This window comes from Oncorhynchus masou, chromosome 18, assembly GCF_036934945.1.
Source record: "Oncorhynchus masou masou isolate Uvic2021 chromosome 18, UVic_Omas_1.1, whole genome shotgun sequence".
Taxonomy (NCBI): domain Eukaryota; kingdom Metazoa; phylum Chordata; class Actinopteri; order Salmoniformes; family Salmonidae; genus Oncorhynchus; species Oncorhynchus masou.
Window position 1 is genome coordinate 17,991,305 of NC_088229.1, and position 144,179 is coordinate 18,135,483.

Consider the following 144,179-nt stretch of genomic DNA (forward strand, 5'->3'; position numbering starts at 1 on the left):
GGACCATTTTCCTGTCCTGCTAAACATTCAAAATTTAACAAGTACTTTTGGGTGTCAGGGAAAATATAAAGTAAAAATGACATTATCTTCTTTAGGAATGTAGTGGAGTAAAAGATGTCAAAATATAAAGTAGATACCCCCAAAAAACAACTTAAGTAGTACTTTAAAGTATTGTTACTTAAGTACTTTACACCACTGCTTTGTGCCTATGGATCTATGTACAGTATGTCCAGAGGTGCAGGGATTTTTTTCTCTCCCTCTCTGCATGGTCTCATCATGCAAAAAGTTTCCTTCTAATATCTCACCCCAAGTGTTCAAATCAGTCTGCTGACTCAACAGCTTTCAAAAATCTCTGAATGTGGAAGGACAGGAAAGGCTTTGATCTCAGAGGAAGAAATGGAGCAAGGAATGAGAGAGAGAGGCCTTGATTTGAGCAAGTCTAATTTTAGGCCATGAAGCAATGGAGGACACTTATGTAAGACAGACACATGGTGGTGCAGCATGCAGGGATGCTACTTTTGTGAAAGACTAACAAACTCCATAATACCTGCTCCAGTAGAACACATTCCTCTATCCTCTTTCTGACTGAAGGACAGATAACCCAAGTAGCCTCCCCAAATGTCAGATACATAGGTATTTCTAATGGGAAAGAGACACGTTTACAGATCAACAAGGGAAGGAAATGGTTAGTAAATGTAGTTCAGACAACCCCTCCCTCCCCCCAATTTGATTAGGTGTTTATTTTTGGCACCTGCTTTAGAGTCAATCTGTCACAGTCGTCATAATGAGGAGACCAAGGCGCAGCGTGGTAAGCGTACATCATCTTTAATTAAAGAATGAACACTGAACAAAACGAACAGTGACGCTAATATGGCTAGTGCAGAACAGTCAACTAAACATAGAATAACAACCCAAAATACCCAAGGAATATGGCTACCTAAATATGGTCCCCAATCAGAGACAACGATAAACAGCTGCCTCTGATTGAGAACCAATCTAGGCAACCACAGACATAAACACCTAGATATACAAAAAAGCCTAGACAATACAAAAACTAAAACACATTAGCACCCATAAAGCCCCTAACAGCAAATACATTTGGGATCGAAATCCGTGCTCAATAATCATGCTTTAGAATTTCGCTTTACAATCTGTGGATATGGCTTGTTGCTATGCTGCAGGCAATGATATGACCAGCAGTAAGGGACATTTGGTTTGTGTTAAGCGCCCCCCAGCGTTAAAGACGAGTCAAGACACCCAGAATAGCATCATAACAAACACACTACACTGAGTTAAAGCCAAGACAATATTTTTATTGAAAAGCCACTCTACAAGTCACCTTTCTTGGCAAGGGCTCTCAAATGGACACTATCACTGAATACATAAATAAGGCTTTAGTTGTATGCCAGTTTGTTGTTCATAACTTAATGGTGCACTGTCCATCTAGTTAGGCTGATCATTTCTCACCTGTTTTATAGTGTGACATCACACTTTATGTTTGTTTCTACATATGTACCAAGATGTTGAAATAAACCTAAAAATCAATTTGGCAAGCTTAGCATAATTTAGTAAGGACACAACCTCTAGTGAAGTACAGTAACATATCAAGGAACCAATAAAATCATTAGTAGCATGCAAGTTAAAACATTTCTCCAAGAAGATGATTTAATATTATGTCAAGGAAAAACAAACTGTCAGTCTTAAACTGACTTTGTGACAAAGGCTTGCTTCTATGTGTTGATAGCTAGCCATATACTGTTATAAATTATGTCTCTTCTAACACCTTCAACTTAAAATAACAGAGCAACACTTTCCTTGACAGGATGGTGGGTGTCTGATACAAACCACACTGAAGAGCAAAATGCATATACTGACAGTTTCCTGTGTGCCTTCATTCGGCACCAAGCAGCGCCCACTGAACTACCCAGAGCTAACAAAGATTTTCCAACCCCTGTGACATCAGCTCATATATGAAGGTGAAGGGGGGAAAACAGACAATGTGTTTGATTAGTGTTCACGTGAAGGAGCCTACTGTAGTAGTTTGACTTTTTTTGAAGAGTTCTTCACAAACTTTGTAAGTACTTTTTTCTTTAAACATACCATCTTTTACCAACACACTACATTATTTGGTCATAGTTAAAGAATTGTAGCCTAGTCACAGAACAGTCATGAGGTTCATAAGCAGAAAAACAGCTTGATCATTTCAATTCAATTACCATAAGTGAATTTAGATAATTCAAACAGCAACTTTTTTTTCTTACAATGGAAGCTTCAACAATTCTGATTATATTGGCAAGTTATTGCATGTGTCAAGCAAGCAGATGATAGGATGTGATAAACATTGCCTGTAAAACAGCAACAGTGATATCACAACTTTTACAGAACAGCTTAATAATCTGACTGAACACTTCCTCCACAGGTTGCATCATTAGCAAGGGAAAGCAGAAATCTACTTTCCCACTGGTTCTGTCACCTACAAGCTCCTTTTGATAACCAAACCAGACCTGAAACAATGAATACATCTGTTGGAGATGGAACTGACAACTGTAGTACCCCCAGAGACTACCAGTTCTACTTCTTCCCAGCCGTCTACAGTCTGGTGATGGCACTGGGCCTGCCAGGCAACGTGGGGGCCCTCTATGTGTTCATCTTCAAGATAACTCCCCGCACCTCCTCTAACGTGTTTGTCATTAACCTGGCTCTCGCTGACACCACCTTCCTTTGCACCCTGCCCTTCAAGATCCACTACCACCGCAACAGCAATGACTGGGTATTCGGAGATGTGGCCTGCAGCATCACAGGAACACTGTTCTTCGCCAACATCTACATCAGCATCGCCTTCATGACCTGTATCTGTGTGGATCGATATGTGGCCGTCGCCTATCCTCACACTTATCTGAGGCTCCGGAACTCACGTTGCACTGTACTGGTGAGTGCAGCAGTGTGGGTGGTGGTGGGGGCAGCTGTTCTGGCCTTCATCCTAGTGGGACCTCTGGACAGCCAGCACCGTAGCTGCTTTGAAAACTTCTCCCAGAAAGAGTGGGACAGGCGTCTGGTGCCATACAGCATATTCAGTCTTGTCGTCGGCTCGCTACTGCCCTCTGTGGTCATCCTGGTGTGTTACCCTCTGGTGGCGCGGCGCATCGCTCTCATCCGGACCAACACAGCCCGCGGAGCCCTGAGGGTCATCTACACAATCCTAGTTATCACCTTACTCTGCTTCCTGCCCTACCACGTGGTTCACTTCCTGCATCTGCTCCGCCGTCTAGGGGTCATCCAGCACTGTCCCTATGCAAACGCCATCTACAATGCCCGGCGAGTGACAATGGCCCTCGTCAGCCTCAACAGCTGTCTGGACCCCCTGCTCTACTACTTCACCACCAGTCACTGTAAGTGGAGTCCCTCCAAGGCCAGGTTCAGATGGCTGTGGGGTAGGAGGACCATGGGAGTTTACACCATCGCTGTGAGACCGTGATGCTTTTGCTTGCTCTGACTACTAATGAAATTACATGCATTTTATGTTCTGCTCAAACTCTGAAGGCTCGTGGTGAAGCATTGTTTTCCTTACCGTGTACTGTAAACCACCAATTATTTTGTATACCTTTACATGTACGCCATGTAAATATAGCATTTACATCTACCCTCATGTTCATCACTTTAAGACCCAGTGCACTTAAAAACCGTGATTTTCCTGTCATGTACAGTACCAGTCAAAAGCTTGGACACACTCATTCAAGGGCTTTTCTTTATTTTTAATATTTTCTACATCGTAGAACAATAGTGAAGACATCAAAACTATGATAACACACATATGGAATTATGTAGCAACCAAAAAGGTGTTAAAAAAATAAAAATATATGAGATTCTTCAAAGTAGCCACTCTTTGCCTTGATGACAGCGTTGCACAGTCTTGGCATTCTCTCAACCAGCTTCAGGAGGAATGCTTTTCCAAGTCGCTGGGCACTTGTTGGCTGCTTTTCCTTCACTCTACAGTCCAACTCATCCCAAACCATCTCAATTGGGTTGAGGTCGGGTGATCGTGGAGGCCAGGTCATCTGATGCAGCACTCCATCACTCTGCTTCTTGGTCAAATAGCCCTTACTCAGCCTGGAGGTGGGTTGTGTCGTTGTCCGGTTGAAAAATAAATGATAGTCCCACCAAGCGCAAACCAGATGGGATGGCGTATCGCTGCAGAATGCTGTGGTAGCCATTCTTGTTAAGTGTGCCTTGAATTCTAAATAAATGCTTAATGGTTATGGCGACTCCACTAAAAAACGTTCAAAGTTCTTGTAATTTTCCGGATTGACCTTCCTTAATGTCTTAAAGTAATGATGGACTGTTGTTTCTCTTTGTTTATTTGAGCTGTTCTTGCCATAATATGGACTTGGTCTTTTACCAAATAGGTGGGTATATAGAAGATAGTCCTACCTTGTCACAACACAACTGATTGGCTCAAATACATTAAGGAAAGAAATTCCACAAATTAACTTAAAAAAGGCACACCTGGGTAGGTGGCTACTTTGAATAATTTGTTTAGCACATTGTTGTTTACTACATGATTCCATATGTGTTATTTCATAGTTTTGATGTCTTCACTATTATTCTACAATGAAGAAAAAACCCTGGAATGAGTTGGTGTGTACATTTTTGACTGCGTGTGTGATATTTAACTGACACACAGTTCAAAAGTTTGAGGTCACTAAGAAATGCTGTTTTTGAAAGAAAATCACATTTGTCTATTAAAATATCAAATTGATCAGAAATAAAGTGTAGACATTGTTAATGTTGTAAATGACTATTGTAGCTGGAAACTATCAGCAACCATCACTCATGTGTTAAAATGGCACGTTGTCTTAGCTAATCCAAGTTCATAATTTTAAAAGGCTAATTGATCATTAGAAAACCATTTTGCAATTATGTTAGCACAGCTGTTGTTCTGATTAAAGAAGCAATAAAACTGGCCTTCTTTAGACTAGTTGAGTATCTGGAGCATCAACATTTGTGGGTTCGATTACAGAATGAAAATGGCCAGAAACAAAATAACTTTCTTCTGAAACTTGTTAGTCTATTTTTGTTCTGAGAAATGAAGGCTATTCCATAAAGCGAAATTACCAAGAAACTGAAGATCTCATACAACGCTGTGTACTACTCCCGTCACAGTGTCTAGTTTGAGAAACAGATGCCTCACAAGTCCTCAACTGGCAGCTGCATTAAATAGTACCCGCAAAACACCAGTCTCAACGTCAACAGTAAAGAGGCAACACAGGGATGCTGGCCTTCTAGGGAGAGTTCCTCTGTCCAGTGTCTGTTCTTTTGCCCATCTTAATCTTCTATTTTTATTGGCCAGTCTGAGATATGGCTTTTTCTTTTCAACTCTGCCTAGAAGGCCAGCATCCCAGTAGCCTCTTCACTGTTGACATTGAGACTGGTGTTTTGCAGGTACAATTTAATGAAGCTGCCAGCTGAGGACTTGCTTCTTTAATAAGAACAACAGTTTTCAGCTGTGCTAACATAATTGCAAAATGGTTTTCTAATGATCAATTACCCTTGTAGCTAACACAACGTACCATTGGAACACAGGAGTGATGATTGCTAATAGGCCCTCTGGTCACCTATGTAGATATTCCATTTATTTTTAAATCTGCCATTTCCCCGCTACAATAGTCATTTACAACATTACAATGTCTACACTGTATTTCTGATCAATTTGATGTTATTTTAATGGACAAAAAAAAGGGCTTTTCTTTAAAAAACAAGGACATTTCTAAGTGACCCCAAACTTGCTTGCTTGAGAAATTGCTCTTTGCTAATAAGCTATTTTTGTTTATTTTTTTACGATTTTAATTTAAAACATTCACAAGGAGGTACTTTATTATTAACCAGAAATTATTTGATATCGAGATAAAAACTGCTGCATTGGACCTTTAAGAGCTCACAAAATGACAATGCAATTACTTGATTGTTGCATATTAACAATTAGTGACTTGGATTATATCAATATAAATAGAGTTCAGTAACACTTTATTCTTATAAAAAGATTTATTCAAATCAGCTTTGTACAACATTGAAACTAACCTTTACAGTAAGCTACACATTGGGATCCTTTACATGTTAGTCATTTAGCAGACACTCTTATCCAGAGCGATTTACAGGAGCAATTAGGGCACAGAAAAATGTTTCACCTACTCGGCTCAAAGATTCAAACCAGCGACCTTTCGATTACTGGCCCAACACTCTGCCCCCTGCCATCGATCTGAACTACGTCACATTGAAGACAGCCCTGATGGAAGTCCTTTCTTCAGCAGAGTAGACAGAAAGCTCCCCAGATCTTCATCCTACAAATAACACATAATTTGTGTTGAAATAAACATAGGATAAAAGGATTTGGATTGGTTTTGGTTAACTAGAAGCGCGTCACAAGACATAGTGACAGTGACTTGTGCCATACAGTATAGAAACCCACCCACAGGCCCTCCAATGTTGTGGCCTACACCTTAGTGTGTACAGTGTAACATACTGTAGTTCAGATTGGACCGTAAGCTCACTCCACAGTTTGAAATGCACCCCCCCCCCCATCACTGAATTGCTAGCTTTTCAGTGGCGTAAATGGCTAGTATGTTGTCGAATGTGTAGACACGTGCGTTTGTGAGGCAGAGGACCCTAGTTCGATCCGTTGTACGGACAGTGTACCCAGACAGGGAGGAAACTATACTGCTAAGCAGACACTGTGGTCCATCACAATAGCTCACACTCATTTTCAACAGCCGCCCTCCTTACCTGATAGCTCCAGGAGAGCAGCAGCACCTTGGTGTTGGGCTCTTCAGCTGAGGAGGACACCTTGATCACAATGGACTCCACCATGACGGTCCCATCTGGGAGGTGCTGGATGGTATAACCTTTCAGCACACTAGAACGGAGACAGAGAAGAAATAGTAATTAATATTATTATATGAAGGTGTGTTAGTGGATCAGACCTGAGTACTGTGAATACAGTACTTGCAGAAGATCAAACAAACTATGTGCCTTTTACAGCCAAGCTTTAACCAAATAAGAACTTGAAAACACAATAAAAATTGTAAACTCGGTCTTACGATACCTCTTGAGGTGTGTGTAGATTCTGCTGAGAGTGTCGGGGTCACTGTGTGGGTCCTGGAGCTGTACTCGGCAGGTGAAGCGGAGCTGGTGCTCGTTGAGGCCCAACTCCTTGAGAGCCTGTTCTGGAGAGACCAGACGAAGACTCTACACCCAGGGGAAACACAGGAGGGAAAGGGTAGAACACGGGGGAGAGAGAGATAAAGAGAGAGCGGAACATGGGGCAACAAGAGGTCACTCACAAGGCAAGGCCAAAGGCAGAGAAAAAAACAACTTGAATTACTAGCATATCTGAATTAGCTAGGCAAGGCCATAGTTAAGTTTTCTATCATAAATATATAAATCAGAGTATCACTACGTTGTATGAATGGCAGTTGGTGGAATTCAGAACTTACATTATCCTTCATGATCAGGGTCCCGTGCATGGTACGAGGCTTTTTCGGGTCAGGTAAGGGGCCTGTGGCGCATAGCAGTCAAACAGTGAATAACAGACACATCAACTGGGAGAGTGAGCTAGATCAAGATTGACTAAGATGTACTGAACAATACCTCCAAGGGCCATCTCCCTCTTGAGCAGGTTGAGTGAGATGTCCACTGGGACACTGGGGTTGGTGATCACAGTGGTCGTCTCACCGTTGGCTGGCATGAAGCAGTTGATGGCTGTCATTCACAAAGAAAGACGAATGAGGCATAATACCAGAGCTGTGTTCAGTAGGGAGATTTTTTCAAATGGAGTTAAAAAGAGGGAGGTTGAACATGCACTTACTTGTCCAATAAGAATACAGATTTTCATTTTCTGTTGCATAACACTTTGCTACAGTGTCCTACTGAACACTACCCAGTGCTCCTAACAAGATCCTCAAACCTATTTGGCACATAATGCAATTCTACACTGAACAAAAATATTAACGCAACAAGTGTCTGTCCCATGTTTCATGAGCTGAAATAAATGATCCCAGAAATGTTGCATACGCACATGTTCCAATTTTGTGCACAAATTAGTTTTACATCCCTGTTAGCGAACATTTCTCCTTTGCCAAGATAATTCATCCACCTGACAGGTGTGGCATATCAAGAAGCTGATTAACAGCATGATTATTACACAGGTGCACCTTGGGCTGGGAACAATAAAAGGCTACTCTAAAATGTGAATTTGTGTCACATAACACAATGCCACAGATGTTTCAAGTTTTGAGGGAGTGTGCAATTGGCGTGTTGACTGCAGGAATGTCTACCAGAGCTGTTGGCAGAGAATTGTATGTTAATTTCTCTACCATAAAGGGGGAAATAGAGCTGAGGAATATTTAATCTGTAATAAAGCTCTTTTGTGGGGAATAACTCATTCTGATTGGCTGAGCCAGGCTCCCCAGTGGGTGGGCCTGGCTCACAAGTAGGTGGGCCTATGTCCTCCCAGGCTCACCCGCAGCTGCGCCCATTGCCCAGTCATGTGAAATAACAACACAATGTCATGGGGCGGCAGGTAGCATAGTAGTTAGAGCATTGTGCCAGTAACCGAAAGGTTTCTAGATCGAATCCTCAGGCTGACAAGATAAAAATCTGTCGTTCTACCCCTGAACAAGGCAGTTCTTAGGCTGCCATTGTAAATAAACATTTGTTCTAACTGACTTGCCTAGTTTAAAAAAGGTTTAAAAAATATATATTATAATAATAAATAATATCCCCAGGGTTACGCACCAATTAAGCCAAACGTAGCTGCTGCTCATTCCATTTGCTTGAAAATGGATTTTTAAAAAGTACTACCAGTAGTACTACAGTACTAGACCTACACCTGTCGACGACACAAGTTGTTCTGCTTCCACGAGCACATCCAATGCTAGCAGCAGTAATTCTACATTTGCTGTTAGCCCAGCTAGCATGGACACTGACAGTGAATCTGATGCAGCCGAAGAGCTACTGCCCCCTTAACCAGGAAAGGAACGAACAATAGACAGGAACGTTTGACCATCGAAGAGGCGCAAATATGATGAGAACTACATTGATTTGGGGTACACTTATATTGGGAGTCGTGCCTTTTCTCAGCCACATTTTGTTATATGTGGAAAAGTATTATCTCACAACTCAATTTAAAAATAAAATAAAAATCACTCTTGTGCAGACATTTAGAAACAAAACATGCCAATTTGAAAAACAAGCCACAAGAGTTTTTGGAGCGAGAATTAAGACACCTTTCCAGTAGTAAGACATGTATAAAAGCAACAGATATCATGAATAAGAAGGGATTAGAAGCGTCTTATATGGTGAGCTACCGAGTGGCTTGGACAGGCAAGCCCCATACTATTGTTTCACGATGGATCAGTTACATGGCAGGAGATGTTTTGAAACAATTACTGCTTTGCATACAAGCCATTGAAATTCTATGCATTACAGCAGACTTGGCAGGCCTGGCACAGCTCCTGGTATATGTCTGTTATGTTTATGAGGGGTCAATTAAGGAAGACATCCTCTTCTGCAAACCAGGAGAGAATATTTTTAAAGTACTGGACAGCTTTGTGACATCAACTGGACTTTGGTGGTCAAGAAGTGTTGGTATCTGTACTGATGGTACAAAAGCCATGACAGAGAGACATAGTGGAGTGGTAACGCGCGTGCAAGCAGTTGCTCCCGATGCCACTTGGGGGCACTGCAGCACCCACCGAGAGGCTTTTGTTGCCAAGGGAATGCCTAACAGCTTGAAAGACGTTTTGGACACTACAGTGAAAATGGTTAACTTTGTTAAAGCAAGGCCCCTGTACTCTCGTGTATTTTCTGCACTATGCAATGATATGGGAAGCGGCCATGCAGCACTTTAACAACATACATTTTACAACGTGCGCTGGTTATCAAGGGGCAAAGTATTGACACGTTTTTTTTAAATTGACAATCTTCAAGTTCTTTTTTACGGACCATCATTTTCCACTTGTCTGACAGTTTGCATGATGATGAGTTTCTCACATGACTGGCCCATCTGGGTGATGTTTTTTCCTCGCCTGAACAATCTAAATCTAGGATTACAGGGACTCTCCACAACTATATTCAATGTACGGGACAAAATTGAGGCTATGATTAAGAAGTTAGAGCTCTTCTCTGCCTGCATTAACAAGGACAAAACACAGGTCTTTCCATCATTGTATGATTGTGTGCAAATGAACTCAAGCTTACAGACAATGTCAAATGTGATATAGTGAAGCACCTGAGTGAGTTGGTGCGCAATTACGCAGGTACTTTCCCGAAATGGATGACACAAACAACTGGATTCGTTATCCCTTTCATGCCCTGCCTCCAGTCCACCTACCGATATCTGAACAAGAGAGTCTCATCAAAACAAGCGGTTCTGTGAAAATGTTATTTAATCAGAAGCAACTGCCAGATTTCAGGATCGGGCTGTGTTCAGAGTATCCTGCCTTGGAAAATCGCGCTGTTAAGACACAGATGCCCTTTGAAACCACGTACCTATGTGTGAGTTGATTCTCAACCCTCACTAGCATAAACTAAATAAAGGCACAGACTGTGTGTAGAAAATGATTTAAGACAGACTCTCTTCAATACAATATTGCAGCAATGTTGCAGAGTTATGTGCATCCTTTCAAGCACACCCTTCTCATTAACCTGTGGTTATTCACAATTTTCAATGAACAAATAAGGTTTTAAATGTAAGATGGTTAAATAAAGAGCAAAATAATTGATTATTATGATATTATTATTTGTGCCATGGTCCTATAGCTCTTTGTCACTTCCCACGAGCTGGGTTGTGACGAAAACACAAATTCTTATGTTTAATAAATGTATCGTATAGTGTATGTGTGGGGCAGGCTTACAATGATGGCAAAAAAACATTTGAGAGTGCGCTGACCCTGGTGCTAGAGGGGGTACGCAGCTGGAGGTTGAATGTTTGAAGGGCTACAGGACTATAAAAAGTTAAGGAACCACTGGTACAGTATATATATCCTTCTCTCTGAAGCCCTAACATTCTTGAAGTAAATATTGTTACAAGGACATCCAGGTGTCACTCACAGAACTCCTGCTCGATCTTGTCCTTGAGGAACTCCATCTTCTTGGCCTCTCCGTGCACCAGCAGCATGTTGCGAGGCTCTGCCATGCGGATGAGCTGCATGATGCCCTTAGCGTCTGCATGGGCACTGAACGACATGTACTCCACCTGCAGCTTCACCTCCAACTGCAGGGGTCACAGATGGCAAAGGTCAAGGGTCAGCAGACAAACGACAACAGCCAGGCTCACATCTCTCAATTTCACTTTGTCCATTTGATATCTATTACTGCAGTAAAATCATGATTATACATGAAGTTAAATACAATCAAATACTATCTTGCATTACCGTTTGTCTATTCTCCATCTCCAGTTTTTTTTGACCATTCAGGATCTTGTGTCCGATGGTGCCTTGCACACAATACCCAGGCATGATGATCTGAGTAACAGAAAATTTAAAGTAGAATTGATTTTCACCCAATTTCACAAAAAACACACTGCTCCGTAAATGCCATATCTCAAATGGGACATACCATATTCTTCTCGTTGCCAGCCCACTTCTTGAATATCTGTAGAGACTGACCAGCATGCAGCATTCCTGGGGTGGCAAAGACCACCTGAGGGAACACACACATTTCAGTAGTGTTATTTCAACAATGCCATTCATAAAAGCTATAAAATCAATAAAGTTGCACACTCTACACTGAGTGTAGAAAACATTAGTAACACCTTCCTAATATTGAGTTTCACCCCCCTTTGCCTTTCGTAGGGACATGAACTCTGTCGAAAGTGTTCCACAGAGATGCTGGCCCATGTTGACTCCTATGCTTCCCACAGTTGTGTCAAGTTGGCTGGATGTCCTTTGGCTGGTGGACCATTCTTGACACACGGGAAACTGTTGAACGTGAAAAACCCAGCAGCGTTGCGGTTCTTGACACACTCAAACCAGTGCGCCTGGCACCTACTACCATATCCCGTTCAAAGGCACTTAAATCTTTTGTGTTGCCCATTCACCCTCTGAATGGCACACACATAATCCATGTCTCATTTTTTTTTCTTTAACCTGTCTTCTACACTAATTGAAGTGGATTTAAAAGGTGAAATCAATAACAGATCATAGCTTTCACCTGGATACACCTGTTTAAAAAAAAAAAGTTTACCCATGACATTTTTGGGAGAATATAGAATGCTCTGGATTTTTATATAGTTTACTCTCCATTAATCAGCATCCTCACAAACATTTTTGGGTGTGCGTCAGAAGTTTTACTTTTTAGACAACGGGTCTCCAGTGACTACGTAGAATATTCACTGGGGTAAGAAGAATAGCTTCTATAATGGACAAATCATTGGACTTGTCTTTATCTAAAGCATATCAATGCCTAAACATTAAACAGTTCCAACTGTAAATAAGGTTTTAGTAGTAGCATGCAAATATGATGGTGATGTTTCTCCACCATTGGTCCAGGATTGTCTGCGTAGGAGCGATCAAAGGCCTTGATGTGTTTGAACTCAAACATGTTTCTCTGTACAAAGGTTTTTCTGATCTTCTGATTGGTCCAGGTGATGAAGAGTTTGTAGTAGTGATTGGCTTTCTCTGTAAGCCCCGTGGAGAAGTAGATGGGCGCTTTCATGTTCATCCGCTCCCTGTGGAAGGAGAGGAGAGGCTTTTACCTCATTCCCCGATTGCTTATCCAGTCATCAAGACACAAAATGAACACCATCTTAAAAAAAGAACACTAGCTAAACTTATGCTAATCGAATTTGGAAAAGAAACCCTACCAGAATGTTTCCAATAGAATGCACAATTCCTGAGCTCTACCCAAGGCAAAGACCGGAATCAGAACCTGAGAGCACAACATTTAATCCTTTAGGACACAAGTACTGGAGCGACAGAATGTATATGGACAGAATGTATATGGACAGAAAAAACCTGTGTGGTGGCCCTCACCTTCCCCCCTCTCTCCACTGTCTCGTGTACTTTCTTCAAGAAGTCCCTTTCCCTGCACCTCTTGGAGTCACGGATGGTGGTGGCGTAGGTGGACTCTGAGATGAGGATGTCTGGCCGACACTTATCGATCCACGCAGCCCTATGACAACAAAATACAAATGGTTTATTATAGAACACATAGGCATGGATCTAAATCATGTTGCACGAAACACAATAAATCACCACTTACCCTAAATGTCTGTCTGGCGTCATGTTATAGTCACCCTGCAAAAGCAAGTAAGGATAAGTTATTTCAAATAAATCACATGATTCATGCATTGATCAATAATAAGCCCAGTTCTATTAATAGGCTAATACTCACAGTGTAGACCACAGACTCAGATCCTACTTTGATCTGCACCATAGCAGCTCCTAGGACGTGGCCTGCATAGTAAGCCTTGATCTCCAGCTCATCATCCACCTAAGAAACCATGACAGAATGAACGCAATACATCATTCCATACCCTAATACATCATTGAGAAAGTAATGCATTATACCCTTGGAGTAGCCTGGTCCCAGGTCTGTTTGTTCTGTCTTGCCAACTGCTATGATCATTGTCATACCAAATAATGACCATGGGAGTTGGCAAGACCACACAAATAGATATGGAACGGATGTCATAAGGTGAATTCACCAATTTGTAAGTCGCTCTGGATAAGAGCGTCTGCCAAATGACTTAAATGTAAATGTAATGTAAATGGAACCAGGCTACACTTGGAGTACTTCTCAGACCTGACTTTATCAATTAAAAAGGTACATATCAGGACTGTATACCTGGACAGTCTGGTGGAGGTTCAAAGGGACTACTTTCTTCATGCAGTCCTTGATCATCTGGGATGTGAAGAAGTTGGTTTCGCCCTTCTTGTCCACAGTGATCTTCCTGAAGTCCTCCAGCAGGATAGGGCAGATGGCCTTGGTGGGGTGGGTCATGTAGATGGGGCCATCGTAGCCCACCATCTCACTCATGTACGGCAGAGCACCACAGTGGTCCAAGTGGAAATGACTAGGAGAGTTAGTGTGAGTAATCAGTTAAAATATAGAAGATAAAATCAATCAAAAGATAGAATGCCCTTGAGCGGGAGAAAGCTCTTTCTCTTTGTGTTGAGCCTGATAAGGTTGTTTCTCTTGCTGAAGAGAAGAGTAGTACCTAGATATATCTAAGAGCCATATAAAGACCACAAACCTGATAATTACACAGTCCAAGAATTCTGTCAGACGTCCTTGTTGTGTTATGTAAGAGAAATCTGGGAATCTTCTCTGAAAAGAACAATGGCACAATAACAGAACACCAAAGGAACCTAAAGTGTATTTGACTGTCAAATTGAGAACAGTGGATCTACTGACATATAATTGCATACTTGTTAGCACCCTGTGGATCTACTTACGTCATCATTGAAGCCCATGTGCATCCCACAGTCAAGCATAATGTTTTTGCCCCCAATAGAGACAAGGATGCAGCTACGGCCAACATCTTGTCCAGCACCTGAGAGGAAACAAGAGGATGAGATACACAAATGAACATCTCATCCATGTTAATTTCACAACATGTCATTTAGCTGACCTTCAAGATTGGAAATTCTTCATGTTACATTATAATCAAAGAGAGTAACGTTAACACCATTGATCTTCTCTAAGATATTGTAACGACCCTATGCATGCGCAAGTCATTATTTTATGTTTGGGAGAAATGTCTGCCCGTGCATGCAGATAAAAAATTGATACTTACCTAGTGGTGTCACTTTTATCTCAGGCATCCTGGCTGGGTATTCAAACTAAATGGGGTCGATAAAGTAGCTACCTAGAACTCTAAAGTTAGCTAACTTTACTAGCGTTAGCTAGTTCAAGTAGCTACTAGCTAGCTGGTTAGTTAGCTAGAAATTAAAACGTAGAGGTGCCAACTAGGTGACACTAGCGGCTAAATTGTGGTGGATAAAGCCTCTGTAAAGAAAATGAAAAAATATTTAGCTCGCTGGATAAATGGCTGCCAGAAGCTGTTTTGTTTTTGAACGATGGGGTAGCAGCGTGTGTTTCTGCTAGTGCTACTAGTGACGGTTCTGCTACTGTTTTACAACGTAGTTCACGCGCCATTATCGACTGTCTTTGGAACTGCAGTTCTCACGCGCTTCGGACCGGCGCAGACCTGCGCACTGTGGTTTGGTTATCTGGACAAACAGGGTCTGCAAGGGGTTATCAGAATGCATAATTTTGGTAGAAATGTGTTATTATGATCGGTTATCAAAAATCAGAGGTTAAATAGAACCCAGTCAAGCTTCTAAAATCGCTACTTTAATTATTGTTCATTTTTAGACGTACTTCCGGGTAGCCATGGCTGTAGCATTGGAGGATCTGAAATTTACTTTACAAGAGGTTCTTGACACTTTTAAGTCATGCCTCTCTGAACACAAAGAAGTATTCCTTGAGCATTACGTAGCAGGGTGGCGTGGTCTCGTAAGGTAAGTCTTTTAAATGCTACAGTAAGCCTAGATACTCTCCAGGACATCTAACGTTACAGCACCCGGTGTCACAGCAAGGCCTAGAAGACCCCTAAGGAGGACCTTGGGCACCCGAGCCATGGTCTGTTCACTCCGCTACCATGTATAAAGCAGAGACAGTACAGGTGCATCCAAGCTGGGACCAAAAGACTGATAAACAGCTTCTACCTCCAGGCCATCCGACTGTTAAACAGTCACCACAAGCCGGTCTGTGCCCAGTAACCTGCCATGCACCTTAGACACTCACTAACCATCTACTACCCTGTACTTTACCCTGGAACTTAGACTGCTGCCCTATGTACCTAGAGCCATTGAACACTGCTCACTTTAATAATGTTTACATACTGATCTACCCACTTTATATGTATATACTGTATTCTATTCACGACTCATCCTATATAACTACTTCTATCCACACCTTTTTATTCACATACTGGTTTTTCACATACGGTTTATTCACATACATTTACACTACCGTTCAAAAGTTTGGGGTCACTTAGAAATGTCATTGTTTATGAAAGAAAAGCCAAAAAATAGTCCATTAAAATAACATCAAATTGATCAGAAATACAGTGTAGACACTGTTAATGTTGTAAATCACTATTGTAGCTGGAAACGGCTGATTTAAAAAAAAAAATGTTTAAATGGAATATCTACATAGGCATACAGAGGCCCATTATCAGCAACCATCACTCCTGTGTTCCAATGTCACATTGTGTTAGCAAATCCAAGTGTATAATTTTAAAAGGCTAATTGATCATTAGAAAACTATTTTGCAATTATGTTAGCACAGCTGAAAACTGTGGTTCTGATTTAAAGAAGCAATAAAACTGGCCTTCTTTAGACTAGTTGAGTATCTGGAGGATCAGCATTTGTGGGTTCGATTACAGACTCAAAATAGCTAGAAACAAAGAACTTTCTTCTGAAACTTCTCAGTCTATTCTTGTTCTGAGAAATGAAGGCTATTCCATGCAAGAAATTGCGAAGAAACTGAAGATCTCGTACAACGCTGTGTACTACTCCCTTCACAGAACAGACTAGACACTCTAATGTACTTGTCCTCTAGCTCAATTGTGCACTGGGGCCTGCCACTCCTCTGTCTATTCTTCATAGTGCCAGTTTGCTCTGTTCTGAAATAGTACACAGCTATTCTTCAGTTTCTTGGTAATTTCCCTTCATGGAATAGCCTTCATTTCTCAGAACAAGAATAGACTGACGAGTCTCAGAATAACAACGCTGTGTACTACTCCCTTCGCAGAACAGAGCAAACTGGCTCTAACCAGAATAGACAGAGGATTGGGAGGCCCCGGTGCACAACAGAGCAAGAGGAAAAGTACATTAGAGTGTCTAGATTGAGAAACAGACACCTCACAAGTCCTCAACTGGCAGCTTCATTAAATAGTACCCGCAAAACACCAGTCTCAACATCAACAGTGAAGAGGCATCTCCGGGATGCTGGCCTTCTAGGCAGAGTTGCAAAGAAAAAGCCCTATTTCAGATTGGCCAATAAAAAGAAAAGATGGGCAAAAGAACAGACACTGGACAGAGGAACTCTCCCTAGAAGGCCAGCATCCCTGGGTTGCCTCTTCACTGTTGACATTGAGACTGGTGTTTTGCAGGTACTATTTAATGCAGCTGCCAGTTGAGGACTTGTGAGGCATCTGTTTCTCAAACTAGACACTCTAATGTACTTGTCCTCTAGCTCAATTGTGCACTGGGGCCTGCCACTCCTCTGTCTATTCTTCATAGTGCCAGTTTGCTCTGTTCTGCGAAGGGAGTAGTACACAGCGTTGTACGAGATCTTCAGTTTCTTGGTAATTTCCCTTCATGGAATAGCCTTCATTTCTCAGAACAAGAATAGACTGACGAGTCTCAGAATAAAGTTATTTGTTTCTGGCCATTTTGAGCCTGTAATAAAACCCACAAATGCTGAAGCTCCAGATACTCAACTAGTCTAAAGAAGGACAGTTTTATTGCTTTTTTAATCAGAACAACAGCTGTGCTAACATAATTGCAAAATGGTTTTCTAATGTTCACCGCATCAAAGGGACGATGGACGGTGCCATGTACCGTCAAATCTTGGGTGAGAACCTCCTTCCCTCAGCCAGGGCATTGAAAATGGGTTGTGGATGGGTATTCCATTGTGACAATGACCCAAAACACACTGCCAAGGCAACAAAGGAGTGGCTCAAGAAGAAGCACATTAAGGTCCTGGAGTGGCCTAGCCAGTCTCCAGAACTTAATCCCATAGAAAATCTGTGGAGGGAGCTGAAGTTTTGTGTTGCCAAACATCAGCCTCGAAACCTTAATGACTTGGGGAAGATCTGCAAAGAGGAGTGAGACAAAATCCCTCCTGAGATGTGTGCAAACCTGGTGGCCAACTACAAGAAATGTCTGACCTCTGTGATTGCCAACAAGGGTTTTGCCACCAAGTACTAAGTCATGTTTTGCAGAGAGGTCAAATACTTATTTCCCTCATTAAAATGCAAATCAATTTATAACATTTTTGACATGTGTTTTTCAGGATTTTTTTGTTGTTATTCTGTCTCTCACTGTTCAAATTAACCTACCATTAAAATTATAGACTTTCTTTGTCAGTGGGCAAACGTACAAAATCAGCAGGGGATCAAATACTTTTTTCCCTCGCTGTACGTATAGAATGCATTTGGATTACTGTTGGAGTGCTATTTGGGTTGTTAATTGGATTCATTCTTACGTTTCTTTATTTTTTTGTATTTTTTTTTTTAAACCTTTTTGTTTACTTGTTTGACATTTTACTGCTTCGCTAGGAGCTAGTAACATAAGCATTTTGCTGCACCTGCTTTAACATCTGCTAAACTGTGTACGCGACCAATAAACTTTGATTTGGACACTTCCAGTTTCATTTATACAGTTTTTCACAATGTATATTCATATATGTCTACTGTATTCTCACATAGCTAATTTTAATATACTGTATCTACTACTGTACATTGCATTTTTGTTACACTGTTTATACACACAATAAACTTTAATTAGATTTGGCATTGGGCTAATGTAAATAAATCCTTGAGTCTGGCATAGTTGGCAAGCCGTACTAATCAGTTTATGCACATAATCTAGTTAGGTATCCTTAAAAAGTCCTCATTTATCTCAGTGTAAATGATTCTGGTTGTTTCAAAATAGTTATTTAGAATAATGACATTTTTGAAGACTTGGGTTGGGTAGGCTTATATATGAATGCGTCATGGTAGTCTAATAAAATGGCTTTTATGTGTATGATTAAAATGTGTTTATTGTCCTTTATTTCCAGATTCATGAACTGCCTGGGGAGTGTGTTTTCCTTCATCTCCAAGGATGCTGTCAACAAGATCCAAATCCTGGTCAACCATCTGAATGGTGAGAATGGGGCCCACTACGTCACCATCCAGTCTATGGTCAAGTATGAACTGGACAGCCAACTGGTGGACCTGACCAAGAGAGGCAGTTTCCCAGAGTCCGGCTGCCGCACCCTCCTGAGGCTGCACCGTGCCCTACGCTGGCTGGAGCTATTCCTGGAGAGGCTACAAACCAGCACTGAGGACAGTAATACCTCGGTCATGTGCTCTGAGGCCTATAATGAATCCCTCGCCCAGCACCATGCATGGATCATCCGCAAGGCTGCCGGCACAGCGTTCTGGGCTCTCCCAGGTCGAGCCACGTTCTTTGATGTGATGAATGTAGGTAGCCCAGAGCAGGTGATGGCTGTGCTAGGGGACACCCTGCCTCTCATCTCTGAGGTATACAAAGTGACAGAGGACCTCTATACCCAGAACAACATACTGGAGTTGCCCTAGTAGGCAGAAAGTACTGTAGTAGTAGCCTGGTGGTCCTAGATCTGTTTGTAGCTTACCAACTCCAATGGAATTGTTCATAGGAGTTGGTAAGACTGCATGAACCGATCTGTGACCACCAAGCTACTGTAGCTCTAGTGGTCCAACCAGCACATCAGTGCTGGCAAGCCATGCTGCTCTGGATCTTTTCTTGGTGACCATTTATGGTGTATAAGGAGGGGATTATTATTGTATATAATATGTACATTATACATTATGATATAAGGCAACATTACCCATAGGTTTCTTTCTAAATGTAATTCTATGGCTTTCAGTGCTGTTTTTGTTCAACACACATTTCTGGCATTACATTTTCTCCTTAATGTACTTTAAGTATGCATCATAGTTTATCTCTCAAAGTAGGTTTTGTATCATTACAAATGCACTAGCAGATTTAAAGGTTGTGTGCCTGTCTTGTTCCGTCTCAAGATAGACATTTTATTTTTTGAAATATAAACCAGTTATTTTACAGTTTTAAATGTTTTCTGTTGACTATGAATTAAGTTAAACATTATACACTGTGACATGATAGGCCTAAGCTATGTTGTTTTTATATTTCTGCAATGATTTATGCATCTCTATCATTTTGTCGTGATGTTATATAACCTAAAATTGAAGAAGGATATTAGTGTTAAATCTGGTGTAATGTTTCAATTACAGTTTTTGCACAGTGCAAAACATCTCTGTCTGGACTGGAGGTAGTTGTGATAGAAATGGAATGGATGCTACTGATTCTGCACGCTCCTTGGCTTGCACCAGGGGGCACCTGTTGATGTGCGAGCGTGCGAGGCGAGCAGCATTGTCAAGGTAACGATAGCTGTGTTGATAATTTGAGTTACGCTGCCTGCTGAAAAATCCTCAACTTCCCACTGGAGTGTTGACAAACAAAAGCAAGACTTATCTATCTGATAAAATGCAAGGTATGCTGCAGATATGTTTGCTATTATTCTTATCTTGCACGGTTATTCTAGAGGCAAGTATGTCCTCTCTTTGTTACCTACTTGGATCTGACACCTTAGCTAGCTAACACTAGCTAATTTGCTAGCTACTGTAACTGGTCAACAAGGAAATCAAGTGCAGCAACGTTACATGTTGTCTCACTGGCATGTCAATACGATTAGCTAGCTCAGCTTGCAAGTTGGCCAGTGCTCTCAAAAGGGGTGGCCAGTCTCCTCCTGAGCAGCTACCGGGTATGAAGGCTTTTGCTCCAACCCCGATGAGCAGACATATAGTTAGTTAGCTAGCCATGTTTTATTTCACCAGTGATGGTACAAAAGTCTGCACACCCAGTGGCTTTCTGCAAGAATGCCATCACAGTGACTATGATGAGAAAGAATGTAGAGGAAAAACTTCAATATATTTTCAGGTCTCTCTTGACTATCTCCCATCTTTCAGAGTTGAGTCGCATATAAACCATTCTACTTCTGTGGAGAAGAATGCATTTGACCAGGCCAAAGTCCTCGAAAGGGCGTTGTCGACCCAGCTTGAGACTCACTCCAAACGTGCCTCCTTCCCACTATCACAGCCAGCTGAGTGTGGACGAAGTCCCATACTACCTAGATAATGTTCCTGAGCTACCCTCTCTTCCCTTCCCTTGGAACAAATACAAGCCCCTCCCCTCAATTGAGAAGAAGGCGTCAGAGGAGGGTGTCTTTGAGTGGTGTGGAGGAGAAGAAATCCAAGCTCAGTCTCTCTGACAACCAACTGTCCTCAGTGAGGACCCGGGCATCATCCCAGAGCAACCCGGAGATGGGGGCGTGCTCGGTCCTCCTTTTCCTGTAGTCCACAATCATCTCCTTAGTCTTGGCTACGTTGAGGGATAGGTTGTTATTCTGGCACCACACGGCCAGGTCTCTGACCTCCTCCCTATAGGCTGTGTCATCGTTGTCGTCTGCAAACTTAATAAGGGTGTTGGGAGTCGTGCCTGGCCATGCAGTCGTGGGTGAACAGGGAGTACAGGAGGGGACTGAGCACGCACCCCTGTGGAGCTCCAGTGTTGAGGATTAGCATGGAAGATGTTTGCTACTTACCCTCACCACCTGGGGGCGGCCTGTTAGGAAATCCAGGATTCAGTTGCGGAGGGAGGTGTTTAGAACCAAGATCCTTAGCTTAGTGGTGAGCTTTGAGGGTACTATGGTGTTGAACGCTGAGCTGTAGTCAATGAATAGCATTCTCACATAAGTGTTCCTTTTGTCCAGTCGGGAAAGGGCAGTGTAGAGTGCAATAGAGATTGCATCATCTGTTGATCTGTTTGGGCGGTATGCAAATTGGGTGGGGCTAGGGTTTCTGGGATAATGGTGTTGATGTGAGCCATTACCAACCTTTTAAAGCACTTCATGGCTACGGACGTGAGTGCTATGGGTCTGTAGTCATTTAGGCAGGTTGCCTTTGTGTTCTTGGGCACAGGCACTATTGTGGTCTGCTTGAAACATGTTGGTATTACAGACTCAATCAGGGACATGTTAAAAAGTCACCTGCCAGTTGACACCTGCCAGTTGGTCAGCACATGCCCAGAGCACACGTCCTGGTAATCCGTCTTGCCCCGCAGCCTTGTGTATGTTGACCTGTTTAAAGGTCTTTCTCACGTCGGCTACAGAGAGCGTGATCACACAGTTGTACAGAACAGCTGTTGCTCTCATGCATGCCTCAGTGTTGCTTGCCTCGAAGCGAGCATAGAAGTGATTTAGCTCGTCAGGTAGACTTGTGTCTCTAGGCTGCTCGCAGCTGTGCTTCCCTTTGTAGTCTGTAATAGTTTGCAGGCCCTGCCACATAAGACGAGCGTCAGAGCCGGTGTAGTATGATTCAATCTTAGCCCTGTATTGACGCTTTGCCTGTTTGATGGTTCGTCGCAGGGCATAGCAGGATTTCTTGCAAGCTTCCAGGTTAGTGTCCCGCACCTTGAAAGCATCAGCTCTACCCTTTAGCTCAGTGTGAATGTTGCCTGTAATCCATGGCTTCTGGTTGGGGTATGTACGTACAGTCACGGTGGGGACGATGTCCTCGATGCACTTATTGATAAAACCAGTGACTGATGTGGTGTACTCCTCAATGCCATCGGAAGAATCCTGGAACATGTTCCAGTCTGTGATAGAGAAACAGTCCTGTAGTTTAGCATCTGCTTCATCTGACCACTTTTTTATAGACCGAGTCACTGGTGGTTCCTGCTTAATTTTTGCTTGTAAGCAGGAATCAGGAGAATAGAGTTGTGGTCGGATTTACCAAATGGAGGGCGAGGGAGAGCTTTGTACGTGTCTTTGTGTGTGGAGTACAGGTGATCTAGAATTGTTTTCCCTCTGGTTGCACATTTTAATATGTTGATAGAAATTTTCGTAGAACTGATTTATGTACCTGGATGCTTACATCGAGACCGGTGTAGATTGACTCCTTCGCAGAACATTCAAGGACCTGAACATGGCATCTTGAATAGATCAGTACTGTGCATCTTTCAGGAGGACATAAACTCAGCCTAAGCTCAGATGAAAGACAGAATAACAAACGACAGTGTTTTTATCCAAAAAATATACACTGAGTATACCAAACATTAGGACCCTCCCAGAACAGCCTTAATTCATCTACAAGGTGTTCGAAAGTGTTCCACAGGGATACTGTCCTATGTTGACTCCAATGCTTCCTATAGTTTTGAAGTTGGCTGGATGACCTTTCGGTAGTGGGACATTCTTGATACACACAGGAAACTGAGTGTGAAAAACCCAGCAGCATTGCACTTCTTGACACAAACCGGTGCGTCTGGCACCTACTTCAATACCCCGTTCAAAGGCACTTATATTTTTTGTCTTGCACATGCACGCTCTGAATGGCACACATACTGTACATAATTCATGTCTCAAGGCTGACAAATCATTCTTCATCCTCTCCTTCCTTTCATCTAAATTGATTGAAGTTGATTTATCAAGTGACATCAATAAGGGATCATAGCTTTCACCTGGTCATTCATGGAAAGAGCAGGTGTTTTTAATACTATATATATATATATAGATAGTACCAGTCAAAAGTTTGGACACCTACTCATTCCAGGCCTTTTCACTATTTTTTACATTTTGGAATAATAGTGAAGACATCAAAACTATGAAGTAACACATATGGAATCATGTAGTAACCAAAGAAGTGTTAAATCAAAATATATTTTATATTTGAGTCTTCAAAGTAGCCACTTTTGCTTTGATGACAGCTTTGCACACTCTTGGCATTCTCTCAACCAACTACATGAGGCAGCGTTTCAATTTAACAGGTGTGCCTTGTTAAAAGTTAATTTGTGGAATTATTTCCATCTTAATGCTTTTGAGCCAATCAGTTGTGTTGTTACAAGGAAGGGGTCGTACACAGAAGATAGCCCTATTTGGTAAAAGGCCAAGTCCATATTATGGCAAGAACAGCTCATAAAACAAAGAGAAATGGCAGTCCATCATTACTTAACATGAAGGTCAGTCAGTCAATCTGGAACATTTCTTCAGGTGCAGTTGCAAAAAAACATCAAGCACTATGATGAAACTGGCTCTCATGAGGACCGCCACAGGAAAGGAGGACCCAGAATTACCTCTGCTGCAGAGGATAAGTTCAATATAGAGTTACCAGCTTCTAACAGCCCAAATAAATGCTTCACACATATCTCAACATCAACTGTTCAGAGGAGACTGCGTGAATCAGGCCATGGTCCAAATTCTGCAAAGAAACCACTACTAAAGGAAACCAATAATAGGAAGAGACTTGCTTGGGCCAAGAAACACGAGCACTGGACATTAGACCGGTGGAGTCCAATCTGAGATTTTTGGTTCCAACCACCGACTTTGTGAGACGCAGAGTAAGTGAACGGATGACTTTGTGGCATCTTGTCATCTCCTCCGCATGTGTGGTTCCCACCGTGAAGCATGGAGGTGGTGTGATGGTGTGGGGTGCTTTGCTGGTGACACAGTCAGTGATTTAGTTATTTAGAATTCAAGGCACACTTAACCAGCATGGCTACCACAGCATTCTGCAGCAATACACCATCCTATCTGGTTTGCACTTAGTGGGACTATAATTTGTTTTTCAACAGCACAATGACCCAAAACACACCTCGAGGCTGTGTAAGGGCTATTTGACCAAGGAGAGTGATGGAGTGCTGCATCAGATGACATGGCCCCCACAATCACCTGACTTCAAACCAATTGAGATGGTTTGGGATGAGTTGGACCGTAGAGTGAAGGAAAAGCAGCCAACAAGTGCTCAGCATGTGGGAATTCCTTCAAGACGGTTGGAAAAGAATTCCAGGTGAAGCTAGTTGAGTGTGCAAAGCTGTCATCAAGGCAAAGGAAGAATATAAAATATATTTTGTTTTACTCTTTTTTTGGTTACTACATGATTCCATGTGTTATTTCAGTTTTTTTTTAAACCTTGAATGAGTAGGTGTCTCAACTTTTGACTAATACTTATATAGTATTTATTTATTTATTACTAAGTTGTTATTATTGTTCAATGGCAATTTGTAAAGAACCTTTGGCTCGATCGGGTCTGGCAAGGTATGTTTTGCATTTTCAATCAACCATGTATATTACAAGGGGAAACAAACCTCAATAATTACCGGACAGACAGACATTAGGTAGGTAATCTTTATTACAACAAAACCAAAAAGTGCAGACAAGTATAAGAGAATAGATTCAGCAGAGGCTATGTATTGCTTCCATAGCCAAGGTAAACACTCTAAACACTTAACAAGTTTAGTTCAAGCACAGTCCAAATATAAATAATTCACTAAGGTACAAAAAACATTAAATGGTGTTTTGCTCAATAAAGATTTTTTCTCTCTAAATAAATATATTCCTAACCATTTAGGTACATTCCATACAATCTTATTTTACTTGGTAAAAGTGCCCAATTTTTGTCAGTTGACAGAATAAGCATACCAATAGTTTAAGGAAAATATTAACCAATCAATTCTGACTCAAACCTTCATGTTAGTTTCAAACTAATTGAATTTGACTGGAAACAAGTTTTGTTCACCGAAACAAACTCCCATCAGAGATTTGCAGAGCCCTATTGGGAAAACTTAAAATACAAGATGGTGCAACCGCTCTAATACTCACAGTAATATTACAATGGAATTTTAGGATTACCGTGAAACACCCGTGTATCCAAACTATCAAGAATGTATTTAGTGTTGCAATACTGAAATGCTGTAAATCTCTCAAGGATTGTTAGTCTAGACTAGATTGATCATGAGTTCCTTCTCATTAATAAGGAAGGGACATTTCTCCAGTTTAGTTAGTATAGTACTTCTCATTTGCTCATCTTCAAATCACATTACCTTTCCACTCTTATGATTCTATAAAATAAGGGGTTTTAAGACAAATCAGCACAGCAAACTTCCCCCATTAGTCTAACTTTTGCAAAGTGTTCTCCGTTTTATTCAATATACTGAATAATGCTGCAAACAACCATATGGCCAAAGCGTACACCTATGCATTCCTCTGAGGAGAGCACCCGATCAAGAGGGTAAAATATTAGTTTAGTGTAACCACTCGATAAAAAGTATAGTAAATGAAAACCAACTGTAATACTAATAGTTTCAAATTAGCAGAATCTATGCAATCTAAATATTTTGCATATTATTAAAGGCATGGCTAACATACTGTCATTTCATGTAACCATTCAAATAAATCCTTAAAGTGACTTAAGTCCAAAAGCATAAATGTGACTCATTTCAAGAAACTAGGTATATGTCGTGGGTCACCACTTCACAGGAGAGCCATTTGAATGTAAACTATTGTTTTTGTTATTATTATCAAAATGCCTTCTGGAACATGTGAACTTTCATGTGCCTTAATAAAACTTGTATGCCATCTGTGTATTCAAATAATATTGTTAAAATTAGTAGCCTAGATGGTTTAGCCACAGAAAAAGACAGGAACCTTCCCGCTAGACATGATTGGCTGAGAAAACGGATGGGCTGGACATGCAAAGAGATGAGTTCGTATTGGTCTGCCAGCTTTTTTTGATAGTTATCTCATAGTAGAACTGCATTGAGTTGCTTTCCACTTTCTGGAGGGTCAAGTTTTGAAATCAGTAGAATTAGAGTATGATCGCTAAGGAGATGGAGAAAATTCTGGCGTATGATTGCAAATATGAAGATGGAGTATAAACGAGAATACACAGAAGGCTGTTGTGTAAAACACCTGTCTCCGGATTACATCTTAAAACTAAGGCAACCATGGCATCCGTGACAGAGAGGGAGAAGCGTCCATCCATGTATATGGGTAAGAGAGTCTAGCTAGTTATATTCAGATATAATTATTTCTAATTTTGTCAGAAAATTGTTTACTGTTAGCTAGCTAGCGAACATTAGCTGGCTGGCTCGCTAGCAAACCTTAAGTGTATAATCTGTGTAGTAATATTATTAATGTGAGGCAACAGTCCCACCTGCATAAATATTAGATGCATTCAATTATGATTTATAAAGGATAGCATCCTCTTCTTCAGTTGCTGATTTTCTCGATTTCATCCAGATCGTCAGTGTCAAGTTTGTTTATCTTCTTATCTGTGGGGAAAAAACGAGACGAAAGGTTAGGTTACTAATGAGAACACTATTATATAGATCAATATGTACAATGTTGTAATTAATTGGTATAGAGACAGAAATGTACTGAAATGCTCCTCGATTTGGTTCAGAATGTTCATGCTGTGTTTGCTGTCAATCATATTGACGGCAAGCCCCCTCTTGCCGAAACGTCCTGTTCGGCCAATCCGGTGAAGGTATGTCTCGTTGTCAGCGTTTCCGTCTTTGTCTATGGGCAGGTCAAAGTTGATCACCACGGAAACTTGCTCAACATCAATGCCTATTGAAAAAGAAAAGCATGTTATAATCTAAAATGTTCAATGTCAAAGCGAAACACAATCATCATCCTACATAAATACAATTGGTTACATTTATCATGCTTTAATTTTCTTGATATTCACCTCTGGAGCATACGTTGGTGGTCACTAGGACTTTCTCTTTGCCCTCCCTGAAGCGTTCAATGATGGCCGCTCTCTGCTCAACAGTCATCTCCCCACTCAGCAGTGCCACCACATGGCCCTCTTTGGTCAGCTCAGCAGACAGCCAGCCAGCTGTCCTTCGGGTCTACAAAGGCAAAGACCATTGATTATTTCTGTTACTTTATGTACCATACAAACAGCTTTATTTCTTTACTATATTAGGCTAGTTTATGTACCATATCAACCCAAATCCCCCAGAAATGTAATTCCTACGATACGTTGAGAAGGAGGACAGACTCACGTGACAGAAGATCATAGCCTGGGCGATGGTGATGGCTCCGTAGATATTACAGAGGGCTGTGAACTTCTCGTCCTTATCATTGCAGAGCACATAATACTGCTTGATGGTGTCCAGAGTCTCCTCTTCACGTTTCAACTTGATGATGTTGGGGTCTGGCACAACTCTCTCGGCAAACTTCCACACCGAGTCCTCAAACGTGGCCGAAAACAGCAGCATCTGACATTCATTTGGCAACATTCTGCGTGGGGTGGGGGAGGGAAAAGTCAGAGTTTCTCCAGGTGGATAATGAATAAATGCTTAGTATTAGCCGTCATCATTTAGTTAGCTAAGAACACAGTTTATTAGCATCAGAAAAATACATCACAACAGGAAAAGTCCTCAAGATAGCCAGCTGAAGAAGCTAAGGTAACTAATCACCATCAGTGGTCATTAATGATGAGCACCAGTACTTTGTTTTTATACTTTGTTTTTATTGTAGGAACACAAAGTACAAATAAAGAACAAAAAAGATCTGGCAGTTAGTGCACCTTCATCATGTTAGTTACATTGACATACATTGACCTTTTTCAAGTACAAAACCCATTTTTCCTGACCTCTCTCCTCTTGTGTTCTTAATGCAAAGGTCATACGGCTCCATATGGTGTATTTCTTTTACAATGTCTATCCATTGTGTCACTGTGGGAGGGTCTTTTTGTAGCCATTTCCTAGTGACAGCCTTTTTACTGGCTGCCAGTAGGACCTTCAAGAGGTACTTTTCTCTAATTAAGTTATCAGGTATTTCACCCAAGTACAAAGAAATTAATGTTTGTTCTATGTCAAATCCCATTATTTTTCCAATGTTAGATCCAGTAAGTTTCGATTGCGGGACAAGTCCAAAAGACATGAGATTGATCCACCCTCAAAGACCACATTCTCTCCAACAAGGATGTAGGGAGCCAGTCTGTTTTGATTTCAATTTAGGTGTTGTGAAGAAACGTATAACATTTTTCCAACAGAATTCTCTCCATGACCTTGAGTTTCTAATATGTTCAACCATGTTTCATCAGTTCAATGTTACATTCCTCCTCCCATTTCTTTTTAATATAGTTTGTAGAATGTTTCTTTGAGGCTTGAATGCCCAAGTAGAGATTTGAAATAGTTATTTTGTTACCCCAAGTTGTAAGGATTAGTGAATACTTTGAGGTGCCGAGGGTCAGTCACTTTTTATCTCCCTTAAGAAATAGTGTTGAACTTGTAGGTACCTGTAAACATGTTTGTTTTTTGCTTGTTTATCCAAGCCATGTTTTTTACTTAGGTCCTGGAAGTTGTCTAGGTTCCCATTCCTTATAATTGTACTGAATGATGTGATGCCTTTCTGTGTCCATTGTTTAAATCTGCTGTCCTGAGTTGCAGGGATGAAGCTGGGGTCGTATGCGGGCCAACTCAGCAGTTTGATCTCTCTGTCTAAATTATTTTGCTTAACTACCCTAAACCATGTCTTCAGAGAGAAATTAATCCACTGATTTTGTCTACTGTATATTTCTATTACCATGTCCTTATTTCCCAAAACTGATTGTATGGGTATCTCTGTCAGCGTAGTCTCCATGTCTTACCATTTGGATTCGTATTCTGGATTGCATCAACACACCAGAGGTCTCAATTGGGCTGACACATAATAATATTTTAGGTTTGGTAAGGCCACACCCCCACAGTTGTTTGATAATTGTAATGTTGTATATCTAATTGTTGGTCTCTTACTGTTCCAGATAAACCTTTTTTTATCTGTTTATTCCATTCACTAAGCTGTTTAGGTGGGATTTCTATGATTGGATTTCTACAAATACAGTGACCTCGGCAGGATGTTCATTTTGATTGTTTCAATTCTACTACTAAGATCTAAGAGAAGTGAAATCCACCTGCCTAGGTCACCATTTATTTTCTTGTTGATGTGATCAATAAAGTTTGAGTGCATCTTTTGATAGATATACTCCAAGATATTTAATGGATGAAGAGGTCCAGTGTAAGTTATACCTACTCTTCAGCACTTCCTGAGGGCTATAATTATATACTAGGGCTTGGGTCTTGTGTACGTTAAGCACATACCCTGAATATGTTCCAAACGTTTGTAAAACATCCATCAATCTAGGTACACTTGAGCCTGGGTCTTTAAGGAATAACAGAACATCATCAGCATACATACATATCTTATGTTCACTGTCTATTGTTATTCCCTCTAAAGTTGGGTCCTGTCTTATTGCCTGTGCTAAAGGTTTGAGGTACAAGGAGAAGAGCGTGGGTGAAAGATTACAGCCTGGTCTTGCCCCTCGCCCTAATTTTATCGTTGTTGACAAATTTCCATTGATCTTTATTCTAGCGGTCAGACATGAATACAGTGTTTTGATGCACTGTATCACTTTGTTGAAACCAAAATCTTTCCATAACTTGGAATAGATAATCCCATCCCACTGAATCAAGTGCTTTTTCTGCATTTAGACTGATTAATGTTGCACTTGTCTTATTCTGAGTAATGTGGTCCATGACATGTAGTGTTCTCCTTATATTGTCCTCGGTCTGCCTATTTTGTATGAAACCAGTTTGATCTCAGTCAATCAATTCTGGGATTATGTTCTCCATTCTTTTGGCTATTATTGATGCTTATAATTTATAATCCGTGTTAAGAATTGCGATAGGTCTATATGAACTCCATTCCTTCTCATCTTTACCCTCTTTTGGGATTACAGATATGATGGCCACTCTCCATGACGGTGGGAGACCCACCTCCCGCAGAGTCCAGTTAAAACAGGCCTTAAGTAGAGGTATTAGTTGTTCTCTGAAGGTCTTGAAACATACTGAAGGGAAGCCATCAGTGCCTGGACACTTGTTTACTTTTAGTTGAGATATTGCTTTATTAATTTCTTCGGTGGATATTTCTAAAGTTCCAGTTGAAGCTCGCATCCGCTACAAGACCATGGTGCTTGCCTACGGAGCTGTGAGGGGAACGGCACCGCAGTACCTCCAGGCTCTGATCAGGCCCTACACCCAAACAAGGGCACTGCGTTCATCCACCTCTGGCCTGCTCGCCTCCCTACCACTGAGGAAGTACAGTTCCCGCTCAGCCCAGTCAAAACTGTTCGCTGCTCTGGCCCCCAATGGTGGAACAAACTCCCTCACGACGCCAGGACAGCGGAGTCAATCACCACCTTCCGGAGACACCTGAAACCCCACCTCTTCAAGGAATACCTAGGATAGGATAAAGCAAACCTTCTCACCCCCCCTTAAATGATTTAGATGCACTATTGTAAAGTGGCTGTTCCACTGATGTCAGAAGGTGAATTCACCAATTTGTAAGTCGCTCTGGATAAGAGCGTCTTAAATGACTTAAATGTAAATGTAAAGTTAGTCTATCATTTTGCTCTGTCCCAATTGAGGGGAGATCAAGTGTGTTCAAAAAGTACTCTATTGTCTGTGCATCTCCCTTCTCTGGTTGCTTGTACAGATGTGTAATATGATCCAAATGCATTCTGTATTTCATCTAATTTGCATGTGATCATCTTTGTTTTGGGGTCTTTTATTTTGAAAATGGTATTCTGTGCTTGTTTCCTGAGTCTCCAGGCTAGTAATTTGGTTGCCTTTGAGCCTGCTTCATAATATCCTTGTTTCAGGAACCTGAGCTTTTTCTTTACTTCTTCTATAAATCTGGTCAATTTCCTGTTTTACCTTTTGATTCTCTCGTAATATTAAGAGAGTCTTGTATTGACTATGAGATCGTTCTAAGTTTCTTAGGGTTTCCTGTAATTTCAGCAGTTTCTGTGCTTTAATATTTTTCTTGAGAGATGATCTTTCCTCTAATAACCGCCTTAGCTGCATCCCACAATGTAGCAGGAGATACTTCCCCGTTATCATTATTCTCCAGGTAATGTTAAATTTTGTCTTTATTGATTCTTTGAATGCTGGATCATTCAGCATGCTTCTATTAACTTCTTGCGTCGAGCAATCCCGGATCCGGGATCCTATTTATAGCCTCAAGCTCATTAGCATAACGCAACGTTAACTATTCATGAAAATCGCAAATGAAATGAAATAAATATATTTGCACTCAAGCTTAGACTTTTGTTAACAACACTGTCATCTCAGATTTTCAAAATATGCTTTTCAACCATAGTTAAACAAGCATTTGTGTAAGAGTATTGATAGCTAGCATAGCTATAAACCTAGAATTCAGCCAGCAACATTTTCACAAAAACAAGAAAACCATACAAATAAAATCATTTACCTTTGAAGAACTTCAGATGTTTTCAATGAGGAGACTCTCAGTTAGATAGCAAATGTTCAGTTTTTCCAAAAAGATTATTTGTGTAGGACAAATCGCTCCGTTTTGTTCACGTTTGGCTATGAAAAAAACCTGTATCCAGTTATAGCCTCAAGCTCATTAGCATAACGTAACGTTAACTATTTATGAAAATCGCAAATTAAATTAAATGAATGTGCTAGCTCTCAAGCTTAGCCTTTTCTTAACAACACTGTCATCTCAGATTTTCAAAATATGCTTTTGAACCATAGCAAAACAAGCATTTGTGTAAGAGTATTGATAGCTAGCGTAGCATTTAGCGTAGCATTTAGCACAAAAACCAGAAAAGGATTCAAATAAAATCATTTACCTTTGAAGAACTTTGGATGTTTTCAATGAGGAGACTCTGTTACATAGCAAATGTTCAGTTTTTCCTGAAAAATTATTTGTGTAGGAGAAATCGCTCCGTTTTGTACATCACGTTTGGGTACCAAAAAAAAATAAAAAATTCAGTCATCAAAACGGCGAACTGTTTTCCAAATTAATTCCATAATATCGACTGAAACACGGCAAATGCTGTTTAGAATCAATCCTCAAGGTGTTTTTCACATATCTCTTCATTGATATATCGTTCGTGGATGTCTACTTTCTCCTCTGAATCGCTTGGAAAAAGACGTGCAGCTGAAGATGACGCACCAATTTAGACGGAGGACACCGGGCGGACACCTGGCAAATGTAGTCTCTTATGGTCAATCTTCCAATAATATGCCTACAAATACGTCACAATGCTGCAGACACCTTGATCGGGCAGGCTCATTCCTTGCGCATTCACAGCCATATAAGGAGACAATGAAAAACAGAGCCTCAAAAATCCTGCTCATTTCCTGTTTGAAGTTTAATCTTGGTTTCGCCTGTAGCATCAGTTCTGGGGAACTCACAGACAATATCTTTGCAGTTTTGGAAACGTCAGAGTGTTCTCTTTCCAAAGCTGTCAATTATATGCATAGTCGAGCATCCTTTTGTGACAAAATAGTGCACTTAAAACGGGCACGTTTTTTTATCCAATAATGAAATAGCGCCCCCATAGATGTAAGAGGTTAAGTCTTCATATAGTATTTCTTGGTTTAGAGTTAGGTAAACTCCATTATGATCTGATATGTCGCTCTGCCTGATCCAACAATCCTTAAGCCTGTGTCTATCTGCACTGTACATTAAAAAGTAGTCTAACCTGGAGTATTCAGTGTGGCAGGCTGAGTAAAAAGTATATTCCCTATAGGTCTTGTGGGTGTCACGCCATACATCAAGCAGTCCTAGATCCAGCAATATCCTATTGATCTTTTTAGCAACTAGACTAATTTTCCTATTTTGATTTGTGCTGTCCAATTGAGTTTAAAATTGTGTTAAAATCCCCTCCACATATAAGAGTGCCAGAGGTTTCTGTGGCAATTAAATCAAACACCTTCCTGTAGAAGACCATGTCACTCCCTGGGGGTGCGTATACATTATTTAATGTAACTTCCTTGTTATCGAGTTTAAAGTATAAATCTACCCTCGTCTTTTATTTCTGACAAACTCAAAATTAACTGCATTTGGGATCAAGATTGCAACTCCCTTTCTGCCCATTTTGTAAGAAGAAAAAAAAGTATTGCTATATCCCATTTTCTTGAGTTTCTCGTGTTCAGGTGTGGAATAGTCAGAATAGTATGTCAACTCTCTCCCATTTCATCTTTGCTATTACCTTACTTCTCTTGATGGCACTCCCCAGTCCATTTACATTGAGACTTATGACCTTAAATTCTCAATGATGCATCGATATAAATAAATTTAAAAAACTGCACCATATCTGCCAGCTTATCATGAGCCTAAAAATGAACGAAAAATCAACAATAATAATAAAGTAAACCAAAGTGGGAAAATAATTAGGTATTTGGACTCCCATGTCAGAGGACTGTCTCTTGCCTCTGGGGCTTGAGGGGATGAGCCTGTCCGCAGGATGGACCCCTTGCTCAGATTTGAAAAATGCGTGACGTAGTCACAAGCAAGACCTGTTGGAACCGAAAATAATAAGGGCGCCTATTTCGTCGCTTATACACATCGGTTAATTACAAGTGAAAACTATATCGGTCATGCTTACATGTCATGGATCCTCCCCTTGATATGCCCTTCTGTCGCCCCGTTGTCAATGTGTCATTAATCCTTAGCTAATATATATGTTATTAACGTGACGCTACTTAGTGTGTTCATAAAGAACACATACTTTTGGATACTCACCCTTGTTCAGCATTGGGGGAAAATAGGCGAGATATTTTACCTATTGCAATGTCAACCGTAACAACCCAACGTCTTAAAAGCTCATGATAACTATTAATTCCGTTAAATCCGATTCAGTGTCTTCCATCTTCCCGTTGGAAATGCCCGAGTCTCTCTCGGATGTGAACGTCCTCTCGCCGAGGTGGTTTCCCTCTTTGTCCATGACTCTGCTTGTCGACAACGATCCATGGGAGAGCCTGCTTGAGTCTTTCCGCCAGTGATGTTGCCTTTCTCCTGGCTGTATACTCCACTGGAATGCCCCTCGACTTCAGGTCCTCAGCCGCATGCTCGTATGTAACCAGGCCATTTTCCAGAAATACCCACATTTTTTGCCAGGAATGGTGTTTAGAAGCGAATACCCTTCTCTTTAAGTGCTTTCTTAATGGGGGTGTATTCTTTCCTTTTCAGTATCTCTCCCGCATAGTCATGATCAAAGAATACTCGTTGGCCTTGGAAGTTAACAGGCTTTTTTAAGGTTGCGTGTAAGACTTTCTATTTGACTGAGAATTTTAGGAACCATACTACTATGGATGTTGGTGGGGCACCACTAGGGTGTTTTGGGGCCAGAGCTCGGTGTGCTCTCTCAATTCCCAGGTCAGTGTCATCTTCAAGTATGTCTTTGAATAGACCCTCAACGAATTTCGGCGCCCTCTACTACGTTATAAAGTCTAATGTTGTTTCAACGCGAGAAACCTTAAAGAGTTCTGTCACTTTTGCCTGTAGTGTTGGCTTTTCAGTGACTTCAAGTATTTCCTTGACTGTGGAGTTCCATGTGTTCATTTCCCCAAATGTGCTGTTCACCATCCCCCATTCTTGTAAATATGCTGTAAAGTTCTTCTTTGTTTTCTTCAAATGTGTGGTTAATGTCCTTCTTGAACTCATTTAGTTATTTTCTTCACGAAGTTCCTCTCGTAAGCCTGTGAGCGCCTCACGCAATTCCTCCTTTATCACCTCACGAAATGAGGGTTCCTTTGCTGCTGCTATCTTATTTGCGCTAGCATTAGCCATCTCGGGTTCATCGACGATTATATCTTCTGCTGTCTTGTTACGGGCTGTTGTTGTAGCTCCGCGACTTGTTGTAGCTCCGCGACCTTTTCCTATTTTCCCATTTTGTTTAAGTTATTACAATGCTCAGAGTAAATACTTGAATTTAGGGGTGGAAATGCCCAACTGATATGCAGTACGAAAAACTAGGCAACCATTTCCTAATTTGCGTCACCGGAAGCCGATGCTCCAGTACTTTTGTATACTTTTCAGATCGTAGTTCTGAAAGTAGTGCTCACAAGATAAAAGTGGACCCCGAAAATTGCTTACTAGGTCACACATGTGCAGATACAGTATGTGCACCACGTCATTGCTCTCCCTCTCGTTCTACTGTGGGTGCATTTTCCTAGCTGTCACTCAAATGCCGAGGGGCTGAAGCTCTTTGGTTGAACTTTAATTGCTCGGGGGCTGGCCGACGTGGGGCAAAATGTTGGAAAAATGTGCAGTACAGCTTCCAGAAAAACAGTCGCTTTCAAACTAGGGATTTTGCAGCTAATTGAGTAAGACAATATTTCTGCTTATAGATTAAGTATGTATGAACTACACATTGACACATCCAGCCAAAGCAGGACATTTAAAAAATACGTGATCTGGAACTTTGGTGACTACTATGTCTTTAAGAGCCCTTTTACAGGTGTTTGTAAACAAAGATGTTAAGTCCCCTATATGGTGGACTTTGAGTGGTTCTGAACCGGTTCCAACTGGTCTGCTCTCTGCTACCACTCTCATACAGATGATTTGAAGACTCAGGTTTCAGACCCTACATTTATAGTGAGTGACACGTCACATTTTCTGGGATATCCAGGCAAAGGAACAATTTCCTGTGTCTGTGAAACTCACAGCTATTCTTGCAATAACACATATGAAGTGGGAGACTAGCGGATACAATAGAACTTCTATCTCGCTGTGATATTCTCAAGACGGATTGAGCTCTCAACATGAAAAAAAAAAAAAAAATCATGTCATAGAATTTAAACAAGACCACTTTCTATAGGTCACAGACAAGCTGAAGTTGTAACGAGTCTGCACAAATTTGAATGGCGTCTCTGCACTGCTCAGTGGACGTTTAGAATTCTCGTCAGTTATGTAAAATAGTGCCAATATTGTACTGTCACTAAGTATGATCATATTTATATGAGTTATAAGAAAGGTGAAATCTATAGTTGTTTACAACATACTTTATTTAAATTGCCCCACTTTTGTTGAATAGAAAAATTGTTATTTTTCATATTTTCCTAATATTTGTACTATGTACTTGAGGTTGTGACCTCAAAAGTGAGTACACCTCAACAAATTAACTATTTTTACCATAAAGGTAAGTTCCCAAACTTTCTAAAACTATACAACATTACCAGTTATTGTTTATGGACATCTCATGAAAGAATATATTTGCATATGTCTATTTAGGCAGAAATAAAAATGTTGCCCTATCATTCAAGAGGTTAATGTTATATTTTATTTAACAAGGCAAGTCAGTTGAGAAGAAATTCTTATTTACAGTGACGGGCTCCCCCGACCAAACCCTAACACACTGGGCCAATTGTGCGCCGCCCTATGGGACTCCCAATCACGGCCGGTTGTGATACAGCCTGGAATTAAACCAGGGTCTGTAGCGATGCCTCTAGCACTGAGATGCAGTGCCTTAGACCACTGCGCCACTCGGGAGCAATACTTAATAGCAACACTCATGTAATTACTGGCCTGCAAGACGAGCTTGTCTTGTAGGACTTAGGTTATGCTAGATTAGAGTACTGTACATTTACAACTTATGAGAAAACTCACCTTTGGATCCGGATGCTCTGGTCCTGGTGACCTTGTGTGGCAATCATGACGTCAGCCTCGTCCAGGACGAAGACGCTGATCTTCTTGGGGTCAATGATCTTCAGTTTGGAGCACCAGTCTAGGACCGTGCCAGGTGTCCCGATGACAATTTGCTCCTGAAGCTTCGTCCCTCGGTCCACTGCTCAGCAACCAGAGACATATAGGACAGTTAATTATGATTCTCATTAGCATCTTTTACAGAACATCCACTTTATAATACAACTTATTGAAAGTTATGCTTCCGCCATCACATTTGTGTGAGAGCACTGGCATTGATTACAATTTCCCCAGTGAAATTATGCACCATAACATTACAGATTGTATTCAGAATAAAAAAGCATGAATGTTTTGACACTTACATTTATTGCCACGAATGGCATATGCCAATTTGACCTCAGGATAGAATTTCCCCATCTGTTCAATGACTTTACCAGTCTGCAAAGCTAGCTCATACGTTGGGGCAATGCAAAGACACTGAGGGGGCAAAATAAGGAGTTTCAGTAATATGAGGCTTTTATCTATAAAATCAACCAACTAAAAAAGCAAAACACACTGTGGATGGAAGTATTCTATACCAAGGCACTTTCATTTTACCTGCTACCCTGATCTGCAGTCGCTCTTAATAAAACAAACAAACCCATAAAAACTATTTCTGAACTTGCTGATTACCTGACCACCTGTATCAGAGGTCTAGCTTCTTAAAGCTAAGTTCAAGACCATAGCCTGAGTAATGCTAATGGCTCCAGTATATATCGGTGCTGAAGGTGGAGATGTCAACTCACCTGAGTCCATTTGTTAGCTGGGTCAACATGGCTGAGCATGGCCAGCGCAAAGGCAGCTGTTTTACCTGTGCCGGACTGTGATTGGGCAATCAGGTTCTGAGGTCTGGAACCAGAGGGATAATACACGCTGAAGAGAGAACAATGGGGGACTAAAAGGTAGATCATGTAGATTCCATTAATTTCACATCAAAATCCAATCAAACAACTATATTACTGTATACATAAACGTGATAATGGTTAATAACTAGTTTGACTACATCTGACTGAAGGTTAAAATGAAATGTTTAATATCAGAACATACAACCCATTCAAATATGCAAAATATATAGGCTATTTCCTCTATTATTGAGCTTAATCACAAGGAGCATTGAGCTAAATGAAATGGGTACTCACGGCTCTGCCAGCATCATGGGCAGGGCATTCTCCTGGATCTTAGAGGGTCTGTTGAAACCCATGTCATACACTCCTCTTAGCAGCTCATCTTTCCTGAGATGGAAGAACATTTAAAAGACCACATTTATTTATTTTTATTTCACCTTTATTTAAATTTAACCAGGTAGGCAAGTTGAGAACAAGTTCTCATTTACAATTGCGACCTGACCAAGATAAAGCAAAGCAGTTCGACACATACAACGACACAGAGTTACACATGGAATAAAACAAACATACAGTCAATAATACAGTAGAAACAAGTCTATATACGATGTGAGCAAATGAGGTGAGATAAGGGAGGTAAAGGCAAAAAAAGGCCATGGTGGCAAAGTAAATACAATATAGCAAGTAAAACACTGGAATGGTAGATTTGCAGTGGAAGAAATGTGCAAAGTAGAAATAAGAAAATGGGGTGCAAAGGAACAAAATAAATACAGTAGGGGAAGAGGTAGTTGTTTGGGCTAAATTATAGGTGGGCTATGTACAGGTGCAGTAATGTGTGAGCTGCTCTGACAGCTGGTGCTTAAAGCTAGTGAGGGAGATAAGTGTTTCCAGTGTTTCCACATATAAAAAAGGCCAACCAAACATGTTGAACACCATACACAATACTGCAAAAAAGTTGTTGTAGATCCTAACTCAGGTTAAAATACACTTTCTGGTGTAGGTTTCATGTGAGGTAGGCCTATACACATTTGTAAATTAGTAAGCAATGGTGAATTTGAACACTGAGATGACGTACAGTCTCAGCTCTTCAAATGTCTTGACCGAGTAAAGAGGAGATTTTGGATCCCTCTGAAGAACCTCTACTTGATTGGTAGTGTTCACAAGGCTGGTGTGGATCATCTTATTCAACAACGACTGGGCCGCTTTGTCCTCTACAAGGCAAGAGTGACAGGTGAATGGCCTGTTGTAGTAACTGAATGGAGACATGATGATGGGGAGATTAAAATAAACCCTGGGAAATCACACACCTTTTTCTTCCACTTTGGTGCCATTCTCCTCTTGTTTTGTGGTACCTGAAGGAACAACAAAAACTCATCACCCCATTTTATCACAAAGGTCATAAACAATAATACATGGATACCAAGAGCAAAGTTTTATTATTGACACCACAGTGATTTTACCTTTTGCCTTTCTAGGTGCAGCATCACCTCCACCTCGATGTGGAGATCTTATCACCAAGGAGCCGAACTTGTAAGAGAAAGAAACATGTTGTTCGTACGCAAATATCTAAGTTTCCCCTCATCAAATATTGGCAAGCACGTGTCTGCACTGAAGCTCAAATTATGCCAACAACTTCAAAGGCATAACAAACACCGCTACAGTCACCCAGAAGGTGTGTTAGTTAACAGTGGCACACCATCAGCACATGGTTAGCTAGCTAACCTCTGACAGTTCAGCCACAAATTGCCTCAGCTACAGTTGGCTGCGCTAGCAAGCTTGCTAGGTAGCAGCATAAAGTCTGATGCTTTACGTCATGCATGGTTGGGAATTCAGCTAGCTAATGAGCTAGCGAACATTTTTAAACTTACAGAGTCAGTCGTAGATTCCTGTTTATCGACAGCCAGAGCCCAGGAGTCAGTAGCCATTGTTCACGTTTAATGTATATTATTTTACACAAATTTTCAGCTACACAACAAACTATGAAATTAAGCTGTGCGTCGAAAGGGATGCTGCTGCCTGCTAAGCAAAAGAAGCTGCCGCTGTTGCGCACCTAGCTGCACTCTTTCTGATGGGAACTAGGAAGTGGTATTCTGAGTTCCCATCAACTTTGTTTACCCCATTAGTTTGTGTTGGCCTTCGTTGAAAATGTGCAATACTACAGGCTCTATTAGAATAATACAATCTGTTATCAGATACAGGTTTGGCTATTGTTTTGTTTATTAATCGTCCACTTATTACAGCTATAAAGGATGTGTAATTTCTAGCTAATTTGGCCTTTTCTTTTTGATTTGTCATCTGGTCCCAGAAAATCTGAGTAGGAGAAGAGATGGCGGTCCTGATGAGTGACCCAGCCAGGTAGAGACCTGTCAGTCCACATAAAGAGAGAGGGTGAGATGAGGCTGGGTGGAGGGGATTGTTTAATTGTGGAGCGATGCAGCTTCAGCCAATAACCCCCACCCACATCACCCCTCCCTCACAAATATCTTTTAAGATGCCATTAGAGGTCTACATCGATTGTCATGGTTACGACCTCAGTAAAAACAAAAACAAAACAGGTGGATCAGATTAACAGTGGTCACAACGCAGACAGCCAAAATCATATCCCCCACATTATAATCTAAACAGTATAGGCTTTGCAATAAAGCAGAGATAGAGCACTGGACTGGATGGGGGCGAGACGAGCTTTATGTCCCCCCTCCCACTATTTCTTGTTCTCCACGCCTGGCGTTTCATTTAATTTAGTCTGATCCCCCAGCTATCAAAAACGATGCATGAATGGGGTCCCTTGTCATCGATTGCAGGGAAGAAGGAGAGTGGGTGGTGCTGATGCTATGACTGCAGAGGGGAGGGGTAGTAGGGGAAGGGGAGGGCGGAATGCTAATCTGTTGCACAGGTTTCTCGCTCTGTGGCTGGGCTGGTATCTCTGTCTGTCTCTCTCTCTCCCTTTCTCTCCCCGTCAGTGAAAACCTAACTCCAGCCACAGGGAGGGGGGAGAGACTTAGCTGATATACTTTGTATAACCACATGTTGCTGTGCTGACTATATTGCTGACAAGGTTGCTGCCTAGTGTCCACTGTCCTTCTCTGTTTTTGTTTAGTTCCTCTGTGAAAAGCCAGAGACAATTAATGAATAGTTTCTCTACCCACCTCTGGTAGCTGGCATTTGCCACATACTCCAGAGGAAAGAAAAAAGGGATGAAAAAGAAATAGAGGCGAAAAGGACATATTTCATGAAAAGTGGGTATCCAAAAGACAGAAATCATCATCTCACCTCCAGTTTACACAAATGAAAAGGTAAGACTTCATTATTTCAGTAATTGTGCATGTATATTGGCATTGATATTTTTGCAATTATATCAGCCAGCAATGAAATCCAGCAATACAAACCATTCTGTATTATCAACAGATGGTTATTTCTGACCTGTTTCCTTGGAAAGCTGCTGTTGTGGTGTTATCATGACTGTACTGTATGGATGGTGACTATGGATGGATGGTGGATGATATTCGGCTATGTTTGGATGAGCCTTTCTGAAGAGCTCAAGACAATTCATACGACAAAGAGAGGGTCTCATGGGGTCTGTCACTTGGACACACTCATTATCACAGCCTGTCAGACTGAAAAAAGAAACTCCCATTAAGAGAGAAACACTAATGGATTATCTTTAGGATTTTGCCATTATTGAAATGGGCATAATATCAATCAACTTAATTGTGAACATTTTATGATTTTGCCCCAACATTTTTGTTCCTCTTCTAATTTTTGGATATGTTATATTATTTTTTAAAGTGGATTTAGGTTATTAATCACAGTTATTAATTATAGGTTATTAATCAATGAGGTTGAATAATCTGATTGCACAATGCATTTCTGTATTGTCACAGCTAAAACAGTTTACAGTCCAGTTATGCTGTTCAATGTTTTTAGAATAAGGGAAGAATAATGGCATTGTGATGTGAGAGATGTTGTGTTTTAGAGGAACAAGACACTGCATCTGCATCTCTGCTTGTTCCCATCTTGTGTCCCTTAGGACACGTGGTGGCACTGTTGACACTGATTGCAGAGCAGGTGTGCGCAGTGAACACTGTAGGTGCATCTGTCTGGCCTATTCCTTTTCACTAAATGACAAGCCTGTGCCGGGCCAGCCAAAACCTCCTTTTGCTTAATTAGTATGAGGAGGCGGCACACTTAAAATATATATTTTTAATTAATTATGGATCCTGTAAATTGTGGATGCATTATGGCAGCAGACAGTAATCTTGTCCAGGCAAGGAGTCAGGAAGACCAATGATCTTGAGATTCATCATGGAGATAATTCACAAAAATACTATTTGGCTGAAGGAGCAGTTTGGAGTTTTTCACTCTATGTAGTCTTACAGCCACTAACATTGGCATATTAGTTTGGAGAGACACTGGCCAGTATCATCAGCAGGCAGGCAACGGCTCAGTCTCTATGGAAATTTGCTGTCGTCATAACACCACGCATAAAGCCTGTGTTAGAGGCTCAGGCTATGGCTCTCTGAACACAACAGAAACGCAGGACACCACAACATAATAAAAAAAAGCTGGGTTGCAATATACAGTGCCTTCGGAAAGTATTCAGGCCACTTGACTTTTTCCACATTTTGTTAAGTTAAATCAAATCAAATTACAGCCTTATTCTACAATCGATTAAGTATTATATATATATATATTATATATATGTTTTTTAATTTTACCCCTTTTTCTCCCCAATTTCGTGGTATCCAATTGTTTTAAGTAGCTACTATCTTATCTCATCGCTACAACTCCCGTACAGGCTCGGGAGAAACGAAGGTTGAAAGTCATGCGTCCTCCGATACACAACCCAACCAAGCCACACTGCTTCTTAACACAGCGCCATCCAACCCGGAAGCCAGCCGCACCAATGTGTCGGAGGAAACACAGTGCACCTGGCAACCTTGGTTAGCGCGCACTGCGCCCGGCCCGCTGCTGGAGTCGCTGGTGCGCGATGAGACGAGGATTTCCCTACTGGCCAAACCCTCCCTAACCCGGACGACACTAGGCCAATTGTGCGTCGCCACACGGACCTCCCGGTCACGGCCGTTTACGACAGAGCCTGGGCGCGAACCCAGGGTCTCTGGTGGCACAGCTGGCGCTGCAGTACAGCGCCCTTAACCAAGGTCCCACAGTTGACAGTGCATGTCAGAGTAAAAACCAGGCCATGAGGTTGAAGGAATTTTCCGTAGAGCTCAGAGACAGGATTGTGTCAAGGCAAAGATCTGGGGAAGAATACCAAAACATTTCTGCAGCATTGAAGGTCCCCAAGAACACAGTGGCCTCCATCCTTCAATTGGACTCTCCTTGAGCTGGCCATCCGGCCAAACTGAGCAATCGGGGGTGAAGGGCCTTGGTCAGGGGGCTGACCAAGGCCGGACGGAAGCCACTTCTCAGTAAAAACGGCACATGACAACTCACTTGGAGTTTGCCAAAAGGCACCTAAAGACTCTCAAACCATGACAACTCTTTGGCCTTAATGCGTAGCGTCACATCTGAAGGAAACCTGGCACCATCCCTACGGTGAAACATGGTGGTGGCCGCATCATGCTATGAGGATGTTTTTCAGCGGCTGGGAGATTAGTCAAGATCAAGGCAAAGATGAACGGAGCAAAGTACAGAGAGATTCTTGATGAAAGCCTGCTCCAGAGTGCTCAGGACCTCAGACTGGAGCGAAGGTTCACCTTCCTACAGGAGTAGCTTCGGGACAAGTCTCTGTCTTTGAGTGGCCCAGACTTGAACCTGATCGAACATCTCTGGAAGAGACCTGAAAATAGCTGTGCAGCAACGCTCCTCATCCAGCCGGATAGAGCTTAAGAGGATCTGCAGAAAGGAATGAGAGAAACTCCCCAAATATAGGTGTACCAAGCTTGTAGCGTCATACCCAATGAAGACTCAAGGCTGTAATCGCTGCCAAAGGTGCTTTAACAAAGTACTAAGTAAAGGGTCTGAATATTTATGTAAATGTGATATTTCAGGTTTTTTTTATATACATTGGCAAAAATGTCTGAAAAAATATTTTTGCTTTGTCATTATGGGTTATTCTGTGTAGATTGATGGGGGGAAAAAACGATCTTACCAATTTTAGAACAAGGCTGTAATGTAACACAATGTGGAAAAAGTCAAGGGGTCTGAATACTTCCTGAATGCACTGTAGGATCACAATTGCATGAAAATACAGGTCGGCCATAAGCATTGGCCACTTCTCACAGCCCAATCTCATCTTGCACCCTCATTTATGCAATATTCTACCAGACCAGTCCACCTTGGTGTTGATCATCTGTTTGATGGATGAGTCATGCTTTTTCTATAGTGGAAATGTGAAATGTTGTGTCCTGAATATAACCTTGAAAAATGTATAGGTCTTCACTTGCTGCCTTTGCCTTGCATGTTGTCGTGTCTTTACTATCATTAAATTGAAGACATAGTTTTTATCAAAGATTCTCTGTAATTAGTATTACGTGATCAAAATTATTAATCATGTAACTGTAATTAATTAAATCTCATAATTACAATTCCTAAAACATACATGTGTCTTATATCATTTTAAATCTATTTTCGTTGTTAATCCCACCAAAGTGTCCGATTTTAAATAGGCTTTTCAGCGAAAGCACTACAAACGATTATGTTAGGTCTCCACCAAACCACAATAAGCACAGCCATTTTCCAGCAAAATATAGCCTTCATAAAAACCAGAAATAAAGATAAAATTAATCACTAACCTTGAATTATCTTCATCAAATGACACTCATTGGACTTCATGTTACACAATACATGCATGTTTTGTTTGATAAAGTTCATATTTATATTTTTAAAAATCTGAGTTTACATTACCAGTTCCAAAAACATCAAGTGATTTTGCATAGCCACATCATTCAACAGAAAGACTCATCATAAATGTAGATGATAATATTGTTATACACATGGAATTATAGATATACCTCTCCTTAATGCAACCACTGTGTCAGATTTTTAAAAAACTTCACGGAAATGAAATGCATGCAATAATCTGAGACGGAGCTCAATTTAAAAACACCACAGATGCAAAGATGGCGTCAACATAAACAAGAAATTACATGATAAATATTCCCTTACCTTTGATGATCTACATCAGAAAGCATTCCAGGAATCCCAGGTCCACAATAAATGTTTGTTTTGTTTGAAAATGTCCGTTATTTATGTCCAAATACCTTCTTTTGTTAGAGCGTTTGGTATACATATCTAAACGCTAATTCTGGTCAGCGTTATATCGGACAAAAACTTCAAAAAGTGATATTACCGGTCAAAGAAACATTTCAAACTAGGTACCGAATCAATCATTAGGATGTTTTTAACATATAGCTTCAATAAAGTTCCAACCGGAGTATTCATTCTTGTCTTCGTGAGCCATGGAACGCAAGTGACTACCATGAGGAAAAAGTGGGATCACAAAATCGCTGCATGATGGACAGCTGATATATTCTGCTCTCATTCACTCCCACAACAACATAGAAGCATCATTATAATTTATATTGATAGTTGACATCTAGTGGAACCCCTAGGCAGTGCAACATCATTCATATCTCAAGGGGATTTCATTTGCGACTCTGGTGAATACATACAAGCTCAGATTTCTGACTTCCTATTTTGATTTGCCTGCCAACATGAGATCTGTTATACTCACAGTCATCATTCAAACAGTTTTAGAAACTTCAGAGTGTTTTCTATCCAATGCGAATAATAATATGCAAATATTAGCAACTATGACTGAGGAGCAGGCCGTTTGATATGGGCACCTTTTCATCCAAGCTACTCAATACTGCCCCTGCAGCCATAAAAAGTTAACCACGTGGTATGGTTAAAAGATTCAGCAATGGTCTGCAACCTTTGTACTCCCGTGATTGAGAGAAACATGATCTACTTGAGAATTTCTAAAAGTTGGGTTTTATTCGGAATTGCAGAAAAGGGGCTGTCCCAGGATGCCTGACCCTAACTGGGCTCAGGGGTGGTCCTCTGATTTAGTTCAACTCAAAAGGTAATTGGAGTTTCCTTCATTAAACAGTCCAAAATCACATTACACATTTTCACAAACAGTATCATACTCACTCATTCATCTTATACAACAATTAGATGTAAACCTCATATCTGAGGCTATTATATAAACAGCGTTATGGTAATGTGGCCACACCGTCTCCCATGAGCTTCCACAAGTTGTAACAAACGGACCAGTTCGTAGCTGGATTCTTCGCCAATCTTTTATACTTTCTCCGGAACATGAAATTTGTTCGGACCTCAAGTTCTGTGAGGCGGAAGAAATTCCTTTGTTCTCTATGAAAATTCACTCTGTCTCTTATACTGTGTGGCCATGAGGCAGGGTCTTCTCCTCAGGAATTTACGACCTCTCTCTGACCACAGCAGCCTAGTTGAAGGAAGCAAGTACCCAAAGAGGGCAACGTCATGACAATGTACAGTAGATCAGAGGCCCCCAACCATACTACATTAAACAAATCTCTCTCTAATGTTTTTGTTTTCATTTTCCCCAATCACCTTTGTAGTCTAAGCATGCAAGGACTGAACTGATAGTTTGAATTCTCCTGTGGTTTTATTGTCTGGGCCTGCTCTGCAGGGATGTAATGTTTTTGCTGATCAGAATTCTGGACAGCAAAAGACATGATTCTACTTCAAAGGCACTAAAAAGGCCTTTACTGTTGTCTTTGATGTTATTGCTGGACAACAATGCAAGGGTGAGGATATCAGAGCTAGACTTATAGTGATGTTTGCTTGTTTGTTGAATTATTGTACAAGTTATTAAAAAAGATTCTGAACATTATGTGTTTTACCCTCTGTCTATGATTGGCAATGCAAAGAAACTCACCATGCCAGGCCTGATCAACAAGGGGAGTCAGAATGCTCTGCCTCTCAGTGTCTGCGAGATCACTTCCTGTGTCAGAGGTTACACCCTGGCCCTGACAGCATCCATGACCTACAATAACTTTGAGGACAATCCAATTGAGGGTGAGGACCTCATTTGTTGTTACAAATATAAAAGTTATCATGAACATTCTCTGGGGGCCTTATACAAGTGTGTTTAGAATTATGATTCTGAATTTCCTTCCCTTGTCTCTGATGTAGTCTCCAGAGCTTCCACAGTGCTTCTCAATATCAATCATTACTTTTAGTTAGTTTGGTTAGTTAACTTAATTGCCTGTTTTGGTTAATTGCCTGTTTTGGTTAATGTTAACTGTATTTGTTGTAGGAGTCTTCATTTACCCACTGGAAGAATGCTCTACCGTGGTGGGATTTGAAGCTATGATCTCCAACCAGATAATAACCGTGCAAATCAAAGACAAGTCCAAGATTGATGACTGTTACTTTGATTGCTGCACTACAACTAATGGTGCCCTTCAGAGTGGCAGTGGTAGGATGGGTCTCGTGTGAAGTGCTGTGGTCAGTGGTTGTGTAGTTTGGTCCCAGATCTGTTTGCACTGTCTTGCCAACTCCTACGGTCATTCGTGTGACAATGACAATGGGAGATGGAAAGACAGCACAAACAGAGACCAGGCTTGTGGTTTTGGGTCCAACTATCTTGATTCCTAGTCTAATCAATAAGGATAACATTTCTCTGAAAAATAGAAAACATTACCATTTATGTGAGTTGTTCTGCTATGGTATTCCAGGACATATTGTGCTGGATGAGGACTTGGAGAGGACAGTGTTGGTGGTGAACCTGGGGGTCATCCCCCCTCTGGAGACGGTCAACGTGTTGGTCAGCACCTCCTCTGAGCTGCCCACCCTTCCCAACGGGGGTATCCGGGTCACCTCACCCACCGTGTGCACCCCCAGGGTCCAGAGAACCATCAACGAGGAGCTGGGACTCTCCCCAAACTTCCACAACAGAGCGTAAGAATACCATGACAGAGTGTCATCATCATAACCACAACTGAATGTCACCACTGTGCCACAGCTGAATGTCAATGCTGTCTTGTCCAAATTTTATAGTGCCATTTTGATCTTTAAAGGAAACTTTAACTTTAACTGGTAACTTGGAGGTTAAGTTATTCACAGCATGCCTGCATCAGACATCAATTATTTCAAATGTTGGGCTCCCGAGTGGTGCAGCGGTCTAAGGCACTGCATCGCAGTACTAGAGGTGTCACTACAGACACCCTGGTTTGAATCCAGGCTGTATCACAACCGGCTGTGATTGGTAGTCCCAAAGGGCGGCGCACAATTGGCCCAGCGTCGTCCGGGTTTGGCCGGTGTAGGACATCATTGTAAATAAGAATGTGTTCTTAACTGACTTGCCTAGTTAAAAAGGTCAAATAAATAATGCTGGGAGTCGAGAAGCAGGTGCAGGTGGTAAGTTTAATATAAAAAACAACATGAACAACAGAAACAATAATGCCTGGGGAAAGAACCTAAGAGAGTGTCAGATAAAGGGGAGGTAATGAGTGAGGTAATGGAGTCCAGGTGTGCTTAATGATGAATGCCAGGTCCGCGTAATGATGGTTCCCAGGACCTGTGGTTAGTAAACGTTGAAGCCAGAGGGGAGGAGCGGGAGTAGATGTGACAACAAGACTATGAATTAAATTACTATGATTTTCTATTGTGGTATTTTCTTGCACAGGAGGGGCAGCAGGCATAATTGTGCCCTGGATCCAAATGAGCAGACTCCTATCACCCCCCAGCTGTACATGGCCCAGCTGCTGGAGGAAGAGGCCATCAACTCCATTGACTATGAGTTTAGCTTCCAGCTGGAGATCAGAGCCCCGTATCTCCTTGCAGGTCAGAGACACAACATGCAACATACACGTTGCAGTTTATTTGTATTATAATACAATTTATGTTCCACTGACCAACAGACATCTTTCTTCTATGAGTACAAAGCTACCTCTGTTCACACAAACAAGATTCATTTGAGTTTTTTTGTGATATCTTGTTCTAGTATTTTCATGTGATTCCACTGTTTATTCTACACTGTAGATGCTTTAGAGGTGTCTTTGTGCAGGTGTGGAAAGCCCCTCTCATGCCATCCGGGCCGACGCAGACCCCCTGGCCCGCTCAGCCACCAGTGTCGTCATCACACTCGCTGACAAGTACACCTACGACTGCCCTGTGGAGATCATCATCTACCCCAGTGGTGGGTACTGTACTGTTGTGGACACACCACCCACCATTCAGCCTGCCAGGGACTACCATTACTCATGCCTCTTCAAATACAATATCACATACACAGAATAGGCCAGTGTTACATTTTACATTTTACGTTTTAGTCATTTAGCAGATGCTCTTATACAGAGCGACTGGATAGCTAAGTGAGACAATGACACAACACAATCGTATCATGTACATTTTCCCTCAACAAAGTATTCATCAGCAAAGTCATTGCTTGTGGGAAAATCATTGACTATCTGCTGTAAACAATTTGCCCTGTTATTTATATGTGGACAGTTAATCAGATCACACAGGAGTTGAGTCATCAGCCTTTGTCTGAGGGCATAGCGGGATTTCTTATAGGTGTCCGGATTAGTGTCCCGCTCCTTGAAAGTGGCAGCTCTAGCCTATAGCTCAATGCGGATGTTGCCTGTAATCCATGGCTTCTGGTTGGGATATGTACGTACGGTCACTGTGGGGATGATGTCGTTGAGGCACTTATTGATGAAGCCGATGACTATAGCATCTGCGTCATCTGACCAGTTCCGTATTGAGCGAGTCACTGGTGCTTCCTGATTTAGTTTTTGCTTGTAAGCAGGAATCAGGAGGATAGAATTTTGGTCAGATTTGCCAAATGGAGGGTGGGGAAAGCTTTGTACGCGTCTCTGTGTGGAGTAAAGGTGGTCTAGAGTTTTTTCCCCCTCTGGCTGCACATGTGACATGCTGGTAGAAATGCGGTAAACATGATTTAAGTTTGACTGCATTAAAGTCCCTGGCCACTAGGAGTGCCGCTTCTGGATGAGCATTTTCTTATTTGATTATGGCTTCATAGAGTTGGTTAAGTGCAGTCTTAAATAAACGGTGGTAAATAAACGGCTACAAATAATATAGATGAGAACTCTCTTGGTAGATAGTGTGGTCTACAGCTTATCATAAGGATAGCAATACCTCAAGACTTATTTAATATTAGCCATCGCGCACCAGCTGTTATTGACAAATAAACACACACCCCCACCCCTCGTCTTACCAGACGTAGCTTCTCTGTTCTGCCTGTGCATGGAAAATTCCGCCAGCTCTATATTATCTGTGTCGTCGTTCAGCCACAACTTGATGAAACATAATATATTACAGTTTTTAATGTCCAGTTGGTAGGATAATCGTAATCATAGGTCATACATTTTAATTTCCAATGATTGCACGTTAGCCAATAGAACGGATGGTAGTGGGAGTTTACTCATTCGCCTACGGATTCTCAGAAGGCAGCCCGACCTGCGACCCTTTTTCCTCCGTCTTTTCTTCACGGAAATGACAGGGATTTGGGCCTGTTCTGGGGAAAGCAGTATATCCTTCTTGTTGGACTCATTAAAAGGAAAAAGGAAAAAGATTCTTCCAGTTCGAGGTGAGTAATCGCTGTTCTGATGTCCAGAAGTTATTTTCGGTCATAAGAGATGGTAGCAGCAACATTATGTACAAAATAAGTTTAAAAAACAAGTTACAAATAACGCAAAAAAAACAAAACAAAATACCACAGTTGGTAAAACGTCATCCATCCTCTTCGGCGCTATCTTATCATGATTCCATATTTGTTATTTCATAGTTTTGATGTCTAAACTATTATTCTACAATGTAAAAATAAAGAAACACCCTTGAATGAGTAGGTGTTATAAAACTTTTGACCGGTAGTGTATATATGTAATGTGAAACGGCTAGCTTAGTTAGCGGTGCGCGCTAAATAGCGTTTCAATCGGTGACGTCACTTGCTCTGAGACCTTGAAGTAGTGGTTTCCCGCGGCTTTTGTGGAGCGATGGGTAACGATGCTTCGTGGGTGACTGTTGTTGATGTGTGCAGAGGGTCCCTGGTTCACGCCCGGGTATGGGCGAGGGGACGGTCTAAAGTTATACTGTTATATATCTCTCTCTATCCTTACTTTCTTCTCTCTCTCTCTTTTCTTTAAACCCCCACCCGCCTTTTTCTCTCCTTCTCTATCTTAGTCCTCTCCTGGTTGTCTTAAGCTCTGCCTGGGCCAGTTGTCTCCCAGAGGCAGGAATGAGTCCCCAGATTGCTTGTCCAATAAGGCTCTAAAGAGATGGCTTTGTTTACGGCCCTAGGGCCAGTGGCTTGCTGTGCAATTCAATTCAGTCCACTGTGGGACTGGGGTTTCAATCTCATCAAGGAGACTGAAAAGCACAACCAGATGGCCATGGCAATAGAGAGATGTATGGAGTGCTTGCCGGAAGCAGTTTTCCCTCAGTTTATGTATAGTGAAATTAACTTTAAATGATTTTGAAAAGTGATTGTTGGACGGTTTTCATCAAAAGCTTGATTTACTAAATGGTCAATAAAAACAGCTCACCATGAACTTCACTGCAGAGAGATGTATTGAGGGATGCCTGTGGAGAGAAGAATATGAGCAGAAAATAGCAAAGCACTTTTAATCACAGTAGTGGAGCTGGCATATTGACTTGACCGCAACAGCATTTCTCTGGAATCAAAATCCAAGAGGGACCTTAGTCTGTGACTAATCACTCATGGACAGACTACATAAGCATAAATGGTACCATATACAGTGGGGCAACAAAGTCTTTAGTCAGCCACCAATTGTGCAAGTTCTTCCACTTAAAAAGATGAGAGGCCTGTAATTTTCATCCTAGGTACACTTCAACTATGACAGATAAAATGAGAAAGAAAAATCCAGAAAATCACATTGTAGGATTTGTAATGAATTTATTTGCAAATTATGGTGGAAAACTTTGTTATTGACCAAATACTTATTTATCCCAATACTTTGTCATTGCCAACAAAGGGTATATAACAGAGGTCAAATGTTTTCTGTAAGTCTTCACAAGGTTTTCACACACTGTTGCTGGTATTTTGGCCCATTCCTCCATGCAGATCTCCTCTAGAGCAGTGATGTTTTGGAGCTGTTGCTGGGCAACATGGACTTTCAACTCCCTCCAAAGATTTTCTATGGAGTTGAGATCTGGAGACTGGCTAGGCCACTCCAGGATCTTGAAATGCTTCTTACGAAGCCACTCCTTCGTTGCCCGGGCGGTGTGTTTGGGATCATTGTCATGCTGAAAGACCCAGCCACGCTTAATCTTCAATGCCCTTGCTGATGGAAGGAGGTTTTCACTCAAAATCTCACGATACATGGCCCCATTCATTCTTTCCTTTACACGGATCAGTCGTCCTGGTCCCTTTGCAGAAAAACAGCCCCAAAGCATGATGTTTCCACCCCCATGCTTCACAGTAGGTATAGTGTCCTTTGGATGCATTTCAGCATTCTTTGTCCTCCAAACACGACGAGTTGAGTTTTTACCAAAAAGTTAAATTTTGGTTTCATCTGACCATATGACATTCTCCCAATCTTCTTCGGGATCATCCAAATGCTCTCTAGCAAACTTCAGATGGGCCTGGACATGTACTGGCTTAAGCAGGGGGACACATCTGGCACTGCAGGATTTGAGTCCCTGGCGGCATAGTGTGTTACTGAAGGTAGGCTTTGTTACTTTGGTCCCAGCTCTCTGCAGGTCATTCACTAGGTCCCCCCATGTGGTTCTGGGATTTTTGCTCACTGTTCTTGTGATCATTTTGACCCCACGGGGTGAGATCTTGCGTGGAGCCCCAGATCGAGGGAGATTATCAGTGGACTTGTATGTCTTCCATTTCCTAATAATTGCTCCCACAATTGATTTCTTCAAACCAAGCTGCTTACCTATTGCAGATTCAGTCTTCCCAGCCTGGTGCAGGTCTACAATTTTGTTTCTGGTGTCCTTTGACAGCTCTTTGGTCTTGTCCATAGTGGAGTTTGGAGTGTGACTGTTTGATGTTGTGGACAGGTGTCTTTTATACTAATAACAAGTTCAAACAGGTGCCATTAATACAGGTAACGAGTTACAGGTCTGTGAGAGACAGAAATCTTGCTTGTTTGTAGGTGACCAAATACTTATTTTCCACCATAATTTGCAAATAAATTCATAAAAAATCCTACAATGTGATTTTCTGGATTGTTTTCCTCATTTTGTCTGTCATAGTTGAAGTGTACCTATGATGAAAATTACAGGCCTCTCTCATCTTTTTAAGTGGGAGAACTTGCACAATTGGTGGCTGACTAAATACTTTTTTGCCCCACTGTATCTGTCATGATAAAATGGGATGCGTGAGATAACAAGCAGCATAAGTTCCTGTGCTCAGGACAAATCACGATTTCGCAAGTAATAGCATTTTTTTAAATTATGGAAGGAGAGGGGACATTTGGCCCATAGACTTGCCTGTAACTTGCAACGAGAGTGGGAGGAGCTCTTCGTTACGGTTCCGCTCCTCATTCTATCACTTCTTTTAACACCCAGAACTTAATTGAGCACCTGACCAATTACGCAAGACTTTAATTATGGGTTAACCAAGATTAGTCTGTGACAGAAATATATACTACTTGGCCACGTCTGCCTTTTCTCTGACAGATGTTTGCAGGAATTGCATATTGTACCCTTCTATTAGTGTTATAGCTCATACTGAAACCTGCTTGTTGTCAAGGTGATACTGTACCATATTAGTCTAGTGTCCATTGTTTCCTACTAGATCCTCATCTGCCTCTTGTGCTGATTGAGGATGGAGACATGACACTGGAGGAGTACGATGAACACCTCACAGGGAAGAGTGACTACATCAAGGCCATCAAGAAGGACTCCAGTAATGAAAAGAAAGTGAGTGCTGCATCTGATCTGATGTGATCTGCGTTTTACCCAGTAGCCTTATTGAGTGACAAAGAAGCAGCTGTCTGAGAGGACTCATATAGATTAAAGAGGCTTTGTAAAATGGCAAGATGCTGCTTATAATTAGAGAAGAAAAGCATATAGCATCATGAATATTCAATAACAACAGATAATGAGACCTCTCTTATAAGAAAATATAGCAGTTCTGGAACTAAAGTAAAAGTGCAGTAACTGCAGTCGACTGGGGTATTTTGGATGCAGTAATTGCAGAATAACTGCAATGTACTGCAGTTGAACTGCAGTTACACTGCAAAATAAACTGTGTTGTTTTCGACGCAGTACTTGAAGTGTACTGCAGTTATACTGCACATTAACTACATTTATACTACAGTGTACTGCGGTTATACTGCAAAATAAACTGTGTTATTTTGGACCCAGTACTTGAAGTATACTGCAGTCATACTGCGCTCTGACTACAGTCATTCTACAGTGTACAGCAGTCATACTGCACTCTGACTACAGGTATACTACTGCAGTTTTACAGCACACTGAGTACAGTTATACTACAGTGTACTACAGTTATACTAGTGTACTGCAGTTATACTACAGTGTACTACAGTTATACTAGTGTACTGCAGTTATACTGCACTCTGACTGCAATTTATTTTCGCAAGGGCTGCGTATCCACACCTTTTGCCAGTTTTGTGTGATTTGTTAGACATGGTTTGGCCTGTATTAGTAGTGCATTCCAGTATTCCTGTGTCCATTATTATTATATGAAAGCAATTGATTTATTTCAACCTCTCTGAGATCATTTTAAAACCACACATGAATGATATACATTGGAGTTTCAGTATTCTTGAGGTGAAATCGTGTCGGTACAGATTGTACCTTATTCTCCACATGTCTGATTGGCACTACGGTGGTAGATACAATTACATCCTTAAGTGACCAGTAGACCTCAATGGGAGGGAGAGAGAGGACACTTAACCTAAAATGATGTGTGGGATAAAAAGGGGTTACTATGGAAACCACAAAAAGTCCTCAGTGTTCTGCTTGGAATTTCTACCTGCAAGAACACATGCACCAGTTGATTGAGTGTCCTTTCTCTTTCAAATCATTTGGGTGTCATTTTAAACAAATTCCCAACCATAATTTCCTTCAATTATACATTTTTATTTAAGAAGCATAGCTGAAATCATCTTATCAAAAACGTTCTGTATGGAGAATATTTTATTGTTAGATCTACGTATCTAATGGATCTTAGCATGAAGGAAACAGCTGTGTTGTAGTTTAGGGGAACGCTGCCTTGTAGAGCTATAACTAATTTTAATAAAATTATAACAATTTTCTTATCAGATGTGACATGTAAGATATGTATAAAAAAAATGACATGTACAAAGTCATTGCTGTATGTGAATATGGCTCTTATTCAAAGCTTGCATGATGTGATTGGGATCTCATTCTCTTTGTTTCATTATTTTCTTACTGTATCCTCTGACCACGTTATCCTCTGACCACGTTTATCCTCTGACCACGTTACCCTCTGACCACGTTATCCTCTGACCACTATCCTCTGGCCATGTTATCCTCTGGCCACGTTATCCTCTGGCCACGTTATCCTCTGACCATGTTATCCTCTGGCCACGTTATCCTCTGACCACGTTATCCTCTGACCACGTTATCCTCTGGCCACGTTATCCTCTGGCCACGTTATCCTCTGGCCACGATATCCTCTGGCCACGTTATCCTCTGACCACGTTATCCTCTGGCCACGTTATCCTCTGATCATGTTATCTTCTGGCCACGTTATCCTCTGGCCACATTATCCTCTGACCATGTTATCCTCTGATCATGTTATCCTCTGACCATGTTATCCTCTGGCCATGTGGCAAAGTGAAGGTGGATATCATTCGTAAGCGTCTCCACAAGGACATCCTCCACAACCCTGCGGTTATGCTCAACTTCTGCCCAGACCTCAAGTCCAAGACCTCTGACCTGAGGAAGGTGCATGGAGAGTTCATCTTCCTCATCAACCGCAGTGGGAGCATGAGCGGGGTCAACATCAGCTGTGTCAAGGTACTGTCATGACTTCATAACACATTGAAAACCCATTCGTAATCTATTCTTAATAAGGGCATAAACATAATGAACTGAGTAGTTTGGCAAAACTAAACCTGGAAGATGGAGACTTAAGGGCAACTAAAGTAATGGAATGAATTATGAAGGAATAACATAGTTTACTAATTAGATATGTAAGATGTGCTATTAATGACTCAATGACTCACTGGTCATTTGATGGAAAGGTCAATGGAAACTCATCTCAGCTCAGCCTTTATTTCCAGTGCATCTGACTGTAATGTTGCATGATTGGACTGGGCTGAGAGTGGTGATGTTTGACTAACCCCTGTTGGTCTGTCATGCACAGCAGGGCGGCATGACTCATACTCAGAAATCTTCTGATTGGGGAGAGATGGGCATCCTCTCCCTCTGACACCCCAAAGCCTGACTCAAATCAAATCAAATGTTATTTGTCACATGCGCCGAATACAACAGGTGTAGACCTTACAGTGAAATGCTTACAAGCTCTTAACCAATGATGCAGTTTTACGAAAATACCTAACAAATAAAAAGTAAGAGATAAGATTTTTATTTTTAAAGAGCAACAGTAAATAACAATAGCGGGGCTATATACAGGGGGTACCGGTACAGAGTTAATGTGTCAATGTGCTGGGGCACCGGTGTCGAGGTATTTGAGATAAGTATGTACATGCAGGTAGGGTTGTTAAAGTGGCTATGCATAGATAATAACAGAGAGTAGTAGCAGCAGTGTGGTGGGGGGGTGCAAATAGTCTGGGTAGGCATTTGATTAGCTGTTCAGGAGTCTAATGGCTTGGGGTAGAAGCTGTTTCGAAGCCTCTTGGACCTAGACTTGGCGCTCCGGTACCGCTTGCCGTCTATGACCAGGGTGGCTGGAGTCTTTGACGATTTTTAGGGCCTTCCTCTGACACCGCCTGGTATATAGGTACTGGATGGCAGGAAGCTTGGGCCCGATGATGTACTTGGCCTTACGCACTACCCTCTGTAGTGCCTTGCGGTCGGAGGCCGAGCAGTTGCCATACCAGGCAGTTATGCAACCCGTCAGGATCCTCTCGGGTGCAGCTGTAAAATCTTTTGAGGATCTGAGGACCCATGACAAATATTTTCACTCTCCTGAGGGGGGATCGGTCTGACCTGACCCAGCCAGGTCAGGCCGATGATGATGAAATCATTTCTCCTCGGTTTCTTTGATCTGCCAGAAACTCCCCCAAAATGCCAGGCCCCAATTTGATAGCATCTTTAACTGAATATAAGGAGAAAGAGAGATTTCTATGACACCAAAATGCCAGCGACCACCAATTTGATAGCACCTTTGAAAGTGGGAGAAAGAGCAGTGGAGATTTTCTATGACGCAACGACTTGAAATTGACAAAAAGCATTGAAGTTTCCTGTGAGCTGACTCTCTAATTAATCTCTGCTATAACATTCTCTATCCACTTTCTCTGTATTGTTGCATGTCATGAAGAAAGTCCATTACATATAACAACTGCTTCATACGTGCATGCTTTATGACAGAGAAAATGCCATTACTGTTCCTCAATGGGTCAGAGGAGGGTTGTATTTCTTTATTATAGAGAGTAAAAGAAAGGAAACCATGGAATTTCTGTCAACTTTTTGTCATAGCAACACAGAAATGACAGGATTTACTTTCTCTTCACCATTATACACTGAGTGTACAAAACGTGACATAGCTTTTATCTGAATTCACCTGATTAGTTTATGATACCTTATTGATGTCACCTGTTAAATCCACTTCAATCAGTGTAGATGAAGGGGGGGAGATGGGTTTAAGAAGGATTTTTAAGCCTTGAGACAATTGAAACATGGATTGTGTAGTTGTGCCATTCAGAGGGTAAATGGGCAAAGCAGTATGAGAATATTCAAAGTAGCCACCCTTTGCCTTGATGACAGCTTTGCAGACTCTTGGCATTCATGAAGGAGTTCCCACATACGCTGAGCACTTGTTGGCTGCTTTACCTTCACTCTGCGGTCCACCTCATCCCAAACTATCTCAATTGGATTGAGGTTGGGTGATTGGAGGCTAGGTCATCTGATGCAGCACTCCATCCCTCCCCTTCTTGTTCAAATAGCCCTTACATAGCCTGGAGGTGTTTTAGGTGATTGTCCTGTTGAAAACAAATGATAGTCCCACTAAGCGCAAGCCAGGTGGGATGGCGTATTGCTGCAGAAGGCTGTGGTATCCATACTGGTTAAGTGTGCCTTGAATAAAAAAAAATCACTGACAGAGGCACCAGCAAAGCACCATCACACCTCCTCCTCCATGCATCACGATGGGAACCACACATGCGGAGATCATCCTTTCACCTACTCTGCGTCTCACAAAGATACGGCGGTTTGAGCCAAAAATCTCAAATTCTGACTCATCAGATCAAAGGACAGATTTCCATCGGTCTCATGTCCAATGCTCGTGTTTCTTTGCCCAAGCAAGTCTCTTCTTATTATTGGTGTCCTTTAGTAGTGGTTTCTTGGCAGTAATTCGACCATGAAGGCTCCTCTGAACAGTTGATGTTAAGATTAGAAGTCGACCGATTATGGTTTTTCAACGCCGATACCAATTATTGGGGGACCAAAAAAGCCGATACCGATTAATCAGACGATTTTAATTTTTTAAATTTTTTTAATGTATTTGTAATAATGACTATTACAACAATACTGAATAAACACTTAATGAAATTTGGTTTAAATAATGCAAAAACATAGTGTTGGAGAAGAAAGTAAAAGTGCAATATGTGCTTTGTAAGAAAGCTAACGTTTCAGTTCCTTGCTCAGAACATGAGAAAATATGAAAGCTGGTGGTTCCTTTTAACATGAGTCTTCGATATTCCCAGGTAAGAAGTTTTAGGTTGTAGTTATTATAGGAATTATAGGACTATTTCCCTCTATACCATTTGTATTTAATTAACCGTTGACTATTGGATGTTCTTATAGTCACTTTAGTATTGTCAGTGTAACAGTATAGCTTCCGTCCCTCTCCTCGCTCCTCCTTGGGCTCGAACCAGCAACACAATGACAACAGCCACCACATCCAAGCAGGGTTACCCATGCAGAGCAAGGGAAACAACTGCCCCAAGGCTCAGAGCAGGTGAAGTTTGAAACGCTATTAGCGCACTAACTAGCCAGCCATTTCACTTTGGTTACACCAGCCTCATCTCGGGAGTTGATAGGCTTGAAGTCATAAACAGCGCAATGCTTGACGCACAACTAAGAGCTGCTGGCAACACGCACCACGAGAGTGCTGTTTGAATGAATGTTTATGCGGCTGCTTCTGCCTACCACCGCCCAGTTAGATACTTGTATGCTCAGTCAGAATATATGCAACGCAGGACACGCGTGTAGTTAACTAGTGATTATGATTGATTGTTTTTTATAAGATAAGTTTAATGCTAGCTAGCAACTTACCTTGGCTTACTGCATTTGCGTAACAGCAGTCTCCTTGTGGAGTGCTATGAGAGAGAGGCAGGTCGTTATTGCGTTGGTCTAGTTAACTGTAAGGTTGCAAGATTGAATCCCCCGAGCTGACAAGGTGAAAATCTGTCGTTCTGCCCCTGAACGAGGCAGTTGGCCTAGAAACGGTGGGTTGTCATTGAAAATAAGAATGTGTTCTTAACTGACTTGCCAAGTTAAATAAAGATTAAATAAAGGTGTAAAAAAAATATATAATAATAATAATTGGCAAATCGGCACCCAAAAATACCGATTTCCGATTGTTATGAAAACTTGAAATAGGCCCCAATTAATCGGCCATTCCGATTAATCGGCCGACCTCTAGTTGAGATGTGTCTGTTACTTGAACTATGTGAAGCATTTCTTTGGGCTGCAATTTCTGCGGCTGGTAACTCTAATGAACATATCCTCTGCAGCAGAGGTAACTCTGTGCCTTCTTTTCTTGTGGAGGTCCTCATGAGAGCCAGTTTCATCATAACGCTTGATGATTTTTGCGACTGCACTTGAAGGAACTTTCAGTTCTTGAAATTACCAATAAACTTTGATTTGATTTTTTTTTCAGTCATAAATAAATTAAACATTCACAAAGAAAGGGTATTAAATACACAATTTGGTGTAAAAAAAAACAACATAATACAGTGAAATATGATTACAGCCAAACTTGAAATGAATGGTTGTTATTGAGCATACACTTTCTAATAATACACTGCCCCGTCCCTCTGTCACACAGAGATAATAATAATAACACAATGGATTATGTTGCACTTCTCTAGTGCACCACAAAGACGCTCTCCAGTGTATAGTAACTAGCCTGCTGACAGATAAAATTGTAATCTGGTCATACTGCCGCAGCCGAAAATGTTTAAACGTCAAGAATAACACTTGCAGCCAGGTAACAAGGCTGGTTGTTAGTCTCTTAAAGATTGACCGCCTTGTCTGCCTGTCTTGTTCTTTTTCCTTTTCATTTCCATCTCTCTCCATCTCTTTCCCTCTTTTCTCATTCTCCTCACCTTCGTATTGACCTTGTGTTTCTATCATTTCTGTTCTGTTCCCAGGATGCCATGCTGGTGATCCTGAAGAGCATTGTGCCTGCCAGTCTCTTCAACATCATCGGCTTTGGCTCCACATTCAAAACACTGTTTTCTACCAGTCAGAGCTATGATGAGGTATGAGGAAAGCAGAACATAGTTTCTTTTTTCAGGTCAATATTATTGAACTGCATGTCAGTGATAAAATCTCTATTAGTAAATGCTTAATCTTGCGTGACAGATTTCACAGCTACAGGTAGTACAGGTAGGGGTGACAGGTAGCATACTGATTAAGAGCGGCGGGCCAGTATCCCCAAAAATAGCTGGTTCGAAAAATCTGTTGATGTGCCCTTGAGCAAGGCACTTAACCCTAATTACTCCAGTAAGTCATTCTGGATAAGAGTGTCTGCTATATGACAATGAAGGTAAACTGTAAATGTAGTCGGAGTACGAGTATAATTCACAGACACACTTGTCTGCCTCTGTTAGATGACTAAATGTTATTGTGTGTATTATTATAATAAATGCTGCTATAATATGCTTCCCCCCTGTCTTTTCTCTGGGCAGCTACAAGTGTCTGTCACAAGAGACTCAAGACTAGTAATATGCTTCTCCCCTGTCGCGCCATGATTCAGGAAACAGTAACCATGGCTTGTGAGTACATCAGGAAGATCCGAGCTGACATGGGCGGCACCAACATCCTGGCACCACTTAACTGGATCCTGAGGCAACCCATGCACGTGGGTCATCCACGCATGCTCTTCCTGATCACAGATGGGGCCGTCAGCAACACAGGGAAGGTCATCGAGCTGGTCCGCAGCCATGCCCGCTACACCAGGTTAACACACCATCAACTTACTGAACTTTGTTGTCTCCAATTGCTATAGACTACCGTATTCAAAATGATGACATTTCCATGTAAAAGATCCCATGAGCACCAACATGTGAAGTTCATAGGAGCATATTAAAGTGGGTGTCAAATGAAAGCTAAGAGTTTATATTTTGGGGAAATTAAGATACATTTTCCAACCATTTTCCATCTTAAGAAAAGTTTTTGATTTCTGGATAAACATACAGAAAAAGGGGTCTTAGATAACTACCAGAAAAAGTCTTAAAAGGTATTAGAAATACTTCAAAACACAATAATGTTTAATTAGAGACCCCTGCCCACTAATATCAACACAAATGTTTGCCATCTGTAAGTTTAAGAAACATTACCTTGTGCCTTGAAATTCCGTTACCAGATATCCACATATCTTTAAGATATTTTCTAATTTCTCTCCCTTGTGAGGTGGGAGGATAATGAAAGTTCACAGAGGCAACAAGTGATGGTAGACAGTCATATTTAATGCTATCAATCTAGTTTATGAATTATTAAGTGATTAAAACTTGTAATTCCATTGCCAAATTGGTAACTGAATTACACAAAAATCAGTAACGGAATTACTGCAACTGAATTGGCTACAATGAGAAATCATAATAATATTCACAGGTGGGTCTCCTGATAGGGTCCTCCCTTCCACTGGCATACTGTTATGTTCAGCTCATAGTGTCTCCTGCTACTGTCCTCCATTCCACTGGCATACTGTTATGTTCAGCTCATAGTGTCTCCTGCTACTGTCCTCCCTTCCACTGGCATACTGTTATGTTCAGCTCATAGTGTCTCCTGCTACTACTGTCCTCCCTTCCACTGGCATACTGTTATGTTCAGCTCATAGTGTCTCCTGCTACTACTGTCTGTTATGTTCAGCTCCCTTCCACTGGCATACTGTTATGTTCAGCTCATAGTGTCTCCTGCTACTGTCCTCCCTTCCACTGGCATACTGTTATGTTCAGCTCATAGTGTCTCCTGCTACTGTCCTCCCTTCCACTACTACTGTCCTCCCTTCCACTGGCATACTGTTATGTTCAGCTCATAGTGTCTCCTGCTACTACTGTCCTCCCTTCCACTGGCATACTGTTATGTTCAGCTCATAGTGTCTCCTGCTACTACTGTCCTCCCTTCCACTGGCATACTGTTATGTTCAGCTCATAGTGTCTCCTGCTACTGTCCTCCCTTCCACTGGCATACTGTTATGTTCAGCTCATAGTGTCTCCTGCTACTACTGTCCTCCCTTCCACTGACATACTGTTATGTTCAGCTCATAGTGTCTCCTGCTACTGTCCTCCCTTCCACTGGCATACTGTTATGTTCAGCTCATAGTGTCTCCTGTCTACTGTACTGTTATGTTCCCTTCCACTGGCATACTGTTATGTTCAGCTCATAGTGTCTCCTGCTACTACTGTCCTCCCTTCCACTGACATACTGTTATGTTCAGCTCATAGTGTCTCCTGCTACTGTCCTCCCTTCTACTGGCATACTGTTATGTTCAGCTCATAGTGTCTCCTGCTACTGTCCTCCCTTCCACTGGCATACTGTTATGTTCAGCTCATAGTGTCTCCTGCTACTGTCCTCCCTTCTACTGGCATACTGTTATGTTCAGCTCATAGTGTCTCCTGCTACTGTCCTCCCTTCCACTGACATACTGTTATGTTCAGCTCATAGTGTCTCCTGCTACTGTCCTCCCTTCCACTGGCATACTGTTATGTTCAGCTCATAGTGTCTCCTGCTACTACTGTCCTCCCTTCCACTGACATACTGTTATGTTCAGCTCATAGTGTCTCCTGCTACTGTCCTCCCTTCTACTGGCATACTGTAATGTTCAGCTCATAGTGTCTCCTGCTACTACTGTCCTCCCTTCCACTGGCATACTGTTATGTTCAGCTCATAGTGTCTCCTGCTACTGTCCTCCCTTCCACTGGCATACTGTTATGTTCAGCTCATAGTGTCTCCTGCTACTGTCCTCCCTTCCACTGACATACTGTTATGTTCAGCTCATAGTGTCTCCTGCTGCTACTGTCCTCCCTTCCACTGGCATACTGTTATGTTCAGCTCATAGTGTCTCCTGCTACTACTGTCCTCCCTTCCACTGGCATACTGTTATGTTCAGCTCATAGTGTCTCCTGCTACTGTCCTCCCTTCCACTGACATACTGTTATGTTCAGCTCATAGTGTCTCCTGCTACTACTGTCCTCCCTTCCACTGGCATACTGTTATGTTCAGCTCATAGTGTCTCCTGCTACTGTCCTCCCTTCCACTGGCATACTGTTATGTTCAGCTCATAGTGTCTCCTGCTACTGTCCTCCCTTCCACTGGCATACTGTTATGTTCAGCTCATAGTGTCTCCTGCTACTGTCCTCCCTTCCACTGGCATACTGTTATGTTCAGCTCATAGTGTCTCCTGCTACTGTCCTCCCTTCCACTGACATACTGTTATGTTCAGCTCATAGGGTCTCCTGCTACTGTCCTCCCTTCCACTGGCATACTGTTATGTTCAGCTCATAGTGTCTCCTGCTACTGTCCTCCCTTCCACTGGCATACTGTTATGTTCAGCTCATAGTGTCTCCTGCTACTGTCCTCCCTTCCACTGGCATACTGTTATGTTCAGCTCATAGTGTCTCCTGCTACTGTCCTCCCTTCCACTGACATACTGTTATGTTCAGCTCATAGTGTCTCCTGCTACTACTGTCCTCCCTTCCACTGGCATACTGTTATGTTCAGCTCATAGTGTCTCCTGCTACTACTGTCCTCCATTCCACTGGCATACTGTTATGTTCAGCTCATAGTGTCTCCTGCTACTGTCCTCCCTTCCACTGGCATACTGTTATGTTCAGCTCATAGTGTCTCCTGCTACTGTCCTCCCTTCCACTGACATACTGTTATGTTCAGCTCATAGTGTCTCCTGCTACTACTGTCCTCCCTTCCACTGGCATACTGTTATGTTCAGCTCATAGTGTCTCCTGCTACTGTCCTCCATTCCACTGGCATACTGTTATGTTCAGCTCATAGTGTCTCCTGCTACTACTGTCCTCCCTTCCACTGGCATACTGTTATGTTCAGCTCATAGTGTCTCCTGCTACTGTCCTCCCTTCCACTGGCATACTGTTATGTTCAGCTCATAGTGTCTCCTGCTACTGTCCTCCCTTCCACTGGCATACTGTTATGTTCAGCTCATAGTGTCTCCTGCTACTGTCCTCCCTTCCACTGGCATACTGTTATGTTCAGCTCATAGGGTCTCCTGCTACTGTCCTCCATTCCATTGGCATACTGTTATGTTCAGCTCATAGTGTCTCCTGCTACTGTCCTCCCTTCCACTGGCATACTGTTATGTTCAGCTCATAGTGTCTCCTGCTACTGTCCTCCCTTCCACTGGCATACTGTTATGTTCAGCTCATAGTGTCTCCTGCTACTGTCCTCCCTTCCACTGGCATACTGTTATGTTCAGCTCATAGTGTCTCCTGCTACTGTCCTCCATTCCACTGGCATACTGTTATGTTCAGATCATAGGGTGTCTGTTATGTTCAGCTCATGCTACTGTCCTCCCTTCCACTGGCATACTGTTATGTTCAGCTCATAGTGTCTCCTGCTACTGTCCTCCCTTCCACTGGCATACTGTTATGTTCAGCTCATAGGGTCTCCTGCTACTGTCCTCCTTTCCACTGGCATACTGTTATGTTCAGCTCATAGGGTCTCCTGCTACTGTCCTCCCTTCCACTGGCATACTGTTATGTTCAGCTCATAGTGTCTCCTGCTACTGTCCTCCATTCCACTACTGATGTTCATACTGTTATGTTCAGCTCATAGGGTCTCCTGCTACTACTGTCCTCCCTTCCACTGGCATACTGTTATGTTCAGCTCATAGTGTCTCCTGCTACTACTGTCCTCCCTTCCACTGGCATACTGTTATGTTCAGCTCATAGTGTCTCCTGCTACTGTCCTCCATTTCCACTGACATACTGTTATGTTCAGCTCATAGTGTCTCCTGCTACTGTCCTCCCTTCCACTGGCATACTATTATGTTCAGCTCATAGGGTCTCCTGCTACTGTCCTCCATTCTACTAACATACTGTTATGTTCAGCTCATAGTGTCTCCTGCTACTGTCCTCCATTCCACTGGCATACTGTTATGTTCAGCTCATAGTGTCTCCTGCTACTACTGTCCTCCCTTCCACTGGCATACTGTTATGTTCAGCTCATAGGGTCTCCTGCTACTGTCCTCCCTTCCACTAACATACTGTTATGTTCAGCTCATAGTGTCTCCTGCTACTGTCCTCCATTCCACTGACATACTGTTATGTTCAGCTCATAGTGTCTCCTGCTACTGTCCTCCCTTCCACTGGCATACTGTTATGTTCAGCTCATAGTGTCTCCTGCTACTGTCCTCCCTTCCACTGGTATACTGTTATGTTCAGCTCATAGTGTCTCCTGCTACTGTCCTCCATTCCACTGACATACTGTTATGTTCAGCTCATAGTGTCTCCTGCTCCTGTCCTCCCTTCCACTGGCATACTGTTATGTTCAGCTCATAGTGTCTCCTGCTTGTCCTCCCTTCCACTGACATACTGTTATGTTCAGCTCATAGTGTCTCCTGCTACTGTCCTCCCTTCCACTGGCATACTGTTATGTTCAGCTCATAGTGTCTCCTGCTACTGTCCTCCCTTCCACTGACATACTGTTATGTTTCAGCTCATAGTGTCTCCTGCCTGTCTACTGTACCTCAGCTCATTCCACTGTCCTCCAACATACTGTTATGTTCAGCTCATTGTGTCTCCTGCGACTTACTGTCCTCCGATCCATTGGCGTACTGTTATGTTCAGCTCATAGTGTCTCCTCCTACTGTCCTCCCTTCCGTAGGTATACTGTTATGTTCAGCTCATAGTGTCTCCTGCTACTGTCCTCCTCCTTCCACTCCCTTCCAACATACTGTTATGTTCAGCTCATAGTGTCTCCTGCTACTACTGTCCTCCCTTCCACTGGCATACTGTTATGTTCAGCTCATAGTGTCTCCTGCTACTGTCCTGACATACCCTTCCACCACTGGCATACTGTTATGTTCAGCTCATAGTGTCTCCTGCTACTGTCCTCCCTTCCACTGGCATACTGTTATGTTCAGCTCATAGTGTCTCCTGCTACTACTGTCCTCCCTTCCACTGGCATACTGTTATGTTCAGTTCATAGGGTCATGTTTTCTTTCTCTTTCTGTTGTCTGGTGGTCAAACCATTAAAACAGTCTGACCCACTGAATACCAACCGACAAGTAGTTGTATTTTGGTCCGTCCAAAGATCAATTGATTACGATTGAACTGATTTAGTTACGGTGCATTCTGAAACTATTCAGACCCCTTGACTTTTTCCATATTTTGTTTAGGTTTCCAGCCTTATTCTAAAATATATTATATTTTAAAATTTCCTCATCAATCTACACACAATGTCCAATACATTTTTGCAAATGTATTCTAATAAATAAAAAACCTAAATGTGACATTTACATTTAAGTATTCAGACCCTTTGCTCAGTACTTTTTTGAATCACCTTTTGCAGAAATTATACCCTCGAGAAGTCTTGGGAATGACCCTACAAGCTTAGCACACCTGTATTTGGGGAGTTTCTCTTCTAGGGAGATCCTCTCAGATTTCTCTTTTCTTCTTCTAGGCAGATCCTCTCAATCTCTGTCAGGTTGTATGGGGAGCGTTGCTGCATAGCTATTTTCAGGCCTTTCCAGAGATGTTCGATCAGGTTCAAGTCTGGGCTCTGGTTGGGCTACTCAAGGACAGAGATTTGTCGTGAAGCCACTCTTGCGTTGTCTTGGCTGTGTGCTTAGGGTTGTTGTCCTGTTGGAAGGTGAACCCTCGCCTTCCAGCTGAAAAACATCCCCAAAGCATGATGCTTCCACAACCATGCTTCACCGTAGGGATGGTGCCAGGTTTCCTCCATACGTGACGCTTGGTATTCAGGCCAAAGAGTTCAATCTTAACTGTCCACATAGGAAGCAACACTGATTGACAATAAATTTCACATGCTGTTGTGCAAATGGAATAGACAACAAGTGGAAATTATAGGCAATTAGCAAGACACCCCCAATAAAGGAGTGGTTCTGCAGGTGGTGACCACAGACCACTTCTCAGTTCCTATGCTTCCTGGCTGATGTTTTGGTCACTTTTGAATGCTGGCGGTGCTTTCACTCTAGTGGTAGCATGAGACGGAGTGTACAACCCACACAAGTGGCTCAGGTAGTGCAGCTCATCCAGGATGGCACATCAATGCGAGCTGTGGCAAGAAGGTTTGCTGTGTCTGTCAGCGTAGTGTCCAGAGCATGGAGGCGCTACCAGGAGACAGGCCAGTACATCAGAAGATGTGGAGTAGGCCGTAGGAGGGCAACAACCCAGCAGCAGGACCGCTACCTCGCCTTTGCAAGGAGGAGCACTGCCAGAGCCCTGCAAAATGACCTCCAGCAGGCCACAAATGTGCATGTGTCTGCTCAAACGGTCAGAAACAGACTCCATGAGGGTGACATGAGGGCCCGACGTCCACAGGTGGGGGTTGTGCTTACTGCCCAACACCGTGCAGGACGTTTGGCATTTGCCAGAGAACACCAAGTTTGGCAAATTCTCCACTTGCGCTCTGTGCTCTTCACAGATGAAAGCAGGTTCACACTGAGCACGTGACAGACGGGTCAGTCATGGTGTGGGGTGGCATTTCTTTGGGGGGCAGCACAGCCCTCCATGTGCTCGCCAGAGGTAGCTTGACTGCCATTAGGTACCAAGATGAGATCCTCAGACCCCTTGTGAGACCATATGCTGGTGTGGTTGGCCATGGGTTCCTCCTAATGCAAGACAATGCTTGACCTCATGTGGCTGGAGTGTGTCAGCAGCTCCTGCAAGAGGAAGGCATTGACGCTATGGACTGGCCGTTCCCCAGACCTGAATCCAATTGAGCACATCTGGGACATCATGTCTCGCTCCATCCACCAACGCCACATTGCACCACAGACTGTCCAGGAGTTGGCGGATGCTTTAGTCCAGGTCTGGGAGGAGATCCCTCAGGAGACCATCTGCCACCTCATCAGGAGCATGCCCAGGCATTGTAGGGAGGTCATACAGGCACGTGGAGGCCACACACAATACTGAGCCTCATTTTGACTTGTTTTAAGGACATTACATCAAAGTTGGATCAGCCTGTAGTGTGGTTTTCCACTTTAATTTTGAGTGTGACTCCAAATCCAGTCCTCCATGGGTTGATACATTTGATTTCCATTGATCATTTTTGTGTGATTTTGTTGTCAGCACATTCAACTATGTAAAGAAAAAAGTATTTAATAAGAATATTTAATTCATTCAGATCTAGGATATGTTATTTTAGTGTTTATTTTTTTTGAGCTATATATATATATATATATTACAACCTGTAATTTGATTTTATTTGGATTTTATGTAATAGACATACACAAAATAGTCCAAATTGGTGAAGGGAAATGAAAAAAATAACTGAGAAGTGGTGCATACCCCCTTTGCTATGAAGCCCCTAAATAAGATCTGGTGCAACCAATTACCTTCAGAAGTCACATAATTAGTTAGATTGCACACAGGTGGACTTTATTTAAGTGTCACATGATCTCACATGACCTGTTCGGAAAGGCCCCAGAATCTGCAACATCACTAAGCAAGGGGCACCACCAAGAAAGCGGCACCATGAAGACCAAGGAGCTCTTGAAACAGGTCATGGATACAGTTGTGGAGAAGTACAAATCAGGGTTGGGTTATAAAAAAATATCAGAAACTTTGAACATCTGACGGAGCACCATTGCACCGCAACAAACCTGCCAAGAGAGGGCCGCCCACCAAAACTCATGGTCCAGGCTAGGAGGGCATTAATCAGAGAGGCAACAAAGAGACCAAAGATAACCCTGAAAGGGCTACAAAGCTCCGCAGCGGAGATTGGAGTATCTGTCCATGGGACCACTTTAAGCCATACACTCCACAGAGTTGGGCTTTACTGAAGACTGGCCTGAAAAAAAATAATTGCTTAAAGAAGAAAATAAGCAAACACGTTTGGTGTTTGCCAAAAGGCATGTGGGAGACTCCCCAAACATATGGAAGAAGGTACTCTGGTCAGATGAGACTATAATTGAGCTTTTTGGCCATGAAGGAAAACGCTATGTCTGGCGCAAACCCAACACCTCTCATCACCCCGATAACAACATCCCCACAGTGAAGCATGGTGTGGGCAGCATCATGCTGTTTTTCATCGGCAGGGACTGGGAAACTGGTCAGAATTGAAGGAATGATGGATGACGCTAAATACAGGGAAATTCTTGAGGGAAACCTGTTTCAGTCTTCAAGAGATTTGAGACTGGGACAGGGATTCACCTTCCAGCAGGTCAATGACCCTAAGTATACTGCTAAAGCAACACTCGAGTGGTTTAAGGGGAACATTTAAATGTCTTGGAATGTCCTAGTCAAAGCCCAGACCTCAATCCAATTGAGAATCTGTGGTATGACTTCAAGATTGCTGTACACCAGCGGAACTCATCCAACTTGAAAGAGCTGGAGCAGTTTTTCTTGAAGAATAGGCAAAAATCCCAGTGGCTAGATGTGCCAAGCTTATAGAGACATACCCCAAGAGACTTGCAGCTGTAATTGCTGCAATTGTGGCTCTACAAAGTATTCACCTTATCTTTCTTTTTTGGGGGGGAGGGATGTTAGTTATGCACACTCAAGTTTTCCGTTTCTTGTCTTATTTCCTGTTTGTTTCACAATAAAAAATATTTAGCATTTTCAAAGTGGTAAGCATGTTGTGTAAATCAAATGATACAATCTCCCCCCAAAAAATCTATTTTAATTCCAGGTTGTAAGGCAACAAAATAGGAAAAATGCCAAGGGGGTTGAATACTTTTGCAAGCCACTGTATGTGTGTGTGTATGTATGTATGTATGTATGTATGTATGTATGTATGTATGTGTATGTATGTATGTATGTATGTATGTATGTATGTATGTATGTATGTATGTATGTGTATATATATATTTTTCTTTTTTTTCACAGACCCCTGATTGAATACCCCTGGTTTACCATCAACCTTAGTTTTCCATTCATACAACGTGTTAGGTAAATTACCACAGTAGGTTTGTACGGAAGTCTGCTCAAAAAATGACTGTTGTTCCGATAATAATTCCAACCAGAGGGCGAAATAGTCTTGAAAAATGTTGGCTGCAATCAAGACTTAAAGAGAATTTAGACATCCGTTAGGGAGCTGTAAATGACTGGCCAATGTTGTTTGCAATTGAGATCAGTTGTGCGGGTGATTTCAGAGCGTGTTAATGGTTAAACAAGAGATCAGATGGCGATAATCTGGTGGTTTTCCATGGTTGCAATTAGCCCATTCAATATGATGGAGCCTGCTAATGCATGCCCTCTCTTGTTAATGATTATTATGCTCACAGCATTTGCACAACAAGCTATTCAGACATTTAATCAAGGTTAGAGGATTGGAGGAAGCTTAAGTGCAAAACCTTGTTATTGCTCAGTAATCCTTTTAAAATGAAGCTTGGAAATATGCACCTAATATTTGCACAGTTCTTGATATTATTAGGTGTAACTACAAAACTAAATTGGCGTTGGTTATGGTAAAGTCAAATCAACTCGCTGTGTCAACAATGTCATATAATGTTGGTAATAGTAATATTTTCAAACACTGCAATACGCTGATGCTCTGAACATGCTCCTACAGAATCAAAACACCAGCTGTTGATAGACCAAGAAAGGCAATAACACAGTACTCTCTGCAGGGAATGGGATATTGTTTCACTTTGTTTGTTGCATCTGCAATCTCTGCAGTCATCCTCTCCTGAACTACTCCTGAGTTAATGACTTTAAGTCTTCTCCTTTTTAATGGATGAATGCCCCTAGATGATTGGATTAGATACACAGTGGTCTGGCCAATCCGTCCACGCGTCCAGATTGATTATCGCTCCACTCTTACAAATCAGCACACCCCCGGTCAGTGGACAGAGCAAATACTAATGAATCTCTGCTACCAGGGCTGCATCCCAAATGGCACCCTATTTCGTACCTAGTGCACTACCTTTGACCAGAGCCCTATGGGTCCTGGTCAAAAGTAGGGCACTATAAGGAATAGGGTGCCATTTGGGACATATCCCAGGAGTCTACGTCAGACATGTAGCTATGCTAAATGTTGCGTTTCCTTTTTAATCCCCACTGTTTGACCTCATCAAATATGCAGAGGAGCCATCGCTGGTGCATCTGCTGGTGTTGAGACGGACATCATCTCAGCCATCTCTAATTCATCCTCAGTATGAGCTGTGAAGTGTAATTGACAAACCTAATGAGAAAACTGATGAGATACAACATTAGACTGGATGATGGAAATAGACCGTCCGACCATTTCTCTCTCTCTCTCTCTCTCTCTCTCTCTCTCTCTCTCTCTCTCTCTCTCTCTCTCTCTCTCTCTCCCCCTTTTCAAGAAACTCACTCCCTAGGCACATCAATTTCCAATTTGGCATCATCTTAGTTTTTTGTTACGATGTGCAACAAATTACATTACTGATATAACCCAATACTTTGAGGGGCTGTTTTGTAATATAGCATCACCTCTATGTACCACCGGACCATCTCGATAGGGCTTTCTCTGTGAGGGAATGCATGTCTCTCTGAGAGATAAGGCGTGTGACTTTTATTAGACTCAGATAGCTATAGATCTTTTCAGGTCTTTCTCTAAGCCTGAGCTGAGGAGATGTGTATCTTGTTTTGGCAGGTGCTACACTTTCGGAATCGGTCAGAGTGCTTGCAGGAGACTGGTGACTGGACTGGCTACTGTTTCCAAAGGAACGGCAGAGTTCTTGGCAGAAGGGGAGAGACTGCAGCCCAAGGTCTTCATTTCTAATGACATGTTTATCCTCCTCTTTGCGACAACCAGCTATTCTGAATGTCATAGAGGAGGGTCATTATGCAGTGGATGCAAAACTACTGTTACCAATTAACAACTCATTTTGTTGAGCAAAACACCCATTAGAATCAGTCTGCTTCACATCATACTTTTGAAATAATTAATTATTCTAATCTCACAGGCTCAGAGGCTTATTTTCCCATTACCGGTATGTAAAACTCAAGGCAACAGACATGCAGACATACAATGTCACAATTATATGGGCAGGCAGAGGGTTTCTGGGTTTCTGTAGTAATAATTTCAATAGATCTCTATTCTATGCCATCTGTAGTCTCACGAGCCCAGACACGCAATGCTGTGTTTTTGCAATCCCTACTGAACTTCTATAACGCTGGAACTCAAGGCTATGTTACCTGCATTTCTCTGTCTATATGCAGCAGGTAGCCTAGCGGTTAGTCTGAATGTGTGAAATAGGACAAATATAAGTACCCACCAAATTATTATCAAAACATAATAATAATTTCAATGGATCTCTTTTTCTATTCTATTTTAACTGTATATCTCTCTGTTTATATTCTCCCAGATGATCAAGTCTCTGAAGAAGACCATGGCCCCAGTGCTGAGTGACATTGCCATCGACTGGTTGTTCCCTGAGACCAAGGAAGTGTTGCTCTCCCCTGTAGGCTCCACCTTCCTGTTCCCTGGGGACCGTCTGATTGGCTACAGTGTTGTCTGTGACACCACACGCTACCATCCAAAACCCAAGTCTGTAAGTAGGCCTACACCTTGACATAAAGTGGCTATGTAATATGTATTCATATAGTATGTTTAACATATTGAGTCTTCTCACTCCTGAATGTGACTGTATATGTTCCCCTGTATTTCAATTCAGTAGGTATTCTTTGGGCTCTATCTTCAGCTGACATTTTGGCGCACATTATTTTGCAATTTCGTCACGTAAAAACTGGCGCACTGGCATTTTCCAGCCCTAAGGCCAGGTTCAGCAATTTACCTGTCAAACATCAGCACGCTTGTGTCCAGATAAAATAAAATAAAATGAAATGGGGAAAAAAACATGTGTTTTATGTTTCTAATTTTTAGAACCATAAAACACTAATGTTTTTTCCCCATTTTTATTTGATTAAAACCAAACATAGCCTCCCCTTCTTTCAATTAAGTATTTTCTTTTATGTGTCCTGCCTGATGTAATGTAGACTAGTTGAGACCACCAGTGAAGTGTTTGGTTCGTCATGAGACTGCTTGGAAATAAATCTTAATCACCAAAGCTTTATTAAAATATAAAGTTTGAGATGAGCAAAACAGTGACTTGACATGTGCTTTTTATCTGTATTGTAAGCATGCCTACATTATTTCAGCCATGCCTTGGACGTGTGTAAAACCCGCTCCATGATGTAGACTACGTGGTTCCATGCCCATCATGAAACAAGAGATGAGAACCTCAGTGTTTGTTTTTCGTTTAATGTTTTTAAAACCAAAGCTCCTTGTAGGCTCCCCTTACCCTAGACCTACTATAAAGGCTGGTTCAACAGCAATGCATCCTGTCTTTTTTATGATGGGGATTTCATCATATAATTTATTTATTTATTGTTGAAAAACAAACAGATTGCTTATTTTTTGTTGAATTTGATCAAACCAAACTTATTAGAATGATTCACTGTCCTAGTTTTATGTTGAGAATGTTGCTGGCATGCATGCAATGCAGCTTCTGGAGGTATGACTACAATCTGTAAGATGGTTCCAATATGTACACTAAACGAAAATAGAAATGCAACATGTAAAATGTTTCATGACCTGAAATATACGATCCCAGAAATGTGCACTAAAAGCTTATTTCTCTCATATTTTGTGCACACATTTGTTTACATCCCTGTAATGAGCATTTCTACTTTGCTAAAATAATCCATCCATTTTACAGGTGTGGCATATCAAGAAGCTGATTAAACAGCATTATCATTACAGAGGTGCACCTTGTGCTTGGGACAATAAAATCCAACTCTAAAATGTGCAATTTGTCACACAACACAATGCCAAAGATGTTTCAAGTTTTTATGGAATGTGCAATTGGCTTGCTGACTGCAGCAATGTCCACCAGACCTGTTGCCAGATAATTGAAGGCTCATTTCTCTTCCAACGTCGTTTTAGAGAATTTGGCAGTACGTCTAACCGGCCTCACAACCGCCTCACAACCGCAGACCACGTATAACCATGCCAGCCCAGGACCTCCACATCCATCTTCTTCACCTGCGGGAGTCCAGCGACCCTGGCAGCTGATGAAACTGGGTTTGCTCAACCACAAAATGTATGCAAAAACGGTCAGAAACCATCTCAGGGAAGCTCATCTGCGTGCTCGTCATCCTCACCAGAGTCTTGACCTGACTGCAGTATCGTAACCGACTTCAGTGGGCAAATGCTCGCCTTCGATGGCCGCTTGCACCCTGGAGAAGTGTGCTTTTCACGGATGAATCCCAGTTTCAACTGTCAGATGGCAGATAGCGAGCGTGTATGGTGTTGTGTGGGTGAGTGGTTAGCTGATGTCACTGCCCCATGGTGGCGGTGGGGTTAATGGTATGGGCAGACATAAGCTACGGACAACAAACACAAATACACACAGATACTGTGACGAGATCCTGAGACCCATTGTCGTGCCATTCATCTTCTGCCATCACCTCATATTTCAGCATGACAATGTACGGCCCCATGTCAAAAGGATCTCTACACAATTCCTGGAAGCTGAAAATGTCCCAGTTCTTCCATGGCCTGCATACTCACCAGACATGTCACCCATTGAGTATGTTTGGGATGCTCTGAATTGACATGTACGACAGCGTGTTCCAGTTCCTGCCAATATCCAGCAACTTCACACGGCCATATTGACGAGGAGTGGGACAACATTCCACAAGCCACAATCAACAGCCTCATCAACTCTATGTGAAGGAGATGTGTCGCACTGCATGAGGCAAATGGTAATACAAAGGCAATACATAAAATACTTTAAATACACAATTTTGAGTAACCACATATTTAGCCATGAAGCACGTTCTGATTGGCCAGCGAGCAGCCAAGCCTCGAAACACCCACAACTTGTTTATTCATCAAAGCCAAGCCCTTTCGCACCAACTACACTGTTAAATGTGGTTGTGTAAACAACAAAAATATATCTGACACATCCCAGAACCTAAAGTGCTGCCGCCAGCGCTTAGATTGACCGTTGCGTTAGGTTTGTTAAAATAGAGCCCAACATGTTGAATGATTAATTAATTAATTATTTAATTAATGAAGGATGTCAAACACCTGAGCCAAAAACATTTAAACTTTCACAATTCCTGACATTTAATCCTAGTAAAAATTCCCTGTCTTAGGTCAGTTAGGATCACCACTTTATTTTAAGAATGTGAAATGTCAGAATAATAGCAGAGAGAATTATTTATTTCAGCTTTTATTTCTTTCATCACATTCCCAGTGGGTCAGAAGTTCACATACACTCAATTCTTTTTTGGTAGTGTTACCTTTAAATTGTTTAACTTGGGTCAAAAGTTTCAGGTAGCCTTCGACAAACTTCCCACAATAAGTTGGGTGAATTTTGGCCCATTCCTCCTGACAGAGCTGGCGTAACTGAGTCAGGTTTGTAGGCCTCCTTGCTCACACACACTTTTTCAGTTCTGCCCACAAATTTTCTATAGGAATGAGGTCAGGGCTTTGTAATGGCCATTGCAATACCTTGACTTTGTTGTCCTTAAGCTATTTTGCCACAACTTTGGAAGTATGCTTGGGGTCATTGTCCATTTGGAAGACCCATTTCTGATTTAAGCTTTAACTGATGTCTTGAGATGTTGTTTCAATATATCCACATAATTTTCATACCTCATGATGCCATCTATTTTGTGAAGTGCACCAGTCCCTTCTGCAGCAAAGCACCCCACAACATGATGCTGCCACCCCCGTGCTTCACGGTTGGGATGGTGTTCTTCGGCTTGCAAGCCTACCCCTTTTTCCTCCAAACATAACCATGGTAATTATGGCCAAACAGTTCTATTTTTGTTTAATCAGACCAGATGATATTTCTCCAAAAAGAATGATCTTTGTCTCCATGTGCAGTTGCAAACCGTAGTCTGGCTTTTTTATGGCGGTTTTGGAGCAGTGGCTTCTTCCTTTCTGAGTGGCCTTTCAGGTTATGTCGATATAAGGACTAATTTTACTGTGGATATAAATACTTTTGTACCTGTTTCCTCCAGCATCTTCACAAGGTCTTTTGCTGTTGTTCTGTGATGATTTGCACTTTTCCTACCAAAGTACCGTTCATCTCTAGGAGACAGAACATGTCTCCTTCCTGAGCGGTATGACGGCTGCATGGTCCCATGGTGAACCAAACTTGTGGAGGTTTACAATTATTTTTCTGAGGTCTTGGCTGATTTTTTTTCATTTTCCCGTGATGTCAAGGTTAAGGTAGGCCTTGAAATACATCCACAGGTACACCTCCAATTGACTCAAATGATGTCAATTAGCCTATCAGTAGCGTCTAAAGCCATGACATCATATTCTAGAATTTTCCAAGCTGTTTAAAGGCACAGTCAACTTAGTATATGTAAACGTCTGAACCACTGGAATTGTGATACAGTGAATTGTAAGTGAAATAAACAATTGTCTGTAAACAATTGTTGGAAAAATGACTTGTGTCACGAACAAAGTAGATGTCCTAACCGACTTGCCAAAACTAGAGTTTGTTAACAAAAAATTTGGAGAGTGGTTGAAAAATGAGTTTTAATGACTCCAACCTAAGTGTATGTATACTTCCGACAACTGTATATCCTCTTTGAAAATGTGTTGAAAAACAATATCTTGAAATTCATGTCTCTATCTTCAACTGTCAATTACTGTCTCTCAAGTGGTGTAGATATACAGGACTCACACATTTCCCATTCAACTCTTCCACCAGGATAAGAGGAAGCACTACAGTATGATGCGTTCCAATGACTCAGCCAGCTCCGTGTTCTACCACTCCCAAGAGGAGGACCCAGGGACGACTACAGGCTTCTCTGACTGTCAGGGAACCCACAGGGACATACACTCCAGCCCTCTGTTTGACTCCTACCAAGACTCCATGTCAGAGAGCAGCCCTGGCCCCACTAAGCATAACAACATGGGTAAGAATCCAGAGGTTTGATCATCTCTGCATTTTCACTGGTTTAAATGTCATCCAATGCACACAGTAACGATCACTCAATCAGACATCAAATCAAATCTAATTTTATTGGTCACATACACATGGTTAGCAGATATTAATGCGAGTGTATAGAAATGCTTGTGCTTCTAGTTCTGACAGTGAAGTAATAACTAACAAATAATCTAACAAATTCACAATGACTACCTTATATACACAAATGTAAAGGAATGAATAAGAATATGTACATATAAATATATGGATGAGTGATGTCCGTGCGGCATAGGCAGATGCATTCGATGGCATAGTATACAGTATATACATATGAGATAAGTAATTTAGGATATTTATACATTATTAAAGTGGCGTTATTTAAAGTGACGTCTTTATGAAATCCATGTATTAAATTCATTAAAGTGGCAAGAGATTTGAGTCAGAGTGGCTGCTGCAAACATACAATGTTAGTGATGGTTGTTTAACAGTCTGAAGGGCTTGACATAGAAGCTGTTTTTCAGTATCTCGGTCCCAGCTTTGATGCACCTGTACTGACCTCACCTTCTGGATGATAGCGGGCTGAATATGCAGTGGCTTGGGTGGTTGTTGTCCTTGATGATATTTTTGGCCTTCCTGTGACATCAGGTGCTGTAGTTGTCCTGGAGGGCAGGTAGTTTGCCCCCGGTGATGCGTTGTGCAGACCGCACTACCCTCTGGAGAGCCTTGCAGTTGTGGGCAGAGCTGTTGCCGAAACGGGCGGTAATACAGGATGTTCTCGATTGTGCATCTGTAAAATTTTGTTAGTACAGGATAGGGCTGAGAATGCACTCTAGTGGGGCCCCAGTATTGACGATCAGCTCGGTAGAGATGTTGTTTCCTACCCTCACCACCTGGTGGAGGCCCACCAGAAAGTCCAGGACCCAGTTGCACAGGGCGGGGTCGAAACCCAGGGTCTCGAGCTTAATGACGAGTTTGGAGGGTACTGTTGTGTTAAATTCTGAGCTGTAGTCAATGAACTGCATTCTTACATAGGTATTCCTCTTGTCCAGATGGGATAGGGCAGTGTGCAGTGTGATGGCGATTGTGTCATCTGTGGACCTTTTGGGGCGATAAGCAAATTGGAGTGGGTCAAGGGTATCAAGTAGGGTGCAGGTGATATGATCCTTGACTAGTCTCTCAAAGCACTTCTTGATGACAGAAGTGAGTGCTACGGTGTCAATAGTCATTTAGTTCGGTTACCTTAGCTTTCTTGGGAACAGGAACAATGGTGGCCATCTTAAATCATGTGGGCACAGCAGACTGGGATAGGGATTGATTGAATATGTTCGTAAATACACCAGCCAGCTGGTCTGTGCATGCTCTGAGGATACGGCTAGGGATGCCGTCTTGGCCAGTAGCCTTGCGAGGGTCAACACATTTAAATGTTTTACTCACGTTGGCCACGGTGAAGGAGAGCCCACAGGCTTTGGAGTGGGGCGTGTCAGTGGCACTGTATTATCCTCAAAGCGAACAAAGAATTTGTTTAATTTGTCTGGGAGCAAGTTGATATTTTATTTTTGTAATCCATGATTGGTTGTAGACTCTGCCACATACAGTGCCTTGCGAAAGTATTCGGCCCCCTTGAACTTTGCGACCTTTTGCCACATTTCAGGCTTCAAACATAAAGATATAAAATTATTTTATTTTTTATGTATTTTTTGTGAAGAATCAACAACAAGTGGGACACAATCATGAAGTGGAACGACATTTATTGGATATTTCAAACTTTTTTAACAAATCAAAAACTGAAAAATTGTGCGTGCAAAATTATTCAGCCCCCTTAAGTTAATACTTTGTAGCGTCACCTTTTGCTGCGATTACAGCTGTAAGTCGCTTGGGGTATGTCTCTATCAGTTTTGCACATCGAGAGACTGAATTTTTTTCACATTCCTCCTTGCAAAACAGCTCGAGCTCAGTGAGGTTGGATGGAGAGCATTTGTGAACAGCAGTTTTCAGTTCTTTCCACAGATTCTCGATTGGATTCAGGTCTGGACTTTGACTTGGCCATTCTAACACCTTGCTTTATGTTTTGGATCATTGTCTTGTTGGAAGACAAATCTCCGTCCCAGTCTCAGGTATTTTGCAGACTCATCAGGTTTTCTTCCAGAATGGTCCTGTATTTGGCTCCATCCATCTTCCCATCAATTTTAACCATCTTCCCTGTCCATGCTGAAGAAAAGCAGGCCCAAACCATGATGCTGCCACCACCATGTTTGACAGTGGGTATGGTGTGTTCAGGGTGATGAGCTGTGTTGCTTTTACGCCAAACATAACGTTTTGCATTGTTGCCAAAAAGTTCAATTTTGGTTTCATCTGACCAGAGCACCTTCTTCCACATGTTTGGTGTGTCTCCCAGGTGGCTTGTGGCAAACTTTAAACAACACTTTTTATGGATATCTTTAAGAAATGGCTTTCTTCTTGCCACTCTTCCATAAAGGCCAGATTTGTGCAATATACGACTGATTGTTGTCCTATGGACAGAGTCTCCCACCTCAGCTGTAGATCTCTGCAGTTCATCCAGAGTGATCATGGGCCTCTTGGCTGCATCTCTGATCAGTCTTATCCTTGTATGAGCTGAAAGTTTAGAGGGACGGCCAGGTCTTGGTAGATTTGCAGTGGTCTGATACTCCTTCCATTTCAATATTATCGCTTGCACAGTGCTCCTTGGGACGTTTAAAGCTTGGGAAATCTTTTTGTATCCAAATCCGGCTTTAAACTTCTTCACAACAGTATCTCGGACCTGCCTGGTGTGTTCCTTGTTCTTCATGATGCTCTCTGCGCTTTTAACGGACCTCTGAAACTATCACAGTGCAGGTGCATTTATACGGAGACTTGATTACACACAGGTGGATTGTATTTATCATGATTAGTCATTTAGGTCAACATTGGATCATTCAGAGATCTTCACTGAACTTCTGGAGAGAGTTTGCTGCACTGAAAGTAAAGGGGCTGAATAATTTTGCACGCCCAATTTTTCAGTTTTTGATTTGTTAAAAAAGTTTGAAATATCCAATAAATGTCGTTCCACTTCATGATTGTGTCCCACTTGTTGTTGATTCTTCACAAAAAACTACAGTTTTATATCTTTATGTTTGAAGCCTGAAATGTGGCAAAAGATTGCAAAGTTCAAGGGGGCCGAATACTTTCGCAAGGCACTGTACGTCTCGTGATTGAGCCATTGAATTGTGACTCTAATTTGTCTCTATACTGACGCTTTGCTTGTTTGATTGCCTTGCGGAGGGAATAGCTATACTGTTTGTATTTGGTAATGTTTCCAGTCGCCATGCCATGATTAAAAGCGGTGGTTTGCGCTTTCAGTATTGCGCAAATGCTGCCATCAATCCACGGTTTCTGGTTAGGGAAGGTTTTAATAGTCACAGTGGGTAAAACATCACCGATGCACTTGTAAATGAACTCGCTCACCAAGTTAGTGTATATACATCAATGTTGTTCTCTGAGGCTACCTGGAACATATCCCAGTCCACACGTGATCGAAGCAATCTTGAAGCGTGGAATCCAATTGGTCAGACCAGCATTGGATAGACCTGAGCACGGGCGTTTCCTGTTTTAGTTTCTGTCTACAGGCTGGCAGCAACAAAATGGAGTCATGGTCAGATTTGCCAAAGGGAGAGCAGGGGAGGGCTTTGTATGCGTCGTGGAAGTTAGAGTAGCAATGGTCGAGAATGCTACAAGCCCGTGTCACGCATTCGATATGCTGATAGAATTTAGGAAGCCTTGTTCTTAGATTATCTTTGTTAAAATTCCCAGCTACAATAAAAGCAACCTCAGGATGTATGGTTTACAGTTTACATAGTCCAGAGTCCAGAGAAGTTCTTTCAGGGCCGTTGAGGTATCTGCTATACACGGCTGTGACTATAATCGAAGAGAATTCTCTTGGAAGATAATGTGGTCGGCATTTGATTGTAAGGAATTCTAGGTCAGGTGAGCAAAACAGTCATGTTGTTATGATCACACCATGAGTCGTTAATCATAAGGCATACACCCCCGCCATTTTTCTTACCTGACAGACATGATCACTCAGTCATGTTTATTTGTGCGCAAAACTGATTGTAATCTTTTCACAAACCCATAGGAATGGACAGTAAAACATCACCTAGAAGACGTGGGTATAGTACCAACCAGATAGTGGACTACAACCCCAACATAAAGAAGACCTACACTCCCAGTGACCCCAGCTCTGTAGAGGGGAAGCACCCGCTGAGGAGAGCTAAGGTCCAGGAGCTGAATGGACAGACCAGCCCCGACTATGGAGCACAGTGGAAGACTGAATGCCAGGTGAGTGCAGAGTCTGTGATCTTGTAGCACTAGCAACAGATCTGGCTCTAGACTCTGGAGACTGGGGTTCGATCCCTGTGTCCACTGTTCCTACTGTGTCTCTCTCTTCTTCGTCAATCTCCCACTCTACTTTTGAAGAACAATGACTATGAGGGGAATTTTTCTAGAAAATAAAAACATGTATAGGATACGTTAGAAACAAGACTTAATTTGATCCACGGTTCAATCTTCAAATGGAATCCTTTAAGGACAGTTCAATGTATTACTAATTCTTAACCACACAAAAGCCATTTGAGAACATTACAGAATACGTAAGACATTGGAGCAAAAATAATATGCTTTCATAGGGAAAGTAAGAACCAGGTTGGTTTTTATAGGTTGATATTTCTGCATCAGATGTTTTGGTTGTGCATGTACACGGATATTAAAATCTCAACTCTCTTTCGCTATGCCTGGCAGCAAAACAACCCAAGCAATTAATGTTGATATTACAGTGGCATTGGAGAAGTACAAAAGGGCTGGAAGAAAGCTATCTGACCTTGGGATGAGTTGGAGTGTAATCAAGAGTACAAAAGAAGAAGGTGCCCTCATCACTAATGAGGGCCACAATAATTTCACGATTGACAATATACGGTCTGAAAGTTGCCCGAAGAATATTGGCATAATCAAGACAAGGCTCCCCTGTCTCTCAATGGTCCCTGTCCTTGTACAAATTATTTACTTGTCACGACTTCCTGCGAAGTCGGCTCCTCTCCTTGTTTGGGCTGCATTCGGCGGTCGACGTCACCGGCTTTCTAGCCATCGCCGCTCCATTTTTCATGTATCCATTTGTTTTGTCTTGTTCCCTGCACACCTGGTTTTCATTCCCCAATCAATCTACATGTATTTATTATTCTGTTCCCCATCATGTCTTTGTCTAAGATTGTTTGTGTTACGTGTGTATTGTTGACGCGCCAGACTGGCTTGTTTTTTCCATGTTATTTTTCACTATGATGTTTATTGTTAAACATAATTCTTGTGACTGTTTTGCACTTTTGCCGAAATAAAGTGTGCACCTGTTCACAAATCTCTACTCTCCTGCACCTGACTTTGCTACTAGTACGCACACATCTGACATTACTTGGGAATTGACATTGATCTGTAAACTGTGATAGTTACCAGTGATTTGGTACTGGGTGCTGAGATTATTGATCTGCTTATTAAAACAAACAGGTTTAATGGTACCAGTTAAAAGTTTGGACACAACTACTCATTCAAGGGATTTTCTTTATTTTTACTATTTTCTAAATTGTAGAATAATAGTGAAGACATCTAAACTATGAAATAACACATATGTAATCATGTACAGTAGTAACCAAAAAAGTGTTAAACAAATCAAATATATTTTATAGTTGAGATTCTTCAATGTAGCCACCATTTACCTTGATGACAGCTTTGCACACTCTTGGCATTCTCTCAACCAGTTTCATGAGGAATGCTTTTCCAACAGTCTTGAAGGAGTTCCCACATACGCTGAACACTTGTTGGCTGCTTTTCCTTCATTTTGCGGGCCAACTCATCCCAAACTATCTAAATTGGGTTGAGGTTGGGTGATTGTGGAGGCCAGGCCATCTGATGCAACGCTCCATCACTCTCCATACTGGAGGTGTGTTTTGGGTCATTGTCCTGTTGAAAAACAAATGATAGTACCACTAAGCTCAAACCAGTTGGTGATGGCGTATCGCTGTAGAATGCTGTGGTAGCCATCCTGGTTAAGTGTGCCTTGAATTCTAAATAAATCACTGACTATGTTACCAGCAAAGCACCCCTACACCATCACATCAAAATCGAAAATTTGGACTCATCAGACCAAAGGACAGATTTCCACTGGTCTAATGTCCATTGCTCATGTTTCTTGGCCCAAACAAGTCTCTTCTTCTTATTGGTGTCCATAAGTAGTGGATTCTTTTCAGCAATTTGACCAGAAAGGCCTGATTCACGCAGTCTCCTCTGAATAGCTGATGTGAGATGTGTCTTACTTGAACTCTGGGAAGCATTTATTTGGGCTGCAATTTCTGAGTCTGGTAACTCTATTGAACTTATCCTGTGCAGCAGAGGTAACTCTGGTTCTTCCTTTCCTGTGCCAGTTCTCATGAGAGCTGGTTTCATCATAGCGCATGATAATTTTTGCGACTGCACTTGAAGAAACTCTCAAAGTTCTTGACATTTTCCTGATTGACTGATCTTCATGTCTTGACGTAATGATGAACTGTCATTTCTCTTTGCTCATTTGAGCTGTTCTTGCCATAATATGGACTTGGCCTTTTACCAAATAGGGCTATCTTCTGTATACCACCCCTACCTTGTCACAACTCAACTGATTGGCTCAAACACATTAAGAAGGAAATAACTTCCACAACTTTTAACAGGGCACATTTGAAATGCATTCCACGTGACTACCTCATGAAGCTGGTTGAGAGAATGCCAAGAGTGTGCAATGCTGTCAAGGCAAAGGGTGGCTCCTTTTGAAGAATCTCAAATATAAAATATATTTAGAATTGTTTAACACTTTTTTGGTTATGATTCCATATGTGTTATGTTATAGTTTTGATATTTTCACTATTATTCTACAATGAAGAAAATAGTAAAATAGTAAAATAGTAAGAAAAAATAAAGAAAAACCCTTGAATGAGTAGGTGTGTCCAAACTTTGACTGGTACTCTATGACAAAACATTTGATACAAATTGACATCGACTCATTTAAATTGTAGTGCAAGTAATATCATAACAGATATTCAGAATGTATCTGGCATTTTATGTCTAACCCCTGACAGCCACAGCTGGGGAGCTTGTGTGCCACGGCCATCAGGGGGTGCCCTACCAATGGGGCTTCTCACAGGTCCTCCCCTCAGCAGGAGGGGGCTCCCCAGGAGGCGGCGCCAGCGCAGGCCCACTCCGCCGTCTCCAAGCTGCAGGCCAGAGCCACCAGGAGCTGGGCTTATACAGAGCACGCCTTAGGAGGAGCCAGGAGCACTGTTGGAGAGGACGGCTCGTCCTCTACTGACCCCTCTGTCAGCAGCTTCGGAGACGCAGGTAGATCCACAACCACAGCCCTCCTACTCACCCTAAAGATCACGGTAGACACATACAGTCCCTCAAATATTCTCTTCAAGTAAAGTAGTTTTAATTATGGATATTTTTAATGATGGGTATTAATGATGGGTAATTATCTGATAAGCACAGTAAATTAAATTCAGCCCGTCACTGCATTTGACTAGTAGTGACCTAATATATTCAACAACTAATATCCAGACAAACAGTGTAACTACTCCTTATTGTTGTGTTATCAGACTGCTACCCTAATCAGCTGTGTGAGATCGAAACCCCCCAGGAGCCTCCAGCCACCCCAGACCTGATCTCAGCCCCTCAGGACAGGGACTTGGGGAAGGGGTTCTGTAAGGTTGTGGTGTCTGGCCTGCTCTGTGGGAAGCCAGTCAAGTGGGAGGTGACCTTTGACATTGAGCCCTACCTGAAGGGCAGAGAGCGGGAAGAGAAAGTTCACGAGGAACTCTGGAATGAAACGTTCCATCACCTGGCTGGACGTTCCATCATTCAGGACTTTGAGCACATGGTAGATCAGCAGTGTGAGATTGAGCATGGTATGTAAGACATGGGTAATATCTCAATGTTCAGATGGTATCTTTTGTAGTGATTGGTGTCTTTATCGTCTTGTTTTGGTAATAGTTTGCTGTATCAAATAGTGACAACTTTGTGCTAATGATGAGGATTTCAGGTGAGAAATCGGATTCCGGATTTCTCCAAATATTTATTTTATGGAATTTATGTAAATCATGAGATGATGAAGTGACAACAACATGTGATTTCTCAGGTTCTGGCAAAAGATACCGGTTATATGCCATTCACACCAGCAAGGCCTGTAACATTCTCAGCAAATACACTGCCTTTGTGCCCGTTGATCTGGACACTAATGAATATCTACAGACCTATATCGATTACGTCAACCCAGGTGAGACACTCCTGTTCATGGTATGCATACATGCACATTGTATGGCACTGAGTTTTTATATATTTTTTGACCCATTGTCATGACACTTCTTCTGACCTTTATTAAAGATAACGTAACTTTGTCCTTTAATAGTACAAAAGGGTAGAGTTCTAAGACCATAATAGCACTGTTGGTTAGGAAATCAATTATATCTGTGTTGAAAGCTGCTGTTGGGTGTTTCAGGTAAAGGTCTGAAAAAGGGCTCTCGCTCTGGGAACAGGAAGAACCAGGGTTACTCCATGGGACTGGGACGCTCCCAGTCTGGCTGCATGTCAGAGGAGGCTGAGGACGGACACCTGCCCACCAGTAAGATCTTCACCATACTACATACTAATCAACATTTGTATGTGAGATGAAGAATGTTTGAAAATGTGACAACTCAAATCAAATTTCATTAGTCGCATGTGCCAAATACAACAGGAGAAGACCTTACGAGCCCCTAACCAACAATGCAGTTAAAAAAATAGGGATAAGAATAAGAAATAAAAGTAACAAGTAATTAAAGAGCAGCAGTAAAATAACAATTGCGAGACTATATACAGGGGGGTACCGGTACAGAGTCAATGTGGTAGGACACCGGTTAGTTGAGGTAATATTACACATGTAGGTAGAGTTATTTAAGTGACTATGCATAGATGACAACAACAGAGAGTAGCAGCGGCGTAAAGGAGGGGGGGGGCAATGCAAATAGTCTGGGTAGCCATTTGATTAGGTGTTCAGGAGTCTAATGGCTTGGGGGTAGATGCAGTTATTGATGAAGTCAATGACTGATGTGGTGTACTCCTCAATGCCATTGGAGGAATCCCGGAACATATTCCAGTCTGTGCTAGCAAAACAGTCCTGTAGCTGAGCATCTGCTTCATCTGACCACTTTTTTTATTGATCTAGTCACTAGATCAATTTTAGCTTGTGAGCAGGAATCAGGAGGATAGAATTATGGTCAGATTTGCCAAATGGAGGACGAGGGAGGGCTTTGTATGTGTCTCTGTGTGTAGAGTAAAGATTGTCCAGAGTTTTTTTTCCCTCTGGTTGCACATTTAACATGCTGATAGAAATTCTGTCAATGGATTTAAGTTTCTCTGCATTAATATCCCCGGCTACTAGGAACACCACCTCTGGGTGAGCGTTTTCTTGTTTGCTTATGGTGGAATACAGCTCATTCAGTCTTAGTGCCAACCTCTGACTGTGGTGGTATGTAAACCACTATGAAAAATACAGATTAAAACTCTCTAGGTAGATTGTGTGGTCTACAGTTTATCATGAGATACTCTACCTCAGGCAAGCAATAACTTGAGACTTCCTTAGATGTGCACTAGCTGTTATTTACAAAAACACATAGTCTGCCCTTGTCTTACCAGACGCCGCTGTTCTATCCTGTTGGTACAACGTATAACCAGCCAGCTGTATGTTGATATTGTCTTTGTTCAGCCACGACTCCGTAAGCAGAAGTTATTACAGTTTTGAATGTCCTGTTGGTAGTTTAATTTTGCGCGTAGGTCATCGATTTTATTACCCAAAGATGTTTGCTAGCGGAATGGAAGGTAGTGAGGGTTTATTCGATCGCCTATGAATTCTCAGAAGGCAGCCCGCCCTCTGGCCCCTTTTTCTCCACCTCCTCTTCACGCAAATCACAGGGATCTGGGCCTGTTCCCGAGAAAGCTGTGTATTGTTTACACCGGGCTTGTCAGACTCTTTAAAGGGAAAAAAAAGGATTCTGCCAGTCCGTGGTGAGTAATCGCAATCCTGATGTCCAGAAGTTATTTTCAGTCATAAGAGACGGTAGCGGCAACATTATGTACAAAATAAGTTACAAAATAAGTTACAAATAACACAATCGTTGGGGACAGGTAAAACGTCTGCCTTTTTCTCCGTCGCCATTTTAACAAGTGATAGTTTGAAGAGGTAATCTGCCTGCCAAACAGACAGATCTGACAGGTTTTAATATCCAGATGCTTTTAATGTTTTACACATACAGTATACTGTTCATGTTGTCCAGAGTGATACTTTTCAAATGGCATTTACCTATCTTTTTGGTGGGTTTTAGGTTTGGAAGATGGGGCCTCTCCATGTAGCACCCCCTCATCCTCTACCTGGGAAAGATGCAGCTTTACAGATGGTGAGTTTTTATCTGTCTTTTTTTGCTTTCAAGGTTAAATGGCTGGCTTCCAAATCGAGCAACTGAGAAAAGCGCATTTGTTTTCTTATGGTCTACATTGATAAGATGTCATCAACACACACACATACACACAGCTGCTAGATTGTGTGTGTCCTCTGTTGTGGCTGCCAGGCCTCTATATGTGTCTTTTATCTGTGATCTCTGTGGCGGTGTTGTGTGGAGTGGAGTCTTGAGCTCAGGGGAGAGAGAAAATAGCTAAATGGAAAACTAGCGTGACCCGTCTCTCTCTCTCTCTCTCTCTCTCTCTCTCTCTCTCTCTCTCTCAGCATCACTCTCAGCCTCTCAGAGGAGCCCGTCGGTGACCTCAGACCAGAAGTTGGTGGAGAGCCTCTTCTCAGCCAAGTGGGTGATGGAGAGGGCCAGGCTGGAGACTGTCAGGGACAATAACATACTAACTGTACCGCTAGTGTTGTTTCATGGTCAACTGATAATAGAAAATGGGGACAGCAGAGGGGTTTTCAATTCACTGAGTTACATTGTTTTGTGTAATCGGCATGCATAATATACTTTTGCAGTTATAATGATTGTTTGCATGATGTGATGCTACTTAGCAGAGGTGGGACCAAGTCATTGTTTTACAAATCACAAGTAAGTCTCAAGTCTTAGCACTCAAGTCCCAAATCAAGTCCCAAGTCAAGACAGGCAAGTCCGAGTCAAGTATCAAGTCAAGTCTCTAGTCCTAAACTTTGAGTTTCGAGTCCTAAACAAGTCATAATGTAGTCTTCACCAAATGTAATAGTATTTCATATTTTAAGAAGAGTAATAGTTAGTATATTACATTTACGCAAATAATGAATGCTTTTAAAGATATCTATATATTTATTACTTTCCAAATAAACATTATATCCCTCCCCCAATAGTGATCGACTATCAAGGATCGCTATGGGGGCTCAATAGGGCGATGTAGGCTTGTACACAATCTCCCAACCTTAACACACACACACACACTCTATGTGTGGTTACAGTAGGCTAACGTATGTCAATGGTTTTAGGAACAGCAGTAACATCAGGCAGGATTTAGGCTACCAACTGCCTGGCCAGTTGTACCTCAATCTTGGGTGCAATGATCACGTTCCCGCACTGACTGACTGTGTGGAGGCTCATTGATTTAACGTTACGTTGCCTACATGCTCCACTAGTAAAGTTATAAATTATATAGCTGTCGGCTATATTAGCCACGACATACCGTTCTTTGTGCAGCTTTAAATGACGAACAAAGTGGGAAATTGTTGCGCCTCCGTCTGTAATTTTCTTCCCGAATGTTTTGCAAGTTGCAATCTGTTATTTGTTGATACAGCGTCGTCTTTATAACCTAAAATAATAATTTGGGGTATCATCTTTCCAAGGGCTCCATCTGAATTCACCCGCCAATGTTCCTCTGCACTGCCACGCACAACTGCACAACTGTTTCTCAGCTGGCACAATTTGATGGGCTGATGCCGATTCAAACTGTAATCCGTTAAATGGAGAGCTGCACGCTTTTTTTAATAGCATCATTTTTAATATTTGGGTTTGGGGAGGGTATCAAGTCAGGTCGAGTCAAAAGGGTCAAGTCACGAGTCATTGGTGCCAAAGTCGAGTTGCAAGTCAACATATTTCTGACTCGAGTCCACACCTCTGCTACTTAGGGACCTACTAGATCTGATTTTCCCTTCCTGTTACTATACAGTGAGCTCCAACATTATTGGGACAGTGACTCATCTTTGTTTTTTTTCGCTCTGTACTCCAGCACTTTGGATTTGAAATGATACAATGACGATGAGGTTAAAGTGCAGACAGTCAGTTTTAATTGGAATGTTTTTTCATCCATATCGGGTGAACCGTTTCGACATTACAGCACTTTTTGTACATACAGTTGAAAGTTTACATACACCTTAGACAAATACATTTAAACTCAGTTTTTCACAATGCCTGACATTTAATCCTAGTAAAAATTCCCTGTTTTAGGTCAGGTAGGGTCACCACTTTATTATTTTAAGAATGTGCACCAGTCCCTCCTGCAGCAAAGCACCCCCACAACATGATGCTGCCACACTTGTGCTTCATGGTTGGGAATGTGTTCTTTAGCTTGCAAGCCTAACCCTTTTTCCTCCAAACATAACGATGGTCATTATGGCCAAACAGTTCTATTTTTGTTTCATCAGACCAGAGGACATTTCTCCAAAAAGTATGATCTTTGTCCCCATGTGCAGTTGCAAACCGTAGTCTGGCTTTTTTATGGCGGTTTTGGAGCAGTGACTTCTTCCTTGCTGAGCGGCCTTTCAGGTTATGTCGATATAGGACTCGTTTTACTGTGGATATCGATTATTTTGTACCTGTTTCCTCCAGCATCTTCACAAGGTCCTTTGCTGCTGTTCTGGGATTGATTTGCCCTTTTCGCACCAAAGTACGTTCATCACTAGGAGACAGAACGCGTCTCCTTCCTGAGCGGTATGTCGGCTGCGTGGTCCCATGGTGTTTATACTTGCGTACTATTGTTTGTACAGATGAATTGGGAAATTTCCAATTTAGAAGTTGCTCCCAAGGAGGAACCAGACTTGTGGAGGTCTAGACTTTTTTTTCTGAAGTATTGGCTAATTTCTTTAGATTTTCCCATGATGTCAAGCAATGAGGCACTGAGTTTGAAGGTTGGCCTTGAAATACATCCACAGGTACACCTCCAATAGACTCAAATGATGTAAATTAGCCTATCAGAAGCTTCTAAAGCCATGACATCAATTTCTGGAATTTTCAAAGCTGTTTAAAGGCAGTCAACTTAGTGTATGTAAACTTCTGACCCACTGGAATTGTGATAGTGAATTGTAAGTGAAATAATCTGTCTGTAAACAATTGTTGGAAAAATTACTTGTCATGCACAAAGTAGATGTCCTAACCGACTTGCCAAAACTATAGTTTGTTTACAAGAAATTTGTGGAGTTTTTCAAAAATTAGTTTTAATGACTCCAACCTAAGTGTATGTAAACCTCTGACTTTCTCTGTGGTCCCCCCATTTTAGTGGACCAAAAGTATTGGAACAATTTTACATATGTGTATTAAAGCAGTCAAAGGTTTAGTATTGTCACATTCGTTTGAAGCATACTCGGACCAACATGCAGCGTGATCTGGGTTCCACATCTTTATTTAGTGAAACACAAAACAAAAGAACGAATGAAATTAACAACGAACCGTGACTACAGCGGTGCTACTTGCACTAACTCAAAACAATATCCCATAAAACACAGGTGGGAAAAAATGCATCTTAAATATGATCCCCAATTAGAGACAACGATAACCAGCTGCCTCTAATTGGGAACCATATCAAGCACACCAACCTAGAAATATGAAAACTAGAATACCCACATAGAAATAATAAACTAGAATACAACATAGACATACATATACTAAATCTCCCCCTAGTCACGCCCTGACCTACTATACCATAGAGAAACAATGGTTCTCTATGGTCAGGGCATGAGAAGTATTTGGTCCAATATTCCTAGCACACAATGGTTACATCAAGCTTGTGATAATCCTGAATGAATCGTGAATAATGAAGAATGTTACAGATGCATAAATGCCTCCCTAACCTGCCCTGTTATTGTGGTAAGATGTAACTTTCTCACTCAATTTATTCAGAATTATCTGTAATAATGGTAGCATCCACATTAATATAGAAATGTTTAGAAACGTATTCTAATCTTATTTACCGTAAAAGTGACTCCAAAATACACAATACATTATTTACCATTAATTTCTACTGGGCACAAAATAATCTGAAACACAACTAAAACAAACAACACATAGATCCAACAAGTCACAGCTTAATGATGCTAGGAATATGGGACCAAATACTAAACTTTTGACTTCTTTAATACACATAAGTGAATTTGTTCCAATACTTTTGGACCCCTAAAATGGGGGGATTATGCACCCGTTATGAATGAAATACCCTCAAATTAAATCTGACAATCTGCACTTTAACCTCTAGTCATTGTTCAAAGTGCTGGAGTACAGAGCCAAAACAACCAAAAATATGTCGCAGTCCGAATACTTTTGGAGCCCACTGTATATTCTGGAGAGGGTACATGATAGGTTTAGTGACCACAGTTTATAGTTTGCATCACAAAACCCTCTGTTATAAAAAACAATCTCCACAGCAGGAATAAAGTAATCCATATGATGTCTCTTATGTTAGAACAGCTATTAAAACATCTAAATCTCAATTATTGACTGTCGAGCTACACATCAATTTTAAATACTCTTAGATAAAGCACGAAAATGCTTAATATAGGTACCATTGACTTGCATTGGATTTGCGCCACAATGATTGCGGATGATGTCACCAAATGGAAGCATGTACAGGGGAAAAAAGGATGTGGCCCAGAATTGACCCCTGAGGGACATCAAATCAAAATCAAATCAAATGTATTTATATAGCCCTTCGTACATCAGCTAAGTGCTGTACAGAAACCCAGCCTAAAACCCCAAACAGCAAGCAATGCAGGTGTTGAAGCACATTGGCTAGGAAAAACTCCCTAGAAAGGCCAAAACCTAGGAAGAAACCTAGAGAGGAACCAGGCTATGAGGGGTGGCCAGTACTCTTCTGGCTGTGCCGGGTGGAAATTATAACAGAACATGGCCAAGATGATAATAGATCTGGGACAGGTAGCACGTCCGGTGAACAGGTCAGGATTCCATAGCCACAGGCAGAACAGTTGAAACTGGAGCAGCAGCATGGCCAGGTGGACTGGGGACAGCAAGGAGTCATAATGCCAGGTAGTCCTGAGGCATGGTCCTAGGGCTCAGGTCCTCCGAGAGAAAGAAAGAGAGAAAGAGAGAATTAGAGAGCATACTTAAATTCACACAGGACACCGGATAAGACAAGAGAAGTACTCCAGATATAACAAACTGACCCCATTCCCCCGACACATAAACTACTGCAGTATAAATACTGGAGGCTGAGACAGGAGGGGTCAAGAGACACTGTGGCCCCATCCGATGATTCCCCCGGACAGGGCCAAACAGGAAGGATATAACCCCACCCACTTTGCCAGAGCACAGCCCCCACACCACGAGAGGGATATCTTCAACCACCAACTTACCATCCTGAGACAAGGCCGAGTATAGCCCACAAAGATCTCCGCCATGGCACAACCCAAGGGGGGCGCCAACCTAGACAGGAAGATCACATCAGTGACTCAACCCACTCAAGTGACGCACCCCTCCCAGGGACGGCATGAAAGAGCACCAGTAAGCCAGTGACTCAGCCCCTGTAATAGGGTTAGAGGCAGAGAATCCCAGTGGAAAGAGGGGAACCGGCCAGGCAGAGACAGCAAGGGCGGTTCATTACTCCAGGGCCTTTCCGTTCACCTTCACACTCCTGGACCAGATTACACTCAATCATATTACCCACTGAAGAGATGAGTCTTCAATAAAGACTTAAAGGTTGAGACCGAGTTTGCGTCTCTCACATGGGTAGGCAGACCATTCCATTAAAATGGAGCTCTATAGGAGAAAGCCCTGCCTCCAGCTGTTTGCTTAGAAATTCTAGGGACAATTAGGAGGCCTGCGTCTTGTGACCGTAGCGTACGTGTAGGTACTGTATGTGCGGCAGGACCAAATCAGAGAGATAGGTAGGAGCAAGCCCATGTAATGCTTTGTAGGTTAGCAGTACAACCTTGAGATCAGCCCTTGCCTTGACAGGAAGCCAGTGTAGGGAGGCTAGCACTGGAGTAATATGATCAAATATTTTGGTTCTAGTCAGGATTTTAGCAGCCGTATTTAGCACTAACTGAAGTTTATTTAGTGCTTTATCCGGGTAGCCGGAAAGTATAGCATTGCAGTAGTCTAACCTAGAAGTAACAAAAGCATGGATTAATTTTTCTGCATCATTTTTGGACAGAAAGTTTCTGATTTTTACAATTTTACGTAGATGGAAAAAAGCTGTCCTTGAAACAGTCTTGATATGTTCGTCAAAAGAGAAATCCGGGTCCAGAGTAACGCCGAGGTCCTTCAGTTTTATTTGAGACGACTGTACAACCATTAAGATTAATTGTCAGATTCAACAGAAGATCTCTTTGTTTCTTGGGACCTAGAACAAGCATCTCTGTTTTGTCCGAGTTTAAAAGTAGAAAGTTTGCAGCCATCCACTTCCTTATGTCTGAAACACAGGCTTCTAGCGAGGGCAATTTTGGGGCTTCACCATGTTTCATTGAAATGTAGAGCTGTGTGTCATCCGCATAGCAGTGAAAGTTAACATTATGTTTTCGAATGACATCCCCAAGAGGTAAAATATAAAGTGAAAACAATAGTGGTCCTAAAACGGAACCTTGAGGAATACCAAAATTAACAGTTGATTTGTCAGAGGAATAAACATTCACAGAGACAAACTGATATAATTCCGACAGATAAGATCTAAACCAGGCCAGAACTTGTCCTTGTAGACCAATTTGGGTTTCCAATCTCTCCAAATGAATGTGGTGATCGATGGTATCATAAGCAGCCCCAAGGTCTAGGAGCACGAGGACAGATGCAGAGCCTCGGTCTGCCATTAAAAGGTAATTTACCACCTTCACAAGTTTAGTCTCAGTGCTATGATGTGGTCTAAAACCAGACTGAAGCATTTCATATACATTGATTGTCTTTAAGAAGGCAGTGAGTTGCCACGTGAGTTGCCATCCCTTTCTAACATTTTTGAGGGAATACGCAGATTTAAAGAGGCGTCCGTAATTTGCTTTCTAATAGTTATTATCTTTTCCTCAAATAAGTTCATTAATTTATTACTGCTGAAGTGAAAGCCATCCTCACTTGGGGAATGCTGCTTTTTAGTTAGCTTTGCGACAGTATCAGAAATAAATTTAGGATTGTTCTTATTTTCCTCAATTAAGTTGGAAAAATAGGATGATCGAGCAGCAGTAAGGGCTGCTAACATCATAGTGAATAGGTGCTGGGGACAATACTGAACCACCCATGCTCACCGAGAAACGACTGGTTCAGGTCATAGATATGACCTGAACCAGTCGAGGGCAACACTGGAGATTCCCACCCACCTCTCCAGCTGGTCAACAAGGATGTTACAATATGATCAATAGTATCAAACGCGGCACTGAGATCCAAAATAACTAGAATAAAGCTTTCACCGGCATCAGCAGCCAACAGAAGGTCATTACTGACTTTCAGTAAATCAGTTTCTGTGCTGTGAAGTGAGTGCAAGCCCGACAAGCCACCATTTGCTTGAAAACAACTTTTTCAAAAATCTTGGATAAAAAAAACATTTAGAGAGAAGTCTATAATTACTCTGTGAGGAGGTAGAGCTTTAATAACAACACAGCTCAACAGAATCCTTTATACATCTCCTTTCTTCACCTCTCCCCGATATCACCTTTATCTCTGAGGCACACATTACCACTCAGGTGCTTTTGTCCGCTAGGCACCATACATGCATCGCTCAGTGTGAGGAAAAATGGCCCTTTTCCCATCCTTTAACAAAATGAAAACCACTTCACTGTGTGCCAGGGCCCTTGAGGTCCATTATATTCTTTAGGATGCTATTGAGTTCTATTGATGGAAAGATCTTAAAATTCACATTGACCACTTATCCTGGAGCATCCTTTTTTGTCATGAAATAACAAACGGAAGAGGCATTTGGTGTTTATTGAGTTCAGTTGCTATTTTATTGAGCTATATGTATGTGCTGAAAATGGCAGGGTCATGGTAAGACCATAATAAGGGCTGTGTATACTTGTACTCAAAAATGGTAATGAATGAAAGGTAAAGTTGAACTCGAGGTGTTGCATTCCTCTCCTCTACTCTACAGGCTGACTCTCAACCGGACGAGACTCCTGACCCGGGCCGCCAGGGGCTTCATATTTCGCTCACACAGCAAAACCAGCAACTCTGTGGGGGAGAGTGAGAACGAGAACAAAGACTACATTCCTCTGGTGCGTTGCTGCACAGGTGCACCATTCGTTGTAGTTAAGACTGTTCGCAGGATCTAAATACAACCGACTGCCCATATGTTCTACATAGATTTTAAGAATGTTTACTGTAATTCACCATTGACAAAAGGGCATGTTTTTGAAAATATTAAAGTTAAATGATAAACTCAAATCAAATCAAATTGTATTTGTCACATACACATGGTTAGCAGATGTTAATGTGAGTGTAGCGAAATGCTTGTGCTTCTAGTTCCGGCCATGCAGTAATATCTAACAAGTAATCTAACCTAACAATTTCACAACAACTACCTTATACACACAAGTGTAAAGGAATGAATAAGAATATGTACATAAAAATATATGAATGAGTGATGGCCGAACGGCATAGGCAAGATGCAGTAGATGGTATAGAGTACAGTATATACATATGAACATATGAATTGAGTAATGTAGGGTATGTAAACATTATATAAAGTGGCATTGTTTAAAGTGGCTAGTGATACATTTATTAGATACATTTTTCCATTATTAAAGTGGCTAGAGTTGAGTCAGTATGCTGGCAGCAGCCACTCAATGTTAGTGATGGCTGTTTAACAGTTGTTGTCCTTGATGATATTTTTGGCCTTCCTGTGACATCGGGTGGTGGAGGTGTCCTGGAGGGCAGGTAGTTTGCCCCCAGTGATGCGTTGTGCAGACCTCACTACCCTCTGGAGAGCCTTACGGTTGTGGGCAGAGCAGTTACTGTACCAGGCGGTGATACAGCCCGACAGGATGCTCTCGATTGTGCATCTGTAAAAGGTTGTGAGTGTTTTTGGTGACAAGCCGAATTTCTTCAGCCTCCTGAGGTTGAAGAGGCGCTGCTGTACCTTCTTCACCTCGCTGTCTGTGTGGGTGAACCATTTCAGTTTGTCCGTGATGTGTACGCCGAGGAACTTAAAACTTTCCACCCTCTCCACTACTGTTCCATCGATGTGGATAGGGGGCTGCTCCCTCTGCTGTTTCCTGAAGTCCACAATCATCTCCTTTGTTTTGTTGACGTTGAGTGAGAGGTTATTTTCCTGACACCACACTCCGAGGTCCCTCACCTCCTCCCTGTAGGCAGTCTCATCTGGGCATACTTGAACTAGTCAGTAAAGATATAAAGGAGTTGAAGACAAAAAAGCTGCAACAATGAGAGAATCTGGTACTTACTGGTATCAAAGCAAATGAGGGCGAAGATGTTAAGGTGTAGGGAAATAGTTATTTCTGTAAGCACTACCGATCCCAGGCGAGACTCGACAAACTCAAACGTGTACACTGTTTGGGACAGAGATATGAGCACCCAAATGTTGACAAATTTGCATTCTTTAAAGATAGAATATTAATGATAAAATAAACGCTGGCATGAAAATAAGCATGAATGAGCAGTCCCCAAAGGAAATTGCAGAACGGTGCAAAGTTCTGTACTCACTCTTCAAGGTGAATAGATTAAAAGGGAAACGTGTAGCTCTCGTAGTCGATAAACTGTGTATTGATAACCAACTGTTCAAAGACACCAAGACTACTCCTAAGCTATTCTAAATATAAATATTTCCCAGAGTCGAATAATGGAACACCCAATACTAACCATGGTAGGGATTGTCTTTTTATTTTTTTTACAATAAAATACAACAAACTGATAAAGAAATTAACTACAATATACTATACCGTTCAAGATGGGGAATGTTGTAAAATTATTAGTATTCAACTTTCTATTTATAGTATATATAAATAGATAAAAGACAGCATTAGAAGAAAGGATAATAATGCAAAAGTTTGCAAAAGTCTGAAATGAGGTAGGAATAAACATGTAGGGATAAAACACAGGACATAGACACAGTGTTTGGGCATGTGATGGAAGGTGAGGTGGATGTTTTTGTGTTTGGAAAAGTGTAGAGTAAAAAAGGAAAATGGTTGTAAATGCCAGAGCCCATGTGTGTCTGCGAGGAGGGGTTGTGACAGAGAGAGCTTTCAATTTTGTGCGGATATGTGATACACTATATTCACAATTTATATAAAAATGTATATTTATTTATTGTCCTATCATGATGGAACGGTCCCCAACCCTATACCCTAGACACCCACCTGAGCAACCCATACACTAAGGGGAAGTCCTTATCTGTTTTATAGGTCTACTGCAAGTATATGCAGCCAAGGCAGAAATATGAACATGGTCAGCAGCACCGCCCCCCTCAAGATTCTGAGTCTGCCTGGCAGGGTTGGTCTCACAAAGCCAAAGCGCCCGGATGGGTGAGCATAATATACAAGGAATTTTTCAGAGCTGCTAATGAGAACCTTAACGACCGTGTACCTAGCCGGTAGGGATTCCGGTGAAGTGCCCCTACCCAGGTAGTGGCAGTGCTGGCAACACTAGCTGCAGTAACCGATGGGGAGGGGGTCACAACTCAGACAATCACAGAGGGGGGAAATTATTGTGGCCCTGGTGGCACAAAATATACAAAGGTCTAACTGCACAGATACTTGGGGAAATGGTCACAATGGGGGACCAATGTGTGTGTGTGTGTATCTGAGATCCATCAGCTAGGACTTGACATTGGTTAATCAAATCTCCCCATTCTTGCTCAATTTTGCATGCCTCTCAAACAGCTTCAACTGGGCTCAGGGATAGAACAACTGTTGAACATCTGATATTGTCTCACATCTGTTGCTATGGAGTAATGATTTTTTTTTAAACTTTATTTTACTAGGCAAGTCAGTTAAGAACAAATTCTTATTTTCAATGACGGCCTAGGAACAGTGGGTTAACTGCCTGTTCAGGGGCAGAACGACAGATTTTGTACCTTTTCAGCTTGGGGATTTGAACTTGCAACCTTTCGGTTACTAGTCCAATGCTCTAACCACTAGGCTACCCTGCCGCCCCATGTTAAGGACAATATAGGATGAATTCCAAATTGTTTGCCAAAATAACAATTGCTTGCCAAAAATGTTTTTGAAATGGCAATCCTGGTTCTAGGTAACAATCCTTAGCAATCCTCTATTCTGACTCTAGTCCTCAACTGGCAGCTTCATTAATTAGTACCTGCAAGACACCACTCTCAATGTCAACAGTGAAGAGGCGACTCCGGATGCTGGCCTTCAAGGCAGAGTTCCTCTGTCCAGTGTCTGTGTTCTTTTGCCTATCTTAATCTTTTCTTTTTATTGGCCAGTCTGGGATATGGCTTTTTCTTTGCAACTCTGCCTAGAAGGCCGGCATCCCGGAGTCGCTTCTTCACTATTGGTGTTTTGCGGTACTATTTAATGAAGCGGCCAGTTGAGGACTTGTGAGGCGTCTGTTTCTCAATCTAGACACTCGAATGTACTTGTCCTCTTGCTCAGTTGTGCACCGGGGCCTCCTACTCCTCTTTCTATTCTGGTTTGAGCCAGTTTGCACTGATCTGTGATAGAAATAGTACACAGCGTTGTACGAGATCTTCAGTTTCTTTGCAATTTCTCGCATGGAATAGCCTTCATTTCTAAGAACAAGAACAGACTGACGAGATTCAGAAGAAATGTCTTTATTTCTGGCCATTTTGTGCCTGAAATCGAACCCACAAATGCTGATGCTCCAGATACTCAACTCGTCTAAAGAAGGCCAGTTTTATTGCTTCTTTAATCAGAACCACAGTTTTCAGCTGTGCTAACATAATTGCAAAAGGGTTTTCTAATGATCAATTAGCCTTTTAAAATTATACACTTGGATTAACTAATACAATGTGCCATTGGAACACAGGAGTGATGGTTACTGATAATGGGCCTCTGTATGCCTATGTAGATATTCCGTAAAAAATCAGCTGTTTCCAGCTACAATAGTCATTTACAACATTAAGAATCTCTACACTGTATTTCTGATCAATCCTCCAGTATCTTCACAAGGTCCTTTGCTGTTGTTCTGGGATTGATTTGCACATTTTGCACCAAGTATGTTCATCTCTAGGAGACAAAACGAGTCTCCTTCCTGAGCGGTATGACAGCTGCGTGGTCTCATGGTGTTTATACTTGCGTACTATTGTTTGTGCAGATGAATGTGGTACCTTCAGGCGTTTGGAAATTGCGGAGGTGGATGTCTACACTTTTTTCTGAGGTCTTGGCTGATTTCTTTTGATTTTCCCATGATGTCAAGCAGAGAGGCACTGAGTTTGAAGGTAGGCCTTGAAATACATCCACAGGTACACCTCCAATCAAATGATGTCAATTAGCCTATCAGATGCTTCTAAAGCCATGACATCATTTTCTGGGATTTTCCAAGCTGTTTAAAGGCACATTCAACTTAGTATATGTAAACTTCTGACCCACTGGAATTGGGATACAGTGAATTGTAATTTAAATAATCTGTCTGTAAACAATTGTTGGAAAAATGCGTCATGCACAAAGTAGATGTCCTAACCAACTTGCCAAAACTATATTTTGTTAACAATCAATGTGTGGAGTGGTTGAAGTTTTTATGACTCCAACCTAAGTGTATGTCAACTTCCGACTTCAACTCTATGGACGCAGGCCTTCCTTTTTTAAAATCAAGTTTTTGAAAGAAAATAACTTTTTGTCCATTAAAACAACATCAAATTGATCAGAAATACAGTGTAGACATTTAATGTTGTAAATGACTATTGCAGCTGGAAAGGGCAGATTTCTTATGGAATATCTACATAGGTGTACAGAGGCCCATTATCAGAAACCATCACTCCTGCGTTCCAATGGCACGTTGTGTTAGCTAAACCAAGTTTATAATTTTAAAAGGCTAATTGATCATTAGAAAACCCTTTTGCAATTATGTTAGCACAGCTGAAAACTGTGATTCTGATTTAACGAAGCAATAAAACTTGCCTTCTTTAGACTAGTTGAGTATCTGGAGCATCAGCATTTATGGGTTCGATTCCAGGCACAAAATGGCCAGAAACAAAAACCTTTCTCTTCAAACTCATCAGTCTATTCTTGTTCTGAGAAATGAAGGCTATTCCATGCGAGAAATTGCAAAGAAACTGAAGACCACGTACAATGCTGTGTCAACTCCCTTCACAGAACAGCGCAAACTAGCTCTAACCAGAATAGAAAGAGGAGTGGGAGGCCTCGGTGCACAACTGAGCAAGAGGACAAGTACATTCGAGTGTCTCGTTTGAGAAACAGACGCCTCACAAGTCCTCAACTGGCAGCTTTATTAAATAGTACCCGCAAAACACCAGTTTCAACAAGAGGCAACTCCGGGATGCCGGCCTTCTAGGCAGAGTTGCAAAGAGAAAGCCATATCTCAGACTGGCCAATAAAAATACAAGTTTAAGATTGGCAAAAGAACACAGACAATGGACAGAGGAAGATTGGAAGAAAGTGTTATGGACAGACAAATCTAAGTTTGAGGTGTTCGGATCACAAAGAAGAACATTTGTTAGATGCAGAAAAAATAAAGAAATATGCTGGAGGAGTGTTTGATGACATCTGTCAAGCATGGTGGAGGCAATGTGATGGTCTGGGGTGCTTTGGTGGTGGTAAAGTGGGAGATATGTACAGGTTAAAAGTAATCTTTAAGATGGAAGGCTTTCACTCCATTTTGCAACGCCATGCCATACCCTGTGGACGGCGCTTAATTGGAGCCAATTTCCTTCTACAACAGAACAATGACCCAAAGCACAGCTCAAAACTATGCAAGAACTATTTAGGGAAGAAGCAGTCAGATGGTTTTCTGTCTGTAATGGAGTGGCCAGCACAGTCACCGGATCTCAACCCTATTGAGCTGTTGTGGGAGCAGCTTGACCATATGGTACGTAAGAAATGCCAATCCAACTTGTGGGAGGTGCTTCAGGAAGCATGGGGTGAAATCTCTTCAGATTTCCTCAAGAAATTGACAACTAGAATGCCAAAGGTCTGCAAGGCTGTAATTTCTGCAAATGGAGGATTCTTTGACCAAAGCAAAGTTTGAAGGACAACAATTATTATTTCTATTAAAAATCATTATTTGTAACCTTGTCAAAACCTTGACTATATTTCCTATTTATTTTGCAACTCATTTTATGTATGTTTTCATGGAAAACAAGGACATTTCTGGGATTTATCTGTTTTGTCTGTCTATGGCTGTCTGGAGTGGTTCTCAATCAGAGGCAGGTGTTTATCGTTGTCTCTGATTGGGAACCATATTTAGGCAGCCATATTCTTTGAGTGTTTCGTAGGTGATTGTTCCTGTCTTTGTGTTTGTTTGCACCAGATAGGCTGTTTAGGTTTTCACGTTACGGTTCTGGTTTTGTATTGTTCGTGTTTATTTGTTTATTAAACATGTATCAAAATTACCACGCTGCATTTTGGTCCTCTCCTTCACCGCAAGAAAACCGTAACAATACTTTTGCAAGGTACTGTATATGGGGGTTAGAACCATCCTAGCTCAGCAGGTTTTGCTACGAAGAGACAATCATTAGATCATTTGTTTTGATACTGTCCATATGTACAGTAGCTTGTTTTTGGTTGCAGGTTCAGAAATGGCTGAACAATTACAACATTTACCTGGAGCAAACTCTGCCAATAGCACTGCTGGGTGATTTGAAAAGTCATAGTCAATCGATCAATAATATAATAATACTTTTAGCAAAACATTTTATCTTTAGTTTACAATATGTAGAAAATATGATAATAGAAAGGTTCAGAACTTTTGTGAAACATCACAGCACCGTTGAAAAATATAAAAACTGTATGGTCTTCAGAGATAGATGGGAGGGGTTGAGAGTAGCTGAAGGATGAGATTAAAAACAAACAAAAGATACCTATTATAAAATACATGTGTATATAGTATGTATAAACTTGGAGTAGAAGCCTTTGTGTTGTTAGTTTACCATTAGTTTACTCCAATTAGGTGAGCGTTAGGGGAACAAAATAAAGGAAAATATATTTCACAATTTGTATTAAACTACCTCTCTCTGGTACAGGTGTCCTTACAGTTGGCATGTGGTGCGTTCTGCCTGGACATCGCTCTGTGTGAGGCCATCAACGTGTCCATGGACAAGCTGAAGTGGACGTCTCCCTTCACCAGCCACCGGGTCAGTCTGGGTCACCACGTCTCCCACTCAGCCAGCCGCCTCTCAAACAGCAGCGCTGCAGACGACAGCCACAGGTCCACCTCTCCATCTCCGTTTGAGAGCTCAGCTAAGGAGACAGAAACCAGCCTGACAGGCCACCACCAGCACAACCCTGGAGACCTGGTTGTCAGCAGCCACAGACAAAGGGGGCACAGCCCCTCTCACCTGGCCAGGAGTCCACGGACTGAGGGTTGGCCTGGGTCTTCTCCTTCCTTCCTAGGCGGCCCCTCCACCCCTACCTCCTCCACCTATGCTGAGCACCCTCTCTCCCCTCACTCCCAGACAGACAGCGGAAGGGACTCAGAGTCGGAGAGTGTGGAAACCCCCCCAGCAGCGCATCCTGGTGGCCCGGGGTCCAGGAAGAGGCTGAATACGGAGGGCATGGTGTGGGCCACGGCTGTAGCCCTGGCTTGGCTGGAGCACAGCTCGGCCAGCTACTTCATAGAGTGGGAGCTGATAGCAGCTAAGGCTAGCATGTGGCTCAGTGCCCAGACCATCCCTGAAGGAAAGGAGTTAGCCTCAGTCAAGTCTGCTGCCAACCAGCTCTTTATCATCCTCAGACACTGGGACGAGAACCTGCAGCTCAACATGCTCTGCTACAACCCCAACAGTGTCTGAGGCTGATTGCATCGCATGCACCGTCCTCCATCCGGACATATCCAACCATGCTATGCTAACTGACTAACGCTTTATTTACTATTTATTTTTTGCCATTTTGAGTATTGCCGAATTTGTTAGTGCAGCTATTGTGAGCATTGTGTCGTAGAATTGATTCTGTTATGATAACTTCTAAACCTGTCAGAAGCTTCCCAGAGGCACAAACTTGCTTGTTGTCTCCCTTTGGGTGGATACATTCACCAGCTATGGGTCTGATTAAACATGATTCTATTCACATGGTGAAGGAAATCAGAAGTGTAAGAGTAAACGTACATATTCTAAAAAATAGAAGTTTATGGAAATATATGTATTGTTTTATTTATGTTTAATATTTCCATCATATTGATGTCCAATGATGAGAGAATATGCCAAAACAATTCCCATGAGACTTTTACAATTATTTATATTGCATATAATGTGTTTGATCGTCACAATCATTTCAAAATCAATATTGTGATATATGAACATTTGCCTGGTCCCAGATCTGTTTGTGTCTTGCCAACTATGGCCAATTCCTCTTCTCATGTTTGATGTCTTCGATTGGTTCAGAAACCGTCCTTTTATCGCTGTTTATTTTGTACTCATCAGCCATAAGTGCCTAACAATGATTAAACACAAACAAAGATTGGTTATCAGAAATACGTATTTAGCTGTTTCTCCATTATTGTTTGATATCAAATGTGTTTCCATATAAAAATGCTCAGCGTGTTTTCTTTTGTAGGTGTTCTGAATAATGTGATAGAAACTTTCAATTTGGATGAAAGAAATTAGTTTTTCTGTCCTTTCCTTTGTCATTTCCTTTCCTTTGTCCTTTTCTTTCCTTTGTCCTTTTCTTTCCTTTGTCCTTTTCTTTCCTTTGTCCTTTTCTTTCCTTTGTCCTTTTCTTTCCTTTGTCCTTTCCTCTCATTTGTCTCTTTTGTAAGACATTGTACTCTGCTCTCATATTTCCTCAAAAATGTTGTTAATTTTACTCAGGTAGTATTATTTTCCTAAGGCTTTGAAATTTCATCCATCCTGCTACATGGAAAGCCAATGTTTGTGTTATAATATGTATCAACAGTGGGAGCAAAGCAATTCCCCCACAGCCAACCTGTTCTGCTGCATTTGGCCCAGGTCAGAAGTAGTGCACTATAGAGAGTCAGGTGCCAATTGGAACATACCTCTAGAAATATTGTAATTTAATTGTGATCTATGTAAACTTATAGTGATTGTGGCGGCTGGCTTTACTTGTGTACAACTCGATTGTTGCTGTGTGTTTTGAGAATATGATTGTTGACTGTTTTGAGGCTGTTAAAAGTTTCCATAGTCTCAGTTTGCTAAATGTCAGTGGCATGACTATGCAACTGAATGTAATAAAATATTTCCCCTCATGAAGCTGTACAAGTTTGCATCAAGACAAAGATAAAATTATTAGTCCTGTTCGTTACACAAACAATATAACAGATGTTACCGTGCATGGTGCAATAGTGGTTTATGTCCAGTTTTATGTTCAATTAATGATGCTTGGCATTTAAGCAGAATTGCACCGATAGGCAGTACTATTCATAGCCAGTAGATGATGCACCACACTTCAAAACACCATGAAGTTAAGGTCTCTCATTGAACTTGACGAAATGAAAACACTTTCTATTTTATAGACATTGGTGTGGTAAATTGGTGTGGTAAGCCATACCTGACTCTGTCTGAGGGCCTCATTAACAACAAGTGTAGGAAGGAGCAACGGCTCAGAGAAAGCAAATAGCCCATTAGTATAACAAGGATCTAGCCGTGCTCGTAACACCACGACCTGGAAGCACATACCTTTCTCTCTCTCTGTTAGAGATACTGTATGAAAGAGAGGACCGGGGAGAGAGAGTTGTAGGGATAGAGGGAGAGATTGAGGTAGGAGAGAGAAGGAGAGATGGAGGTAGGGGATAGAGAGAAAGTGTGGGGGGGAGAGAAATAGAGTGAGAGAGAGATTGAGGTATGGAGAGAGAGAGGTGTATGGAGAGAGTGCGATAGAAGTATTGAGAGAGAGAGAGCATGAATGAAGAAGAACCATGACTCATTAGTGTGACCCTTCCTTTATACACATTATCTTGACCCTTCCTTTATACACAGCGCTACAAATGTTCCTGTTGCTGGTACACGAGGTACACACTACACAGGGCACATGGTACACACTACACAGTGCCTTGAAGAGCAATCCTCCAAAGCCAGTACCCAACAAAGGATTTGACTGTGCCCTTCAAATCTAAGCAACACTTCATCTCTTCTGGAGAGTTTTCGTGCAAGCAACTGACTGTGGCTTCAGCGATTAGAGGCACTGCACTGAATGACAGTTTGGTTTCCAGTTAGTTTATTGCCACTTTAGGCTTCCCTCATAATAATTTTCCTACTTTCTTAGTCAGAGAAAGGATCTGCATAAGGACTTCTGATGTTCATATTGTTACTACGCTACTGCTTCTATATTATTCAGAGAAAATACCTATGTAAGGGAGGTGTTAGAACAGACCAACCCATGTTTTGCTGTGTCTCTTTGCATGAACAAATTAACATAGTCTATATTTAACATGGCTATTGGAGCATCTGTATGCTGTTTAACAAGGTTTCTGATTCAATTGAGCAGCAATGATCAGGAAAAATCTAAAACTTGTTTGAGGTTTAAAAAGGCTTCTGCATCCTGAGTGTCTGGGAAAATGTATCACCCCCTACAAAAATGCCCATGAATTATAATCCACATAATTCACATTTCCTTTTGCTGCAGGATTATTTTATACTGCTGTAGCAAGCTGACTGATTAAGATCTACACCCTAATTAGGGCTAACTCGGTGGTCAAGATACTGATAGGCCCATCGATAATATGACAGTTGTTCTATCTCTATGTACAGGCCTACCAATGAATAAGCCTAAGTAAGAATACTGTTTGGAAAAGGATCCAATCACCACCCGAGTGGCGCAGCAGTCTAAGGCACTGCATCTCAGTGCTAGAGAAGTCACTACAGACCCTGGTTTGATTCCAGGCTGTATCACAACCGGCCGTGATTGGGAGTCCCATAGGGCGGTGCACAATTGGCCCAGTGTCTACCAGGTTAGGGTAGGGTTTGGCCAGGGTAGGCCAAACCCTACCCCGGCCAAACCATTGTAAATAAGAATTTGTTCTTAATTTAACTGACTTGCCTAGTAAAATAAAGGTTAAATAAAATAAACCACTTACAGTGACTTTGGAATGTATTCAGACACCTTGACTTTTTCCACATTTTGTTGTTACAGACTTATTCTAAAATGATTTTTTTTAAAGTCCCTTCATCAATCTACACACAATACCTCATAATGACAAAGCAAAAACAGGTTTTTAGACATTTATAAAAAATTACAAATGTACATATCACATTTACATAAGTATTCAGACCCTTTACTCAGTACTTTGTTGAAGCACCTTTGGCAGCGATTACATCATTAAGTCTTCGTGGGTATGTGGGTATTCATCCTGCCCCTCAAATCTCCTTCCACCCTCCTCACTATCCCTTCCACCCTCCTCACTATCCCTTCCACCCCCCAATCTCTCCCTGTCTTCTCCATGTTCTGCCTGGCTTCCCACAGCCCCCGTTTAAAGAGACTCATGAGAAGCCAGAGCAGAAACCTGTCCCTATCCGTCCCTCTCGCTCTCCCTACACCTCTCTCTAACCTGGCCCATGTCAATACAAAATCCCCCCTTACCAAACCTAACAACACCCGTGCCCTAGCCCATACTACTCCGGCAAAGGCACAGTCCCAAAAGACATGGCGCACAGTCTCCTCCCTGCCACAAGAGGATCTTGGACAGGTGGGGGATTGCACCAAACTATACCGGTACATGATGGAACGTACCGGCAAGCACTTATGGAGGCTCAACCAATTCAGGTCCTTGAGCCTGTTGTCCAGACCCCGCGCCTGCACTCCCTCCCAGACCACTTCCGAGATGCCCACTACAGGCGCTGGACTCCCTGCCTTTCTGAACCCCTCGTACAGGTGCCTGTGATCTAAACCTACTCGGGCAACTTCAACCTCAGGGTGCGTACGCAGCCACTTGGCCGCATGACCAAAGTGCCACGGCAGCTGTTCCGCCCGAGGACCCGTGTTAGACCACCCCATTACGCTTCTCGCCTGATACGAGAAGAACACCCGAAAGAGGTAACCGGACGGGTGTATCACTGGATGAGGGGGAAATGTGGTACCCCCCTACCTCCCTCCCTGATGGGACAGAGCATGCGTGCCCTGGCGACCCACTCGCACCTGCCACTCCACATGAACTGAAACACAAGCCTCACTAGAGGCCTCCTCAGACAAGCCGGCAATGGGTAGATGTGCGCCAAATACAAAAGAGATGGCAACACATCCACCTTTAGGACCAGGACTTTGCCCATAAAAGACAAATACCTAGCCTTCCACATTGCTAGCTTCCTCTGTACCACTGCGATACGCATGTTCCAGTTTAGCGTCGCTGAGCCGGAGGTCTCAAAATGGACCCTGAGAATCCTCAGGGCCCCCTCACAGAGAGATAACCCCCCGGGCACATCCGTTCTACCGCGCCATCTTCCGAAAAACTTGACGGAAGACGCTCGGGTGAAATCCCCAAAGATGGCAAGGGACCTTGTCAGGCACGAGTCCTTGCACAGCAGCAAGGAAGTGTCGTCGGCGTACTGTGTCATCTTAACACGCAGCCCACCACTTCCAGGGATCAACAAGCCCTCCACCCCTGTGTCTGCCCTAATGGCAGCCCCCAGAGGCTCCATGTACAGAACGAAGAGGAGAGCCGAGAGTGGGCACCCCTGCCTGACCCCAGACGAGAGGTCAAAAACATCACCCAAGTGACTATTTACACAAACTCGGCACCCCGCTCCGACATATAATGTACGAATCCATCCTATGAACTTCTCCCCATGCCTAATCGATCTAACACTCTGAATAAAAAGGATCTATTCACGCGATCAAAGGCTTTCGCCTGATCTAGCGCTGCAACCATTAAAGGCGGTCCTCTATCTTCGACCCAAGCGATGGAGTCCCTGATTAACTGTAGGTTCCATCTAATAGAGCGGCCCTCTACCCCGCACGTCTGATCCTCATGGACGACGTAGGGAAGGGCTGTGCGCAACCGGTCTGCTAAAACCTTTGCCAGTAGCTTGTAATCTACACACAGCATAGTCAACGGCCGCCAGTTGCCAAGGTCTGTTACTTCCCCCTTCTTATATAAAAGTGACAGCACACCAACAGCCATTGATCCCCCCGGGACCCCCGTCTCAAGGATGGCCTTCAAGACTTCAAGGACCACTGGTCCAAGTATACCCCAAAACTTGAGATAAAACTCAGCCGGCAGCCCATCCATCCCAGGCACCTTCCCTTTTCCCATCCTCCTAAGAGCGCTCTCAACCTCTTCTAGTGAGATCTGGGCCTCCATCACTTCTCTAATGTCCTCCGGCAACCGCCTGGACAAGTGTTCTAAAAACACATTTCCCTGCTCTACATCTATTTCCCTTTCCTTAAATAAACCTTGGAAATTATCAGTTGTCACCCTGACCATATCCTCTGGTTCTCTAACTATACTACCATTTTCTTCCCTAACGCCATGCATTACCTTCCTACACTGTCTGGCCCTAACTGACTTAAAGAACATAGCAGAACAAGTCTCATTATGTTCTAGAAAGCCACTATGGCACGCTCCAGGAAAGCTGGAGCCTTCCGCTCCTGCAACTCCCTGAGCTGCGCCTTTAGGGTTGCGGATCTCTCCCAGTCAAACGACCCGCCGAGGTTGCCTGCCTCATATTCGAGTTCAATTAACCTTTGGATACGATCCACCTCCCTCCTCTCCTCCCTTTTTTTCCTCTTGCAATATCCTATTATAAAAGCCCTAATCCTCACCTTAACTAATTCCCACCACTCTAACACCCCCTCGCACATGGACCGGAGGCCTTCAAGCCTCCAAAAGAAACCATAAAACCCGTCAACAAAAGCCTGCTCCTCCAGCACATCCCGATCTAACTTCCAGTACCCCCTACCAAAGAGGCAGACTGGCGACCCCACCTGCAGGAGCACCCCGTCGTGATCCGAAAAAAAAACAGGCAACAGCCGCCCAGACAACTTACCCAAAGACCTGGGTACAAAAATATAGTCGAGCCTCCGCTCAACCCCCCTGGAGTTGCGCCATGTAGGACCGGCCATTTTCGGAATAGTGTGCAGACCACCATCTACCAGACCATGGCAAGCCATTAGCCCGGCAATGGCGCCTGCACTGCTATCCCCCCTATTCCTAAATCTCTTAAAATCCCCCCCCTATCACTAATTTCCTATTTGTGACACACAGGGGCGTCGGACAGTCCACCATCTCCCTCCTGTCTGCCACCACCTGTGGCCCATACACCACCACTAATCTAAATTTACAATCCCTTATCGTGACATCCACCCTTATAACCCTCCCCTGCATTACCACAAAAGAATCCTCCACTTTTACCTCCCTGTGCCCACACAAAATCCCTACCCCCGATGAGTGCACCCCCCCTATACCCCAAACCCTATACCCCCTATCCCCCTTGTCCCACTCCCTCTTAAACCTACTAACATCCCCTCCATCCCTCAGGTGAACCTCCTGTAAAAAACAAAAATCAAACCCCACACCCTCCAAATAACTAAAAACCGCCCTCCTCTTAACAAAATCCCTTAAACCCCTTACATTTAAACTAACAAAAGTAAAATTAGACCCCATGAAAGAATAAAATAAAAACATGTAAAACACTCAAATTCTAAACCCAGACAGAAAAAAAAACAGGAGACTCACCCGATGCTCCCCTGCTCCATATCTACCGGTGAGAACACCATCCGTACTCCCGACATCCCCCCCTCTTCCTCCATCTCACCAACCCAGGATGCAGGAATAGTGTTTGGCTCCAGGGTGCCCTGCACCCTGGGTCTACCCCCACAATCCTCCCCCTCCCCAGTGCTGCAGCTGGATTGGAAAAAATAAAAATAAAAATAAATAAATAAAAAATATTTAAAAAATCGGGGAGGCTGAGTCCCCAAACAAAAAACTCCCCACCTCCTCCTGTACGCAGTCCTGAGTCTTGTTAGGTGTGTCCCCACCCAACAGAAGTTGAGGGCCTGGGGAAACCAGCAGCAACCCAGAAGATTCTCCCACCCCCATCACTCTCTTGGCCATCCCCTCCCTCTCACTGTCGGCCAATCGCACCCTCCTCTTCATTCTCTTCTTTGGTGATGGCGGCAGTGGAGAGATACCACCCTCCCCCCCCCGCCAGCTCCTCCACCATACCCCTCATCTCTTCCACCAGGGCACTTTCCCCCCAGTCCACTTGCTCTTCCACCGTCTTCTTCTCCAACACTCCTCCCTCGCTTTCTTCTCTCTCATGCTCCTCCACTCGGTTGCCTTCTTCCGACACTTTTCCTGTTTCTCCTACTCCCGTGCCTTCCGTTTCCTTCTCTCTTCCATCCGCCGCTTCTTGCTCATCCTCCTTCCTTGCGGCCTTCCCCTCTGGACCTGTACTCTGGTCATGAGGCGTGCTTCCTTCCCCTCCTCTTCTTCCCCCATCCCCCGCTCCTGCTCCCCCCCCAGCCGCAGACACATTTGACCTCTGACGAGCCAGGCACCCCCGCCACAGGTGTGCTGACGAGCCACACCCGTGGCACGCCTTAGGCTTGTCACAATCCCTCGCCTCGTGTTCCTCAGATCCACAAAATCTGCATTTTCTCGTGCTGCACGAGGTGAAAATGTGGCCGTAGGCCATACAGCGCCTGCAAAATGGGGGCTGACGTGCATAAAACAACGTCCCCCTGTCAGCCCCTAGGGAGAACATAGCAGGAGGATGGAGGTAGCCACCATGTCCCTTTGGGTCCTCCCTGAGGAGGGCCTGGAAGCCTCTCCTCCCATTCCAAAACCCAAGGGAGTCTTTGAGGTGCCTTGCTGAGGAGACGTTATCCATGTATCTCCCCAGAAAGGCCCTCACCTCTTCGTCTTTAACGTATGGGTTGTAAATGTTGACAGTTACAACCCTAAAGTTGTTCTTCGCCAGGCTTGTTATTTCATAGTGACTCATCGGCCTCTCACCTCCCACTGCTCTTGCCCTTCTCAGGATATCATCGTGTTTCTCCTCTGTATATAGTGCCACGTCGAATGCTCCCTCCAACGAGTTGCCTTGGAAACAAAACACGTTCTTCACCGTCAGCTTTAGAATCCCCATCAATATTATCCTTCCAAAAGTTTCCCATCCTAAAGGCTCCAACTTCTTTTCCTTCCAAGCAAACCAAATCGTGTTGGCCAGCCCAATCCCAGGGACCGACAGTGTTGATGTACTTTGCAACATCTCCGCAAGGAGAATGGCGCTCGTTCGCTTCTCTTCCAAAACAAGGGAAAAAAAGAAAACCCAAAGTGACCGAGCCTATTCTGGTGCAAACAAACACAGAGACAGGAACAATCACCCACAAACACACAGTGAAACCCAGGCTACCTAAATATGGTTCCCAATCAGAGACAATGACTAACACCTGCCTCTGATTGAGAACCATATCAGGCCAGACATAGAAATAGACAAACAAGACATCCAACATAGAATGCCCACTCAGATCACACCCTGACCAACCAAAACATAGAAACATACAAATAAACTATGGTCAGGGTGTGACAAAACCCACATAGATATTATTAGAATGGAGGTTATGTTCAAATGACATGATGTTGCTTTGAGAATGTATGAACCAAGGTCTTTTAGGGAAAAAATACTGGTTGTCAAGCTTTCTCTAATGTCTCTGCCATTGCTGTTTGGAGCGTTGCCCTGTGGAATGAGTTTTATCAACCTATATTTATAAATCCTCCAAAAGCTCTTTGTTTGCAGATAAGATTATATTTCATGAAGGCTCTTTTAAATATGAGAATAGCAGTTAACTCTCTATGGTACGTTGTATTCATGTACCAAGAGGAACGGAACCTCATCTTCCATTAGAATACAGGTATCTGTTGACTCACTTTACAAAAAAGTTGCTATGGAAATATTAAGAAGTAGGCCATGCGTTACATAATTCCCTGTTAGAAATTATATTTTTGAAATGTTCTGTTCTAAACCTCCCAGGAGTTTCATCGGAGAGGAAAAGGTAGAGTATACAGATACTCTTTGGTTTCATGAAGCTTAAGGGTTATTTTCTTATGGCAAGATGAGAGTGGATGGATCTTTTGGGAATAGGGTTGCTATTGAGTTCACGCTCAGCACCGAGAAGAACTATTAACTTAAGAAGAAAACATGCAGATTTCTCCTGAAAGATCTTTCTCGAACGTTTAAACTGTTAATCAGAAAAGGGTAGTGTTCTTGTCACTGTTTTTTCTTTGGTATGTTTTATTTATTTTATTTTCCAGGGGTTACAGGCAGGTCAATACACACACAGCAGCACAACAGGCCCAGTCACTCACTCACACCACATGCCCTCTTCTCTGACTGCAATCTGATTAGTAGATTGTTCCTTTGTTTTTAGATTTTTTAATATGGTGTGGCTACAAGTCTTTAGCCATGGTGTCCCCATTCTGACTCTGAATCTAGCCATGAAAGTACGTGAGTGAGGGGTCAATTCCAATCAATTCAGAAAGTAAACAAAATTACAATTACACAATTACACATTTTCCTGGAATTGGAGTTGGAATTTCATTGTACTTCCTGAATTGACTGGAATTGAACTGAAATTGACCCCAAACCTGGTACATGCGACAGTGACATAAACCTGTTAACAGCTGTAAGCACAGTGCAGCAATGTGTATCTGTACTGTTACACAAAACCTGTTTTAACTGCCATGTAAAACATGCCTTAGCTTAACATGCCTTAGTTAAATTCAAGGCACATATTAAAGATGCACACCCTGAATAAAGGGACACAAACAGCCGTATCAAACCATGAAGGCATGGCAACTATGCAACCATGGCAGCTCTGTCTGAATTTATCATGACTGACACATGAATGACTCAATTTGGCTCCAAGTTCACGGTTGACATACAGGTCAACGATTTCTATGACTAACTCAAGATAGACCAGAGCCTGTCGTTTCCAATGGGAACAAATGAATTATAGTGGGCCAACAAGCAAGGTGTGAAGAGCCAAGCACAAGCTAGCAAGATCCTATTGGCACGTTCTAGCATGTATTTGCATATTTCCTTTAAGGAACGCCTACTCTGTGAAATGCACTTGTGCAACACTCAATTCGCCCTTGCACTCCTTCTAAAGAACGCATATTTTTACTTTGGCAAAGAGTAAAGACGACAAAACTTAGTCAAATCTGTTCATAACAGATTCCTGTTTTGGAAACAGAAAACTGTATTGAGATCAAATGTTTCATCAATAAGAAAATTAGTAGAATGTTGGCCAAAATCCATCTCACCCTATCTTCTCCCACTGCCAGTCCCTGGGCTTTCTCTCATCCCCATATTTAGTAGTGAGTGGAAACACCAACCGGATGTTTCTCATTTATACATCAGGTGAAATATCTGTCTCATTGTTCTATTTGTGTACAGGTGTTGAATCTTCATTTGATCACTCTGCTGCTGAAGAAATCTAAAACTTGTAGTATATTTAAGGTTTAAAGAGGCTTCTGTCTCCTGAGTGGTTTGGAAAATGTATCATTCCCTACAAAAATGTCCATTCATTATAACCCACATAATAATTCACAGTTCTTTTTGCTGCAGGATTATTTTCATGTTGTAGCAAGCTGGCTCAAATTAATATCTACACCTGTAAAGGAGGCTCAGATATCCCCACTGCTTAGGCTGTGGTTACACAGGAATCCTAATTCTGATATTTTGCCCTGATCTTTGAAAAAAAATGCCATTTTATAATGCTATTCTGTCACGAGGCTAAGATAAAATGTTGCAGTTTTAAAGCAAATTTCCTGCTATTCTAAAAATGGATTAAATATTTTTTCCCCTATGAGGGGGCAACATCCAGGGGGTCCACAACCCCCTAAAAAAATATATATATAAATTGGTTGGGGGCCCTCTGGAGGTCTGGGGCCCCAGGGCATGTGCCCTGCATGCCAATTCAGTAATCTGGCCCTGCATGTGAGTCACCATGGCAGAGATAGTGGTGGCTGTCCTATAGGGTTTCATGTAGCTGTAGGCAATTAACCCTGTGTTCAGTATCATTTCAGAGATACTCATTTATTCAAGGGCGTAGTGACAGTTATTTCGCTTTTCACAGGCAAAGGGCAGATGCAGTACAGTCCTCAATGATATCAGAGAAGAGCACTATTCACCTCATCATGTGTTACAGCTCATTGATCTTTTCAATGGTTACAATGTGCTAGTTGAAATAGTAGGACTGGGATGTGCATTTTCTAACTCTCTGCAATGTTTTTCAAACCTATTAACTGGTTTTCTATATCAGCCAGAAAAGTTATGCCCACACGTACTATAGATAAATGCAATGGCATTTTTTCAGTGTTATGTATAGCCACTTGACCACTTCATGGAATAGTCTAGTCTTGGGAGATTTGATATGTAATATAATAGTCCATTACTGTATATCATAACAGCTTAACGTCCACCACACACATGCACGCACACGCACACACACACACACACACACACACACACACACACACACACACACACACACACACACACACACACACACACACACACACACACACACACACACACACACACACACACACACACACACAAACTGACCAAACCCAAGTAATTATGGGTTTTAGCTCCAAACAGCAGTCCAAAGAGAGGTCTCATGGTGCAAAAAAAATAAAAAATAAATAAAAATCCTACATAGTCTCAGTTTGAGCAATCCCAAGGCAACAGCCAGTGAAAGTGCAGAGCGCCAAATTCAAACAACAGAAATCTCATAATTAAAATTCCTCAAACATACATGTATCTTATACCATAGAGATCAAATTAATCACTAACTGTTGATGTTCTTCATCAGATGACACTGATAGGACTTCATGTTACACAATACATATATGTTTTGTTCGATAAAGTGCATATTTATATTTTAAAAATCTCAGTATACATTGGCGAGTTATTTTCACTAGTTCCAAAAACATCTGGTGATATTGCAGAGAGCCACATGATTTTACAGAAATACTCATTATAAATGTCAATGAAAATTCAATTGTTAGACATGGAAATACAGATACACTTCTCCTTAATGCAACCGCTGTGTCAGATTTCAAAAAGCAAACCATGCAATAATCTGAGTACAGCTCTCGACAACAAAGAAGCCAAAAAGATATCTGCCATATTGGGTAGTCAACATTAGTCATAAATAGCATTATAAATATTCACTTACCTTTGATGATCTTCATCAGAATGCACTCCCAGGAATCCCAGTTCCACATTAAATGTTTGATTTAGTTCGATAATGTCCATCATTTATGTCCAAAGAGCTACTTTTGTTAGCACATTTAGTAAACAAATCCAAAGTCATGAAGCGCGTTCCCTAGTTGCAGACGAAATGTCAAAAAGTTCCGTTCCTGTCCGTAGAAACAAATGATGTATGGAATCAATCTTTAGGATGTTCTTAACATAAAACTTCAATAATATTCCAACCGGAGAATTCCTATGTCTGTAGAAAACCAATGGAACGAGCTCTCTCGTGACCGCGCCTCAGAGCCTGTGGCAATCTGCCAGACACCTGGCTCAAACAGCCCTTATGAGCCCCCACTTCACAGTAGAATCCTCAAACAAGTTTCTAAAGACGGTTGACATCTAGTGGAAGCCTTAGGAAGTGCAACATAACCAATATCCCACTGTGTATTCAATAGGGACTGGGTTGAAAATCGACCAACCTCAGATTTCTCACTTCCTGTTTGGATTTCTTCTCAGGTTTTTGACTGCCATATGAGTTCTGTTATACTCACAGACATCATTCAAACAGTTTTAGAAACTTCAGAGCATTTTCCATCCAATACTAATAATAACATGCATATATTAGCAACTGGGACTGAGGAGCAGGCCGTTTACTCTGGGCACCTTTCATCCAAGCTACTCAATACTGCCCCTGCAGCCATAAGAAGTTAACAGCAACAACTGCACTGGGAGCAGGAGCTAAAGGATCTGAGCAGTTGCTAAGGCAACAGTCCTGGCTTTGGCAATCCGTGGTGTGTTGTGTTTTCCCAGCTCACGGTTGTCATACCAAGAGTTCCGCCATATGTTACCCTTGTTTCCCAGGGAAATCACTGAACCCCAGGTTGTCTAGCATGATGTTTCCTTCCACATTTTTAATGGTATCAGCCCAAAACCTCAAAATGGAAAGCTATCCACCAGTGGACCATGCAAATACTGTATCTTACACTCGGTGGCTCACAACCTTTTTCCAAACAGATTTTGTATTCATTGCTATAATTTCCCTGTAATGTTACCACAATATGTCACTTTCATTCATTATAATAATGTGTTGATGCTTTCTGCTGTGAGGTGGAGTTAACTTCAGACAGAAAAACACCATCACAATGTCAAAAGGAATGTGAACCATGATGGTGAAGATGCTTTGAATCAGCTGTACCATATGTGCTGCGCATTGAAACCTGAGAAACAAGCTCCCATACAAAGAAACCTCTTGGTAAATGGCTCCTCTGTGGACATACAGTACCAGTCAAATGTTTGGACACACCTACTCATTCAAGGGTTTTTCTTTCTTTCTTTGTTTACAATTTTCTACATTGTAGAATAATAGTGTCACGCCTGCTCCCACTCCCCCTTCCTGGCACTCAAGGGCGCCAGGCTGCTCATCATTACGCACACCTGTCACCATCGTTACGTGGATCAACGCAATATTGGATTCACCTGTACTTCTTCACTTTGATTGCCCTTCTCTATCTGTCTGTTCCTCAGTTTGTTTCCCGTGTCAGCATAATTGTCGCTATGTTTCCCGTGCCCAGACACTGTCCCTGTTTGTTTCATGTCAGTTATTTATTAAATGTTAACTCTCTGTACTCACTTCTTGTCTCCCAGTATTCATGTAGTAACCTAAAAAGTGTTAAACAAATCAAAATATATTTTAGATTCTTCAAAGTAGCCTCCCTTTGCCTTGATGACAGCTTTGCACACTCTTGGCATTCTCTCAAGCAGCTTCATTATGTGGTCACCTGGAATGCATTTAAATTAACAGGTGTACCTTGTTAAAAGTTAATTTGTGGAATTTCTTTCCTTCTTAATGCGTTTGAGCCAATCAGCTGTGTTGTGACAAGGTAGGGTTGGTATACAGAAGATAGTCCTATTTGGTAAAAGACAAAGTCCATATTATGGCAAGATCAGCTCAAATAAGCAAAGAGAAATGACAGTCCATCATTACTTTAAGACATGTAGGTAAGCCAATATGGAACATTTCAAGAACTGAAAGTTTCTTCAAGTGCTGTTGCAAAACCAAGCGCTATAATAAAAACTGTCTCTCATGAGGACCGCCTCAAGAAATGAAGACCCAGAGTTACCTCTGCTGCAGAGGATAGGTTCATTAGAGTTACCAACCTCAGAAATTGCAGCCCAAATAAATGCTTCAAGGAGTTCAAGTAACAGACACATCTCAACATCAGGCCTTCATGGTCAAATTGCTGCAAAGAAACCACTCCTAAAGGACACCAATAAGAAGAAGAGACTTGCTTGGGCCAAGAAACACGAGCAATGGACATTAGACAAGTGGAAATCTGTCCATTGGTCTGAGTCCAAATTAGAGATTTTTGGTTTCAACCGCCGTGTCTTTGGGAGACGCAGAGTAGGTGAATGGATGATCTCCGCATGTGTGTTTCCCACCGTGAAGCATGGAGGAAGATGTGTGATGGTGTGAGGGTGCTTTGCTGGTGACACTGTCAGTGATTTATTTAGAATTCAAGGCACACGTAACCAGCATGGCTACCACAGCATTCTGCAGCGATACACCATCCCGTCTGGTTTGTGCTTATTTGTACTATCATTTGTTTTTCAACAGGACAACAACCCAAAACACACCTCCAGGCTGTGTAAGGGCTATTTGACCAAGAAGGAGAGTGATGGAGTGCTGCATCAGATGATGGCCTCCACAATCACCCGACCTCAACCCAATTGAGATGGTTTGGAATGGGTTGGATCACACAGTGAATGAAAATCAGCCAATAAGTGCTCAGCATATGTGGGAACTACTTCAAGATTGTTGGAAAAGCCTTCCAGGTGAAGCTGGTTGAGAGAATGCCAAGAGCGTGCAAAGCTGTCATCAAGGCAAAGGGTGGCTAATTTGAAGAATCTGAAATATACTATATATTTGTTTAACACTGTCAGAGTTTACTTGGAGTGGTGGGTTGGAGTCAGACGCAGAGAGCAGAGGGTTCGGTAAATCGTAATTTATTCTCCGGCACAAAACGATCACGCCAAAATACAGGGCGTATTAAACAGGCCAGCCCAAACACAGGACCAAACAGTCCGGAGAAAACAAACACGGAAACACACCAACAACCAACAGAGTAACAATCCCGCACAAACTTAGGTGGACCTAACCAGCTTAAATAGACATAAATCAAGAAATGAAACAGGGAACAGGTGCAACCAATAAGACAAAATTAAAGGAAAAGGAATCGGTGGCGGCTAGTAGAACGGCCCGAACAGGCAGGGGAGCCACCTTCGGGTTTTTGGTTACTACATGATTCCATGTGTTATTTCATAGTTTTGATGTCTTCAGTATTATTTTACAATGTAGAAAATAGTAAAACTAAAGAAAACCCCTGAATGGGTGCATCCAAACCTTTGACTGGTACTGTATATAATGTGTCTTCAGTATGAAATGTCTTCAGTATGAAACCAGGACTGTGACTTTCTCTTTCTCATCTTCTAACAAAGCCTCTATTATACAAAACCTCAAGTCCTACTGATTAATGATGCACATGTAGTACATGTTGATTGGCGGCATATAAGATGCTTGCAAGTGAGGGCTTGTTATGATTATGCGTTGTGTGTTTTTGTTCCTCAGTCACTTCAGTTGGAGGATGATCTTTCAAATTGAGATGCTGACTCTGTTCAGTTGATGTCTATTCCTCTGGGAGACTTAGTCGTTGCACAAATGTGTCCTATTCCAACACTAGCACACCTAATTCAAGTAGTCAACAGAACTAATCATCAAGCCCTTGATTAGTTGAAGCAGGCGTAGAGTGCTGAAATAACAAATATGACATGATACTGGGTTAAAATATAAATGCTAGATTATGTGTAATATATGGTAGAGTAGTTCATAGTAGGCTATATCCTACTAACTATTAGTGATGTTGACCCTACATCCAGTGGAGGCTGGTGGGATGATCTATAGGAGGAAGGGCTCATTATAATGGCTGGAATGGCATAATGGAACGGAGTCAAACATATGGTTTCCGTATGTTTGATGTATTTGATACCGTTCCATCTATTCCATTCCAGCCATTACAATAAGCCTGTCCTCCTATAGCTCCTCCCTCCAGCCTCCACTGATCTAATCCATGATTTCAGATGATCTATCTATAGCGGCTGGCATTTCCTACTGGCCAAACAGAGCTATAGCCACAAACACACTGATTGTACCACCAGACACTGACAATGTCAATACTGTTTTTCTTATGAAAACAAATTAAGTTGAATGTATTCAAGGAAGAGACCTGCTTACATAACATTATACAAACCAACCATGAGGGCAGTTGAGTCATTATTTGATATGGAAAAAAGTTGACCGCTTGTATCACCTTAGTATTCACTTTAATATTTTCCTTCCTATAGCAGTAAGGAAAAACAATATCCTAAATAGGAGTTATATCCATTGATGGAATGCCAGTAAAGACGCTCCTAATTCAAAGCTACAGTCACCATATACATATACATATATGCTTGATTACCTGAGAATAATCTGGTATCCTCAGAGTCAGTGAAAACATCTTCTGAAGTCACAGCACCCTGAGTGTAGTGCTTTGTCACTGAGTGGCTGACAGTGGCAATGTAATAACAGGGCCTACTTTAGGTCATTATTGATGTATGAAACTGTAATTAACAGAGTATAGCAATAACGGTTTGTTTAGTGGTAAAATAGTGCAAAGTTATGCAAATAATGGGTCAGCCAGGGAGAAGGGAAACAAGGTACACAATTCATTTTCACATTGTAATACTTGACTGCACATTACAAACCAAGTCCTGTTCAGTGAAAAGGGGTGCAACGTCACACAATATTTCAATAATAAATATGTCATTCCAAGTTGCAAACAATATGTATGCCAGTCATTTCTTTTGACACAGAGACACTTCTGCTCAGACTATTCCATGCAAGGGCAGATATTGACAAAAAAGCCCTCAAACAAACATGATCAGAAATGCACATTGGGCCATTGGACATGTCACTGACAATACATGTATGTAATGGCATCTTCTGAGATATATTACAGTTCTGATCATATTCCCCATGACAGCACTGTATTATAAAAATGTGTTTACTGTTACAATCACAGAACAGGAATAGTTGTAGTTGTTTCATAGGTAGATGCCTGATTTTAAAATATGTTTTTTTACATTAGAATGAGCAGGCAGTTTGCAGCAACAACTTAAGTACAAATGGCAAAAACCCAAAAGTACATGATTAAAAACAGAAGTCCTTCAATTGTCATTCTGTAAAAAAACAAGTGGTCATCACTACCAAAAGGGTATTCAAAAGTTATTAATGTATGCTATTAAAGGTGAAAAACACATTAACACAGTTTTAACATTTTGTACAAAAGTACTGAAACTTTGCAAGACTGAACAGTACAGCACAGTAGCAAAATATTCAGCCAAGATAAAGTAAAAACAAGAGCAAGTTTAGGATCAAGTTTAGGATCCTTTGCATTTTACCAGCCTTTGCATTGGGGAATAATTTCCATATCATTAATCAATCATTTAGAATGGATCAATTAATGAAGTTCTATAACATGTGCTTTAAAAGCAAATGACAACGTGAAGTAATTTCACAGTTCTTTTCTGTTTTGAAGCATGGACTAATAGGCATCACTGAAATAAATACAAAACGAGAACATACCAAAGTGCTTTTTTTGCTGAGCAAGGATCGTAGGCCTACAGTCTTTTTGAGCTTCCAACCTTCTTTTGGGATATTCTAGACACAGGCAGGTGTTTTCTTCTGCTGGGTTTTTCAGCTCATCTTCTATTCTGTCATCTTCAATGACAACTGGCGATTAGAAGAAAACACGAAATTGTGAGGATTCACTCAGATTGTCAGTCAAACTAAGATGGTGGATTTCATACAATGCCCTCTATATCTCTACTCATGGAAAAGTTCATATTATACATGCTGTGTCCAGTCAAGCCACAAGAAAATATTAACATTTTCCAATGAAAGAGTCCAACTCTGTATTTTTGAACACACACACTATTTTCAAAAGTGTTTATTTAATTTATTGTAATGATTATTTAAAAAGTCCTTTGTTGACAATCGTCTCTCACCTCGTTGATCTCTCCCAATCTGTCCGGGTTTAGCTGGTATTTTAGTCAGTGCAGCACAATAGAAGTTGCGGGTATCCTGCAGGCAACACGTGATGGAGACCTTTCACACGGCGCCATCAACACCATAATAATTCTTGATGAAAGACAATACTCCCGACAGGTCTTCACAGTACAAGGTTAGTCAATAATCGATACTGAAATACGCCGGTGAAACAGCAGATATCATAACACACTGAAATTAAATTGTCTAATATCGTTAACATTAAAAATAATGTATTCAAAGTTTTCTGTCCTCTTTACGAATAAATGGTCCATGTATCAATGGAGTACAGTACATTTACATGATAAAATGACACCGTTGTAAAATATTAGGCTAAATCTGATAAGGAGTGCGTTGCAAAACAATCCCAAGAACTGGTAGAAAATACACGTCACTGACGGAGGTACATGTTTCCTTCTCCATCCACCAGTCTCACCACGACACACTCCTTATGTTACATGTTTTGTACCTTCGTGGTTCAATGATAATCCCGTGAGTCAACCCATTATGAATTAATAATAAAATATCATTGCATACTGCCTCATCTAATTTCTATAAGAGATAACTGATTCAGTCATTTTGTAGGCAAACTTGGGGGAAATACTTGATCAAATCAAATCAATTTATATAGCCCTTCGTAAATCAGCTGATATCTCAAATTGCTGTACAGAAACCCAGCCTAAAACCCCAAACAGCAAGAAATGCAGGTGTAGAAGCACGGTGGCTAGGAAAAACTCCCTAGAAAGGCCAAAACCTAGGAAGAAACCTAGAGAGGAACCAGGCTATGAGGGGTGGCAAGTCTTCTCCTGGCTGTGCCGGGTGGAGATTATAACAGAACATGGCCAAGATTTTCAAATGTTCATAAATGACCAGCATGGTCAAATAATGATAATCACAGGCAAAACAGTTGAAACTGGAGCAGCAGCATGGCCAGGTGGACTGGGGACAGCAAGGAGTCATCATGCCAGGTAGTCCTGAGGCATGGTCCTAGGGCTCAGGTCCTCTGAGAGAAAAAAAGTGAGAAAGAGAGAATTAGAGAGAGCATACTTAAATTCACACAGGGCAAAGGATAAGACAGGAGAAGTACTCCAGATATAACAAACTGACCCTAGCCCCCCGACACAAACTATTGCAGCATAAATACTGGAGGCGGAGACACGAGGGTTCAGGAGACACTGCGGCCCCATCCGATGATACCCCCGGACAGGGCCAAACAGGAAGGATATAACCCCACTCACTTTGCCAAAGCACAGCCCCCATACCACTAGAGGGATATATTCAACCACCAAACTTACCATCCTGAGACAAGGCCGAGTATAGCCGACAAAGATCTCCGCCATGGCACAACCCAAGGGGGGAGGCGCCAACCCAGACAGGAAGATCACATCAGTGACTCAACCCACTCAAGTGACACACCCCTCCTAGGGAGAGCCTTTCAGTTCACCTTCTCACTCCTGGGCCAGACTACACTCAATCATATGACCCACTGAAGAGATGAGTCTTCAGTAAAGACTTAAAGGTTGAGGCCGAGTTTGCGTCTCTCACATGGGTTGGCAGACCATTCCATAAAAATGGAGCTCTATAGGAGAAAGCCCTGCCTTCAGCTGTTTGCTTAGAAATTCTAGGGACAATTAGGAGGCCTGCGTCTTGTGACCCTAGCGTAAGTGTAGGTACCCTGCCTTGCGAAAGTATTCGGCCCCCTTGAACTTTGCGACCTTTTGCCACATTTCAGGCTTCAAACATAAGATATAAAACTGTATTTTTTTGTGAAGAATCAACAACAAGTGGGACACAATCATGAAGTGGAACGACATTTATTGGATATTTCAAACTTTTTTAACAAATCAAAAACTGAAAAATTGGGCGTGCAAAATTATTCAGCCCCTTTACTTTCAGTGCAGAAAACTCTCTCCAGAAGTTCAGTGAGGATCTCTGAATGATCCAATGTTGACCTAAATGACTAATGATGATAAATACAATCCACCTGTGTGTAATCAAGTCTCCGTATAAATGCACCTGCACTGTGATAGTCTCAGAGGTCCGTTAAAAGCGCAGAGAGCATCATGAAGAACAAGGAACACACCAGGCAGGTCCGAGATACTGTTGTGAAGAAGTTTAAAGCCGGATTTGGATACAAAAAGATTTCCCAAGCTTTAAACATCCCAAGGAGCACTGTGCAAGCGATAATATTGAAATGGAAGGAGTATCAGACCACTGCAAATCTACCAAGACCTGGCCGTCCCTCTAAACTTTCAGCTCATACAAGGAGAAGACTGATCAGAGATGCAGCCAAGAGGCCCATGATCACTCTGGATGAACTACAGAGATCTACAGCTGAGGTGGGAGACTCTGTCCATAGGACAACAATCAGTCGTATATTGCACAAATCTGACCTTTATGGAAGAGTGGCAAGAAGAAAGCCATTTCTTAAAGATATCCATAAAAAGTGTCGTTTAAAGTTTGCCACAAGCCACCTGGGAGACACACCAAACATGTGGAAGAAGGTGCTCTGGTCAGATGAAACCAAAATTGAACATTTTGGCAACAATGCAAAATGTTATGTTTGGCGTAAAAGCAACACAGCTCATCACCCTGAACACACCATACCCACTGTCAAACATGGTGATGGCAGCATCATGGTTTGGGCCTGCTTTTCTTCAGCAGGGACAGGGAAGATGGTTAAAATTGATGGGAAGATGGATGGAGCCAAATACAGGACCATTCTGGAAGAAAACCTGGTGGAGTCTGAAACTTTGCAAGACTGAACAGTACAGCACAGTAGCAAAATATTCAGCCAAGATAAAGTAAAAACAAGAGCAAGTTTAGGATCAAGTTTAGGATCCTTTGCATTTTACCAGCCTTTGCATTGGGGAATAATTTCCATATCATTAATTAATCATTTAGAATGGATCAATTAATGAAGTTCTATAACATGTGCTTTAAAAGCAAATGACAACGTGAAGTAATTTCACAGTTCTTTTCTGTTTTGAAGCATGGACTAATAGGCATCACTGAAATAAATACAAAACGAGAACATACCAAAGTGCTTTTTTGCTGAGCAAGGATCGTAGGCCTACAGTCTTTTTGAGCTTCCAACCTTCTTTTGGGATATTCTAGACACAGGCAGGTGTTTTCTTCTGCTGGGTTTTTCAGCTCATCTTCTATTCTGTCATCTTCAATGACAACTGGCGATTAGAAGAAAACATGAAATTGTGAGGATTCACTCAGATTGTCAGTCAAACTAAGATGGTGGATTTCATACAATGCCCTCTATATCTCTACTCATGGAAAAGTTCATATTATACATGCTGTGTCCAGTCAAACCACAAGAAAATATTAACATTTTCCAATGAAAGAGTCCAACTCTGTATTTTTGAACACACACACTATTTTCAAAAGTGTTTATTTAATTTATTGTAATGATTATTTAAAAAGTCCTTTGTTGACAATCGTCTCTCACCTCGTTGATCTCTCCCAATCTGTCCGGGTTTAGCTGGTATTTTAGTCAGTGCAGCACAATAGAAGTTGCGGGTATCCTGCAGGCAACACGTGATGGAGACCTTTCACACGGCGCCATCAACACCATAATAATTCTTGATGAAAGACAATACTCCCGACAGGTCTTCACAGTACAAGGTTAGTCAATAATCGATACTGAAATACGCCGGTGAAACAGCAGATATCATAACACACTGAAAATTAAATTGTCTAATATCGTTAACATTAAAAATAATGTATTCAAAGTTTTCTGTCCTCTTTACGAATAAATGGTCCATGTATCAATGGAGTACAGTACATTTACATGATAAAATGACACCGTTGTAAAATATTAGGCTAAATCTGATAAGGAGTGCGTTGCAAAACAATCCCAAGAACTGGTAGAAAATACACGTCACTGACGGAGGTACATGTTTCCTTCTCCATCCACCAGTCTCACCACGACACACTCCTTATGTTACATGTTTTGTACCTTCGTGGTTCAATGATAATCCCGTGAGTCAACCCATTATGAATTAATAATAAAATATCATTGCATACTGCCTCATCTAATTTCTATAAGAGATAACTGATTCAGTCATTTTGTAGGCAAACTTGGGGGAAATACTTGATCAAATCAAATCAATTTATATAGCCCTTCGTAAATCAGCTGATATCTCAAATTGCTGTACAGAAACCCAGCCTAAAACCCCAAACAGCAAGAAATGCAGGTGTAGAAGCACGGTGGCTAGGAAAAACTCCCTAGAAAGGCCAAAACCTAGGAAGAAACCTAGAGAGGAACCAGGCTATGAGGGGTGGCCAGTCTTCTCCTGGCTGTGCCGGGTGGAGATTATAACAGAACATGGCCAAGATTTTCAAACGTTCATAAATGACCAGCATGGTCAAATAATGATAATCACAGGCAAAACAGTTGAAACTGGAGCAGCAGCATGGCCAGGTGGACTGGGGACAGCAAGGAGTCACCATGCCAGGTAGTCCTGAGGCATGGTACTAGGGCTCAGGTCCTCTGAGAGAAAAAAAGTGAGAAAGAGAGAATTAGAGAGAGCATACTTAAATTCATACAGGGCAACAGATAAGACAGGAGAAGTACTACAGATATAACAAACTGACCCTAGCCCCCCGACACAAACTATTGCAGCATAAATACTGGAGGCGGAGACAGGAGGGTTCAGGAGACACTGCGGCCCCATCCGATGATACCCCCGGACAGGGCCAAACAGGAAGGATATAACCCCACCCACTTTGCCAAAGCACAGCCCCCATACCACTAGAGGGATATATTCAACCACCAAACTTACCATCCTGAGACAAGGCCGAGTATAGCCGACAAAGATCTCCGCCATGGCACAACCCAAGGGGGGAGGCGCCAACCCAGACAGGAAGATCACATCAGTGACTCAACCCACTCAAGTGACACACCCCTCCTAGGGAGAGCCTTTCAGTTCACCTTCTCACTCCTGGGCCAGACTACACTCAATCATATGACCCACTGAAGAGATGAGTCTTCAGTAAAAACTTAAAGGTTGAGGCCGAGTTTGCGTCTCTCACATGGGTTGGCAGACCATTCCATAAAATGGAGCTCTATAGGAGAAAGCCCTGCCTCCAGCTGTTTGCTTAGAAATTCTAGGGACAATTAGGAGGCCTGCGTCTTGTGACCCTAGCGTAAGTGTAGGTACAGTGCCTTGCGAAAGTATTCGGCCCCCTTGAACTTTGCGACCTTTTGCCACATTTCAGGCTTCAAACATAAGATATAAAACTGTATTTTTTTGTGAAGAATCAACAACAAGTGGGACACAATCATGAAGTGGAACGACATTTATTGGATATTTCAAACTTTTTTAACAAATCAAAAACTGAAAAATTAAGATTAATTGTCAGACTCAACAGAAGATCTCTTTGTTTCTCGGGACCTAGAACAAGCATCTCTGTTTTGTCTGAGTTTAAAAGTAGAACGTTTGCAGCCATCCACTTCCTTATGTCTGAAACACAGGCTTCTAGCGAGGGCAATTTTTGGGCTTCACCATGTTTCATTGAAATGTACAGCTATGTGTCATCCGTATAGCAGTGAAAGTTAACATTATGTTTTTGAATGACATCCCCAAGAGGTAAAATATATAGTGAAAACAATAGTGGTCCTAAAACAGAACCTTGAGGAACATCGAAATTTACAGTTGATTTGTCAGAGGACAAACCTTTCACAGAGACAAACTGATATCTTTCTGACAGATAAGATCTAAACCAACTTTGGGTTTCCAATCTCTCCAAAAGAAAGTGATGATCGATGGTATCAAAAGCAGCACTAAGGTCTTGGAGCACGAGGACAGATGCAGAGCCTCGGTCTGATGCCATTAAAAGGTCATTTACCACCTTCACAAGTGCAGTCTCAGTGCTATGATGGGGTCTAAAACCAGACTGAAACATTTCGTATACATTTTTTGTCTTCAGGAAGGCAGTGAGTTGCTGCGCAACAGCCTTTTCTAAAAAAATTGAGAGGAATGGAAGATTCGATATAGGCCGATAGTTTTTTAATATTTTCTGGGTCAAGGTTTGGCTTATTCAAAAGAGGCTTTATTACTGCCACTTTTAGTGAGTTTGGTACACATCCGATGGATAGAGAGATGTTTATTATGTTCAACATAGGAGGGCCAAGCACAGGAAGCAGCTCTTTCAGTAGTTTAGTTGGAATAGGTTCCAGTATGCAGCTTAAAGGTTTAGAGGCCATGATTATTTTAATCATTGTATCAAGAGATATAGTACTAAAACACTTTAGTGTCTCTTTTGATCCTAGGTCCTGGCAGACTCAGGACAACTGAGCTTTGAAGGAATACGCAGATTTAAAGAGGATTCCGTAATTTGCTTTCTAATAATCATGATCTTTTCCTCAAAGAAGTTCATTAATTTATTACTGCTGAAGTGAAAGCCATCCTCTCTTGGGGAATGCTGCTTTTTAGTTAGCTTTGCGACAGTATCAAAAATACATTTCGTATTGTTCTTATTTTCCTCAATTAAGTTGGAAAAATAGGATGATCAAGCTAGTCGGAAGACTTCCAGTTTGGTGTGGCGCCATTTCCGTTCCAATTTTCTAGAAGCTTGCTTCAGAGTTCGGGTATTTTCTATATGCCAGGGAGCTAGTTTCTTATTAGAAATGTTTTTAGTTTTTAGGGGTGCAACTGCATCTAGGGTATTGCGCAAGGGTAAATTGAGTTCCTCAGGTGGTTAATGGATTTTTCTCCTCTGATGTCCTTGGTTAGACAGAGGGAGTCTAGAAGGGCATCAAGGAATCTTTGTGTTGTCTGAATTTATAGCACGACTTTTGATGCTCCTTGGTTGGCGTCTGAGCAGATTATTTTTTGCAATTGCAAACGTAATAACATGGTGGTCCGATAGTCCAGGATTATGAGGAAAAACATTAAGATCCACAACATTTATTCCATGGGACAAAACTAGGTCCAGAGTATGACTGAGACAGTGAGTAGGTCCAGAGACATGTTGGACAAAATCCACTGAGTCGATGATGGCTCCAAAAGCCTTTTGGAGTGGGTCTGTGGACTTTTCCATGCGAATATTAAAGTCACCAAAAATGTGAATATTATCTGCTATGACTACAAGGTCCAATAGGAATTCAGGGAACTGGATGAGGAATGCTGTATATGGCCCAGGAGGCCTGTAAACAGTAGCTATAAAATGTGATTGAGTAGGCTGCATAGATTTCATGACTAGAAGCTCAATAGACGAAAGAGTAATTTTCTTTTTGTAAATTGAAATTTGCTATCGTAAATGTTAGCAACACCTCCGCCTTTGCGGGATGCACAGGGGATATGGTCACTAGTGTAACCAGGAGGTGAGGCCTCATTTAACACAGTAAATTCATCAGGCTTAAGCCATGTTTCAGTCAGGCCAATCACATCAATATTATGATCAGTGATTAGCTCATTGACTATAATTGCCTTTGAAGTAAGGGATGTAACATGAAGTAGCCCTATTTTGAGATGTGAGGTATCACGATCTCTTTCAATAATGACAGGAATGGAGGAGGTCTTTATCCTAGTGAGATTGCTAAGGCGAACACCGCCATGTTTAGTTTTGCCAAACCCAGGTCGAGGCACAGACACTGTCTCAATGGGGATAGTAGAGCTTGATACTTTTCTTAAATTAACAAATGTTTCTATCTTGCACATGTTTTATTTATGTACTTTCACTGCTCATATCAAATTCAATGGCTTATGCAAAACATAAAATATCACTGTTGAAAACATGTATGAAAGGCAAAGTCACTCTGTCCTGGCAGCAATACATATTTTCATATATAATTTTCAACTGTGTGGATAGTTAGTATACAGATGTAAATGTACACCAACTTTGCAAAATAAGTTGAGGATTTGTTTTGTGTTTTTCGTTCTTTATTCAAAATGGCTTTGATGTGCTTTGGAGAAACATTGAAGTGAAGACAGTCAACTTCTGAGTTGATTCTACAACTCTCTATGGAAAAAGGACATATTTTCCTCAACTGATATAAATCAACATATGCATTATAACAACACAGCATTACAAGTAAGGTTGATCTTTCAATGAAATGTTAAAGCTACAAGTACCACTTAAAATTATACAGTCATTTTCCTGTCACACAAAAAAGACAAACAAAAAGAAAAACAAATACACAATCCTTTTTTCAGTGACATTTTCAGTAACATTAGATTAGTCCAGTTATAATCGCCATGGCATTGTCCATTAGCTGTTATAAAGCGGTACTACCCTCTCTATCGGTGCCCTGCAGATAGGGCACTTCTTTGGCTCTGGAAGAGCCTGGTAGCACTGGTCACAGGCACAGACATGCCCACACTCCAGGAACACACAGGAACGCTCCCGGGTCAGACACACCGTACAGGCACTAGGGGAAACACTGGTCTCCTCTACATTCAGCTCCCTCATCCTCTTCCTCTGATGCTCCTTGAACTCCTCCAGGACGTTCTTCTCCTTTCTCCTCTGTCTGTGGTAAACCCACTGCTTCCACAGGATGAAGAGGAGCGTCGTAGAAGCTACCACACCAAACAACGCAGTCAGGACCCTCCAGACTCTGACGCTGCTCTGCTGCTTCTCCACCAGGGAGTCATAGTCCAGTCGGCTGAGGAAGTACCTCAGGCCCTGCTTGGGAGGTTGGAGCTTCACCAGGTTGTTGTCCAGCACCAGCTCCCCGACCCCGGTCACACTCTCCCCAGACGCAGCATCTCCTCCGTCTCATGGATACCTATAATAACAATAACAACAACAACATATGCCACTTAGCTTTTATCCAAAGTGACTTAAAGACTTACATGCATGAATGCATTTTAGTATGGGTGGACCCAGCAGCAATGTAACCCACAACGCTGGCTTTGCAAGTGCCATGCTCTACTAAAGCAGTGTTGACCTTAGCCCTGGGCTTAACTGAGCAACACAGGACCACACAAAAGGACTATACCTTTAGGGCGCTCCCCGCTGATGAAGTGGCCAATGACATTGGTCAGGGACTGGACCGTGGGGTGAAAGTTCTCGTAAGTGGTCTCCAGGTCTAGCTCTGAGGAGTCCAGGGGACGGATGACCCGGATGGTGGCGGCCATGGCCATGTCGTGGGATGCCAGGTCAAAGGGCACCGTGTTGGTGCGCTGGTGGATGACCTTTTCACTCTCGTTCCTGACAGGTACAAAATATTAGAGATATCTAGAGAGATGTGTATCCACAAAAATATGTGGTGTAGAGCATAACATTATTTTCATACATTTTGTTTCTGTTTACAAATTATTTTCTGTTACCTTGACTGAATGAATAAACATAAGAGGAACAAAAGTGAACTGTTGGTTCATCGTTAGTGTGTGAGTGTCTTTACACACAAACCATACATCCACACAAACTGAGCCTCCTAACAGCCATCAGTAAGAGAGCGTGCAAGAATACATCATAGCAATTCAATGTACAGTCGTGGCCAAAAGTTTTGAGAATGAAACTAATATTAACTTTCACAGTCTGCTGCCTCAGTTTGTATGATGGCAATTTGCATATACTCCAGAATGTTATGAAGAGTGATCAGTGATTGCAAAGTCCCTCTGTGCCATGCAAATGAACTGAATCCCCCAAAATTCCACTGCATTTCAACCCTGCCACAAAAGGACCAGCTGACATCATGCCAGTGATTCTCTTGTTATCACAGGTGTGAGTGTTGACGAGGACACGGCTGGAGATCACTCTGTCATGCTGATTGAGTTTGAATAACAGACTGAAAGCTTCAAAAGGAGGGTGGTGCTTGGAATCATTGTTCTTCCTCTGTCAATCATGGTTACCTGCAAGGAAACACGTGCCGTCATCATTGCTTTGCACAAAAAGGGCTTCACAGGCAAGGATATTGCTGCCAGTACGATTGCACCTAAATCAAGCATTTATCGGATCATCAAGAACTTCAAGGAGAGCGGTTCAATTGTTGTGAAGAAAGCTTCAGGGCGCCCAAGAAAGTCCAGCAAGCGCCAGGACTTGCTCGGGAAACAAAACATCGATATTTTGGGTCCATGGCCAGGAAACTCCCCAGACCTTAATCCCATTGACAACTTGTGGTCAATCCTCAAGAGGCAGGTGGACAAACAAAACCCCACAAATTCTGACAAACTCCAAGCATTGTTTATGCAAGAATGGGCTGCCATCAGTCAGGATGTGGACCAGAAGTTAATTGACAGCATGCCGGGGCGGATTGCAGAGGTCTTGAAAATATTGACTCTTTGCATCAACTTCATGTAATTGTCAATAAAAGCCTTTGACACTTATGAAATGCTTGTAATTATACTTCAGTATTCCATATAGTACAGTAACATCTGACAAAACTATCTAAAGACACTGAAGCAGCAAACTTTGTGGAAATTAATATTTGTGTCATTCTCAAAACTTTTGGCCACAACTGTACTATAGCACCTACCAGAGATGAGTGGTGCGATTCCACACCATCTTCTTCTCCTTTAGAGTTAACCTCTCGATGACCCCTTTGCAGTTGTCCACAAACTGGCTGCTCAGGGTTTCTTTAACAGATCTCACAACACCTTCGATCACAGCGTAAGGGACACATTTCCCTGGTGCTGCTGTCAGGATGTTCTTCAGATCCTGATCAATAGACACTTTCTTGGCTCCCTGTAAAACATAAAGCATATTGAAGAACAATCAAAAACTTCCAATGATCATTATGATGAAGTGAAATTCTTTCCTGGTAAAATGCAAATGACAGTATGTCTGAACTATTGATAATATCACATTGGATTTCTGGGTGCAGTGCTACTGTATGCTCTGGTAAATTGCAAACAAAACAATTTAAAGAGATTGACACTTTTGTATACTTTTTAGCCAGTAGTTCAGAAAGTAGTGCTCACAAGCCAAAAGTGGTCCCCCAAAATTGCGTACTATACCATATATGTGCTCACCGTCTCTCGCTCTGCCGTGTGTGTATCTTGCTAGCTGTCACTGAAATGGCGAGGGGCTAAAGCTCATTGGCTGGAACTCTAATTGATAAGGGGCTGGCCCACGTGGGGGAAAATGGCGCAGCTCAGCTTCCAGTAAACTGTCGCTTTCAAACTAGGGATTTTGTGGCTACTTGAGGTAACACAGTAATTCTACTCATAGATTATGTATGTACTGTACGAACTTGACAAATCCAGCCCAAAGCGAGAGGTTTACAAAATACTTACGTCGCCAACGTTCCAGACCATGTCTTTAAACTCCCCTCAAGATGTGTCATTTATCAATGATTAGCCTAACCACAATCCTACCAGATTTAAAGAGATAAGAAAGATAGATGAGACAAGCCTATAATGGGATTACCTTTAATCTTGCTACTGTTGTTGTCCTCCTCCTGTACACAGAGTAGAAGACTGCAGTCAGTGCTGAGCTGGTGGTTAATAGTAAGACTTGAGCTGTGGAGGGTTTCCCAGTAGAATCCATCTTTTCAGAGAACACAAGGGCAGGTGTAACCCCACCTGGATTGGGAGTCAGATGACATTCTATAAAGCTATGCTCATGTGTTAGTTGGACCTTGATGGAATATATGAATGCCATGTAATTACACTACAGAATTATACTTGGCCAGTTGGTTTGTCAGCCTACTAATCCATATTTACAGAGACTTGACTGACTGCCACCTAGCTGGGTGATTCTTATGAACCATGTATCACATTGAGATACAAAAACCCTGATGCATCTGCAAAAATCAACTATCGTTCTGAGGACTAAGATGTGTACTTTTTGGTGATGTGTCTTATAAGATGTGTCTTATTTTAAATATTTTCTTTCCTGAATTGTGTACATTTTCACCCCAAATTCTGATTATCGAAATGCGTCCGGATTAAACTCTGGTAATTTTATAAGATTTTACTTTAGAAAAACTTGCTTATTTGAATAAAACACCAAATATTTTGCTGCAGGTTATCCACAAATCATAAAAATTGTATACTAGTTGAAGTTGACATTAAACTACAATATGTATTACGTACAAACACAGTGTCTGATGGCATGTCTCTCATTTCCGTAACACTTTTTAAGTTCCTTTAAAAACAAAGTTTTATTCACCCATGATGCATCATCTAGGTGAGTAGTAGAAGTTAAGTACATTTATTTGCTTGTATGTCTTCAGAATTAGGTTCTTAGTCTCAAACAGCCCCTTTACCCCCCTTGGCCTTCTCACTAACGAAACGGCTAAAAAGCTCAGAAATCTGAGTCCGATTTAATTTCATTATAATTTTATAATTTCATTAGAAATATTTTTGGCCCACCCACACAGACAGCATTGTGAAGAAGGTGCAGCAGCGCCTCTTCAACCTCAGGAGGCTGAGGAAATTCGGCTTGTCACCAAAAGCACTCACAAACTTTTACAGATGCACAATCGAGAGCATCCTGTTGGGCTGTATCACCGCCTGGTACGGCAACTGCTCCGCCCACAACCGTAAGGCTCTCCAGAGGGTGGTGCGGTCTGCACAATGAATCACTGGGGGCAAACTATCTGCCCTCAAGGACACCTACACCACCTGATGTCACAGGAAGGCCATAAAGATCATCAAGGGCAACAACCACCTGAGACACTGCCTGTTCAACCCACTATCATCCAGAAGGCGAGGTCAGTACAGGTGCATCAAAGCAGGGACCGAGAGACTCAAAAATAGCTTCTATCTCAAGGCCATCAGACTGTTAAACAGCCACCACTAACATTGAGTGGCTGCTGCCAACATACTGACTCAACTCCAGCCACTTTAATAATGGAAAAATTGATGTAAAAATGTATCACTAGCCACTTTAAACAATGCCACTTAATATAATGTTTACATACCCTACATTATTAATCTCATATGTATATACTGTACTCTATACCATCTACTGCATCTTGCCATCTTTATGTAATACATGTATCACTAGCCACTTTAAACTATGCCACTTTTATGTTTACATACCCTACATTACTCATCTCATATGTATATACTGTACTCGATACCATCTACTGCATCTTGCCTATGAGGTTAGATTACTCGTTGGTTACTACTGCATTGTCGGAACTAGAAGCATAAGCATTTCGCTACAGTCGCATTAACATCTGCTAACCACATGGTTATGTATGTGACAAATAAAATTTGATTTGATTAGATTTTTATTTTCAGTGTTATGTTTAACTCACATCTTTTCATTAGGGGAGCAATGTAGAAAATGTATTAGACATTGATTTCATTATTACTTTTTCAGACTTTTGTGGTAATACGAATTTTGTGGAAATTGTCAAGTTGAGGAGCGTGCAATTGGCATCCTGACTGCAGGAATTTCTACCAGAGCTGTTGCCAGAGAATTAAATATTCAGTTCTCTACCATAAGCCACCTCCAACGTCATTTAAGAGAATTTGGCAGTACGTCCAACCGGCCTCCCAACCATGTGTATGGCGTCATATGGGCGAGCAGTTTGCTGATTTTAACGTGGTGAACAGGGTGACCCATGGTGGCGTTGGGGTTATGGTATGAGCAAGCATAAGCTAAGGACAACGAACACAATTGAATTTCATCGATGGCACGTTGAATGCACAGAGATAACGTGACCAGATCCTAAGGCCCATTGTCCTGCCATTCATCCGCCGCCATCACCTCATGTTTCAGCATGATAATGCACAGCCCCATGTCTCAAGGATCTGTACACAATTCCTGGAAGTTGAAAATGTACCATTTCTTCTGGCCTGCATACTCACCAGACAGGTCACCCATTGAGCATGTTTGGGATGCTCTGGATCAACATGTACGACAGCTTGTTCCATTTCCTGCCAATATCCAGCAACTTCACACAGCCATTGATGAGGAGCGGGACAACATTCCTCAGGCCACAATCAACAGCCTCATCAACTCTATGTGAAGATGTGTCGTGCAGCATGAGTAAAATGGTGGTCACACCAGATACTGACTGGTTTTCTGATCCAGCCCTACTTTTTTGTTTTGTATGCATCTATGACCAATCGTGAAATCCATATCTAAGTCAAATCTTTAACATTTTTGCATGTTGCCTTTCTATTTTTGTTCAGTATAGATAAGTACAGATCCTAATCTCAGTGATCAAAGAGGACATTTGGTTAAAAAATTCATCTGGATCATTTTTGGGTCAAATTTCGTGAGAATGACCCAGCTAATTATTACTGTAGCTAACGTAATCGAGGACTCTAATTTTGATCCAGCAAAAATCTATTTGGGTTGACTGACCTTCTGGAGGCGAGTGGCCATTTCAAATGCTGAGCGAATGACAACAACGCACTCGCCAAAATACAAAACATATTAAAACATTTGGCATCATACAGAATATATTGACTGAACATGAAAACCTGTCAGTAGCTAGCAAGATTGTTGACATTGCGCTAGCTAAGGGCTCTGTAATTTAGCCCTTCACTGATGTCGATAGTTTGTAAACACAGATCTCTCACCCAGCAAATTACGTTTATATTTTAAAAGGATCGACTTCGTTCCAAGATTACATAAATACAGCCACAAGTAGCTAGCACTCACCCTCCACTTTCTCACAGTAAACACTTTTTCCGGGTTCCTTTTCTCACTTCAAAATAAAAGTTTTTCAATGTGGTCATTTGACCAGCAGGTGACAGTGTTCAATCATTTATCAAGTGAAAAGCTTCTACTTCTGTGGGTTTTATGGGAGACGACAAACCAAAAAGGTCTATTACTGCTACCAACTGGACGGGGTTGAAAAACCAAGGTAGGGAAACTAACTTAATCCACCCAAAATAAATCAATTAAAAAAACACATTGATGAAACTAAAATCCCAAAACTCCCACTTCTTCCTTCCTTCAAATCTCCATATCTCCCTTCTCAGGCTCTATTACCTGAGAGGGTGGTACGGCTTGTGCCAATAATCCATGCAACTCCTCCGCCGAGAAGTAATTTAGTCCCAGGGAACCGTTCCACTGCATCCACAAGGATATCTATTTTCCTGGACTTCCTCTCCACCTTGGCAGTGCCATTGATCACCATAGCAATAAAGGCCATGAAGTCCACCTTCTTAACCTTTAACATATCTGGGTCCAGCTGTTGAGCGGCAACCCCTGTATCCTTCAGTGAAGGCTCCATGGACTCTTCAGGAGCACCATTCGAACCCTTAACCCTTTTATTCAGCCGCTGCATGAAATGCTCTGGACAGCCTTGACTTTGGCCACCTCATTCTCTTCCACCCTCGTTGGGCATTCCAAAGACTTGGGTTCATGGTTTCCACCACAATTGCAACATGTCACATTTTCATCATTTTTAACACACGACATGATCTTTTCCACAACTTGGACATCTCGGCTTCGCCCTTCTGCAAACACTTGAAACGTGTCCACAAGCTTTACAGTGATCACACTGCATTGGTCTTGGAACAAATGCTCTGACTCCATAGTTTATAAAGCACTTGAGTAGGGAGAGATTCCATATCAAAAGAAGGGTATGGAGAGAATCCATATAAAAAGAAGGGTATGGAGAGATTCCATATCAAAAGAAGGAGAAATTCCATATCAAAGAAGGGTATGGAGAATTCCATATCAAAAGAAGGGTATGGAGAGATTCCATATCAAAGAAGAGTATGGAGAGATTCCATATCAAAAGAAGGGTATGGAGAGATTCCATATCAAAAGAAGGGTATGGAGAGATTCCATATGAAAAGATGAGTATGGAGAGATTCCATATGAAAAGATGAGTAGGAGAGATTCCATATCAAAAGATGAGTAGGAGAGATTCCATATCAAAAGATGAGTATTCCATATGAAAAGATGAGTAGGGAGAGATTCCATATCAAAAGATGAGTAGGGAGAGATTCCATATCAAAAGATGAGTAGGGAGAGATTCCATATCAAAGATGTGTAGGGAGAGATTCCATATCAAAAGATGAGTAGGGAGAGATTCCATATCAAAAGATGAGTAGGGAGAGATTCCATATGAAAAGAAGAGTATGGAGAGATTCCATATGAAAAGAAGAGTATGGAGAGATTCCACATCAAAAGAAGTGTAGGGAGAGATTCCATATCAAAAGAAGAGTATGGCGAGATTCCATATGAAAAGATGAGTAGGGAGAGATTCCATATCAAAAGAAGAGTATGGAGAGATTCCATATGAAAAGAAGTGTAGGGAGAGATTACATATCAAAAGATGAGTAGGGAGAGATTCCATATCAAAAGATGAGTAGGGAGAGATTCCATATCAAAAGAAGAGTATGTAGAGATTCCATATGAAAAGATAAGTAGGGAGAGATTCCATATCAAAAGAAGAGTATGGAGAGATTCCATATCAAAAGAAGAGTATGGAGAGATTCCACATCAAAAGAAGTGTAGGGAGAGATTCCATATCAAAAGAAGAGTATAGAGAGATTCCATATCAAAAGAAGAGTATAGAGAGATTCCATATGAAAAGATGAGTAGGGAGAGATTCCTTATGAAAAGATGAGTAGGGAGAGATTCCATATCAAAAGAAAGTATATGATGAGTATGAGGGAGATTCCATATCAAAGAAAGTATGGAGAGATTCCACATCAAAAGAAGTGTAGGAGAGATTCCATATCAAAGAAGTGTATGAGAGATTCCATATGAAAAGATGAGTAGGGAGAGATTCCATATCAGAAGATGAGTATGGAGAGATTCCATATCAAAAGATGAGTATGGAGAGATTCCATATCAAAAGATGAGTATGGAGAGATTCCATATCAAAAGATGAGTATGGAGAGATTCCATATCAAAAGATGAGTATGGAGAGATTCCATATGAAAAGATGAGTATGGAGAGATTCCATATGAAAAGAAGTGTAAGGAGAGATTCCATATGAAAAGAAGTGTAGGGAGAGATTCCATATCAAAAGATGAGTATGGAGAGATTCCATATCAAAAGATGAGTATGGAGAGATTCCATATCAAAAGATGAGTATGGAGAGATTCCATATCAAAAGAAGCGTATGGAGAGATTCCATATCAAAAGAAGGGTATGGAGAGATTCCATATCAAAAGAAGGGTATGGAGAGATTCCATATCAAAAGAAGGGTATGGAGAGATTCCATATCAAAAGAAGAGTAGGGAGAGATTCAATATCAAAAGAAGAGTATGGAGAGATTCCATATCAAAAGAAGAGTATGGAGAGATTCCATATCAAAAGAAGGGTATGGAGAGATTCCATATGAAAAGAAGTGTAGGGAGAGATTCCACATCAAAAGAAGTGTAGGGAGAGATTCCATATCAAAAGATGAGTAGGGAGAGATTCCATATCAAAAGATGAGTAGGGAGAGATTCCATATCAAAAGAAGAGTATGGAGAGATTCCATATCAAAAGATGAGTATGGAGAGATTCCATATGAAAAGAAGTGTAGGGAGAGATTCAATATGAAAAGATGAGTATGGAGAGATTCCATATCAAAAGAAGAGTATGGAGAGATTCCATATCAAAAGAAGGGTATGGAGAGATTCCATATCAAAAGAAGAGTAGGGAGAGATTCCATATGAAAAGAAGAGTATGGAGAGATTCCATATGAAAAGATGAGTATGGAGAGATTCCATATAAAAAGAAGTGTAGGGAGAGATTCCATATCAAAAGAAGAGTAGGGAGAGATTCCATATCAAAAGAAGAGTATGTAGAGATTCCACATGAAAAGAAGTGTAGGGAGAGATTCCACATCAAAAGAAGTGTAGGGAGAGATTCCATATCAAAAGATGAGTAGGGAGAGATTCCATATCAAAAGAAGAGTATGGAGAGATTCCATATCAAAAGAAGTGTAGGGAGAGATTCCATATGAAAAGATGAGTATGGAGAGATTCCATATCAAAAGATGAGTAGGGAGAGATTCCATATCAAAAGAAGAGTATGGAGAGATTCCATATCAAAAGAAGAGTATGGAGAGATTCCATATCAAAAGAAGTGTGGGGAGATTCCATATGAAAAGATGAGTATGGAGAGATTCCATATGAAAAGATGAGTATGGAGAGATTCAATATCAAAAGAAGAGTATGGAGAGATTCCATATGAAAAGAAGTGTAGGGAGAGATTCAATATCAAAAGAAGAGTATGGAGAGATTCCATATCAAAAGAAGAGTATGGAGAGATTCAATATCAAAAGAAGAGTATGGAGAGATTCCATATCAAAAGAAGTGTATGGAGAGATTCCATATGAAAAGAAGTGTAGGGAGAGATTCAATATCAAAAGAAGAGTATGGAGAGATTCCATATGAAAAGAAGTGTAGGGAGAGATTCAATATCAAAAGAAGAGTATGGAGAGATTCCATATCAAAAGAAGAGTATGGAGAGATTCCATATCAAAAGAAGAGTATGGAGAGATTCCATATCAAAAGAAGAGTATGGAGAGATTCCATATCAAAAGAAGAGTTCCATGGAGAGATTCAATATCAAAGAAGAGTATGGAGAGATTCCATATGAAAAAAGAAGTGTAGGGAGAGATTCAATATCAAAGAAGAGTATGGAGAGATTCCATATCAAAAGAAGTGTATGGAGAGATTCCATATAAAAGAAGTGTAGGGAGAGATTCCATATCAAAAGAAGTGTAGGGAGAGATTCCAAAAGATATAGGGAGAGATTCAAATCAAAAGAAGAGTATGGAGAGATTCCAGATGAAAAGAAGTGTATGGAGAGATTCCATATCAAAAGATGAGTAGGAGAGATTCAATATCAAAAGAAGAGTATGGAGAGATTCCATATCAAAAGAAGAGTATGGAGAGATTCCATATGAAAAAGTGTAGGGAGAGATTCAATATCAAAGAAGAGTATGGAGAGATTCCATATCAAAAGAAGAGTGGGAGAGATTCCATATCAAAAGAAGTGTAAGGAGAGATTCCATATCAAAAGAAGAGTAGGAGAGATTCCATATCAAAAGAAGAGTATGGAGAGATTCCATATCAAAGAAGAGTATGGAGAGATTCCATATCAAAAGAAGTGTAGGGAGAGATTCCATATCAAAAGATGAGTATGGAGAGATTCCATATGAAAAGATGAGTATGGAGAGATTCAATATCAAAAAGAAGAGAGATTCCATATGAAAAGAGAGAGATTCCATATCAAAAGAAGAGTATGGAGAGATTCCATATCAAAAGAAGAGTATGGAGAGATTCCATATGAAAGAAGTGTAGGGAGAGATTCAATATCAAAAGAAGAGTATGGAGAGATTCAATATCAAAGAAGAATGGAGAGATTCCATATCAAAAGGTATGGAGAGATTCCATATGAAAAGAAGTGTAGGGAGAGATTCAATATCAAAAGAAGAGTATGGAGAGATTCCATATCAAAAGAAAAGAAGTGTAGGGAGAGATTCCATATCAAAAGAAGAGTTCCATGGAGAGATTCCATATCAAAAGAAGAGTATGGAGAGATTCCATATCAAAAGAAGAGTATGGAGAGATTCCATATGAATATCAAAGAAGAGTATGGAGAGATTCCATATGAAAAGAAGTGTATTCAATATCAAAAGAAGAGTATGGAGAGATTCCATATCAAAAGAAGAGTATGGAGAGATTCCATATCAAAAGAAGGGTAGGGAGAGATTCCATATAAAAAGAAGTGTAGGGAGAGATTCCATATAAAAAGAAGTGTAGGGAGAGATTCCACATCAAAAGAAGTGTAGGGAGAGATTCCACATCAAAAGATGAGTAGGGAGAGATTCCATATCAAAAGAAGAGTATGGAGAGATTCCATATCAAAAGAAGTGTAGGGAGAGATTCCATATCAAAAGATGAGTATGGAGAGATTCCATATCAAAAGATGAGTAGGAGAGATTCAATATCAAAAGATGAGTATGGAGAGATTCCAGATCAAAAGAAGTGTATGGAGAGATTCCATATCAAAAGAAGTGTATGGAGAGATTCCATATCAAAAGAAGAGTATGGAGAGATTCCATATCAAAGAAGAGTATGGAGAGATTCCATATCAAAAGAAGAGTATGGAGAGATTCAATATCAAAAGAAGAGTATGGAGAGATTCCATATCAAAAGAAGAGTATGGAGAGATTCCATATCAAAGAAGAGTATGGAGAGATTCCATATAAAAAGAAGTGTATGGGGAGAGATTCCATATCAAAAGATGTGTAGGAGAGATTCCATATCAAAAGAAGAGTATGGAGAGATTCCATATCAAAAGAAGAGTATGGAGAGATTCCATATCAAAAGAAGTGTAGGGAGAGATTCCATATCAAAAGAAGAGTAAGGGAGAGATTCCATATCAAAAGAAGAGTATGGAGAGATTCCATATCAAAAGAAGTGTAGGGAGAGATTCCATGAAGTGTATGGAGAGATTCCATATCAAAAGATGAGTAGGGAGAGATTCCATATCAAAAGAAGAGTATGGAGAGATTCCATATCAAAAGAAGAGTATGGAGAGATTCCATATCAAAAGAAGTGTAGGGAGAGATTCCATATGAAAAGATGAGTATGGAGAGATTCCATATGAAAAGATGAGTATGGAGAGATTCAATATCAAAAGAAGAGTATGGAGAGATTCCATATCAAAGAAGTGTAGGGAGAGATTCCATATCAAAAGAAGAGTATGGAGAGATTCCATATCAAAAGAAGTGTATGGAGAGATTCAATATCAAAAGAAGAGTATGGAGAGATTCCATATCAAAAGATGTGTATGGAGAGATTCAATATCAAAGAAGAGTATGGAGAGATTCAATATCAAAAGAAGAGTATGGAGAGATTCAATATCAAAAGAAGAGTATGGAGAGATTCCATATCAAAAGAAGAGTATGGAGAGATTCCATATCAAAAGAAGAGTATGGAGAGATTCCATATCAAAAGAAGAGTATGGAGAGATTCCATATGAAAAGAAGGAGAGATTCCATATCAAAGAAGAGTATGGAGATTCCATATCAAAAGAAGTGTATGGAGAGATTCCATATCAAAAGAAGAAGTATGGAGAGATTCAATATCAAAGAAGAGTATGGAGAGATTCCATATGAAAAGAAGTGTAGGGAGAGATTCAATATCAAAAGAAGAGTATGGAGAGATTCCATATCAAAAGAAGAGTATGGAGAGATTCCATATGAAAAGAAGTGTAGGGAGAGATTCAATATCAAAAGAAGAGTATGGAGAGATTCCATATCAAAAGAAGAGTATGGAGAGATTCCATATCAAAAGAAGGGTAGGGAGAGATTCCATATAAAAAGAAGTGTAGGGAGAGATTCCATATAAAAAGAAGTGTAGGGAGAGATTCCACATCAAAAGATGAGTAGGGAGAGATTCCATATCAAAAGAAGAGTATGGAGAGATTCCATATCAAAAGAAGAGTAGGGAGAGATTCCATATCAAAGAAGAGTATGGAGAGATTCCATATCAAAAGATGAGTATGGAGAGATTCCATATCAAAAGATGAGTATGGAGAGATTCCATATCAAAAGATGAGTATGGAGAGATTCCATATCAAAAGATGAGTAGGAGAGATTCCATATCAAAAGAAGAGATTCCATATCAAAAGATGAGTAGGGAGAGATTCCATATCAAAAGAAGAGTATGGAGATTCCATATCAAAAAGTGTAGGAGAGATTCCATATCAAAAGATGAGTATGGAGAGATTCCATATCAAAAGAAGAGTATGGAGAGATTCCATATCAAAAGAAGTGGAGATTCCATATCAAAAGATGAGTATGGAGAGATTCCATATCAAAAGATGAGTATGGAGAGATTCCATATCAAAAGATGAGTAGGGAGAGATTCCATATCAAAAGATGAGTAGGGAGAGATTCCATATCAAAAGAAGAGTATGGAGAGATTCCATATCAAAAGAAGTGTAGGGAGAGATTCCATATCAAAAGATGAGTATGGAGAGATTCCATATCAAAAGAAGAGTATGGAGAGATTCCATATCAAAAGAAGTGTAGGGAGAGATTCCATATCAAAAGATGAGTATGGAGGGATTCCATATCAAAAGATGAGTAGGGAGAGATTCCATATCAAAAGATGAGTAGGAGAGATTCCATATCAAAAGAAGAGTATGGAGAGATTCCATATCAAAAGAAGAGTAGGAGAGATTCCATATCAAAAGATGAGTATGGAGAGATTCCATATCAAAAGATGAGTATGGAGAGATTCCATATCAAAAG

General features: G+C 41.7%; 5 protein-coding genes and 4 pseudogenes across 8 annotated transcripts; 3 read left to right on the plus strand and 6 right to left on the minus strand.

Moving 5' to 3' along the window:
* Nucleotides 1-1,907: 1,907 nt before the first annotated feature.
* Nucleotides 1,908-5,942, plus strand: LOC135504126 (lysophosphatidic acid receptor 6-like). The gene is made up of 2 exons (XM_064922437.1): nucleotides 1,908-2,074; nucleotides 2,420-5,942. The coding sequence occupies exon 2, from the start codon at nucleotides 2,513-2,515 to the stop codon at nucleotides 3,473-3,475; it is 963 nt and encodes a 320-aa protein (XP_064778509.1). The 5' UTR covers nucleotides 1,908-2,074; nucleotides 2,420-2,512; the 3' UTR covers nucleotides 3,476-5,942.
* A 78-nt stretch (nucleotides 5,943-6,020) lies between these two features.
* On the minus strand, nucleotides 6,021-15,184 carry LOC135504124 (integrator complex subunit 11). Its single transcript, XM_064922431.1, has 17 exons — nucleotides 14,792-15,184; nucleotides 14,451-14,548; nucleotides 14,249-14,322; nucleotides 13,840-14,068; nucleotides 13,387-13,485; nucleotides 13,255-13,289; nucleotides 13,026-13,164; nucleotides 12,857-12,921; nucleotides 12,532-12,721; nucleotides 11,611-11,694; nucleotides 11,427-11,516; nucleotides 11,104-11,266; nucleotides 7,642-7,752; nucleotides 7,488-7,549; nucleotides 7,097-7,239; nucleotides 6,778-6,907; nucleotides 6,021-6,335 (listed from the first exon to the last, which is right to left on the minus strand). Exons 1-17 carry the CDS (start codon nucleotides 14,817-14,819, stop codon nucleotides 6,264-6,266), a joined length of 1,812 nt encoding a protein of 603 aa, XP_064778503.1. The 5' UTR covers nucleotides 14,820-15,184; the 3' UTR covers nucleotides 6,021-6,263.
* Nucleotides 15,185-15,190: 6 nt separating this feature from the next.
* On the plus strand, nucleotides 15,191-24,789 carry LOC135504127 (ceramide-1-phosphate transfer protein-like). Its single transcript, XM_064922438.1, has 2 exons — nucleotides 15,191-15,518; nucleotides 18,850-24,789. The coding sequence occupies exons 1-2, from the start codon at nucleotides 15,391-15,393 to the stop codon at nucleotides 19,370-19,372; spliced, it is 651 nt and encodes a 216-aa protein (XP_064778510.1). The 5' UTR covers nucleotides 15,191-15,390; the 3' UTR covers nucleotides 19,373-24,789.
* A 211-nt stretch (nucleotides 24,790-25,000) lies between these two features.
* LOC135504125 (ATP-dependent RNA helicase DDX19A-like) lies at nucleotides 25,001-40,054 on the minus strand. Of its 4 annotated transcripts, none has more exons than XM_064922436.1 (12): nucleotides 39,866-40,054; nucleotides 39,458-39,524; nucleotides 39,305-39,349; nucleotides 39,073-39,208; nucleotides 38,295-38,387; nucleotides 37,902-38,004; nucleotides 37,479-37,593; nucleotides 37,081-37,258; nucleotides 27,678-27,915; nucleotides 27,359-27,521; nucleotides 27,046-27,237; nucleotides 25,001-26,939 (listed from the first exon to the last, which is right to left on the minus strand). In XM_064922436.1, exons 1-12 carry the CDS (start codon nucleotides 39,920-39,922, stop codon nucleotides 26,878-26,880), a joined length of 1,449 nt encoding a protein of 482 aa, XP_064778508.1. In that variant the 5' UTR covers nucleotides 39,923-40,054; the 3' UTR covers nucleotides 25,001-26,877. The 4 variants fall into 4 exon arrangements, with proteins under 4 accessions (XP_064778508.1, XP_064778505.1, XP_064778507.1 ...); XM_064922433.1 differs by having other exon boundaries at nucleotides 37,902-38,028; XM_064922435.1 differs by having other exon boundaries at nucleotides 25,001-27,237.
* A 935-nt stretch (nucleotides 40,055-40,989) lies between these two features.
* Nucleotides 40,990-105,047, plus strand: LOC135504128 (von Willebrand factor A domain-containing protein 5B1-like). Its single transcript, XM_064922439.1, has 22 exons — nucleotides 40,990-41,290; nucleotides 46,877-47,024; nucleotides 47,266-47,427; nucleotides 47,687-47,909; nucleotides 48,637-48,794; nucleotides 49,018-49,149; nucleotides 53,743-53,867; nucleotides 55,779-55,955; nucleotides 60,497-60,607; nucleotides 61,105-61,307; nucleotides 72,120-72,234; nucleotides 72,835-73,020; nucleotides 77,206-77,413; nucleotides 81,557-81,759; nucleotides 84,573-84,831; nucleotides 85,089-85,397; nucleotides 85,628-85,765; nucleotides 85,988-86,110; nucleotides 87,849-87,920; nucleotides 88,247-88,322; nucleotides 95,776-95,899; nucleotides 102,817-105,047. Exons 2-22 carry the CDS (start codon nucleotides 46,886-46,888, stop codon nucleotides 103,582-103,584), a joined length of 4,011 nt encoding a protein of 1,336 aa, XP_064778511.1. The 5' UTR covers nucleotides 40,990-41,290; nucleotides 46,877-46,885; the 3' UTR covers nucleotides 103,585-105,047.
* Nucleotides 105,048-121,586: 16,539 nt separating this feature from the next.
* Nucleotides 121,587-122,498, minus strand: LOC135559309 (calcium/calmodulin-dependent protein kinase II inhibitor 2-like; annotated as a pseudogene).
* Nucleotides 122,499-125,087: 2,589 nt separating this feature from the next.
* Nucleotides 125,088-125,999, minus strand: LOC135559310 (calcium/calmodulin-dependent protein kinase II inhibitor 2-like; annotated as a pseudogene).
* Nucleotides 126,000-128,527: 2,528 nt separating this feature from the next.
* Nucleotides 128,528-129,793, minus strand: LOC135559312 (uncharacterized; annotated as a pseudogene).
* A 59-nt stretch (nucleotides 129,794-129,852) lies between these two features.
* Nucleotides 129,853-136,451, minus strand: LOC135504129 (mitochondrial ubiquitin ligase activator of NFKB 1-like; annotated as a pseudogene).
* Between the last annotated feature and the right edge of the window lie 7,728 nt (nucleotides 136,452-144,179).

Coding starts and splice junctions, on each gene's coding strand:
- LOC135504126 (XM_064922437.1), top strand. CDS start 2,513: ATGAATACATCTGTTGGAGATGGAACTGACAACTGTAGTACCCCCAGA.
- LOC135504125 (XM_064922432.1), bottom strand. CDS start 39,922: ATGGCTACTGACTCCTGGGCTCTGGCTGTCGATAAACAGGAATCTACG. Junction 39,525..39,865: donor AGGAATCTACGACTGACTCT/GTAAGTTTAAAA, acceptor TTCTCTTACAAG/TTCGGCTCCTTGGTGATAAG. Junction 37,259..37,478: donor TGCCATTCGTGGCAATAAAT/GTAAGTGTCAAA, acceptor GTTGCTGAGCAG/TGGACCGAGGGACGAAGCTT.
- LOC135504124 (XM_064922431.1), bottom strand. CDS start 14,819: ATGCCTGAGATAAAAGTGACACCACTAG. Junction 14,069..14,248: donor TTGGACTGTGTAATTATCAG/GTTTGTGGTCTT, acceptor TAACTCTCCTAG/TCATTTCCACTTGGACCACT. Junction 11,517..11,610: donor CTGGCAACGAGAAGAATATG/GTATGTCCCATT, acceptor TCTGTTACTCAG/ATCATCATGCCTGGGTATTG.
- LOC135504128 (XM_064922439.1), top strand. CDS start 46,886: ATGCCAGGCCTGATCAACAAGGGGAGTCAGAATGCTCTGCCTCTCAGT. Junction 72,235..72,834: donor GGGAGAGACTGCAGCCCAAG/GTCTTCATTTCT, acceptor ATATTCTCCCAG/ATGATCAAGTCTCTGAAGAA. Junction 95,900..102,816: donor ACAAAGACTACATTCCTCTG/GTGCGTTGCTGC, acceptor TCTCTGGTACAG/GTGTCCTTACAGTTGGCATG.
- LOC135504127 (XM_064922438.1), top strand. CDS start 15,391: ATGGCTGTAGCATTGGAGGATCTGAAATTTACTTTACAAGAGGTTCTT. Junction 15,519..18,849: donor GGGTGGCGTGGTCTCGTAAG/GTAAGTCTTTTA, acceptor CTTTATTTCCAG/ATTCATGAACTGCCTGGGGA.